General features: G+C 48.5%; 7 protein-coding genes, 3 long non-coding RNA genes and 1 pseudogene across 18 annotated transcripts; 7 read left to right on the forward strand and 4 right to left on the reverse strand.

Annotated features, from left to right (window-relative positions):
- The first annotated feature begins 4,780 nt into the window (after positions 1–4,780).
- Positions 4,781–19,698, forward strand: LOC120685965 (cationic amino acid transporter 6, chloroplastic-like). 6 transcript variants are annotated; one of them, XM_039968116.1, is made up of 9 exons: positions 4,781–5,325; positions 6,362–6,584; positions 7,318–7,669; positions 8,174–8,405; positions 8,722–11,477; positions 12,279–12,721; positions 14,492–15,258; positions 17,490–17,596; positions 19,144–19,698. In XM_039968116.1, exons 1-5 carry the CDS (start codon positions 4,902–4,904, stop codon positions 9,294–9,296), a joined length of 1,806 nt encoding a protein of 601 aa, XP_039824050.1. In that variant the 5' UTR covers positions 4,781–4,901; the 3' UTR covers positions 9,297–11,477; positions 12,279–12,721; positions 14,492–15,258; positions 17,490–17,596; positions 19,144–19,698. The 6 variants fall into 6 exon arrangements, with proteins under 6 accessions (XP_039824050.1, XP_039824053.1, XP_039824052.1 ...); XM_039968119.1 differs by lacking the exon at positions 17,490–17,596 and having other exon boundaries at positions 14,492–14,853; positions 15,065–15,258; XM_039968118.1 differs by lacking the exon at positions 17,490–17,596 and having other exon boundaries at positions 8,722–11,201; positions 11,290–11,477.
- On the reverse strand, positions 14,512–16,488 carry LOC120685967 (B3 domain-containing protein Os11g0156000-like). Of its 2 annotated transcripts, none has more exons than XM_039968120.1 (3): positions 15,316–16,484; positions 15,062–15,227; positions 14,512–14,975 (listed from the first exon to the last, which is right to left on the reverse strand). In XM_039968120.1, the coding sequence occupies exons 1-3, from the start codon at positions 15,923–15,925 to the stop codon at positions 14,963–14,965; spliced, it is 789 nt and encodes a 262-aa protein (XP_039824054.1). In that variant the 5' UTR covers positions 15,926–16,484; the 3' UTR covers positions 14,512–14,962. The 2 variants fall into 2 exon arrangements, with proteins under 2 accessions (XP_039824054.1, XP_039824055.1); XM_039968121.1 differs by having other exon boundaries at positions 14,526–14,990; positions 15,316–16,488.
- A 4,438-nt stretch (positions 19,699–24,136) lies between the features above and the next one.
- Positions 24,137–25,868, reverse strand: LOC120686321. The gene is made up of 3 exons (XR_005680135.1): positions 25,775–25,868; positions 24,914–25,056; positions 24,137–24,449 (listed from the first exon to the last, which is right to left on the reverse strand). It is a non-coding gene; the product is annotated as an uncharacterized LOC120686321 (long non-coding RNA).
- A 22,332-nt stretch (positions 25,869–48,200) lies between these two features.
- LOC120686718 lies at positions 48,201–48,856 on the forward strand. Its single transcript, XR_005680340.1, has 2 exons — positions 48,201–48,531; positions 48,609–48,856. It is a non-coding gene; the product is annotated as an uncharacterized LOC120686718 (long non-coding RNA).
- Positions 48,857–49,197: 341 nt separating this feature from the next.
- On the forward strand, positions 49,198–49,775 carry LOC120686719. Its single transcript, XR_005680341.1, has 2 exons — positions 49,198–49,232; positions 49,420–49,775. It is a non-coding gene; the product is annotated as an uncharacterized LOC120686719 (long non-coding RNA).
- A 20,203-nt stretch (positions 49,776–69,978) lies between these two features.
- Positions 69,979–70,838, forward strand: LOC120686000 (protein GL2-INTERACTING REPRESSOR 1-like). The gene is made up of 2 exons (XM_039968154.1): positions 69,979–70,074; positions 70,181–70,838. The coding sequence occupies exon 2, from the start codon at positions 70,193–70,195 to the stop codon at positions 70,535–70,537; it is 345 nt and encodes a 114-aa protein (XP_039824088.1). The 5' UTR covers positions 69,979–70,074; positions 70,181–70,192; the 3' UTR covers positions 70,538–70,838.
- Positions 70,839–92,954: 22,116 nt separating this feature from the next.
- On the forward strand, positions 92,955–94,805 carry LOC120684391 (transcription repressor OFP13-like). Its single transcript, XM_039966260.1, has one exon. The coding sequence runs from the start codon at positions 93,377–93,379 to the stop codon at positions 94,487–94,489; it is 1,113 nt and encodes a 370-aa protein (XP_039822194.1). The 5' UTR covers positions 92,955–93,376; the 3' UTR covers positions 94,490–94,805.
- Positions 94,806–104,344: 9,539 nt separating this feature from the next.
- On the forward strand, positions 104,345–109,393 carry LOC120685469 (protein CHAPERONE-LIKE PROTEIN OF POR1, chloroplastic-like). Of its 2 annotated transcripts, none has more exons than XM_039967416.1 (5): positions 104,345–104,539; positions 105,374–105,567; positions 105,672–105,772; positions 106,949–107,393; positions 108,707–109,393. In XM_039967416.1, the coding sequence occupies exons 2-5, from the start codon at positions 105,416–105,418 to the stop codon at positions 108,855–108,857; spliced, it is 849 nt and encodes a 282-aa protein (XP_039823350.1). In that variant the 5' UTR covers positions 104,345–104,539; positions 105,374–105,415; the 3' UTR covers positions 108,858–109,393. The 2 variants fall into 2 exon arrangements, with proteins under 2 accessions (XP_039823350.1, XP_039823351.1); XM_039967417.1 differs by having other exon boundaries at positions 104,358–104,539; positions 105,414–105,567.
- A 2,983-nt stretch (positions 109,394–112,376) lies between these two features.
- LOC120686404 (transcription repressor OFP8-like) lies at positions 112,377–113,959 on the reverse strand. The gene has a single exon (XM_039968606.1). The coding sequence runs from the start codon at positions 113,747–113,749 to the stop codon at positions 112,982–112,984; it is 768 nt and encodes a 255-aa protein (XP_039824540.1). The 5' UTR covers positions 113,750–113,959; the 3' UTR covers positions 112,377–112,981.
- A 13,500-nt stretch (positions 113,960–127,459) lies between these two features.
- On the reverse strand, positions 127,460–128,433 carry LOC120686082. The gene has a single exon (XM_039968241.1). It carries the CDS (start codon positions 128,297–128,299, stop codon positions 127,841–127,843), a length of 459 nt encoding a protein of 152 aa, XP_039824175.1. The 5' UTR covers positions 128,300–128,433; the 3' UTR covers positions 127,460–127,840.
- A 6,600-nt stretch (positions 128,434–135,033) lies between these two features.
- On the forward strand, positions 135,034–139,534 carry LOC120686582 (annotated as a pseudogene). Its single transcript, XR_005680261.1, has 7 exons — positions 135,034–135,388; positions 135,485–135,713; positions 135,846–135,991; positions 137,036–137,123; positions 137,198–137,344; positions 138,729–138,878; positions 138,976–139,534. The product of XR_005680261.1 is annotated as a protein NCA1-like (transcript).
- The last annotated feature ends 2,639 nt before the right edge of the window (positions 139,535–142,173 follow it).

The raw sequence follows: 142,173 nt of genomic DNA on the forward strand, positions 1-142,173 counted from the left end.
CGCTGACCTCCATCGCTATCGGGCGCTCCGCCTACAACCCATCGGCGATGGAGTAGATCGCCGGAGAAGATGAGATGCTTGATGGAGTTGACGTCACTTCCTCTTCTTGATTCATTACATTTCTCTTTTTCTTTTTCTAGTTTCTAATTTCTTTTTCCTTCCTCGGATTTCCAAATCGAGGGGCCTCTCACGATAAGCTTAGATCGAGAGGTCTTTCGGTTTACCTTTTTCATTTCCAAAATTGAAAAATTCGGTGTTGATCGTTGCATTTAGTCTCTGCCACCAGTTTCGGCAAGCAGTTCGTTCTGCTTCATCGTCACAATAACTCCGGCCACCAGTAGCATGCGCGCCTCGGGACGGAGATGCAACGGCTTTGGCAGTGGCGGAGCCAGGAGGTGCTAGGGTGCTCCAGCCCCCTACTCCTATGCAACTCATGGAGCCCCCACACAATATCCAACCATGAATCAAGAGGAGGAAGAGCAAAATGAGGAAGAAGAATAAAAAGAAAGGGGGAAGGAAGAAGAAGAGAAAGGTGAGCCCCCTAAATTCAAATTCTAGATTCGCCCCTCGGCTTTGCCTCCGAGATATTAAAATCGGCTGCCCACCTCCCTTGTGACGATGCCTCGCCCACGCACACCCACACCCACACGCCAGCGCCTCAAGCCGTCCCATCTCCAACGCCACCTTCGCCTCTCCTGGGCTCGCGCTATCCGCCTCTCCTCGGCTCGCCGCGCCCATCGGCAGCGCCTCGCCATGGAAAACTTGGAGGACAGCGAGCACCATAGCGCTGAAGAGGTCATCTATGAGTCCGACGACGTTCATGTCGTGTTCGACTCCTTCACCGGCGAGGCACAGGTCCCTGATTCCCTCGGCGCCGCGCACAAACTAGGCCTGTCGAACTAACCGATGAACAGTGCACGCGCGCCCTACTCGTGCACGTGCTAGCTAGTAGCTACTACAGTAAGCTCCGTGATTTCGCAGAAAGGGGGTGGGCCTAGGACTAGGAGACGACACACATGTCTACTGCTACTACTCGTAGCCGCTGTTGGCCTGTTGTTTTGTTCACGTGAGGTGCGAGGGAGGGAGCACCTTTGCTGACAAGGATCAAACTTGTAAAAGCGAGTGGTCAAAGTCAAACCGTATCGACGTACGTATCCCAACAGTGGCATAGTGCTTGGCCTAGCTAGCTAGCTAGTCTCGGAGAGAGGTTCCATGCTCCGGTGGACACGCCGCCGGCGGCGTTGTCCGCTCCCGGGGGGAAAGAGAAGGGATGACATCGAACGGTCAACGGTGCTCGATCGAGGGCATGGCCGCTGCCACCCTCGCCGCTAGCTGGGTTTCAGCTTCAGCTTGCTTCACCTATAATAATGATTAATAAATGAATATTATGAGAGCTAATCCTGCTTGAAGTCATGTCGAATGCATAGAGCATGTACAGTTACAACCATAGGATCTATCTCAAAAGCTATTTAATGCTTCGAATATATCCCTCGGTTGCTGCCTGCGCGGGATCCAAGTGCGCCGTCACCTCTAGGAGACGAGGCCGTACAATGGAGCCGCGGTCATCTGTTCCGCCTCGAAGCACAGGAGATGGCCGTCTCCTTTAGGAGACAATGCCGTACAACGGAGCCGCGATTATCTGTTCTGCCTCGGAGCACGGGAGATGGCCGTCATCACGTGAGGCGACAAGGCGCCCGTCTCTCGGCTAAGCTTGGGTGGTTTCTGAAAAATAGTCATCACGGAGATGACAAAAAGATGCCCATTGTACCGCTTCATACGCATGACACCGAAAGGGCACCACGACGAGATGCTTGAGGACGTTCTCCATCGCCTTGACGGCTCCCAATAATGATCCGTCATAGGCGGTCGCATGTTGGCACAATCGTTTGTGCACTAAGAATAATATCATATCGAACCATGGTGATCACTCACTCCATTCCTTACTATTCCGGCATAGGCTCCAAGTTTATTTTTTCGCTAAGGTCCTCTCTTTGGCCCAATAATATGCTCTGTTGTCCCCTATCTTTTCTAGTTCAATTATCTCCTGCAACTTGCTTCTATATTAAAAACCTCTCGCACATGGTTCTTCAAAAAGAATCAAATGATCTTGTTATTCAAACCAAAAGGTGTCTGGAAAGTGACTAAAAGGGAAGCACGAGACGGATGAATCAAAGGGGTCGGAGTCACATGAATGCTGCAAGTGGAGACGGTTATGTAGGTTAGCATTATATTAGGACTCAACTTGCACCTTTCCTTTTATCCACTCAATTAGGGCCTAGTAATAAGCTTCCCCGTCCTAAAATGTGTGTCTGGTCCTTGCATTTGACCAGCCAATACCTCAAAAGCACGTAAAAGGACCCTACAACACACCTTCCTCCTATTAATTTCACTATTTCAGTCTGGTGGCCACAAACTTAGAGGGTTTGTTTGCATCCATCTAGCTAATCCCATTAGCTGCCCTGGCTGGAATTAGCTGGGTTGACCCAACTAGTTCGATATATACCCTCCAGCTACCTAGAAGGTCTGTTTGGTATGGTTTATTTTGGCTTTAGCTTCGCTTATTTCACACAAATCAAGACACTATAGCTAGCATAAAGCTGCTTTATAAGCTTGTGCAGAAATAAACTAGAAGCTAGGCGAAGTTAGTTTTTTTCACTGGTTTTTTTTTCACTGATTAGTTACCGGATCCAAACATATACTAGATCTAGCCAGCCATAATCAGCTATTGACTTTCATTCCCTTTTATGAAGAGTTTGTTCTCGAATCCGCGTATTCAAACGAGCATGTCACGTTATGACGTGTGTGCCTCACAATGCAACTCAATTTTGAAGGTATACTTTCCGTCCTGAAATATAAGACATTTTTATTTATTCTAAGTTAAACTGTTCTAAGTTTAATCTAGTTTATATAAAGTAATAATATGTTGATTATCAAATGTGAATAATAAGATCCATTATGAAATATATTTATAATTTACTTATTTGATGTGTTAGATATTAATATTCTTCACTAAAAAATTGGTCAAACTTAAACTACTTTAATTTAAGACAAAAAACATGTTTTATACTTCAAAACGGAGGGAGTATAATAACTGGAATTTGCTGGGCCCAACTAGCTTATTTACTGTCCAGCTATCTAGAAGCTAAGGCCTTTAACTAGGAATTAACCCTGTTTGGATCCGTTCAGTTAAATAAAATTAGCTACATACTAATTAGCACATATCCTAGATCTAGCCAGCCGTTGTAGACCGTAACATAATCAGCAGGTGCCTTTCCCTTATATGAAGAGTTTATTCTCAAACAAGCACTTTACGCCCTGATTAGTGGGCCTCACAATGCAACTCGATTGAAGGTATATATTGCTGGCATCTATTTGAAAAAAATCGCCACTGCGTCTGTACATAACACAAAATACAAAGTGTGATGCCGTGTTCTCTATTTTGAAATCGAACTCGGCGGTTTGATATAGTGTAGACCAAATTTTGATCCTCGCGGGAAAAATATGAGAGAAAAATGGCTATCCTGTCATCAATGTTGTCTGAAAGATTTTTGCCTTGTCACATTCCTAAATCTTGACTCGAATGAGACCATATTAAATTGAGGGATATGGGGCCACTAAAGCTATCGGTTGTAGGCACAAGCTACGTGTCACATCTTCTCTAACAAAAGTTATTAGTCATTACAAATAATAAAAGATATCAATCTCAGCGTAATCCCTATCAGAGAAAAAAAATCTTGAGCCATTGAATTTCCGACATTTAATTGCGCTCATCAACAAAGGAAATTAAGGTCCTGTTGGGATCCAATACTAATAGATGAAAGTGATAAACTTTAGCACTAGTGTATCCAAACAGGAGTGCTCATAGGGTGAATTAAAGTTTAGCCAAGACTCAAAAACTTTAGCACCTATTAACCAAGACTTATACATTGTCTATAAATGTATTGCTTTTCTTAGAGGAGTCTATAAAGCTAATGCCATCATGCAAAGATAATAAGAAAGATAACTCGAGGAACAACTTGTCCTATGATCTCTTGAAGTGACCCACTCTTTGCTTGCCCTTTTTGCCTTTCTTGTGTACATTAATTACTTTATTATTATATTAGATTCTTTTCTTACCTTTTCAATTCGAAAATATAACTATTTAAGTCCGTGGAAATATCAACAAGATCTACAAGAGGGTGCTTTGACAAATAATATCTATCATATATATATATATATATATATATATATATATATATATATATATATATATATATATATAGTATTATCTTGTATCCAAAGAGTTGCACATTATATATTTTCTTTTCCTTGGAGCATATGTAAAACTATGCTCCTGCACAGGGCCTTTAATTGTAAACGTCCAAATGGTGCATGGCACAATATTCTTGTGGCACCTTATAAAATCATACCCTTTGCAATGAAGAAAATGTGTGGCAGAAGCTTTAAGATTGGCTAGCTCTACTCTACCCCATCTGTCCATCACCTTAGATGTATCATTTGCCCTCCTTGGTTGGAACTTGGAAGCCTGAGTTATTTGCCTGCATATAAAGAAATCATGAGATTTTCTATTCTTTAGAAAAAAGGTACTATATCCTAAGAATAATCTACCGGTGATAAATATGCTCCGCTAATACTATGGTCTTGAATACAATTATACAAGCAGATTTCCATCTCTCGCATTTACATTTTTACCGTTTTACCCCGTCTCCTTTTTCACCGAGTCACCATGGGAGCACCCTTCGCCTCTTTAAATCCCGGGCCTCTCCCTCCACTCCATCTGGCTTTCACACCTGCTCCCGTCTCTCTCTGCCTGCCACTCTCCCGCCCGCCCGATCCCCGGGAGAACCCACCGGGCACCGGCATCGCGCCCCCCCCGTCCCTTCCACCCGCTGCGCGCCGCCATGGACAAGGCCGCGCTGGTGGCGGAGGCGGACCCCGACGGCGCCGCGCGCGCCGGCGGCTCGTTCGCCAGCCTGCGCGCGTACGGGCGCGCGCTGGCGCAGACGCCGCGCCGCCTGGCGCGGCGCGCGTGCGCGGCGACGGCGCCCGGCGAGGAGATGAGCCGCGTCCGGGCGCGCTCCGGCGCCCGCATGGCGCGCGCGCTGCGGTGGTGGGACCTCGTCGGGCTCGGCCTCGGCGGCATGGTCGGCGCCGGCGTGTTCGTCACCACGGGCCGCGCCGCGCGCCTGTACGCGGGGCCCGGCGTCGTCGTCTCTTACGCCATTGCCGGGCTCTGCGCCCTGCTCTCCGCCTTCTGCTACACCGAGTTCGCCGTCGACATGCCCGTCGCCGGCGGCGCCTTCAGCTACCTCCGCGTCACCTTCGGTGAGCCCCCATTCCTGCCAAAGATCACGGCTTGCGGCGATCGAGATGCAGTGATTGCTAGGATTTAGAAAACTCTGCTTGGTTTTTGGCGTTTCTCTCGGCTGCGATTTTTTTTATCCTTTCCGATTCCATCTCGGTTTGGCTGTGTTCGTGCGATTTGCGGCATTGGGGACTGAGGCTGGCTGACGACACGACATGAGTATACTGGACTGATCATACGTATTGGAAAAAGATGTCTTCTTTCTCTTAAATATTTGATGGTTATCTGGCAAGTGCATACGTGTTCTTTCGCCCACTCTCTCAACTCGTCCAGTTGCTGGAAAAAGTTGTAGTGGAGGTGTTCATGTGTATGAGTGAAGCGGCTATAAAGAATCCTTGAGCTCTTATAAAAAGATACTTGTAAAAAAGGTATCCCTGAGCTGTCCCTTTAGTTTCTTTTGGATGAAATTCATCACACATTTATACACCATATACTGTTTCATTCATGCTGTTTTTGAACGTTTCACTTCAGGATTCCTCTGAATTCTCGTTTCCTCAATGGCTCATTGGATTTCGTTCCTCCCTGAATTTACAAGTTCGGAGAACCATTCAGAATCCCGGAACTGACCCTAAACATTTAGAAGCCCAGCCAAACTTTCTTCAGGCTAGGAAAACATTCAGAAACTAGCATGAACAACAGACGACGTTGATGGGTCCTGACCTGCATCAAATTTATTTTTATGAGTGATCGCCTCGCGCGCGCAGACATCCATATCCAAAATAATACTGGAGGTCCCTTTCCCCGCATCTCATGGTACCTGGACTTTTCTTGCCAGAAAAGATCCATCCGTGATTCATCCGTGGCTGTCGTTTTCATAACCACCATGGAAACTGTCCAGTGGGTTGGGTGTTGCTCTCCCTGCATGTAACACTCGACAGCGACTAGTAATTCAGTGTACGCATCAGATTCTTCAGTTCAGTTCAGTTCAGTTCAGGTCGAGCCGTGATCGATCACCCTGTGCATTCTGAATTTTCTGATGATGGTTGGCATTGGCAGGCGAGTTCGCGGCGTTCCTGACGGGGGCGAACCTGATCATGGAGTACGTCTTCTCCAACGCCGCCGTGGCGCGGAGCTTCACAGCGTACCTGGGCACGGCGGTCGGCGTGGACGCGCCCAGCAAGTGGCGGATCCCCGTGCCGGGCCTGCCGGAGGGGTTCAACCAGGTGGACCTCGTCGCCGTCGGCGTCATACTCCTCATCTCCGTCTGCATCTGCTACAGGTCCGTTACTACTGCTGCTGGCTACTACTGCTACCGGCATGCTCGTCAGGTGTCAAATGCTTGTGTCATTCCAGTAAACTTTTGTTTTTTTGGAAGTATGTTGGTATGGAAAAACTTTGCTCATTTTTGTTTTCTACTAAAAGTTTTGGTAAACTGGTGTAAGCCTACCTGTCGGCCTGTCGCTTCCCTTGGTTCTTTGCCTTGTCTCTTCCGTGTGCTTTGCTGTCACAGAACTTTTGGCCATATTGGAGTTCTTTTCTGCAGAGAGGCCAAAACCCCATGCAAATATTTAATATCCATTTGGGACAAATTTAATTCAATTTTGCCATTTATATATATCTTCTTCTTTTTTTTGTAAAAGTTTTGATGGCCTATGGGGTTGGTGGTTTCGCTGCGTGCTCTGTTCTGCTCTACAACTACAACCTAACAACCAAGTGTGCACTTGTTTTATGGCTAGGATCCAAGATGTTTAGGCCAAGTTGAGCTGATTCCCTTCTCCGGTTCTATCTGTTCTGGAAAATTTTAGTATTCCTTTATCAGAAAGGAAAGAATCTTGCCCATCACCCTTTTTCCAGTCGTGCTGCCTCTTACTTTCTAGCACAATGATGTTGCGATGTCTTTTTTTTTTGGGGCATTGCCAGCTATAGTCTTCTTCAGAAACATCTTTCTTTCTTCTCAAAATCAAATGCAGAAGTAAGAAAAAACATGAAAAATGATTTGTATGTGGTCGCAGCACCAAGGAGAGCTCGTTGGTGAACCTGGTCCTGACGGTCGTGCACGTGGCGTTCATCCTCTTCGTCATCGCGATGGGGTTCAGGCACGGCGACGCGCGCAACCTGAGCCGCCCCGCCGACCCGTCCCGGAACCCCGGCGGCTTCTTCCCGCACGGCGCGGCGGGGGTGTTCGACGGCGCCGCCGCGGTGTACCTGAGCTACATCGGCTACGACGCCGTGTCCACCATGGCTGAGGAGGTGGAGCGCCCCGCGCGCGACATCCCCGCCGGCGTCTCGGGCTCCGTCGTCGTCGTCACCGCGCTCTACTGCCTCATGGCCGCCTCCATGTCCATGCTCCTCCCCTACGACGCGGTACGCGCTCTCTCTCGCTCTGCTCTGCACCCTCTCCGGTCCCACGAGTCAGTGTCACAACCTCCAACGTCACTTAAAAAAAAAGTGCTCTGATCATTATTGCTGTCTGCAAAGTTTGAGCACAAAAATCTCCAACTTGATAAGCATGCCCATTTAGGCATGCATACTCCATGTTTGTTCTTTGCTTGTGTTGGAATGGTGAGTCAGAGGCCAGAGGACAATTCTTGGAATGTGCTGTCCGAGTCCAAGTGGCCATGGTTCTGTTCATCAGATGAGAACATGAGGTCGGCACGGTTGATGCCACTGGCATCCGGTTCCATGCTGACCGGCCTTTTTTTTTCCTCTCGCTTTTGGGGATGTTGGTCGTATGATCTGGGACGACGAATCTGCAGGCAATATCGTCTGGATTCTGGACAGACAGACAGTGAACTTTTGAGTTTTGACAGATTTTCACCAGGGTTGGATGCTGTTTTTGTCTAAAGAAAAAATCCGGATGATGTGCAGATCGACCCGGAGGCGCCGTTCTCGGGGGCGTTCAAGGGGAAGGCGGGGGAGGCGTGGGTGTCGAACGTGATCGGCGCCGGCGCGAGCCTCGGCATCCTGACGTCGCTGATGGTGGCGATGCTCGGGCAGGCGCGGTACCTCTGCGTCATCGGCCGCTCCGGCGTCATGCCGGCATGGCTCGCCCGGGTGCACCCCCGCACCGCCACCCCCGTCAACGCCTCCGTCTTCCTCGGTGCGTGCACGAGCTGCCTCGCTCTCTCCCCCTCTCTCTCGTGATCACCAGCTGCTCTGATCGATGGAGTGATGGTGAAAGATGATGCGCGCTGACCTTGTGCATCGACGCCTGCTTCATCTCGTGAGCGATGCCATGGGGGCGACGGCGACGAGTTCGTCAGCTTCACGTGAGCGAATCGATCGAGCTGCTGCTTTCATGGGGGGATCGCGTGATGAAGCAGACATGGCACGGGTTTATTGGGGCGTGATTGGATGTTAATCCGAATTGAAACGAGTCAACGGATCCCATGGTTGACGATGCCCGTGTCGCGCAGGCCTGTTCACGGCGGCGCTGGCGCTGTTCACGGAGCTGGACGTGCTGCTGAACCTGGTCTCCATCGGCACGCTCTTCGTCTTCTACATGGTGGCCAACGCCGTCGTGTACCGCCGGTACGCGGGCGACTCCGACGCCGGCGACGGCGAGGGGCTCGGGCAGCAGCAGCAGCGCAGGAGGGCGTGGCCGGTGCTGGCGTTCCTCGGCGCCTTCTCCCTGATCGCGCTCTCCTTCACGGTGGTGTGGCAGCTCGCGCCCGCCGGCGGCGGCGCCAGGGCGGGGCTGCTGGCCGCGTGCGCGGCGGCGGCCGTGGGCGCGGTGGCGGCGTTCCAGGCGCTGGTGCCGCAGGCCCGCGCCCCCGGGCTGTGGGGCGTGCCCGGGATGCCGTGGGTGCCCGCGGCGTCCGTGTTCCTCAACGTCTTCCTGATGGGGTCACTGGACCGGCCCTCGTACGTCCGGTTCGGTTTCTTCTCGGCCGCCGCCGTGCTCGTGTACGTGCTCTACAGCGTGCACGCCAGCCACGACGCCGAGGAGAGCGGCGGCGGCAAGGTGCAGGACGAAGGGTGCAAGGTCTAGCTAGCTAGCAGGGTGGCAGGCTGACGTTTGTAGGAAGGGAGCGAGCTCACTCTGCTCTGTCCTGATCTACCTCCCTTCTCGATGCTTTTCATTAGGTTATGACTAATGGGGATTAGTAGTGATGAATCTATCTACCATGGCCCGCGCACAGGTGTCGCGTCAAGATCCGGGACTGCCACGCCACTGCGCGGTAAGTTGGCGACTGACTGACCGGGATGACGAATCCCGTCTCTCAGTGGCCGTTGGGGTGTGATCCAGGACCAACGAGACGCGGATAAAGCCTGGGGAGCGAAGCTATCTTCCGGGTGATGAAAAAGAGAAGCAGAGCTCACGGCAGTCAGGCGAAGAAGATTGGGAGATGAGGGAGAATCAGCCGGCCAGTCAGTCACGGTGACATGGTATTGGGAGGAGGATCCAGCATATATATCTTCTGGATGACTCGAGGGAAAAGCTCCCTGATCCGATCCCCGCTCCTGGGGCCCTGCCTCTTTCTCCCTGAGCGACAACTCTTGTTCCACCTCCGTCCCTAGTCGCCAAGTGCAGGCCGGTTGCAGGCAGATTCTACATCAGGGGAGCCCCGAGCTGCAGGCAAGGCAAGGAGGGTTCTCCCGTTCGCGGGAGGCCTGCCCACGAGGCCACAACCAACCTGTGTATGGGCCTTCCTATTTTCATCCTGTCTCTGTGGTGGGTCCTGGCCTGCTGGGCCTCCGATTCTCTGAAGAGAGGAGATTGAAGATAACCTGGGCCGCTCCTTTGTCGGGCTTCGAGGCCCAAACACCATCATCCCAAGGCCCAAACACCTTCGTCTTCCTCGAGCCGTCGCGGTTGTTCTCTTCTCGGACCATTTGCTCGTACCGTCGTCCTCCACCGGCTGCTCGGTCGATCGGGGCAGTCCTCTTCTCCTCAGCGCGACACGCCACCCCGCCACGATCCACGTAGAGGATGCTTCGCCGGCTCGTGTGGCAGCCTTTGTCCGCCGCCCCGCGCGGAGCGCAGCGCTGGCGTTCGACGGAATGCCCCGCCGGGAGAGGTACAGACTCGTTCTGCCCCGCTCTCTCTCGGTTGCAGATACCGTCCTGCGCGCTCTCACGTTCCGTTTGTGCGGCCGCGTTTGCCAGGAGATCGATGTGCGCGATTTTAATAAGTTGGATAAAAAGGTGAGTTTTTTTTGGGAGAGGTGCGAGGTTCCTTTTTTTTCTTCTTCAACGATGGGCTTCTTCTCGTTTGCCTGTGTGACCAGTGTCCTGCCGCGGTGCTTAATGGCGCGTCACGGGAATGCCTTGCGGTGACCTCACGGGAATGCCTTGCGGTGACCCCCCCCCCACCCCCCCCACCCCTGGTGGGCAGGTATTTATCAAATTGTTAAGTACATGTTTCTAGGATGGCACCGCGGTCACTGGTAATTATTTTGAGTCAAGAAATTTGCTCACGACAAATAGGTACTTCAGCACATCAATAAAAAAATGCCACCTTGCTTTTGGTTTTGTGAGTTTATCTTCGAAGTCCTAATATGCCAATTATGATATATTGATATACAATAACTTCACGATCTGCGGAAACTCTATTCCTTCAGAAAGATGGCAACCCAGGCTACTGGACAGCCAGTCGTTGTCAGAAATCAATAGATTTCAACATTTTAAGGATGGATCATGGTCATGTGGGGACTTCTGCCAATTGAGAGAGGACTGAACGGGAAAGTGCAATCACCTTCCCCTGGTACTGCTATCATCGCGTAGCAAATTATTGTCACGTGAGTAGTGACACTGCTGCTCCAAAGATCTATGTCAGGACTTATATTGACAGGTTCCTCATCCAAGTCAATAATGTCATGCTACTGAGTACTGACCCCATTTGGTGTAATATCAGCACTGTCATCTGGACTGTGCATAGCAGATGGAAGCGCAGGTGCGGGCCTGGCTCATCTGAATTCTGAACGGATCTCCATCTTGTACAATATTTCTCTTATTAATATCATAAGCCTGTATATCTGTAGGTATGCAAATTTTGCTTTTATAGAAGTTCATGTAGGAGTTGGATTTCTTTTTCCCTTTGGGCTTGTTGATCTTTGCAACTTTGCGCCTTAAGAGGAATTCAATGCAACTCACTGGATAGTGTATAATGTAACTGTACTGCAGTAAATGACAAGCCCTGGAAATTTCTGTTAGATTCTCCTCTGCTCAGGTGCCTCTTCCTTTTATGCCCTTAACAATTTCTTATTTTTAGCAGCTAACTAAATTTTATATTGCATTTTTTTATGTTGCTCTAAAATCATTGTTTTGGAAAAATATTAGCATTAAACATATGCGTCTGGGTCTTAAATCCATGTTGCTTTTAGCTCGATGTTTTTAAATAATTAATCTTTGCTGCCTTAAACAGTTGGTAACTAAGTGTCCTTGAGGCTCTTACCATATGATCTTGACAATTTTTTTATTGAAATTTTAATTTGCACCAATTGTCGCACCAACATGGCAATGAGTAACAATATTCTAGAAATAACAACAACCACTTTCAGCTCCAGTTTTCATTATCTAATAACCTGCAGTTGTTTCTATTTTGCAAACACATTTTACTCTTTCATTTTTTAAAGAACTGTGCTATTCAATAATCAATACTATACATTTTACTCTTTAAAAGCTTGCTGTACTTTTGTTGCTCACAAATAAATATTAATGTGATTTTCCCTTTGTCATGTCGTTCCTGTTATGATTATCAATTAGCCTATTTTTTGGTCTTGCTGTATTTCTTATCAACAACCCAAAAATCTGTTCCCATACCCTGTTCTACAGAAAGATATGGATAATGGGAGGAAACATGAATGCAGTTGGTTCATATTTATTTTGTTATGATTTAACAACTTGATAGCTATGGGTGGTTTCTGTTCCGTAGTGCATTTGAACATACATTAGGTCCTTATAGAGTCCTCCACTACTCTACCATCTGTCCATGCCACATCTGTTTCTCAAGGAAAGTACTGTTATGCAGAAAAGCTGGCTCTATAACCACTAGCAGGGATTGAAAGAAATGGAAAACAATGTATTCAGAGGGCCATTTATCAGGTTGCTAGCCCTTTCTGGAGGACAATGCTTGTTCATGACCCTGATGAGGTAGTGCCACAGTGGCTTCTTGGAAAGCAAAGAAATCAAGTGACTGATTGCCTGATGGATGTATCATGGGCATTTTGTTGGTCCAGTCTGAGTCGGGACCCCTCTGCACTAGTTTGTGGGTCGGCCTCTGCTACCCATTTTCCCAGGGGGGGCCATCTCTTATATCTGATGCATCCTCATCTTGGTGGCTTTCAATCTTGTGATGGTTACTTCTAGTGCCCCACCATCATAGCAGTGACATATACTCACATGTATTCTTTCTTTGGTAGCCCATCCAGTGCTGTGAGCCTGCAATGAAACTGCTAGGTTGAACATCAAAAGGTAATAGTTGAAGATTTCTATGCATACTTTACAAGGATGACGTGATTAAACTGTACTTTGTAGTTGCCCCCCTTTGATATTTTTCTTTTCCTCGGTATGTGTTAAGTAGGGTGGGTCTACTTTATCAATATGGCAGTCACATGACCCATTGTGCTGGTGTTAAGATAAACAATTTTGTGTTCAAAAGTCTTAATAATGTAACCCTGGGATAAGGCTCGTCTTTGGCACTAAGGAAAGCTAACCCCTGCACATGGCTTGTGCTCTAGACTTCTTAGTAAGCAGACAGGAAATCTTGTTTTGATACGGTCGTTAACCTACTTGTTTAATCATCATAACCACAGTTGCAGCAAATCCCATTCAGATGAATCTGAAACCCGCACAGCCATTGTTCCATTAGTCAATATAATGCTCTGAAACGATGTTTAACGGTTGTCTCTGTTCTGGTATGTATATGTAGCAAATACCTAGCTCAGGCTACCTACAGTATTGCATGGTCTTAACGCTAAGAACTGACAAGTGACCCTGAATTATATGTGCGACCTACTTATTAGTTCTACTCAAGATTCTTCATGTATTTGTTTTTTTTATCATTGATGCGTTTCACGAGCTGTGATGCTAACCCTTCCTTTGCTAACTTTGGCTTACCCGCGGTTAAGAACCAATGTTTAGTTAGGTCATACTCCTCTAGATATCTACTTTGTTTTATTGACTGGCGGTCTAGATAATAAACTGTTGTTAGCCCCGTACGGGTTTTTTTTTTGCCCCTTCTCTACATAGGCAACAAAAGTAGGAGACAATCCTCTGTTTTTCTTTTGGTACATGTTGTAAGGAATCTTGATGCTTATTGGAGTTTTGTGGCCTTTTGTGCCTACCTTGCCCCTTAGACCATCAACTTAGCCAGCCTTCTCTAAGTATCCTACTAGAGCAAATTGAGCCCACTTGCACACTTAAACTTTCGTTGAGCCTTTCCTTCCCCAGGGACCAAAAAGGTGGAGACCGTCTTTAAAAGATTAGGACATGAAAATCTCCAGGTGTCGGCATTGCTTATGCCCTCCACCATCTCTTTCACATTGGAGTTTTGCAATCTTTTCTGCGTAAATTACAACTTATCTATATACCTATCCCTTGTATGTCATTATTTTTGGGTCATTTTCTTTCCTACCTTTAATTATGCTGCTCTTCACTGTCCCTTAGCCACCCAAAAACTTTGTAAGACCTACCCTCTCATACCATTTATGCTAGTCACATCCATCACCAAACCAACCATTGACTGTTACTTTGCTATTGGCCTTTTAATTTTTCTCATAAATGGGCAAACTACAAGTAGATACCTGTTAGGTTCAAGAGGATGCGCACGTAAACACCTGGAGTCTCATTTCACCAACAATGCAAATCTTTGTGAGCTTGCAACAGCAATTTCAACAGGGTGATGAACACATATTTGGGCATAACACTGAAACGGAAAATTTGTCATTTCGGCCCACCCTAATGTCCTTTCTGATGTAGATCGCATGGAGAGCATTGCCTGCAAAATCTTGAGCATGAAAGGGGGACCGTTGCTATTGACAGCATAAAGGATAGCACTCAAAATATTTCTGTACGAGTGACTGATTTTCTCTTGTAACATCTTCCAAAACAGCATACCACACTTTTTTTTGGAAAAAGAAAGTTGAAATACATTACTTTTTCACTGTTGCCTACTTATCCCTTTATGTGAAAGCATTCGACCTATGCATGAAGTGACAGCATTGCACCACTAATTGATTGCAGAATAGAACAGTAGAAGCAAGGGAGACGGGGGAGAGAACAAAATCCCCATGGAGATATTGCTTTGTTTGTTCAAGAAGCAGGCCTGGATACATCAACGTCACAGTTTTGTTGTTGACTGGACCCACACAGATACAGATGACACATACGTACACATCTCTGTTTGTCTCCCCTTCGATCTCCTTCGCTACTTGATGTTTGCTGAAACCTCCCACGCATGGCTGTTGCCAGATCCCGTACAGTAAGTAGGGTTTCTGGAAGCCAAGGAAAAAAGAAAAAAGAAACAGCAAAAGGCGACACTGTGGAGATGGAAGGAAGATTGCCCGGGAAACAAGGGATCTCTCCACTTCCTTTTCTTTGCACAGGTCAATTCAAACCTGTCACTTTGTGCAAGTAGTACTAGGCTGCTGCTAGCAACTACTTTGGTTGTTTGGATTCTGCAAGCATAGCCTAAAACTCCTCCTCATGTTGTTGTTATGGACTGCCCCTGTCAAATTGAATTCTAAAACTCGTTAGCTATAGGAACATCTATATATGATGCGTCTTATTCTGATGGTTTTACAGTGTTCTTACCAGGTATTGGGAGCATACGGGCTTTGATGCATGTAGCTGTACATTGTCGTTGGTGTCTCCGGCTCTGGCTCCGGTTCCGGCCCACAGTCAAGGTTCACGCCGAACAGCCGGAGCCGCCGAGGTGGTGCTGATGCTGCACTGCAACTCCTGTTGTATCGAGATTCTCCTGCAATTGTTCAACAGAAATGGTGTAAGAGGTATGATGAGAAGACTGTGTTACAGTGCTTTCTTCCCTTTGGTTTTCAGTCTTTTACCTGCATGTTGCATGTTGCTGTGATCATGGTCCACTGAGTGACGGTAGGCATGGGAATTGGCCGGGCTGGTTGGGTATGAACCTGATGTGCTGTAGCACATTGGGCTCCAAGGCTGCTGCTCTCCGCCAGCACTCTGTGCAGGGTCCGCTACACACACGGCGGCTGGAGATGCAGCAGCTCCTGTTGCACTCTCACTGCGGCGCCTGTAGCTGATGAACAGGCGGTCAGCCATGCCAAAGCCTCGCATCCTCTCAAAGTGCACTACGTCACCAGCATCAAGTTGCTTCTCTTTGATGTACCGGCTCCAGCCCTTCGTAAGCACGTAGCTCTGGCTGCTAGTCCAGTATGAGTACCGGAACCTCCACGGCTTGCCGGCCTCATCCTCGAAGGACAGGATCAGGCCCTTTTCGCCGGAGTCACCGCTGAGGGGAAAGTACCTCTCGGCATGCTGCTTGGGGATCACCAGTCTGTTGAGCTTGCCTACATCACTTGGCGTCAGGGGCTTCTCGAACAGGTGCTCCTTCTCGTAGTAGTGGTGGTAGTGTAGGTTCGTGTACATGGCTACACCCCAGGGCCAGGCCTGGGGGTGCTCCTGGGAGAGGTGATTCATGGCCGTTCTGCTGGAGGGAAGAAAGAGTTTGGGGAGTGAACAAGTGTGTGTTAGGTTCCTGTCTGCAGCGAAAGCTTGCCGGTAGGGAGGAGTAGCAGTGATGGTGTGTCGCGTAGAGAACCATGCAGGTGTCTTGGTCCGGCATTTATAGCCTACCAAGGAGAACTTTGGGGGCGTCTATGTGATGCAGTATTAATATTTCCCTGGTGGTACACGAGCGATGAGGTCTTGATGCGTTTGATCTTGGAGGAGGGCAGGAGTTTTTAATCTGGGCTAGACAGGAGGAATCAAAGTGAAGGGCTTCAGAGGTGCTGAGGTTAGAATATGTAGTCTGAGCATAGCTGATGAGGGACGATCAGGTGGTGGCACTTCAAAGTTGGTGCCTGGCCATTGTGGACTATCCACAGCCATCCAGGGAGGTGGAGAGGAGTAGGCCCTACCATTGCTTTCCATGTGCTTTGGTAGTTGGAGCCTACGTGAGGCCACTGTCATTAGCTCTCCGGATTTTAACCTGCAAAGTCTAGGTTTTTCAGTTCAGTCTGCCTCTAGGACGGTGAAAGAAAGTGCTGGTTAGGAGCTGAAGCTTGTAGATTCTGGAGGCATGAGGTACCCTAGGCTAGATTATTTGGTGAAAGATGCATCGATAGATTGGCAGCAGTTTTATACCTGTGGTCCGCTTGGGAATAGCTGGTGGGCAATTACTGGTTCAGGGTACTGAGCCTGCAGGGTGTGACACTTGAGGTGTATGGGCCGTGTGCTCTAACTATCACGCACTATTTTGTACTAGTACCAGCCATTTTCTGATCTCAGATTCAATACAATCAAGGGTTTTGTCAGGCCTGTCTCATTGATTAGGTGGCTGACCACCTAATACAGCAGCAAAGACTTCCAAGTAACAAGCTGGTTCTGGTTGGATTCCTACAAAAGTGATTGAATTGGCTGTAAGATATTATTTTCTCATTCAAACCATCCTTGTAGGACAACCTGCCTCTGTTGAGGACACTGGGGGTACAAATGCAAAGCGAGAATACTCTATTTCCCGTGTTAGCTTACCTTTTGTAAGGATTGGTGCTCTCTTGCATTGGGCATTTGGGGAGCACCTCTCGTTGCTGGAGGACTGGGATGCAGAACAGTATATGATCTATTTATTTACATTTTTAATGACAGATCTGTATCAAACTCTGTATAATATTAAGGACAAAATCAGCAATGTCGCTTTGCTTGGTACTTTGGAGACAGGTATTCCATCACATGGTAACGGACGGAGTAGTACATGGTTAGATACATTGTATGCTGACTAATACATGCCTTTGTTAAGCATTATTAAGTTTGTCAACCTTCGGGAAACCAGCGGGCCATTAGGGCCCCTTGTTCTGTTAGTAGATGCGGTCAAGAGTCCAGCCACAATAGTGACTGAACGGATCTTCAAAGATGATCACACCACCGATTCCATTACTTGGCTTTTTCCAACATTTAGGTGACTTCCATATATTTGGAATATATGTTTATTATCTCGCGTGGCATTAGTCTTATCTGTCCTGCTTTCTGTTCCTGGGGCTTCAAGTTCCGAAGCGCCAAAATATTCGAACATTGGAATGGGAAATAGGATCAAGATTGGACCTGCACAAAGATCTGCCTTCCCCAATTTCTAAAAGTATTTTGAATCAGATGGTAAGATTTTTGTCCCCAGGTCCTTTTCTCTGCTGATGCGTGTACAACTTTTAGTCCTCACAGTTCACCCCTATTAGATGCAAATCCCCATGTGTTATTCTTAATTCTTTTGTTTTCTGTGTGCATGAACATAGAAACATGCAACATAGGAAGTTGATAATCACTTGCTGCATGCACAAATGCACTGCAAAAGACTAGTCTATGGCATGGCATAGGTAATCTTGATTAAACTGTAAGTAGTCTATATTTAGCATCTCTTGGGGTATGAAACAGCATCAAGCCATGAACTATTGAGTTCAGTTGGTTCATGGAATCTCGTCCACAAAAGCCGTGAAGGGTACTCCATTGCAGCTCGATGGAGAAACACAATGAATAAAAATTTGCAGTCACAAATTCGCATTTTTAACTCAGGCTCTTCTAAAATTGCCAAGAGCATATTTGCATGTATTGCATTGACCAAGAATGAAGATACTTCATTTCAATGCGAATTTGTTAAACATGTGGGAGAACGTACTAGATTGTAACTACATGGGTACTAATTTGCAGCACCGGAATAGTGCATGCACTTGTTATGAATTTTGACCAAGTGCACAATATTTAAAACATGACCATGCGAGTCCCAGTAGGGAACCACGCAGCAGGTCCTTTTCTTAACTCAATCATGCAGCTCACCTGCCCCAAAGGTTTTGATAATGTAGGTTTGGTTTCTCCATGCACATGAATGATTTGGTATCTTGCGGAATTGAATACAGGATAACTCAAGATAAGGGGACACATGCTATTGCTCCTGGTTTTGTTTATTGTTGTGGTCTCGGTTCCTTTTTCGTACGGCCATGCTTGTTTCGCCAAAGTTCATGCATGTAGTGTGCTGAAAAAACCTCGAGCGCCATGTTACCCTCACTCTGTTCTGCTCACAAATGCTGCCGCGGAAATGTGCAGTTAGGCTTTACCGATTTGGACCTTTGGCGCCATTTGTTAGGTAGCCCGAAATTATACTTCCAAGCTATTAGATCTGTCTTTGAAAAATAAATGTTGTCACAACCTGCCAGCGCTGGCCATTACAAAGCTTGATGGTAAAAGCAAATGTTTACCAGATCTACTTTTACCATGTCTAAACTGGCGTCAGTTTCTAAAACTCTGCTAGGATGCATGCATCAGTTTAAGCAGCATAAACATTGTCAAAGCGTTTATATACTGATCATCCTTGGTTCCTGTTATCGTCAATAATTGAGAGCATCATGCCATCGACTGTCATGTCAAATCCTCACATATATGCGCTGCTGGAAATTAAAACTCTAAACTGCTACAGTGAACCATGCTTGCCCAAGTGTGCCTCGCAATGATATGGGAGGGAAAACAAACCAAGCTGTAGATTATTCCCTTGCATAATTGCCATCCTTTGCTTGCTTGCCTTTTGGAAGGAGGCAAGCAGCATCCTGGAGCACATCTCGCAAGATCTGACCGGCTCGTAAACTTTCTTGTTTTCCTCTCTTCATTCCTTTGCGCCGGGACCATCCGCCCAACTGATGTCATTTCTGTGGTTGCAGGCTTGCAGCTCGGCCGTGCTCTACGCGATCGTCGTCGTCGAGGCTGACTAAAACTTTCTGCGCCAAGCACGTCCAGGACTGCCGCATCTATCTGCGCCTGCGATCTCTCAGAGTGCTCTCACTGGAGCTAAGTGAGGCGTATCTTTTGGCGCAAGAGGAGATCTTCTGAATTCTGAGTCCCAGCCGGGCGTTTTCTTTCTTTTCTCGCGCACTGAGGAGCGAGATGTTGGGGGCTCAGCTGGTGACGTGATGGGGACGAGAAGGAAGGCGATGATGGGGAGAGGAACTGGTATGCTCGGCGGACGCCTTTTCTTGCCGTGGCAGGGCGTCGTGCCGCTGCGTCGTCATCGTCGATCTTTTCTCGTGTCAGCGTGGGAGGAGAAAGAAAGGCTTCTTCGGTGGCGCAGGAGCAGGGGGACAAAGCGGACGCAACAAAGCAAGCGCTTGAGGTGAGGCGTGAGCGTGTGAACAGTGGCCGGATCACTGCGTGTGTGTTGTGTGTACATGACACTGTGCTGGTATGATGGGCTGATGGCAGTTGCTGCCTTCTGAGAAGTGCGTGATCCGAGTCCCGGAGCCAATTGGTTTGAGGTCACGAACTCACGGTAAGGGTTGGTGTAGACCATTGGGGTCTGTTAGGTAGGAGTGTGAAATTTTTACTATAAGCATATTGTGACATGTAGAACTCGAAAAAATTACGAAAAACATATTGTAACATATTTAATATTTAAGAGTGTTAAAAACACAAAATGAGCTTTGAGTGGTATGAGATAGTAGTGTGTTAGGTATACACTGTGGTTTCAAAAAATTTATCCATTATATACAATGAAATGTGGTTTCAATATTTTTTTCTAAGTTCTACAAGTCACAATATGCTTATGATAAAAATTTCACATTTTTTGATGTATTTTACTATTTTAAAAAAATTAAATGAATTTTCTGAATAAATTTGGAAAAATATTTGTAGGGGCGGGTGAGGGCCTCATCCGTCCCTACAAATCTATTTTCAGGGGGCGGGGCTGGGCCGTCACTTGCCCCCTACAAATCGATTTTTTAGGGGCAGGTGACGCTCACCCGCCTCTACAAATGCCTCATCTATATATACCGTTGAACTTCTAGGATTTAGCCAAATTTCTCGAAGGCAAGCGCCCGACGGCGTTAGGCTGCCCAAATTTTTGGCTCCCGGCACCCTTCCTCCTCCCTCACTGCCGGCACCTCCTCCCCACCGGTGCGCGCCTCTCCGCCGTCACGCACCTCCCCACCTCTAGCCGACCCGTGGATCTACTCGCACGGGCCCTCCACACAGATCTGCGTCGCGCCACCTCCTCCCTGCGCACCCGCCTCCTCCTCCCAGTGCACCCTCCTCCCCATGCGGCCTCCTCCCTGTGCCACCTCCCTGCGCGTCCTCCTCCCCATCATGCCGCCTCCTCCCCAACCCACGATTGCCTCCTCCGCGCGTCGCCGCCCACCAGCCTCCTCCCCAACCGAGCCAAGGTAAGTTTCTTGATTTTTTTTCTTTTTTTCTTTTTCATTAGTGTGTGATAAAGGAATATACATGTTGTTAGAGGTAGCTGAAATTCAATTTTTAATTTTAATATATCATTGTAATTTGAATATACATGTGAAACTTGAATATGGTATAATATTTGTACGAAATTGTTCATAAATAATGGCAAGTCACGACTTTGGTCATCGTAGTGGCGATCGTGGTAGGGGGCATCAGGATTTTCTTTTTTCGGAGACTCACCCTCCTGGCATCACATTCAACAGAGTCAACAGGACTAGACCGACTCGATGTTATTAAACGAACAATCCAGTTCTAGGAATAGTAAGATCCATTATTTGTGTCCTTAAGAGCATTTGATCCATATTAATGCTATATTACTCTAATGCAGCGGTTTGATATGTTTATATGTCTTGTTGAGGTAGTTAACCGGCTAGATGGTACACCTCCTTAGGTGGAAACCACATGCCAACAATTGAAGAAAATGAAAATCTCTTTCGATATACCATCAAGAGAATATCAAGATACCAAGATTGCAATAGTGGCTAGTGGGAAATTATCACCTATTTAGTTGACTTATGAAAGAAGTGTTGTAGAAGTTTACATTTTCGAACTTGAGATTCATGGTTATCTAATTCCAAACTTGTCATAGTTCAAAATCAGAGCGCTTCAATAGAATCAACATGATATTGTTAGTCTATGCGAGAGCCTTGCACAAAAAAAAAAATCTATATGGCATGGTATGTGAGTTCTTGTTAATTTAAAGATATTATGGTACTTTCTTTGATTGTGCAAAACAATTCATAATAGTTGTGTTCTATCTCCATTGTAGGATATGTTTGATAGCACCTTCGCGGTGATGAGTTTACAAAATATTTATGTCAAACCTTGAAGAAGTTGGGTCATCATTGGTACAAGCGGGGTACAACACTTGCTAGGGAAGGCTTGTACCAGACTTCTATTGAAGTCTGATCTACCCGTCTCCTACCGTGGAACCAATATTCACCATCTACGGCAAAGCATTTCATCGTAGATGTGAAGCAAAGGATGTTAACTATGTTCACTTGTTCAGTACATCTTGCTTGGGAGTTGGGAATGATATTCGTTAGATGATGTAATGTAGGCATGCAATTCAACATTTGCACCTTGGATGGAACAATTAGAATGTAATATGTATCGACTTTATCGAATATCGACTTTATCGAATACTTCAATCCCATGCACTTATCCAAGTTTTTGAGGCATGTAGTGCGATGTGCTTGTATACGCCTGACTGCACCAGACCAGGAAGAGTCACCCGGCCGGCCGGGCCTGCCCGGTGAAAAGGAAGTTGATTCCTTTTTCCTTGTAAAAAAAAGATGAAGCTGATTCTCATTTATTTATTTTTTTAAAACACACACACACACACAAGAACTTGAATTGTTGTGGTCACTCAGCTGGCAGCAGAGTCTTTTTGTTCCTCCTCCCTTGTCACGCGCTGGTGCAATGATCACCCTCTCACGGACACGGGAGTAGAGGAACAGGAGGCAGCAGACGGAGCGGCGCGGCGCCCCAAGGCTGGCGCAGTAAGCCGGTAACGTGCGGCAGGTGCTGCCTTGCCCGGGCCGGTGCGGCGTGTTGAGATGGAGCATGGAGCGGCTGGGTCCTCCCCGCCGTCCTGTCCTGGGCTCCTGGCCTCGCCCACTTGGCTAGCTCGCGCGCGGCAGCTCCTGGCCGGGGCCGGCCGGCGGAGGTAGTGGGCACTGGGCACTGAAGACGATGAGCACTTGAGCAGCGCAGTGAAGACTGAACGAACGCCGCAGATGATCGATGCGTGTGGCACATGCATGAGGCCTGCGTCCTGGCGCATGATCGATCGATCGATCTCCCGGGGCCGGCTCCCCACCCCATCCCACCCGAAATCGCCAGTCAGGTGACACCTTATCTAAGGGTGGGAATGTGGAAATGATTATCCGAATTTTTTGCATTCGTATTCTTATCCGCACCTAATATGGATATTCGTATCCGTATCCGATTGTAATGTGTTACTAAAGTGGATATATCCGAATTCGTTTTTTCTCATTTTCTCTATCCGATTCCACATCCGTATTCGACAATATCCACAACATCCGTATTCGAATAAGAATGAGCACATAGAAAACTATTAAAAAATTATATATATAACTAATGACTAGTGATATATTAATTTTAGTATTAATAATAATATATTTAGTGGAACTATTTAAGAGTGATCATGAATAAATGACATGTGCTACTAGGTTTAATATTACTAATGATATATAAAGATTAAGTTTAATTAATTTCAATTTAATTAACTATATTTTGATATGGATAATCATATTGATTTTAATTTACTTTGGTTTATCCACTTATTGATAAAATTATAAATATACTTTATTCCATTTATTCTTTATAACTATTGATATTTCCATTAAAATATTTATTCATTTGTATTTTATATCTTTATATTATTAACTATTTAAATATTTATGGATAAATATATTTTGATGAGATGTCTTTTTCTTAACTACAACGGTTACATATTTTAATCTTTATTGTATAATGACTTAGCGATACCTTCGAAATATGGTTGTAATGAATAAAACAAACGAATATAACTATGTTTCAAATAAGTAAATATCCGAATCTGTATTCGAATTCGAGACATCCATTTTGCATCGTATCCGACAACATCCGAATCCATATCCGTATCCGGATTTAAATTTTGATAAAAAATGCTATCCGAATCCGATTTCATGCGTATCCAATCTGATTCCATCCTTAGCCTCACCAGCACGAACCAACCAGGCTACGCCCTCGTGTCTCATGCTGCCATGCCTGCCACTGGCAAGCTCGCTCGGGCCCGGGTGACGTCACCGGATCTCTGGGTGCGCGGTGGGCCTGCCGCTCCGGGGGCTAGTTGATCGGGGGTCGTCAGGCCCGCCGCATGCCATGGTCCTCATGGTCCCTCCTCTCCTCTCCTCCCCACCCATTCAATCACAAGCAGTCATGTTAACACTACAAAAAATCTGTTGATCCATGACGATTGAATTTCGTCACAGATCACTAAAAAACTATCATAAAACAATATCTATGACGATATCAAATAACGTCATGTATTGAGCGTCACAGATCACACCACGTGACGTTCCTTAAATTTTCGTCATAGATTGCTTGATCCATGACGTTTTAAAACCGTCATGGAATGTCCCCGGGCTCCCGAAGCCCAACCCAAGCCCGTTTTCTATGACAAAAATTAACGTCACGAACAGTATAATTTTCGTCACAGATTCAATTGCCACGTCACACAATGGTGACATGAAGGATGACGTGGCTGTTGACTTAACTGTGATGTGGATAGCAATGATGACATATCTGCTGACATGGCAATGATGTGGAAAGTGACGTGGCAATCGCACGTGACGTGGCAAGTGACATCAACAGCACAGCCCACAAGTGGATGGGCCCAATTCAAAGTGGGCCACAAAATTAGACCTGATTTTCAACCCTTTTATTAGAATAGTCATTACTGCCCAGAATACATACCAAAATTGTAAGACCATTTCCCACAGTATCAAATCAAATACAATATCTCGTATTTACATTGAGAAGCACCTCAAAATTTACATGTTGTGGTAAATCATTTGCTAAAGCATTGACTGTACAGCAGGTTCAATTAAACAAAATAGATATGCAGTAAAAACAATACTAAATATTGACATTTGGTTGTGCGGATCAGGCCGAGGAATGGCATCACCTCCATTAGCCATGTAGATGTTGTCAACAAGCAGGTCATCATGATCTAAAATAAATGACAGCGAGTAAGTGTGCATTCATCGAAAAATCAAAGCAAACAGAATGATAGTAAGAAACATGTACACAGGTGTATATGGAACAAGTGTAGAATCAGGAAACCAATTTGATGAAGCAATGTATAGCAATTAACTGGTTGTGACCTATGATTAAAACATGTGAATACTAGCTCTGAATTTACATGTAAATTAACTTAAACTAGCACAAATGAATGCCAAAATGATGGGTTCCAAAGGCACCGCAAATTATCAGGTTCTTAGAATATTTACTAGCTCAGTATATCTGTACATTGGGTACTTCTGAAACAAACGCTCTCATTACTTCCATATAGTATATTTGCTAGTAAGTACCTCTTGATTTTCCCTTACGCTACTAATGGAAAATTAATATGAAAAGCAGAATGGGTTCCTTTATGGAACCTCCTTGGTGAGACACATAATCATGGCTACTTACCATCTATATTCAATTTTTTCAACAGCTGGGACTTTGATGCCAAGCGCGTAAATCCCAGCAGCAAATGGGTTCCTTTATGGCCCAAACTTGGTGAGACACCTGGGCATAAGCTACTGATCCTGCGTCACTAAGCCGAGCTGCTCCTAAAATAATAACCAAGTGATCACAGTTAGTCTCTAAAAAGTCACGCAAGGAAAAACATTACAGTTAATTAGACAAAGTTCTATGTAGCTAGCTTTGCTAACTAGTTTCATCCAAAGTGCTAGTTGCAAAGGTATGTATGAGATTTAAACGAAAAAATATCACCAACTTTAAAAGAAAGTAATTATTGCAATTTCCATGCCACAAAACTTCCAACTGAAACTTTCAGGATACATAACTCATTTAAAAAGGTGGTTCAGTTTGTGATTTAAATTACCATGAATTAAAATAAACACATGACTATCGTAACGAACTATAGGGACTTGTACTCCACTGCCCCTCTCAAGTCCTGTCATTCAGATTGGATGCAGCACATAAAAATAGAAATGCCAGAATTGATTACTTGAAAATGACACTGATTAATTGATTAATCGTTATCGCTAGAAGAGACAGACATTTCAAAGAAATTGCAGTCGAATTGCTGAACTAAAGTCAGAGACTGAGTTGTTGTTGCGCATCTGCAATACACCAAATGCCAGTATTCAAGTCAGAAACTTCTCTGACGGCTCACAATAACATAACTGAGTTAGGGACTAGAAAGGCAGCAGCACTAGCAAATGGTTAGCTTGTAGTGTAGTTGTATTTAGAATGTTCTAATGAAGTTCAACGAGTTCAGAATAGAAGAAAGGTAGCCGGACGCAGCAAGAAAGAAGGACCAACCTGCCGTAAGCTAGGGAGGGCCTGAACTCGAGCTCAACCGCAGAGGTCAAGGAAGACCAGTGCATCGACAAATACCACCGAATCTTAAAAAAAAGCAAATCAATTCTTGAAACAAAACAATAACTTGCTGCCGTCGTTGTGGGTTTGCTTCCTGCCGCACCAGTGCTGCCGTCGTCGTGGATTTGCTTCATGCCGCACCAGTGCTGCCATCGTCGTGGATCTGCTTTGTGCCACACCCGCTCCACCCGCCGTCGTCATCAAAGGACATGGACCTGACATGGCCCATAAGAGAGGGGCCACGCGCCGCCCGTACACCGCATGCCTCCCACAACACACAGGTCTCCCCAGCCCCAACGCGCCGCTCGCGGGGAGGGAGCCCGACGAGGATGCGGCCGCACCCGCATCCTTGGCCAACGAGGGGCGGCTATGACGAGCGGATCGACAAGGGACGCGGGAGCAGAGGGAGGCGCCGAGCGCGGCACGCGGATCCGGAGAGAAGCGGCAGCGGCGGGGCTGGGAGGCGGAGGAGGGCGCGAAGGGCCGGTGGCGGAGGGTGCGAGGGGCACATGAGGAGGAGCACGGCGAGGAATCGCTGCGGGATTTGGTAGATGAGAGAGGGGGTGCGCCGCCACGCATTGCCTCCGGTCGGGGAAGGCGAGAGGGGGGGGGGGCGAGGCGGGTTAGGGTTAGGGTTTCGGCTGGAGAGGGTGGCGACCGGATATTTATTGATGCGTAAGTTTATCTAAGCCGTCCGTTCGATCCAATGGTCTGCCACGAGATACTACTTAATTTGGGCTAAGATGGGCCGATTTAGACTTCACAGTTTAATATTTTTTATTTTCTTTTCTTATTTTAAAGTACCTTGTGAAGTAAATTGCAAATCAATATATCTTGTATACTCTAATATATTTTTAAAATGTTATATACTACATCTAAGTTGTTGTATCTGAATCTCAACAGTTACATAAGCGGTTTGTTATTTTTTATAGTTTAAATGAATTTCTATGTGCTTATCAAAAATAACTCCAAATTGAACTATGTCTAACTCAAATAAGACTCAAAAAATGCATAAAAATTATATTTCAGATCATATGTTCTATTTTAGCTCATATACTCAAAATATATGAAAAACTCAATTGTCTTCTAGGGGTAATTCAAACTTCTACATCCAAATTAGCACATAATAATTACAATAATATCTAAATTTTGTCAGAAAATTCTACAAATTGACATGATAATATATTTTTGGTCTATAAGCATTTCATAAAAAATTTGAATGGCTTTAATAAAGTTGAACCATACATTGTTCACAAAATTACACATCTCTCGCATAGTTTCATATAACTCAAGTGGAACTTTGAGATTTGAATACCTTATAATATTTTTGAACTCGTATACACTTCAAATTTGGATACAACCTTACATATATCCTTCTATTAACATTTATTGATTTACATAGCCACTTCTTGTGCAAAAAAATCATTTTTCTAATTTTTAAATAACTAATTAAGACACCCTTGTAAAGTAACTTATAAAATAATTATCTTATATACACCCAATACTTTTTTATATATAATAGAAAACATCTATGTTGTCATGTATAAGTTTCAATAATTTTTCAATATATTTGGTATTTTCTATCGTTTAAATGAATTTTTGCATGCTTATCGATTGTTACTCTATGTTGAACTACGCGCACATATGATAAGATTCATAAAATTGAAAAAAAAATATTTAGGCCCACATTTTCCATTCTAGTCCATGTACTAGAGATAGATGACAAATTCAATTGTCTTCGAGGGACAATTCAAACTTCTATCTCAAAATCACCATAGAATAATTGTAATAATCTCTAAATTTGTCAGAAAAATCTACAAACTGACAGGGCAATATATTTTTGGTCCATAAGATTGCCATAATAAATAAAATAATTTTAATAAAGTGAGACCATACATTGTTCACAAATGGATACATATCTCTCATTATTTCTTATAACTCAACTCAAACTTTGAGATTTGAATACCTCATAATGTTTTCGAACTCTGTATGCACCCCAAATATAGTGTGGGATGAATGGTCCATAAGACATGACCTTGTGTTTACCTTAGTATTAGAAAATATGAATATGAATTATTATACAAAAAATGACTATCTATTTTGTAATTAGTTGGAACAAAAGAAGCTATATCTGCAGAGCAGGCCGGCAGCCCACCAGCGGGGCAAGCAGGTTGCTTGGCTCGGCCCATGAGCAACCTGGACGACGCACACAGCACCTGCCAGGATCACCAGCACGTCCCAGCCTAGCTGTAGGAAGAGCACGTGGCCCAAGAAGGCAGCACGTTTTTGCTCACAGCTCTTGGGTTTGCCGCATGCATGCAGAGCTCGGCACAGGCCGATTCGCCATTTTGTTGTTCATTCCTTCCCAAGTTTATGCCTTTTTTTCCTTTTTCTTTTTCTATTTTTTTTTCTCCCCTTGTACTATGACAATAATTATAAACTTATTAATCACGATGGATTTCGTCAAAATCCGTCACAAATTAAATGATTTCTTGTAATGACAAAATTTCAGACAAAATATACAATTTTCAGTATTTTAGTAAATAAAAGAAAATGTTCAAAACTGCTTCGTGCATTACATGGGCCGAAATCAGCGCACACTCGCACAGCATCACGCAGCAAGGGGCAATCCCTTGGCTCAGTGAGACCCAGGTTGCCTTCCTTTTTTGTTTAAGCTTGTATATATATAAAGAAAAAGAAAATCATAAAAGAGGGATGTAGCGCGGTGGTAGCTGGCGTGTCTGTTGAGCGAGCCCAAGGTGGCTTGTTCGAATCATTCTCTGCACCATTATTTCAACTTTTTACCATTTTAACTTTGAGTATAGCAAAATGCAACGCCACAAATAGAGTATAAAAAATGCAACGCCACAAACCAGTGAGTAGTGTAGTGGTGGGAAAAAATAGTGTATCTAATGCAAGATCTTGGTTTCGATCCCCTCCAAGCAGCTCCGAAGCTGCTGTTTTATTATTCTTTTTGAAGAATAAGCTGCAGTTTTTTCTTATTAACGCATTGTATAAATATGGTGAGTTAGACGTTTGTAAAATAATAAGTAGCTCAATGGTAATTGCTCAATCATCTTGCCTTAGTGGTTGCAAGTTCGATTCTTACCATCTTTCATTTTTTTATTTTTACTAGTATATAAAAATTTTGTTACATAGTTCATAAATATATGTCAAAAGTAACTATGACGATTTCTGTGACATATATACTAAAATGTCATTGTTTTATGGGCCGGATTGTGACAAAATCAGTAAAACGTCACTAAGTTTTGGGCCTAGGATCCATTCCTTCAAATCCATGACAAAAACTAGAAAATCGTCAAGGATTGTCTGCGATTGTGACGCTTTATTAAAATGTCATGAAAAATTCGTCATGGATCACCACATTTCTTGTAGTGTAAGCAGGAGCATATGGGCACAAGCAGCTAGCAATTGGGCGTAGGCCGGCTTGGAAAAAAGGCGGCGTTCAAACTGTTCAGTTCTGGTGGTAGATCCGAGGGCGATGATTGAGCCGATGCCATTGCCAAGCAAGGGGTTAGTGGAGCTCTGCATGCTCACCATCATCCTCTGCCATGAGAGAGAGAGAGCCGCAGAGGCTCATCGTCCTCTGACACTGACGGTTGGCATCTTGACTGCATCATGCATCGAAGCCGCCTTTTATCCCTAGCTCATCACGCGCGCCGGCCGCCGCCACCCGCGTTCGCGCGATATATCCCACGTGGTTCCGATCCAGCACGCGTCCCCCAGGCCCCGACCGGGCGCTTATTCTCTTCCGTTTCTCGATCGTCACCGTCGTCGTCGTTAGCTGCAGACCTTTGCTGCAGAGAGCAGAGTAACAACGAACTAGTGGCGCCGCCGGCCGGCCGGCATGCACGTTCCGGAACAGGGACATGGATACATCCCCTGGTTCCTTTGCGGCGCCATGCCCATACATTCAGGATGCATGCATGTATTAGGTCCAAGATGATCATCACTCATCAGGCGGCGACACTCATCGGTTGTACGATACCATCATCTGGCTACTAATGCGTATCGATCTGCTTGTCCCCTGAGTGCATGCGCCTACTTTTCCTGCATGCATCTCTCGGTGCCCAGCTTGCCCATGTTTGGGCCAAGCTAGCTACAGTAACACACATCAACTAATGCCATGTTTAGTTCTCAAAATTTCCTACCGTATCCATCACATCGAATCTTTGGACACATGCATGATGAATCACTAAATGCATTTGAAAAAATAACTAATTACACAGTCTAACTGTAAATAACGAGACGAATCTTTTAAGTCTAATTAGTCCATGATTGGACATTAATTGCCAAATAACAACAAAAGTGCTATAGTCCAAAACCTAAAACTTTTCGCGAACTAAACATGGCCTAAGAATCTTCATTATTCCTAAAAAAACTAGTAGACCTAGGAGGGAACGACATTGTTGATGCTCGCCTCCGAAGGGTTGCTCCTAAAGTCCGTTTTCTTTTGTGCTCTCAATCTGGTATGGAGTCTAGAGAAGGTATGTCTGAGAAATAACTAATTTGTATCAGAGCTTGGTTGAGGTTTTCAGTACCTTAACCGGTTCGAAAACCACTTGGCGACCATGGCGAGTCTTGGGAAGATCCCGGTGTTTTCTGGCGAGGACTATGCCTACTAGAAGGTTCGCATGAGAGCCTTCCTGCAGAGCATGGGAGCCGAGGTCTGGGATATTACCAAGAACCAGGCCTACGTGGTGCTTGCCGCTCGGGTCACTCCTCTTCAAGTGACTGAGCACAAGACTAGACCGACTCGATGTTATTAAACGAACAATCCAGTTCTAGGAATAGTAAGATCCATTATTTGTGTGCTTAAGAGCATTTGATCCATATTAATGCTATATTACTCTAATGCAGCGGTTTGATATGTTTATATGTCTTGTTGAGGTAGTTAACCGGCTAGATGGTACACCTCCTTAGGTGGAAACCACATGCCAACAATTGAAGAAAATGAAAATCTCTTTCGATATACCATCAAGAGAATATCAAGATACCAAGATTGCAATAGTGGCTAGTGGGAAATAATCACCTATTTAGTTGACTTATGAAAGAAGTGTTGTAGAAGTTTACCTTTTCGAACTTGAGATTCATGGTTATCTAATTCCAAACTTGTCATAGTTCAAAATCAGAGCGCTTCAATAGAATCAACATGATATTGTTAGTCTATGCGAGAGCCTTGCACAAAAAAAATCTATATGGCATGGTATGTGAGTTCTTGTTAATTTAAAGATATTATGGTACTTTCTTTTATTTGTGCAAAACAATTCATAATAGTTGTGTTCTATCTCCATTGTAGGATATGTTTGATAACACCTTCACGGTGATGAGTTTACAAAATATTTATGTCAAACCTTGAAGAAGTTGGGTCATCATTGGTACGAGCCGGGTACAGCACTTGCTAGGGAAGGCTTGTACCAGACTTCTATTGAAGTCCGATCTACCCGTCTCCTACCGTGGAACCAATATTCACCATCTACGGCAAAGCATTTCATCATAGATGTGAAGCAAAGGATGTTAACTATGTTCACTTGTTCAGTACATCTTGCTTGGGAGTTGGGAATGATATTCGTTAGATGATGTAATGTAGGCATGCAATTCAACATTTGCACCTTGGATGGAACAATTAGAATGTAATATGTATCGACTTTATCGAATACTTCATTCCCATGCACTTATCTAAGTTTTTGAGGCATGTAGTGTGATGTGCTTGTATACGCCTGACTGCACCAGACCAGGAAGAGTCACCCGGCCGGCCGGGCCTGCCCGGTGAAAAGGAAGTTGATTCCTTTTTCCTTGTAAAAAAAAGATGAAGCTGATTCTCATTTATTTATTTTTTTTAAAAACACACACACACACAAGAACTTGAATTGTTGTGGTCACTCAGCTGGCAGCAGAGTCTTTTTGTTCCTCCTCCCTTGTCACGCGCTGGTGCAATGATCACCCTCTCCCGGGCACGGGAGTAGAGGAACAGGAGGCAGCAGACGGAGCGGCGCGGCGCCCCAAGGCTGGCGCAGTAAGCCGGTAACGTGCGGCAGGTGCTGCCTTGCCCGGGCCGGTGCGGCGTGTTGAGATGGAGCATGGAGCGGCTGGGTCCTCCCCGCCGTCCTGTCCTGGGCTCCTGGCCTCGCCCACTTGGCTAGCTCGCGCGCGGCAGCTCCTGGCCGGGGCCGGCCGGCGGAGGTAGTGGGCACTGAAGACGATGAGCAGCGCAGTGAAGACTGAACGAACGCCACAGATGATCTGAGGGACCGAAGCGGGCGATCAGAGGGGGTGAATGGGAGCCGATCAAAAATTTCTTTCGAAATCGATCCGGCGGCCTATATCCCGAAAATCACCATAAGCCCTCAAACCTAGGATATGAGAGAATAGCTACGGACTAGCTATCTCTTTACAAAATGCCCTAGGAAGCTGCGCGGAAGCAAAAAGAGGCAATTTGCAGAACTGAACTGCAGGGACCGGTCAGACCGGTTCAGGATACCGGTCAGACCGGTAGGAGCCACCGGTCAGACCGGTACGACACACCGGTCTGACCGGTCCTTTCCAGACAGCTCGAAAATCAACCTCCAAACGATGAATCTTGAGCAAACGACCTTCAAATCCAACGAAACTTAGAGGATACTTTCACAACTATTCCGTGAACATATCCCCAAGAGATCTTTTCTAGAAGATTAACGGATCATGGGAAATCAAAGAAAGATCAAAGTGGATTGGGGTTTTCTCAAGAATTCAAGAACAGCAATTCGGGTGCACTCGCGATTCCAGGGGATTTAGCACTTGGCTAGAGAGATCAGAATCGCCACAAAGAGTCCAGCAAACCACGAATCAATGAACTTGTCTCCTCCAAACACTAAACACACCAAAAGAGGAGAGTTCAAGTCCAAACCGTGAAAGAGGAGGGGGAGGACCAGAACTCAGCACACAAGAGTGATCTCATCAGATTCAAAAGCCCTGATGGCACGAGGAGGATAGGGCCTCCTTTCCCAAACAAATCCAACACAAGATCTCAACAATCCATGGACTAAATCTACTCTAAAGAGAAGAACAGAGGGGAGGAACACAGGGGCGGCGGCCTGGGAGATAGAACAATTCACGGACGAAATACAAAAGCCGCAATTAACCTAACACAAGTGAAGGGGTATTTATACCCGCGGGACCGGTCAGACCGGTACGCTGGACCGATCAGACCGGTTGGTTAGACCGGTCAGACCGGTGCCAGGGACCGGTCAGACCGGTTGGCCTGCAGCACCCCTGTACACAATCTCATCCGACGGCCGAGGTTCTTTCTTCGGAATGAAGTCTTCTCCACGATGCCGCCGTCTTGATGAAGATCCAATCCGCGGTTTTGGAGGGTCCGCGAAACCCGGGTAGGTGGCCGGTTTTGAGAAAACCGCCAAAACCTCACGCGCGGGAAGATTCCCGCCTCCACGCCATGGCCCTAGACGCCGTTCCCGCCTCGGCCTTCTGACGGCCCTAGACGCCGCCCGACGCCCGTCACCTCCTCGCCCGCAGCGAGGCCCTAGACGCCGTCGACGCCCGTCGCCTCCGTCAGTCCCGAGACCGACGCCCGTGCCTCAACGACTTGGCGTCTTCAACCGCCGTCCGCCTCCTTGGTTTTGTGGCGCAAACCAAGAAACCCGCCTTCCGTCGCCGCTTGCGCCCTCGATCCAGGAGTGGACGCCACAGCTGCCGCCCGGTCCGAGCTCCGGTCCCGGCTGCCCTTCACCGCCGTCCACCGCACGGTCCATCGGCCACAGCACCTCCACGGCAACTCCCCGTCGACACTCGACGCCCATGTACCTGCAATCTAAAGACCAAGTGCACGATCACACCGCACGGTTGAGAATTCACTCATCACAAACAGAATAAAGTACTCCACATTCCTCATGATCGATCGATCTCCCGGGGCCGGCTCCCCCACCCCATCTCACCCGAAATTGCCAGTCAGGTGACACCTGACCTGCACGAACCAACCAGGCTGCGCCCTCGTGTCTCATGCTGCCATGCATGCCAGTGGCAAGCTCGCTCGGGGGTGACGCCACCGGATCTCTGGGTGCGCGGTGGGCCTGCCGCTCCTGGGGATCGTCAGGCCCGCATGCCATGGGCCTCATGGTCCCTCCTCTGATCCTCCTCTCCCCACCCATTCGATCACAAGCAGTCTTGTTGTTTGGCGGTGGAGCAGGAGCATATGGGCGCAAGCAGCAGCTAGCAATTGGGCGTAGGCTTGGAAAAAGGCGGCGTTCAAACTGTTCAGTTCTGGTGCGTGGTAGATCCGGCCGGGAGGGGGCCGATGATTGAGCTGATGCCATTGCCAAGCAAGGGGTTAGTGGAGCTCTGCATGCTCACCATCATCCTCTGCCATGAGAGAGAGAGAGGGAGAGAGAGCCGCAGAGGCTCATCGTCCTCTGACACTGACGGTTGGCATCTTGACTGCATCATGCATCGAAGCCGCCTTTTATCCCTACCTCATCACGCGCGCCGGCCGCCGCCACTCGCGTTCGCGCGATCCCACGTGGTTCCGATCCAGCACGCGTCCCCCAGGCCCCGACCGGGCGCTTATTCTCTTCCGTTTCTCGATCGTCACCGTCGTCGTCGTTAGCTGCAGACCTTTGCTGCAGAGAGCAGAGTAACAACGAACTAGTGGCGCCGCCGGCCGGCCGGCATGCACGTTCCGGAACAGGGACATGGATATATCCCCGGGTTCCTTTGCGGCGCCATGCCCATACTGTGAGAACCGCCCAATTTAATACTATTTTAAACGAACCGTCGGTCATTATCATCCAGATGAGAGTTAACACGTGCTTGCCGGAGAGCGTGCCACGTGTTATCCCACATCTAGAGACACGAATAACCGACACGTTATTCATCCAAAATAATATCAAATCCGGTAGTCCCGGTATGCGCTCCAACATACGCCCAGAATCAGCATATGCACATACCGTTTACAATCGAATACATCGCCAAAAATCCACAAAGAGTAGTTTTATACTATCAGAGTTCACAGCTTAACATTACAAGTCCAACATAGGTGGGTTTCAAACTTCACTTACAAGCCTTAGGCTCACGAAAGCCATATTAAACAGAAATGTAAAGTTTATTGCATTTACATACTCTCACGAAGCTCAGATACGATAAGTACTTACTAAAGTAATGATGCCTTGCTCAAGGACACCACTACAGCCACCACGACCTACTCCTCCCCCGTGTTTGGATCAACGGGGTAGAAGTGGCCGAACACCACTTCGGGCTCACCTGCAACTAGGTTTAGAAAGCAACCTGAGTACAAAAGGTACTCGCAAGACTTACGCGATTACATAAACAAGGATCATGCACAGGCTCAAGGAAAAGCTTTAAGTTGAAGTACTTATTGCATAAGCATAAGCTACCTACACTATCACCTAGCAAACTTAATTAATCTTGCCCAACCCCAAACCATTTTAGTTGATTAAGAGAGTAAAATAAACTATAACTGTTCATAGCTGTAACAAGAACCATTCTCATCATAAACGATAATCTATGAGGAGTTCATGGGTTAAAGAGCGTGCTCATAACCGAGAGCGCGGCAATTCGAATTGATTATAACCTTGTAAGGGTGTACTACTTTACCCACACGACGCAAGGACCATGCGACTCACCCAACCCGCTAAAGTTGGATAAGGGGGTACTCGCGTCAACCGTTCCCAACATGGCTCGATCATTGAAATCTTCACACCTAGTTTACGCGTAGAGACTTAGTTTCCACCGGGGACATCTCTAAACTTTCCTACACGTAGGTCCACCCGGGGACACCTCTAAGCCTCTCTGCATAGCCCGAAGCCACGTATCTAGGACTGTACATCAATGATCAAGTCAAAGAAGGTAATTGGCTTATCCGTTCCATTATATTGGATATGTGGTAGCACGGAAAGGTGCTCCAAACCAACGTCGTCCACTCGGTCCTTAATCGATCCAAGCGGACTATGCCCATGTGACTTCATTCTCTAGGCCCTAACATTCCGCTCGAATCTCGATACTGCACTCCACTTGCCCCAGATGCTCAAGTGCGACCAAGGATAAACGGGTAAGTGTGATACTCCAAACCAATCCTTTCTAGCAAGCAAAATGAGTATTCTAAGCAGGGCTAAGCATCTAGTCAGATTAAGTAATTAACTATCTAACTAGTGCCAAGAATAGGGATAACAAATCAAGGATGGATTATGCATGAATATAGGTATCAAAATGCAATACATACATACTATACATATAAAGCCCACAATACCCAAGTGAAATAGCTAAACTAAAACAGATTAAATAGGGGCAAGGAATGTGCTTAGCTGCTTGCCTTGGTTAGCTTCGGGTTCGACCACGAACGGGACTCCGGGTTCAGGCTCCACGGACTCAGTGGGCTCCACGTGTTCGTTCTCCGACGGTCCGGTCACTAAAATGCATGAATGCGATGCAAGAGTTAAAGAACAAACTTAACAACAAGCATAAACCATGAAATAAATTGAGCATGCAGAGGACAATGCAAGAAACTCAAGAAAATTGGTTGTGCAGTAAAAGCATTTTCCTATAAGAAATCATAAATATTTTGATTTTCAGCCACTCTAAACAAAGTAAATCAGAAAAGGAATGCAAACTAAACTAAACAAATCCAAGAAAATTATCTTAGATACAAAGCATGAAAACAGAGCTAAAAAAACTGGTTTTGCCATTTTATCACTTTCATGCAAAAAGTTCTATATTAAACCACCTTTTGGACAGCAAGCACGAAATTGAAATAAAAACCTAACAAACAGCAAGCAAACATGTGAACAAGTTACACCACTGAAAACTACTCCTCACAAGGAGTCTAACAAAGTTTGGTTTGACATTTTTCGAGCAGTAAACAAATAACCAAGCATTAAACTCACTTTTGCAAGATAAAACTATAGATAAATCTACAACAAAGGAACATGAAAAACAATATTTTTCCTAAGTAGATCTCATCTAGAGGAATCCAACAAAATAAGTTTCATAATTTTTGGATCTATGTACGAATTTCTACACATTTTGCAAAATTGCTGCTTAAACAAACTCGCTAGAAAACGCTAGGTGTACCCGGACCGGGCCACACCGGCAGGCCAGAGGCCGACAGGCGGGTCCCACGGGCAGGCGCCCCCGGGCCAAGTCAAGGCAGCCCGGGCGGTCTTGACCCGGGGTGTGCGCGCCCACGGCGCGGCCCGCGCGCGCTGGCGGACGGCGGCGTGAGGCGGCGCGAAGAGGCGGGGCCGGAGCGGACCAGGGGCGACGCACACGGGGAAGAGGAGGAGTAGGCGAGCCTCACCGGCGGTGATGCGGGTGAGGAGCTGCAGCGGAGGGGCGGCGCGACGGACAGGGGCGGCGGCGCGGCGAACCGGCGCGGCGGCGGCCCTGCAGGGAGGCGAATGAGGCCGGGTGAGCGCCGGAATCGGAGGAGGAGGGCAAGAAGAAGCTCCCCGAGCGACGGATTGAGCCACGGCTCACCGGAGCAGGAGAATCGCGGCGGCGAGCGGCGGCGGCACGGCTTGGGGGCGGCGGCGATAGAGGAGGGGAAGGCTAGGGTTAGGGTTTGCGGGGGAACGGGGTCGGCCGGGCGCGGATAAGGGCGTGAGAGGAGGGACGGTTGGGCACGGCGCACGAGGATGGCCGGCACGTGTCCCGAGAATGGACGCCGGCGGCGACGACGTGTGCGTCCGCGTCGCGCGGAGCAAAACAGAGGAAGGGGAAGGGCGGCTGACAGGTGGGCCCGGCGGGGATTTTCATTTTCATTTTCTTTTCTTTTTTTTCCAGGGCTGTGACACATACATTCAGGATGCATGCATGTATTAGGTCCAAGATGATCATCACTCATCAGGCAGCGACACTCATCGGTTGTACGATACCATCATCTGGCTACTAATGCGTATCGATCTGCTTGTCCCCTGAGTGCATGCGCCTACTTTTCCTGCATGCATGTCTCGGCGCCCAGCTTGCCCATGTTTGGGCCAAGCTAGCTACAGTAACACACATCAACTAATGCCATGTTTAGTTCTCAAAATTTCCTACCGTATCCATCACATCGAATCTTTGGACACATGCATGATGAAGCACTAAATGCAGTTGAAAAAATAACTAATTACACAGTTTAACTGTAAATAACGAGATAAATCTTTTAAGTCTAATTAATCCATGATTGGACATTAATTGCCAAATAACAACAAAAGTGCTATAGTCCAAAACCTAAAACTTTTCGCGAACTAAACATGGCCTAAGAATCTTCATTATTCCTAAAAAAACTAGTAGACCTAGGAATGAACGACATTGTTGATGCTCGTATCCGAAGGGTTGCTCCTAAAGTCCGTTTTCTTTTGTGCTCTCAATCTGGTATGGAGTCTAGAGAAGGTATGTCTGAGAAACAACTAATGACACTGTCACAGAACAGTCCAAATAATACCGATCAAGTGCACTAATTAACCTTTTAACTTAAACCCCTGCTACTGCACTTCACCAGTACATCCAGACTGCCTGCTTTAACCAGGATCGATTGCACAGGAACTCTCGCCAAAAGACGAGCACAGGTGATTACAAGCAACCAAGGTTTTCAAACTTAACTTACAACCAGAGTTAAACAAAAGTCTTCAAAATTTATTTACAATTAAAGTTTTACAAGCCAAAGTTACATTTCGAATACAGAGTTCAAACGCAGCGGAAAATACCAACAGTTTGAAACAAACTTCAAAATACCGCACGATAAATAACGTCGATGACCAAAAGACGAACTTCACATCTTGCCCACTGATGTGAGGCTCACCTGCCTGCAATCACGGAGAAGGCGAAACCCACTCGAACGTCCAACCTGGAGGAAGAGGCTGACCACTCCAGGACGCACCGATTTCCTCGAAGTCTTCCGGAATACAGCCTGCTCAGAAGGGTTACAACCAAACCCTGAGTATTCTAATACTCAGCAAGGTTATTTTGCTGAAAACTACTAAAACTGGATCCTTACTTTCAATATTTTAGCTCCAATTGTGTTGATAGCTAGAAACTAGGTTTGCCTAATTCTCTAGAGCACACATGGTTAATCATATTATCTTTTCAAGAATATCAACAAAAGTCCAACTTTTCTCTTTCTGTCCTTTCAATCTTTACTACGATGCGACGCATTGACCAAGGCTCTCATATCAGCGAGTCACGGCGAATCGATCCGATTTAACCTTGCAAGGTGGACCTAACTCACACGACACGTGAAAACCCCGTCGGGCCACACACGTCAACTGTTCCCATAATTACCCCGAAGTCTGAATCAAGCCCGCAAGCACCCGGATGCTGAGCCCCGCACGTGCGAACACCCAGTGAACCCGTGGGCTACTTCACCATCCGTCAACCCTACCCAGCACCGCAGGTCGAGACCCAGATTCCGACGCAATTAAGGTAATTAGCTTACCGGTTTCGACTACCTCCTACTTCCGGCATGTGGTTAGTACTGTTCAATACTCAGTCAAAGGGCCAACAACGGAACGGTCCTCAATCGACGCAGGCGGAGACTCAACTTTCCTTAATCAATAATCATGTCCAACTTTACCTCCGCCCGGTCTCCAATTTCCCTTCTCATTGCATTATTTCTCATAACACTGCCTGAAGTAACAACCCTATATCTCGCGGGTGACAGGAAATCACCCGTCTTCTACCGGTTTACTTAAGCATAGCAGTGCTAGCGATACCTACACTAGTAAGGACACTGGGTAATCAAGATTATGCATCTATGGTTCCAATCAAATCCTTGAACGTATATGCACAATACTTTAATTATAACATGGAGTAATTAAAATAAGGGATATGCTCCGGGGCTTGCCTTGCAAGTCAATGGGTTTAGCGATTTCTTCGGGAGCGTGTTCGACTACGTCCTCCTGCTGCTCTCCCGTTTGCAGCTCCTGGATCGGCTCGGCAACCAGCTCGTAGGCGACTTCGGTGTCGGCGGCTACACGAGGAAAATATGCCATGCATGAGACTCAAGAAATGATGCAAAGCACTACTCACAACGAAGGACATGGACCAAACTCCAAAAGCGTCTACAGAGCAACCTTACAACTAGGGTTACGATAGCAAAGGTTTAGAACGGATGTGCAGCTTTTGGTTCTAAGGCCTTTTAGCCTGAAGTGTTTCCTATCAAGCAAAAGTTACGAACTCGCTTCGAAGGATTAACATAACTCTAGAGCAGCATGGATCAAAACAGGAGCTTGCTTGATTGAGATTACACATGCATGGAAACATTAACTCGCAACAAGAATTTATCGAAATGAAAAGAATCAAGCACTAATAGATCCACACACAAGCACACAGGCTATGCACCTGAAACTTTTTCAGTGGACTACACATACAAAGAGTAAGCTACAATAAAATTTTCAGAATTTTTAGACAAACAGAACAACTGATACAAAATAATCTAGCTTAAACACAAACCCTAAATTTAGCAGGGGCCAAAGTGACATTTCACCTGCACAAATATTTTTCTTCTGAAGATCTTGATTTTAGAAACCTAACAAAACTTAGTTTGCATTTTTAGGATTTTTCTGCATTTTTCTAGCAATTATCAAACTTTCAGCCGAAATAACAAAAATAAAACAAAAATTACCCTAACACTCCTGACCCGTGGGCCCTACTTGGCGGTGGAACAGAGAGAGAGGGGGGCGGCTCCTCTGTTTTGCCCGGGCGCTCACGCCGGCGGCGCGGCGCGCCTGCACGGGCACGGCGGCCATGGGCCGACCGGCCGGCGGCGGCGCAAGCAGGGCAGGGCGGGGCAGGGCGCCGGCCCGAGCGGTGGCGGCGGCGGCTTGCGAGCGGCGCCGCCCAGGATTGGGCAGGGCACACGCGGGGCGGACGGCGGCGCGCAAGAGCAGGGCGGCGGCGCCGCGTTCCTCGCCGGCGTGGGGTGGGGCAGCGGCAAGGAAGGGCTGGAATAGGTCTAGCAAGGGCGGGCGGCCCCCGTGCGCGCAGCAGCAGCCCGAGCGCACACGCCAGGGCGGCGGGCGACGAGCAGGCGGCGGTAAACGGCGGCGCGCGGCGGCGCAGCAGCGTTCCGGCGTCGGCGGGGCCTAAATCGCGTAGGGAAATGGCCGGGAAGGAAGAGGGGCGCGCGGAGAAGCTCACCGGCGGCTTGAATCGGGCGGAGGTGGACCGAAGATTGGAGATCGACGGAGAGGGGCGGAGCTCCGGGCTCGGTGACGGCGGCCGGCGGCCTGGGGCCTGATTTGGCCGGGTAGGGAGTCGGTCGGGCTCGGGGACGGGACGGCGTGCGTGCTGGACAAGGCGAGGAAGGTCGAGGGAGGTCGAGGCGCGAGGAAATGGCGGCGAGACGGCGGTGGGTCGCCAGCACAGCTCCGGCGACGGCGAGCGGCAGCTAGGGTTGCTTGGCTCCGCTGTGCACTCCGTGCATGGGCGAGGAAAGGGGAACGGGGAGGCGAAAGGGAACTTGGCGTCCCACTCGGCAACGGGTGCGCTTAAGCGGCGATGGTGGTCGTCGGCACGACGCGTGGCGACGACGACGTCGAGACCGGCGGTGCTCTGACCAAACGGGGGCATAGTAACCGAATTTGTGTGATTTTAGCCGACTTTGACCGTCCAAAGCTCCAAATTTTACAGTGGAACATGAAATTTGGCCAAAATAAAAGTTGTAGAGGACGATAAGAGCTACAACTTTTGTTTTGGGCGAAAGTTGATTTGAAGCTTGGATCACGGAGAAAAATGAGATCGAACACTGCTAAACAATGTTTACCGCGCGAACACGATTTACGCTAACGACAAGATTAACTCCTAATTAGCAAATCTAAGCTCATGATTAGCGCTCAGTAACACTGGGGTGTTACAGACACGAAACCTACTAGCCTGCGAATTGAAAGAATTGATCGAAGAGGAAAATGAGGAGATCGACCCAAAGAAACACCACTGGATCTCTACTTCAAGTCGAGATGGGCCTCGTCGTTGTAGTACTCTATATCATATACGCCCTGGGGAGGGAGCGCTGAGGGCGCCCGGAGCCTCTCCGAGCGACACGCGGCGGAGAGAAGAAGGCCGACGCGAGCCATGGACTGCCGGTTTGGTCGTTTCCCCGCGGAGCACTCGCTGCAAGTGGGGCCGCGTGCCACACCGCCTCCCCCGCAGCGCCTCACCTACGCCTGGGTCCCGCCCGAGATTTCGCACCGCCGCCGTCCGCTCCGCCCGGCCGCCCGGGGGATCAGACCGGCGGCATCCCGGTGGGGGATGTGGCCCGCTCCGCCCTCCGGCGCCGTCGTTCGCCGAGGTCCCCACCCCTTCCCCCTCCCATTCCATCCTGGTCGCCGCGGGCCTCCGCCATGGCGGATCCCGGGCACCCCCTCCCGAGCTCCCCACCTCTCGACCTCCTCCTCCGCCGCCCCTGTTCCTCCGTGTTGTTCCTTCTGACAAAATCGGCAGGTGCCTGTTCCTCCGTGTTGTTTCCCTTCCGGCTTCCTTGCCGTCGTCGCCGACTCTGACGGGTCGTTGCTGCCCTCTCGTGCCTCCGCTCTCGCTGCTGGTACCATTCCTCGCCACGCCCTCTCTCGCTGCACCATTCCTGACGAGGTCAAAAGGCCGGCAACAGTTCCGGTCGCAGCCCCTCGATCATCCGCCCAATTGCTTCCTCACCGCCCCGTCACCCTTCATCTGCCTGTAGTTCTCGATTGGACCGACATCCATGAGGTCACACAAATCCCAACCTTGGTAGCTCTACTGCCAGCAAGATGAAAGGGACAGCTCTGAAGAACAGCGATGGTGGGTGATCCCCTGAGTGGCCCTCTCTCTCTCTCTCTGCTTGATCTGATTTGATTTTGGAGGGTAGTAATCTTTTTTATGTTTGCATAGCCCCTCTCCAAATTCAGTGTTTTAGATGGTTAGAATAAGTAACCTCTTATCGCCGAAGAAAAGTAGCATTCGTGAATACATTCAGAGGTCTACCGCTCTTCATGCTAGATTGATGCTGCGTTAGTTCCACATGATCTAATGTATTTTTGTCTTCTAATCATCTATTTGGCTATATTTTCTGCACGAAATTGTCCACAAAACTTGATTAGTAACATGGGTGGGTATACATGGAGTGGCAGAGTCCAATTCTGAATCCTCAGCAGTGCAGTTGTATTCGTCAGAAATCAGGATATGCATTGCTCCATAGCAGCGGACTGATCCAGCAATGGTTGGGTGTTTCTCTTATGCTTAATTTCATCAATGTTCAAAGTGCAGGAATCCATGGTCCTGAACACATCAATTAATATCTCTTCTCTTTTACCTTTTCTGCCCCTACTTACAGTAATCAGTAGTTTCTAAATTGTATGTTCACGTAGTATAAGTGGGACTAAATATATTTTTGATTTGTACAGTGTCATATGTTTCTGCTTATACAAATAGCTTAAGCTTTCTGTTTCATGTTACTCTTGACAGTTTATCTAACAAAAGAACCAACAATAGTATGCACCAATTGAGTCTTTGTGAAGTTGAAATTGCAGGTTCTTTAACATTGTTGTGTATGTTTATTGCGGTTTCAGATGACCCTTTAGTTTAAAATAAATGTAAATGTGATACGCATACATTAGCTCCTACAAGTAATTTATCAGCAAACATATAAAACATTCACATACATGGTTGTTGACTTAGCATATTTCTACTGTGATAAGACATCTTTTTTTATAGGGCCCAAATTCTTCAACATAGCAACCATGCTGTGTAATTATTTGTACATTACGATAAGGTAGTTTGTTCCCCAATTTCTCTGATTTCTTTGCTGCTTCAGTTTTGATGTGTTTCTTCTGTCAACCAAAGTACTTTATTCTATACTTTAATATAGAAGAAATATTGCTGCCTTCGCATACATGTTCTGTTGATATGATAAGCCGATAACACCCAACTGGGAGCTAATTGTACTACCACATCGTATCTTTTCAGTTTACTCTGCTTCGCTTTGGCTGCTCATTCAACATGTTCAACATTCAAACAACATAGAAAACACTCATGTTTCGGAACGGGCGTGGCGTAGCGCGCCAATCTTCCTAGTATTGCTTGAGCCAGCGTGCTATGATCCTCGTCTCCTTGGCCCGCACTCGCGTCAGCCACTCGGGGTCGTCCTTGCTGGAGAACCTCAGATCCACGTGGTGCGCGCCTGATCATCGATCGCATTCTACATAGATCATTCCAAATCTTGATTAAATCAAATATACATAAATGAAATGCATTGCATTGCAGCTAAGAGGGCTGCAAAATTCAGATTGAGAGAAAGTGAAAGTATCTATATATCAATTTCACTTACCTTTCGGCTCGACCAGCGCGATGATGCTGTCAGAAATGCTCTTCAATACGCTGAAAGTAGGCACACGGGGAAAATATATATGTAAATACTTGTTTCAGTGGTTTTTGTTCAAGTACCAAGCATATATACTCCTATGGCATTTTCAAACAATCTCGACCGAGCCATATATTTGTCTTGTTAATTTCTGTTTGAATCCAACTTTAACTTTAAAAGTTCTGCTATATTATTTACGTCAAATTCAGATCGTTATATTATTACCCGCCAGTGCTCCACGGATCCCGCAGACCGTTGAAGAAGTGGATGTTGCTCGCAGATCTCTTCAGCACATTCCCAATATCCTGAAAAAAAGACGATTTTTTTACCAAAAAAATAATACAATGACTAACTGGGCCAGCAAAAAATGCAGTAGCCCATGATCGATCACCAAACCAGGCCACGAACTGGGCCCAGCCCATCCCGTGTGTAACGAACATGGCACCATTTATGCCATTTAGGAGTGATTTTGGTGATCGTATGACAACGCAATCAATGAGACTAATGGTTTTATTAAGTGAACATTTCTAGATCCCAGGAATGAAGTAAAAAGGCCATACAAAGCAATACACGAAGAAAGAACTCAAAGAATCGCTGAATTGAATGAGTTCTGCAGAAAACAGGAGCACCGAAAGAACTTATGCATGTAGCATCGGTGCATCCGATGGTTGTCGGAAGTTCCGACGCCCTGGCATCGGTGCAAATCTGAGCACCAAATGGAGATCAAGCGAAGATCAAGTCAAGATAGCCAAGTCACTGGTTGAACCGACGGCGTCAAGCTAGGCATCGGTGCATTGGATGTACTATGTTCCAGAGATGATGTCAAGCACACAGGAGCCAAGTCTTCAGCACCGGTTGAACTAGTGGTCCATCGGAGCATAGCACCGGTGTAATGACGTCAGCAGGAGTGAAAGAGACCAACGACTAGTTGAGTGCTGTGAGTGACCGATTTAACCGACACACAGTCATCGGTTAAACCGGTGGTGTCGCAGACAGTGCGTCAGAAGCTCAACGGCTACTTCAGGTCTGAGAGTGACCGGATGAACCGACGCCGCCCCATACAGATGCATCGGTTCATCCGATGGTATGCTGTTTTCTGCTGACCGTTGGAGCAATGGCTACAAGACTTGGTGGCCTATATATACGCCTCACCCCGGCCATTTGAAGTTTGCTGGAGTCCCAAGACATCTCATACACACCCAAGAACACCTCCAAGCCATACAAGAGCACATTGATCATATCCTTAGGTTTTAGCACTAGCTTTGTAAAGTGTGAGTGCTAGATTAGCTCTTGAGTGAGTGAACAAGCAAGGTTGAGATCCTTGTGGTTGGTTCTAGAGTGAACCACACTTGTATTACGGTGCGCCGGCCCCTTGGAGCAATTGGTGGCTCGCCGGCAAGTCAACGACCATCCGGCTTGGTGTGGAGCAGTATTGACGACATTGTGCGGGGGATGGAGACCCCTCCTTCGTGAGCAATCTCCCTTAGTGAAGATCGGGATCAAGGTGACCGTGATTGTGTTTACGGAAGAGACTTGATTGTCGGGAAGCGATACTCTTCGTGAGTGCTTCAACAACGTGGACGTAGGGGCGCCTTTGTGGCAATTCAAACCACGGGATAAATCCTCGTGTCGAGAGTTCGCTTCCTCTCATCCCTCTCTTTAAGCTTCCGCATTTCATATTGCAACTTGTGTGCCTTTACCTTCTTAGTGTAGTATCTTGCTAGGATTGGCTATATGTTGCAAAACTCTTTTGGGATGAGGGTTACACACTAAGGTGAACCGTAGTTTCACATCTAGTTAGCTTGTTTTAGTTTAAATTTTGTGTAAGCTAGTTGGAGACATAGGTTAAGGTCTTAATAGTGCCTAATTCACCCCCTCCCCTCTTAGGCTAGAGCACCGGATCACTTTCACCGTGGCCCAGTAGGAATAATCCTCCTCCTCTGGCTGGAACTTATGTATCCGCCAAACTCAGTCTCGAGCCAGAACGGGCGCGGCGGCAGGCCGGTGGTGTTGCGGCAGCTATCGAGGACGTCGGTGAAGTTGAAGGGCCATGGCGGCTGCAGGATGTTGTCGTTGCTGAGGACGTAGGTCTTGAGCACCATCTCCGTGCACACCTGCCAGTCGTCCCACCCGTCGAGCATCGGCATGCCGTAGGGGTCGTCCTCCTCCTCGCCCCCGTGTGGTTGTAGTAGATGCCCATGGCTGCCCGGACCCTGAGCAGCGTGCCGTAGTCGTTGCCGCTGGAGTCCGACGCATGGTGGCGGTCGACGGTGCGGCACATCTCGCGGACCTAGCAAGATCGGCTTCGCATCTATCACTGATGGATGCTTGTACTGTAGAAGTAAGACGAATGTGTTATAGGATCATCTTATGCCATCGTCTGAATTGAATTTATTGGTGCACACCCAAAGGATCTTCATGTATACTATCAGAATCGGTTCGCAAGGAAAACCAGACTATTGTGAAGGAATAGACAGCATATAAGTTCAATTTACTCATTCAGCTGGGAGCCGCCGAACGCCGCCGAACATTGACGCAATTGGTGTACATATTACTGGGCTGACCACCAATGCACTAGTATGACCGGTCCAGCCGTGCTCGGCCGTGATACTTGCGGGCCCTGCATAGCAGCTCATCGGCATGGCATACGATGCTTCTTGGGCAGATGTTGGCATAGACGATAAACTAATAGTTTGGAAAGCACAATTATTATCTACATATTTATCTTTTTCATGATGTCTAATTGACCCTTTAAACTACCAAGCAAATCATTTGTGGGTTTCTGATCCATAACAAATTGGCTAACCAAGTCGGAAGAGGAAGTGCTTACATTGTTTATTACCTCGACTTGTTTATTCTTAAGCGTGAAGGAGGGCGTAATGAAGTCTTGAACCCTCGTGACTTGGTCTTGCTAATCTTTCTTGAATCCCTTCAAAAATTGTGCCTTGAAGTGCTACATGGGCACCATGTAATCTTGATGCTCCTCCTCGCTAAGTGCCTCGATAGATGTGGAGATGATGTCGCTCTCATCGAGGTTGGTGATGACGCCCATCTTTTCTAGGGTAAGATAGATCGATTTTTAATAATCAAGATCTTCTTCCCCAGTAGAGTCGCCAAAACGGTTATGTTGATCGGTCAGACTGGTGCAAGCCGAGACGCTACGAAAACCTAAATCTCAAGCTTGGGAGGGACCCGTCGGAGCTTGAAGATATAGGCAACTAAGAACGTCATAGTAGAGACGCAAGAAGAACAATAGTTAGGGTTTGAGGAGGTAAAAACGGTAAAGAATAAATGATTTGATCGATTGGATGCCCTCAATTAGTCGCGACCCTTTATATTTATAGGGTTTGGAGGTCTTGCCCCGCAAGAAATTCTTTTAGAGATCTAAATTTACAAAAATCCTTAATTGTACTCAGACTTTTGGACGGACCGGTCAGACCCACCGGTCAGATCGGTTGGCCAAAAGCGGATAGTCAGCCTAATGGCACCAGGCAGTATGCGCCTTCGGATTTTACTGGAACCAGGTCAGAACGTTCGGATTTCCGAATATTTTTACAAGTGGACAGTCAACCTACGAATATCAGACGGTCCGCGCCTTCATACTTTGCTGGGACTGGTCAGAACATTCGGACGTCCGAACACTCTGACTAGCGGACAGTGCGCTTATGAATACCGGATGGTCCGCGCCTTGAGATCTAGGGAACAGACCAGAAAGTTTGGATGTCCGAACTTCTGACTTGCGAACGGTCTGCCTGCAGACACCGGACAGTCAGCGACTTCGGTTTTCGCTGGGACTTGGCCAGAGCGTTCGGATGTCCGAACATCCTGACTTGCGGATGCACTACAACACAAACCACCCTCTGGCAACGGATAGCTCGGAACGGAACACTATAGCGTTGCAAGCCCTTTGCCGTAGCAACGCTAAACCACGATGCCCCTTGACCACGTCAGAGAAAAAAAAATCGGGGCTAAATTCTGGCCCACACATCGTCCTTTGTATTTTTTATTTATTTTCTAAATCTGTTCAGTAGGTTCCTATCTCTATATGTACCATATGCGGCAACCACCACTGCTCCAAAATAGATCGAAGGGGCGGACTGCCTAGGGTTGCGCTGTAGTAGATCAACACTGCGATTGCGCCGCCGTCCATGTTGAGGCCGCTCCTCTAGCGTGAGTTTTCCGTCCAGTCTGATCAGTGGTGCTCCATTATGGTATGGTTGCTCATCTACGTCATGGCCTGTTGATTTCCCCTGATCTCCCATGTCTCTCTCACCGCTTGGTTCCTGGTGATTAAAGGATTGCATCAACACAACAGCATTGATTCACGGAAATTAACCATGTGCGATGGCTTTAGATGGTAAAATTTTGTGTTCTTTTCCTTAATTTATTTTGATCGCACCACTACTCCGGTCTGATCTACACTGCTTTGATTAGATCCAATAGAGCAGTCGTGCAACTGTGGTGCCAAGGTGGAGTTGTTGATTTTGACGAGGATGATGCCTGCTGCTTTAATCATCCCATATTTGTCTTTCTCCCCTTGCCCTCTCGGATCATCCCAATATGTTGACGGCAACCTCTTAATGTTGCAGCTTCTGCTATCATTTCTTCTTTTAAAATTTTGACCTTAACTTGGATAGGAGTGGATAGTTGGAGTCGCTTTATCTCCTGTGCAAGATATCCACCGTGGTGGTGTCCCTGACAGATTGTCAGCCTTTGCTTTTTTTTCTCAGGTAATTACGTGCACACATCCTGGTATGATTGTTTAGAATATTCAATCCCTCAAGCACTGAAGAATATTTTTTACAAAAAAATTGCTTGATTCGTCTTGGCAAATATCAGTATTTTTCTAAGAGTCCTCTAATTATGATTTCTTTGTTATGTAAATCTGGAATTCAGACTCTTGCAAGATCAATATGACTATCAAAAACAAGAATGATCGATATGTCTGACAAACAACATCAGATATCTATAACCATCTTACTTCTTTGCAAATATTTATTTTTCAGAAATCTCGTGAGTCGTCGGTATCAGTTATTCTTGAAAGGCAGATCAAGCAAGGTAAATTAATTTTGATCAAGTAGTTAGAAGATTGATCTATCCCTAGTCTTGTCCCAAAAAATACTAGAACATAATTACCATGTACAGTACAGTACAATTTAAATAACCTGATACAAATTTGTTGGCATATTTTCAGAACTAGTTTTTACCCAATTGCTTATATTCGCGTACTATTTTTTCCATACAGGATTGATCAAGTGGATATATCTTCTATTCTTGCTGAGTGCCTGGTTTATATTGAAGGTCAAGATGGTTTCACTTGAAGTTTTGAAGGTGCTGGAGCGTAGGAAATTCAATCATGCTTGTAGAAAAAAGCACATTGCAAGGCATATTAGATATTACGCATGTGTTTGTCATGCTATTGAGATTAGGAAAATAGTGGACGATCCAAGCGAGCGCATTCCATGATAAATTAGTCATATACGTTTGATTTTTGTTTTTTCTGTTTGATAAATTAGTCATAGATGATCCTTGTAACTGAAATTATATGTATCTAATAAGATTATTTCAATTTCAGTGGACATGTTCAATGTTTTATAATTTTGGAATGAATACACTATTTAGGATTGTCTAGTTCCTGTGGAAAAAGCTATGGTGTATATGAAAACTCTGGTTTTTTAGTCACCAACGCATAAGATGTGTTGCAAATATGTGTTGTAAAGCTTGCAACACTTTTTAGCACTAGTTACCAACGCATGTGTATATGTTGCCATAGACCCTTGCAACGCCACCTATTGCAACGCATATATAATGCGTTGGTATAGACCTTTGCAACATTTATTTTTAGTTCTAGCAACGCATATATGCGTTGCTAAAGGGGTGTTTCTCTTGTAGTGATGGTCCATCTATGAATACTGAATGGTCCGCTCTTGGACCGATCAGACTGCCTGGGAATACTGGTCTCTCTGTCTGGTTGGTCCAGACTGATCAGGCTTTGTGCCAATTTTTATCGTCAACCAAACTTTAGGCCAGGAGGACTGGAGGAGCTGTATATTGTTTCTGACCATGCTATTACCTTGAAATCTAGGCTAAAGAGTTGAGAATTTTCACTCTTCGGGAACATGAGTCTTTATTCAGCAAGCAAATAACAAAGGATCAAATTTTGTGGAGACTAAATATGCTGAGAAATAAATTTAACTAGGATTTTTTTTTAGTTTTGAGTGGACAAAGTTAAGGACTTTTTTTTCATATAGAAACACGCATCATATATGATGTGTCGGACAGAGCAGGTATGCACTTAGGTGCCTCTTCCATGTTTGGGCTTTAAGCAACGTCTTTTGGATTTAATAAATGCTTTCTCTCCTTTCTCAGTAGCTTATGTGTTTTATTATATGTGATCTCGTTTATTATATTACCATGGTCTAATTTCACCTATAGCAACGCACGGGTATACACCTAGTAAATTAAAAAAATACAAAACATGTGTTAATATTTTTATAAAAATATAACATATCTATTGGCATTCTACTTGTCAGTTATTCGGATCAAAATTTTCCATATCTCTAGTATTTATTTGCTAGTAGTTATGGCTATTATTTTTAAATTAATAGAATTCAAATAGAGCAACAACAAATGAATATTTCTTATTCAAACTTATTATCCGGTTTCGACAGTTAAATGTCCTCTGCTATCAGGTTATATAGTTGAAGGTTGGAAATTGTACTTTTGCGATAATTCGAAGGTGTAAGCTGAACTTCACTCTACTCATTTCTTTGATTTACTGTGCGTGTGTTTGAAATTTGTAGTACTGTGATATTTGCCAATGATTACTCTATAGATGCCTAGATGCCTAAATTTTCCCAAGCATGTGCCACTAACTTCAGTCATGTTGGTGAACTGAAGAATTTCATGTCATTAGAGCATGCTTGGAAAAATTTCAACATACGCGAGAGCGAGACCAGAGCATTCGTGCATTGGTCGTGGGCCCCTAGGCCAAGCTGGCCATGGCTGCTCACGAAGCTCAAGCCCAGTGCAAGCCGCCCCCAAGCTAGCATGTGCTCGAGCGGGACGAGTTACAATGACATCATATTATTTGCCGTGTGCTGCACATGGCAAACAACACACGACAATCAGACATCGGCAAAGAAGGTCTTTACCGTGTGTCATTTTTCGAGAACTCGGCAAAAAGTATTTGCCGTGTGTCAAACTGACACACGGCAAATTTTTTTGGAATAAATAAAAAAACCCAACCACCACGCCCGCCGCTATTGCTGCCACTGCACCGCCGCTGCCATGCAACAGCCCCGGCCGCACCCCGCCGCGCCGCCTGTGGGCTGTCGAGGAAAGGACGGAGCCGTACCGTCGCCGCTGCTCTTGGGGAGAGGCAGTGCCGCCCGCTTCGCCGGGATCCACCGCTCATCGTGGCCATGGAGGTAGGGGAGGACGCCACCACCGATTCGCCCGTGCTGCCGGGATCCGCCGCTCGCCGTGGCCATGGAGGGAGGGGTGGAGGCCGCCGCCGGATCTGCCCGCTACGCCGCCCACTGGGGACAGATCCACCCTCGCTGGGACCGGATCTGCCCGCGCCGCAGCCCGCACGGGACGGATCCGCCCTCGCTGGGCCGGATCCGCTCGTGCTGCCGCCCGTCGGGACGGATCCGTCAGCCGGTGCTGGAGGCCGCCCATGAAGTGAGGGAGGGAGCTAGAGGCCAGGGAAGTGCTGGAGCGGGAGAGAGACAAGGAAGAGAGAGAGATTGCGGGAGGGAGAGACGAGGGAGAGAACCAGTTTTATCGGGATTGAGGGAGAACTTTGCCGTATGTCCAGATCTGACACACGGCCAAGTGTTTCATTTTTTTTTCTTTCTTTGCCAAGTGTAAAAAAAACACTTGTCAAATAAATATTTGCTGAGTGTAAAAAATTAAATACACGGCAAATAAACTATTTGCCGAGTGTATTTACTTTGCTAGGTGTATTTTTTTGCTGCACTCGGTAAAGAGGTTCTTTGTCGTGTGCCCGATAGAAAACACACAACAAACTATCATGTATGCACACGACAAATGACCGATTTCCGGTAGTGATCGTTGGATAATTTATATGCAAATTTAGGGGGTTACAATGAATCTCCGTCATGAATTTCCATCACGAACGGTCCAGATCTGGCAATAGGGGTATTAATTGGTGACCCTTAGGTGAATCTCCAACCCTCTTTAGCTTAAAATTTTATACTATTTCTCCAAAATAAGATCTCATTTTGGAAAAGTAATACATAATTTAAACTAAAGAGGGTTGGAGGTGTATCTAAAGATCACCAATTAACACTCTTATCTGGCAACACACAGCACACTGCTACGTTTTTCTTTGTTCTGGGACCAAGCCATCAGCTGCATCCCTTGTTCTGGGACCCTGACGAGATCCCCTGTCCAAAACGCCAACTCATGCCACACCCTGCCTTGCAAAGCTACAATGCAGTATCAAATGATCCGCTGTTTCAGCTTCCTGATCGCACATGACACACGTTGGACTGCATGGACACCCTCGCACTATCAAGTTGTCAGCCGTTGGAATCCTACTCTGAATCAATAGCCAAGCAAAAAAATTTATGCTTTCCCTCGTTTCAGTCTATGTGCTCTCCAGTCACCAGCTGTACACCGAACACATCACCAATACTGCTTCACCGGCGGCACGTTGAAGCCCGGCGCCTCGTCGAGGAACGGCACTGCCTCCGGCCGGGACTGGAGGTCCCGGTAGAACTGGTACTCGGCCTCGTAGTCGTGCACCTCCGTCTCCTCCCGGTCGGTGTGGTAGTGGTGCCTCGTCGCCGCCGCCTTCCCGAACCCGAACATGGACACCTCCTCGCACGCCCCCGAGCGCCATCACCACCGCCTGCAGCCCCGTGGAGTAGTGGAAGTGCAGCCTCCCGTCGTCGCGCCTCCGTGCCCAGCCGCTCGCCGGCTCCCCGGTGGCGGCCACGAACCGCCGCAGCGAGTAGCACTTGGCGATGCCTAGAGAGAGGTGCTGGTGGCGACGAAAGGTAAGCAAGGGGAGCGAGAGCGCCAAGACCAAGAGGAAGAGAACGGGTTGGAGACGGCGGAGCTTCATCTTTCCGCCTGCAGTGTGGTGCCGGCGGCGAGCCCGTCGGGCGCCATTATAGTTGGCGCTGAGGTAGCGATGACTGGCGTGTCCGGCGTCCTATAATATGTCAGTATGTCACGTCGGCTCCAATATATGTCATTAGCATCCCGCCGGTTACAAAGCTAGTTGTAGTTGTTAATCTACCACATCAAGCTAGCTAGCATCACCGTTCAACATGTTTTGCGCACGCAACTTTAAGTATTAAAGTGAAAATTGACCGATAAAAAGAAAGATAATATACCAGTCAACAATAATCCTCTGCAACAATTGAAACCGATGCTCCCTAATCCATCGATAGTACTATTAAATAAACTATGCACCATGTGGACGACGAGGGCCCGTCGGCTGCCAGATGAGCCGCTAGCTGACGCAGCGACTTGGTGGTTCTTGACACCTAGCTGGTAACCAGGCCCGTATCTAAGCACGTGCGGGCCGTGCGACCGCACAGTGCCCCCGAATTTGAAGGGCCCCAAAATATTATATATACATTAGATATAGTCATGTAAATACTTTAATTTAGTTAATTATTGATTCAATTTGTAGCAAAATATGGCCCAAATTGCTCCTAAAAGATAAATCATTGTAGGCGTATCACTTATCACTTCCTTTTACATGGGTGCTACTCGGGGTCAGGTGTGTGATCTCGAGTGGACCTATCACAGCACCATAACCTCTCCAGGATTCCATATTTTGAACCTAAAATCGGCCTAATAAACTAGGCCCCTCAATACTTTGTTGCTAAAACAAACTTTTTTTGGAAAAATTTTTTGTTGCTCAAGCAATAACAATTGTTCCAGCAATAAAAGAAATTATTCCAGAACAAAAAAATAGTTATTAGACCTTTTTGTGATGATTTAACTGTCAGTCACACGTGTGACTTCTAACATTTGTGCTTTCACACAGTACATCGCGCATATCGCGCTTGCCGGCTGCTATCACTTGGTATTCACGATCCTGCACTAGGCCACTAGGGCCCAGTCCATTGTTTCGCACATGGCCCTCGAATTTGCCGGTACGGCCCTGGCAGGAAGATGGGCGCCGTCCGGCCGCGCCAGAAGGTGTCGTTCACGAGGTACCGCTGCTGGAAGCCTGGAACGTGGCGTAGCTCGCGGGGGCCGAGTTGAAGTGGTCCAGGCGCTGCGTGTAGTAGCGCGTCTCGTACTGCACCATCGGCGGCACGGACACGCCGGCGTCGCCGCCGCCCGCCGCCCGCGGCGGCGACGACGAGGCGTGGTGGTACTGGTAGCGCCTCGCCAGCGTCGGCGGCCGCGCCCGCCGCCTGACGACGACGCCGCCCACTCCGGCAGCCGCTTGGCACCAGAGTAGCAGAAGAAGAAAACCGGCAGGGATCAACCTCTCCATGGCTGGTAGTGTTTGATCGATGATGATCTACTAAGCTGCTAGATCTCGTTCGTTGTAGATGGATTCAAGAAATGGAGACGATGGATATAAGAAGCCTAAGAGGATATACTCGATCGTATATGGTTGCGAGATTCATGGTGATCGTTACTGGGTGAATTGGGTCGTCGATCGGCGCACAGAAAAACCGGATGGAAGGTTACGGTTAGTTGACTAGAGAGAGTACAGTTCGTTGGACGTGGTTGGAACGTGTCCATGGCCTATTTCCATCCCATTTTTTTTCATTGCCTCTTTATCTTTTCTTGGTCCAACGTCTGATTCTGAAGAACGCTACGTTTTGTGCAGTTACTAGGTCATTTCTTCGATATACTGTGTGTAGGGCATGAGTTTATTTGAAATTTATATAGTACTGTGATCGATCTTTGCCAATGCTACGTAGGTGAACTTTTGCCAATGCTCCGTCTAGATGTCTAAATTTTCCCAAGCATGTGCCACTGACATCAGTCATGTAGGTGAACTGTAGAGTTTCAAGTCATTAGAGCATGTTTGGAAAAACAAATTTCAAACATATGCGAAACGGGCCGCTGGGATCACCCAGCAGCAGAGCATTCGTGCATTGCCCATTACTCCAAGTTGGCCATGGCTGCTCACCAAAAGTACACCAAGCATAGTCACCAGGAACATGATACGGTGCCCACATTTCCGTACCGGGAACATCGTTCCGTACTAGAAACGCGGTTACATTTTCGTTCCATTAATATTAAAATCACTCTTAAAGAACATACCACGTATCATGTTCCGCGTTTCTTGATCCATCGATTCGGGAGCTTTTGTGACTCTTCCAAGACCAATGCAAGCCCCAAGCTGCATGGCGTGTGCCAAGCAGGATCAGTGACCCACTCACTGCACCGCCATGGCTGTCAACTATTCCTAATTTCCTACCATAGTATTACCGTCTTAGGCCGTGTTTAGTTCCATAAAGGTGTAAACGCAAAAAAATTTTGCGTAAGAATCTTCCCAATTTGAAGTACTAAATGAAGTCTATTTATAAAACTTTTTCCAAAGATGGGTTGTAAATCGCGAGACGAATCTAATGATGCTAATTAATCTATGATTAATTAATAATTAATGGATGGTTACTGTAGCATCACTGTTGCAAATCATGGATTAAGTAGGCTCATTAGATTCGTCTCGTGATTTACAGTTACAGCCCATCCATGCAAAAAGTTTTGTAAATAGACTTCATTTAGTACTTCAAATTAGCAAGATTTCTTTTCATTTTAATGTGTTTACGGCTTTTTTGCGTTTACGGGGTGGGAACTAAACAGGCCCTATGGTCCGTCCCTTCCCTTAGGTTTGTTGAATCACTGATCGATCATTACATGCCATCATCAAATCATCATGGCATTGGTAATTGGCATGGTACTTACCAGTTCACTAACATGTCCTGGCCCTTTCAAGTGTGAGCACGAAAGGCAACTGAGACGGAGCAATGAATCGCAGCAGCTCTGAACTTCTGATCCGCAGCACTTACTGCCCCGCTACTGTACTTTCATTGTTTTTCACTGCGCGACGGGAGTGCAACCTTTGACCGCACCCTTGAATTACTACTAGCTAGTAGGTTTTATTGTCACGGCAGTCATGGATCATCTCATCAGAAACAGGTTAAAGATGGCAACAGCAGCCAGCAGGTCTCTCTCCCCCGATTGCAAAATCATTGTCGTGGAATCCCATATCCGAGCAGTATTGGCGACGGATTTAAAGTGTTGCCTTGCGGTCGCAGCGCAGCGCAGTAGGCAGGCCGTGTTTGGGACGGCTCTGGCCCGCGGCTCGGCTCCGCGCTACAGTAATCGGCACTATACTGCACTGTAGCGCGGAGCTGGGATGGAGCGCTCCGTGCTACAGCCAACGGCCGGAGGAGAGGAGCCGGTAGAGCTGGGTTTCCATGGCTTCACCGGCTCCGCGCTACAATAGACTACAGTAGCCGGAGCCGGAGCCGGCGAAACCCGGCCAAACACGCCCGCAGTCGTCTCCCTGTCAGTCCAGCTCGTTCTTCATGTACACTGTTTATGCCTTTGAACCGGGTCTGATCACTCCTGACATGAAAAGCAGCAAGGTTGTTTTTTTAAGGAAAACAGCAAGGGTTTCGAGTTGAGATTTCAGCTCTTGATGTTCTGCAAGTGTTGGATCAAGATCTTAGTATCAAGGGAAAATTGGTCTCATAGCATCAAAAGATCACGATATTCGGAAAATACCATCAAACTTTTGTGTTCCGTAAAATACCATCGAAAGAATACAAAGTTACCGGGATATCGCATTCCGTCACATTTGGAGGAGACGCCGTCGCTTCCGTCAAACTCCTTCCCTCCGAGACGACCTGCTGCTGCCGCCGCCGCTCGCTTCTATCAAGCTCCTCCTCTCAGCCATGGCACCATGGTGGGCGGGGAGTGGAGGATGGGGGCACAAAAGGGGCAGCACGGGACGGGGACTGGCGGCCGAGCGACGTGGCGGGCCTGAGGTGCAGGGCGGGGACGGCCAGGAGCGGTGGGGCAGGGGCGGAGGGAGGATCGGTGGTGCGGCGCGGGTGGCAGCGGTGGTCGCGGCGAGGAGAAGCGGCACAGGGAAGCTCCGAGCCCTGTCGCTCCGAGCACCGAGCCACGCGGACCGTCGGAGGAGCTCGCCCGTACCGTCCACGCTTTGATTCCGCGGGGGCCGGTTGGCCGGGGTGCTGCGCTGGCTGAGCTTCCCTTTCCGCTGCTTCCATGGAGACAGGCGGATGGGAAAAATAAAATTCCAACTTTTGCTTCAATAGATTTGTAAAGGTGGGTAGTAAAATCGATTCACAACAAATCAAGGAAGCTTCTAGCACGAGCGATTGAATCGAAAGTCACCATGGCTGACGAATTTGGCCAGTGAGCATCGGGTGAGTGGCGGCGGCTCGAGCCGAGCTCGAGCGCAGCAGGATGGCCATCGTGCTCACCCGTTTGTGCTCCAGGCCAACAAGCGGATGCTACACCATCTACGGCACCTACGCGGCACAACCAGACCCTAAGACGATGCTCATGGACAGGTCGAGGCCCAGCTGCGGGTGGTCGGTGGCCGGTGGCCGGCGCCGCTCGGCATGTCACGGAGGGCTCCTCGGGCCGATGGCGCCGGGAGCAGCACCAGCATCGAGACGACTGCAGCAGCGGCGAGCGCGTAGCGCTCCGCGGGCACCATCGCCGCCGTGCGGAGCAGTAGCTCGCCTGCCGACTCGGCCCCGGCGACGGCTTCCGAGCCCGACATCTTGAGCCGCGTCGGGGAAACGACGCCCATCTGCGATTTGGGAGCAGTGATTTGAGACCAAGACGACGGAAGCGACGGCGTCTCCTCCAAATGTGACGGAATGCGATATCCCGGCAAAGTTATATTGTTTCGATGGTATTTTACGGAACGGCGAAAGTTTGATGGTATTTTCCGAATATCGTGATCTTTTGATGCTATGAGACCAATTTTCCCTAGTATCAAAGGTCGGTCTTGTCACTAACATAATCACTCTATAAACCAACCATGTTAGGGACTTGTGGTCCAAAATCATTCTCTTGGCGACCTGAATTTCGCCGATGTAATAGCTGCCCTAATCGTATCTTTATCTTGTACTTTAGGTAATAATACACGTCCTGTCGCGTCAAGCTCTACAATGCAGTAAGGGCAGCCGCAATGCAGTTCAAAAGTGGTCTTTATAGTCTTATAAAAATCGGCTCAATATTGTGAAAGGTGGCAATAAAAAGGGAATCTTGTACAGCTACTCATAGCTATAAAGACCACCTATATAAAATAAATAATATTAACCTCTCTCACCTCACTAGTCATATCCCCTCTCTTCCATCTCATTGATGTTCCCACCAGCTGTTTGCATGATTGTTTTTTATTTGTGAGTGGGCTCTTCATCTATGGTCCATTCTAAACTCAATATTATAGCAATGGTATTAGCTTATGGTCTATTAGCATTAGAGCCCATCTTAAAGACTGGTTGGGCCATAAACATTGCCCTCGCCCTAATGATACAACCCGCAGAATCTCTGGTACTGTTAGATGCTGTTCCTTTTTTTTCTTCTTCTTTACCTGATAGACATAACTACTCTGAGTCAACCCAACAATGCCGCGAAGCTTTTTGTCAGATCGCACTGGCAAGAGTAAACTTCCACTTGACTAAACGACCAGAGCCTGCCCCCGGCCCGTTTCATCAGCAAGAGATACAGGGGCAGAGCTGCAGCAGCTAGATACTAGCGAGATATACGTGCTCCTCCATGAAACCAAAGCTGCAATGCAATGGATCTCCGATTCAAAGCTTGCTGGTGACTGGTGAGACGTCATCTCACAACTTACACCTGTGTTTTTCTCTTGAATTCTCTTTTCTCTGAACCGAAGGGAAAAGAAAAAAAAAACAAGAGTGTTGCTTGCTTTTGCTGCGAGGGACATCAAATGAAGTGGTGAAGTTAATGTGCTGCTGGGTTCCTATAACTTCATTGCAGGGCAAAGGGGGCATTGAAGGTGTTAGGCCTGCAGTGCAAAGACATGCGTACGCCATCGCCGTTCAATTAAAGCGTGTATTTACCTTAAGTGGCACTCCTCCTATTGGAATCCATTTATTCAGAAAAAACAATGGCTCATTTGATGCACATTTATTTTGATAGATGGAGTCCTTTAAGCCTCTGTGGCCAGGAATTCTCTATCCATTCATGAAGACCATTCAAGGTGTTGAGTTCATATCATCAAATCTTATGGCAATAGCTCTGTTATATATGGATGGATACTCATGTGTGAGACTACTGCTAGCATAAAGGGGAATATGAAAGCTCTCGAGCGTCCAAATTTGCTTTGTTTATCCTATATATATACTCTGTTCTAAAAGACACCTACAAACTTATTTATGAACTTGTGTGGTAGCCTGAAATCTTGACCCGATCTGTTTTTCTTTTCTTGACCCCAGGACTTATTTTCCCATGGTTCCTGTAGATAGTTTTAATATTCTCCACCACAAAATTCAACATATTATGTAAGATATTTTTCCCAAGGTTTATATTTTAGATATTGAATACTACTCTACCTAAGTTGAAATAGCCCTTAACCAAAATTTTTGAATATGCTCTATTAAAACTAATACGATAAACGTAATTATGAACTTGTTTGGTAGCCTTCAATATTGGTGACCAGCATCACCATTTTGTTCATCACGTGTGAGATTCTACTTTTCCTTGGTCTATATTTTCCCCCAAGGTTTATATTTTGTATATTCAATTAAAGCACGTATTTACCTAAAGTAGCACTCATCCTATTGGAATCCATTTATTCAGAAAAAACAGTGGCTCATTTGATGCACATTTATTTTGACAGATGGAGTCCTTTAAGCCTCTATGGATAGGAGTTCTCGGTCTATTTACGAAGACCATTCAAGGTGTTGAGACAATATTATCAAATCTTATGCCAATAGCTTTGTTAATTATATGGATACTCATGTGTGATACTACTGCTAGCATAAAGGGCAATATGAAAATTCATGAGCGTCTAAATTTTGCTTTGTTTGATCCTATTAATATACTCAGTTTTAAAAGACAAACAGCTTATTTATCAACTTGTGTGGTAGCCTGGTAAAGCCCGAAATCTTGACACCATCTGTTCTTCTTTTCTTGACCCCAGGATTTATTTCGCCATGGTACAGGTACATAGTTTTGATATTCCCCACCACAAAATTCAACGTATAGTGCCAGGTTTATATTTTGGATATTTAATACTACTCTACCTAAGTTTAAATAGCCCTTGACCAAAATTTCTGAATATGCTCTATTAAAACTAATACGATAAATGTAATTATGAACTTGTTCGGTATCCTTAAATATTGCTGACCAGCATCACCATTTTGTTCATTAAGTGTGAGATTCTACTTTTCCTTGGTCTATATTTTTTCCCCAAGGTTTATATTTTGGATATTGAATACTACTTGACGGAGGAGTAAACCCAGGACCCCTAACGGCCCAACTTGTATAGAGCGAGGCCCAGCAAACTGAATGGGCCAAGGACGGAACGGCCCGCTAACCCGCGCGGGGAGCAGCCTTCGCCGCTAAGCCAACGGGTCCAGGAGCCCGACCTCCCGGGACACGTGGCGCCCCCCGACCTAGCGCCTCGGGTCAGAGGTCGTTGGCCCGAGGTGTGCGCTCCAAGGGCGCCGCGCCTCCTGACAGGTGTGCCGGCCAAAACAGGCTCCGTGCAAGCCCCAAGGCGTCAGCCCTCCTTATCTTGCAGCAAGGGCCAAGCCAGCAGGACTCCCTGACAAGGGGACAGCACCGCTCGCGCGGGCCCCTTGACACAACGGGAGGGGGCGTCCGCAGACGCTGCCTCCCCTCGCCGTAATGATGGATGCTTCTGTGCACCGCCTCATTACGCCAGCGACCGTGACCGGACGCCCCTGGTTAGGCCTCGGTAAGACGCCCCTCACCAGGCGTGTCGTTTGGTGACAGAGCTACGTAAGATAGCCTCGCAGGTAAGGAACCCGGGCTTCGGTGGACAAGACCGGAGGAGACCCCCGAGCGACCGCCCGAGTGGTCACGCCGCCCCGACTGAGCCAGGATGGGACAGCGCCGGGGGAACACGTCGCTCAAGGAGATCGCCAGGATCATCCCTTGCACCAGAAGATCGCCAGGATCAAGCTCATCCACTCCCGACCGACCGAGTGGGCCCCGACGACTAACAAGGACGAATTGCACCCTAACGGTGCCAAGACACAACGCTAGATATCTGTAAATGGGGGCCCTACCTTGGACTATAAAAGGGAAGGCCTCCCACGTAGGAAAGGGTTGGACTCTGAAGGGTTCGACACTGCTAGACTAGCTTGTAAGCTCCCCTCTGAATTTTGAGCACCCGGGCTCGAGAGCAATAGGACAAGAACACCACCCTCCATACTGGACGTAGGGCATTTCAGGCCCGAACTAGTCTAAATCCTCGAGTCTTTGCGTGCTAGACCATATCCGATCAAGCGCACAACAAACAAGCAATCGAGTAGTTTTGTAGTCGCCCATTTCCCGCAGCGACAGTTTTGGCACCGTCCGTGGGGAGCGCTTTGTGCGTTCACTGCTTCAGCAATCGGATGGTTTCGATCACTCCATTGGCCGCTCCGGCGGCCAGCCACGGCGAGACGATCCGCTTCGGCTCGTTGGAGTTCCCTGCGATCCCCCGTAACGGATTGTGGGCGCCTCCACCATTTCCGCCTTCCCAGACCTTCCTGTTCGGAAGTCTGGAGTTCATCACCGATCAGCTCGGTGCACTGCACCTCCATGAGGAGGAAGCCGCTCCAGCGGACACTGAGGAGCCTGCTCCTCCTTCCAAGCCTCGCAATCTGAGGCGTCGACGATCCGCTGGCGCGTCAAGAAGCATAGGCCGTCACAGCCAACCCGTGCTGTGCTCCGCCGCATCGCGCTCATGATGGCCTCCAACCCCACCGTCGAGGACGTCAACTTGGTCCTCTTCTCTCTGGCCAACGTTTCTCGACAGCTTGCGGGCGAGCCTCCGCTCGCGACGCCCCGCTCGTTCTCAGAGCGGCTCCCGTTTGGCCTACGCAACGCCGCAAGCGTCTACGCTCGGGAGACGCACAGGGCCGTCCGAGGGTTCCAGCCCGCGTTGCAGTTCGTGGGCATGACGGAGAGCTACCCTGACTCCGTCCACCACCTCTTGTGCTTCGAGGATCCCCTGAGCAATTCCTCCAGTGCAGGGGACAACCACCTAGAGGGGACATCCGCGCCGCTGCGCATGTGCTCCATGGCCGACGGCGACCCGCCGCCGGAGATGGTGCCGTCTGAGCAGACGCACACCCCAGCGGACCACCGCGAGCACGCGCTCGCCAACACACTGGCCCACGGCGACGACCTTCGCCATCGCGAGCAGGCGCCTCCGCTTGTGGGACAGCCTCCACGGGCCCCCTCCGGGTCCAAAGGAATGAACCCCACGAGTTCCGCATGTCGACGCGCACATGCGGTCAACCACGACATCATCAGCGACGCACGCATGCAACTCCCTTAAGAGTTCCGTGCAGGCCAGAACATCACAGTTGCCACGATCCTCCAATAGACGCTGCCAGAGCCAGAGGATCCAGCCCAGAGGGACCTTCACCACCAGGTGAGAAACTTGGTGGATCTTGCCGCCGTCCAGCAGGCGGAGGCTCATCGCTCCACCGCTGACAGGCCGCTGCCTCGTGTCCTGTTGGCGGTGCAAGCCACAGTGGGCGGGAGCCATCCGAAGTACAGTGCACCCCACCTCCGCGGCAGCCCGATGTGGGCGGCGCGCCAGCCCCAGCGGTGGCATCCGCTCCTCTCCCGCCAAGGCCACCGATTCACGACCGCGTCGGTCCTAACTACGACGCGCGCAGCGTAATCTGAGGCCGACAGCAGGCGAGGCACCTCGCCGACATCGACCGTGCTGCCGCTCGGGCAGAAGATGCGCGGGCATATGCCCCCAACCCGGAGTGCTCGCCGCTCTGTCGCGGAGGACGTCCATGAGACCCCGACATGGATCGCGACCGGAGTCCGAGCCTGGACCCCACCGGACCAAATGCCTTCTCCAGGGCGATCTGGGGAGTGCCTTTCCCTCAACGCTTCCGGCCGTCTGCGAACATCGTGAAGTATACTGGGGATACGAACCCCGGCGTGTGGCTGGAGGACTACCAGCTTGCATGCTGGGCCGAAGGAGAGAGCGACGACCACTTCATCATCCAGTACCTCTCCATATGCCTGGGAGAGAATGTCCGTGCCTGGTTGGACTTCTTGCCCGCCGACTCCATCAGCTGCTGGGCAGATCTCCGAAAGGTCTTCATCGGCAATTTTCAGGGCACGTACGTACGCCTTGTCAACTCTTGGGACCTCAAAAACTGCAAGCAGGAGCCCAACGAGTCCCTGCGCGACTACATCTGGCACTTCTCCAAGCAGTACAACTCGCTGCCAGGCATCATCGACGTTGACGTCATCGGTGCGTTCCTTAGCGGGATGCACTGCAAGACCCTGGTCCACAAACTGGGGAGCCAGAAGCCACGTACCACGCACGAGCTCCTGGAGATCGCCACCAACCACGCCTCAGGTGAGGAGGCGGTCGGAGTCGTCTTCGAGCGCGACCAGCGTGCGACGAAAGAGAAACGGCGTGACTGCGACATACCTTCCTCGAGCCGCGAGGACAGGAAGAACAAGAAGAACCGCCGACCTCCTGCCGCCAGTGAGGTCGCGGCCACCGAGCGCCAGGACAAGCGTCCTTCGAGAAACGACCACTTCAACTAACTCCTCGACAAGCTGTGCACCAACCATGGCTATCCGGTAAACCACAAGTCAAAGATTGTGACAAGATGAAGCGCCTCCTCCGACGAACAGCCAAGACCGACGGCGACGACCGCGAGAAGCGGCCCGACATCGACCAGGACAAAGGGAAGCCGGTGGAGGGAGAGTTTCCGGACGTGGATCGCTGCTTGGTGATCATCGGCGGCCTGGAGGACGAGTGCTCCAGGCGACTGCAGAAAGTTCGACTCCGCGAGGTATGTGCTGCCGCAAGTTCCATTTCTAGAAACTTAAAGTGGGCGTCCATGCCCATCATTTTCGATCAGGACGATCATCCGGCAAGCATCCCTCGACCTGGGAACTATCCACTCGTCGTCGACCTCGTCGTCAGCAACATGCATATGTCCAAGGTGCTGATGGACGGGGGCAGCAGCCTCAACATCCTCTACTTGGATACCTTGGAAGCCTTGGGGATTCCGCGAGGCTGCTTGCGGGACTCCCCCTTCCCCTTCTACGGCATCTTGCCGGTCATGAAGGCCTACCCGGTCGGCAACATCGACTTGCCAGTCACTTTCGGCAGCAAGACCAACTTCCGCACCGAGACCCTCACGTTCAAGGTGGTGGACTGGAAGGGGGTATACCATGCTCTCCTCGGGCGCCCCGCTTACGCCAAGTTCATGGCGGTGCCCAACTACACCTATCTCAAGTTTAAGATGCCGGGCTCGAACGGGGTCATCACCGTGAAAAGCTCCTTCGAGCAGGCCTACGTCAGCAGCCGCGAGTACTACGACCTCGCCACCACCATGACGAATTCGGCTAAACTTGGCCAGCTTCGCGCCACCACCGCCGAGTGCCGCCCCGACCCTGGCAAGCCTAGCCAGGCGCCCGCCTTCGTCTCAACCGACGAAACCAAGATGGTCGTGGCCGACGACGCCGACCCAACCAAGATGGTGTGGATCGGCTCTCAGCTGCCGACCAAATAGGAACACGCGCTCGTCGACTTCCTTCACGCCAACAAGGACACTTTTGCCTGGAAGCCGTCCGACATGACGGGCATCCCTAGGGAGGTCGCCGAGCACGAGCTCCGCATTTTGCCGGGATCCAAGCCCGTCCAGCAACGACTGCGCCATTTCGATGACGAGAGACGCAGGGCCATAGGAGAGGAGATAGCTAAGCTATTAGCTGCCGGCTTCATTAAAAAAGTCTACCACTACGACTGGCTATCTAATCCAGTCCTTGTAAAAAAGAAAACTGGTCAATGGAGGATGTGTGTTGACTACACCAGCCTGAACAAGGCTTGCCCCAAAGATAATTTTTCTTTGCCTAGAATAGATCATATAATCGACTCTACCTCCGGTGCGAGATCTTACCTTTTCTAGACGCTTACTCGGGCTATCACCAGATAGCGATGAAGGAATCCGACCAGCTCGTGACATCCTTCATCACACCTTTCGGCTCATATTGCTATGTATCGATGCCTTTCGGTCTCAAGAATGCAGGGGCAACAAACCAGCGATGCATGCAAAGCTTGCTTTTCTGACCAGATCAACCCGCCGATTGACCCCGACCGGTCGGACCCGCCTCGGGCGACGATCGCGGTCTACGTTGACGACATCGTCATCAAAATGCCATGGGCAGACGACCTGGTCGCCACCCTGAGCGCCATGTTCGCAAATCTCAAGAGATTCAACATCAAGTTGAACCCCGAGAAATGCACATTCGGCGTACCTAAGGGCAAACTACTCGGATACATGCTGTCCGAGTGTGGCATCGAAGCCAACCGCGATAAAATCACAGCCATCACCAACATGGGACCCATCCATGGTGTCAAGGGTGTCCAGAGGTTGACCGGGTGTCTAGCGGCGCTCAGATGATTTTTCGCTCGACTGGGAGAGCGAGGCCTGCCCCTATACAAACTCCTCAAGAAATCCGACACCTTTGTCTGGACGGAGGAGGCGTAGGTGGCCCTCGACCGCCTCAAGGCTCTCTTGTCCTCTCCACCAGTGCTCATAGCTCCGGATCCCGACGAACCCCTTTTGCTCTATTTGGCAGCCACTAACCACGTGGTCAGCGCCGCGCTGGTGGTCGAAAGGCAAGAACAGGGACATGCCCTTAAGGTCCAACAGCCCGTTTACTTCGTCAGCGAAGTATTGACCGACACCAAGTCACGGTACCCTCAGACACAGAAACTTTTGTATGCCGTCATCATGGCGGCCAAGAAGCTGCAACACTACTTCACCAAGCACGAGGTGTCGGTTGTCACCTCGTTCCCACTCAGAGAAGTTGTCCGTAACTGCGACACCGTGGGACGGATTTCTAAATGGGCAGTCGAGCTCATGGGCTATGACGTCAAGTTCGTGCCATGCACGGTGATAAAATCCCAGGCCCTGGCCGATTTCATTGCCGAGTGGATGGAAATCCAAGCCCCGACCCCAGAAATCTCTCACGAGTACTGGACCCTCTACTTCGATGGGTCGGTCATGGGACCCGGCGCGGGGGCCAGGGTCGTCTTGGTCTCCCCAGAAGGAGGCAAGTTCCAGTACGTGGTTCGCCTCCACTTCCCTGCATCCAACAACGTTGCAGAGTATGAGGCGCTCATCAGCGGCCTCTGCATAGCCATCGACATCGGGGCAACCCGCCTGTACATCTATGGCAACTCCAAGTTGGTAATCGACCAAGTCATGAAGAACTCCAACTACGAGAGCCCTCTCATGGACGCATATTGCCAGGAAGTCTGCAAGCTGGAGGGGAGATTCCAGGGGTCTGGAGCTCCACCACATCCCACGGAAGCAAAACCCTGATGCGGATGCTCTCGCAAAGATGGCCGCCGAGTGCAAGCCAGCACCCAACGGCGTTTTTGTCAATGACCTGAACGCGCCGTCGGCACGTGAAAGGCAGCTGGCCGACGAGGGGAGTTTAATGGGGCTGAGGGTAGCCCAAAACTCCCTGTCGGCACCTGCTCCTGGGTATCTTCCTCATGCGCTGGAAAACGGGCCATGATCTCCTTCCAGTGGCCACGGCGTCTTCCAGGCGCACCACTCTAACCGCTCGCCTCCGAGACGCGGAGACCCATCCTGGCTGCAAGACCACCCTGCCTGATGAGAGAGGAACCCTTCACCGTCCCCCGCTGCCACGGTGCACAGCATTGAGCTGTGCAGCCTTCCAACCATAGTTGGAAGATCGGGCAACAGATCTACGGCTCCGCGTCGACGACGCGTGAACTGCCCACCCGAGGCCTCGGGGGAGCGGCAACCGCAAGAAGGACGTAGAGCAGAAGGGTGACCCCCACGGCAGGGAAGGGTCGCACCTCCACCAATTCTCCGGGCCGGCGCCAAGAGGAGTCCAAGGAGGCCACGAGAAGCTGGGAGCCCCCCTCGCCTGTTGGCAAGAGAGCAGGCAGACCAGTGGCCTGGCTTGCCTAACTCCAGTAGCAAGCCCTCGAACTCCTCGGCGTTGGGCAGCGGTCGACAGCATGAACTCGCCGGTGAGTTCATGCCTGAGGAAGATCCCCCGCCGTTCGCAAGCATTCTTCTAGCACCAGAAAAACAAGCCACGCCCATTCTCATCTAGAGGATGGGTGTGGGGTGTGAGGAAGAGAACTATCAAATGGATCTCCATGGTCCGTCAACTTGTGTGAAACTATGTATCCACAATCCCCCTATTTATAGGCAAACAAGGGCGCGGACGGCCCCAGCAATCAGCGGGCTGGCTAAAAACAGGGCACACCAAGAGCCCTCACCTAAACCGAACCCTCTCTTAAATGCCGACGGAGCGGCGCCAGCGCGCCCGGCAACCGCCGCGCCACTCGGGGCACGATCGCTGCACGACCCACCAATGGGAGGCGACCCCGAGTGGGAAAAAATGAGGCGTCCGCGGTACAATGATAAGACACGACGACCGGCCTCGAGATTCCACGACCCGTCAGCCGGCCCTCAAGGCGGGCCTGACCCCGTCACGCCACCACTGGCGCACGCTGAAAGCTGAGGGCGTGAGTAGTTGGATGGCACGCCCCAGTCAGGGGTCATCAAAGCCAAGTCCAGCGGCTCCACGATTGCTTCGAAATCGCAGAGCCACTCGGGGGCCTCTGACGGGGGAGTAAACCCAGGACCCCTAACGGGCCCGACTTGTATAGAGCGAGGCCCAGCAAACTGAATGGGCCAAGGATGGAACAGCCCGCTAACCCGCGCGGGGAGCAGCCTTCGCCGCTAAGCCAACGGGTCCAGGAGCCTGACCTCCCGGGACACGTGGCGGCCCCCCGACCTAGAGCCTCGGGTCAGAGCCAGGTCGTTGGCCCGAGGCGTGCGCTCCAAGGGCGCCGCGCCTCCTGATAGGCATGCCGGCCAAGACAGGCTCCGTGCAAGCCCCAAGGCATCAGCCCTCCTTATCTTGTAGCAAGGGCCAAGCCAGCAGGACTCCCTGACAAGGGGACAGCACTGCTCGCGCGGGCCCCTTGACATAACGGGAGGGGGCGTCCGCAGATGCTACCTCCCCTCGCCATAATGATGGTTGCTTCTGTGAACCGCCTCATTACGCCAGCGACCGTGCCTCACTAGGCGCACCGTTTGGTGACAGAGCTACGTAAGATAGCCTCGTAGGTAACGAATCCGGGCTTCGGCGGACAAGACCGGAGGAGACCCCCGAGCGACCGCCCGAGTGGTCGCGCCGCCCCAACTGAGCCAGGATGGGACAACGCCGGGGGAACACGTCGCTCAAGGAGATTGCTAGGATCATCCCTTGCACCAGAAGATCGCCAGGATCAAGCTCATCCACTCCCGACCGACCGAGTGGGCCTCGACGACTGACAATGACGAATTGCACCCCAACGGTGGCAAGACACAATGCTAGATATCTGTAAATGGGGGCCCTACCTTGGACTATAAAAGGGAAGGCCCCCCACGTAGGAAAGGGTTGGACTCTGACGGGTTCGACATTGCTAGACCAGCTTGTAAGCTCCCCTCTGAATTTTGAGCACCCGGGCTCGAGAGCAATAGAACAAGAACACCACCCCCCATACTAGACGTAGGGCATTTCAGGCCTGAACCAGTCTAAATCCTCGAGTCTTTGCGTGCTAGACCATATCCGATCAAGCGCACAACAAACAAGCAATCGAGTAGTTTTGTAGTAGCCCATTTCCCGCAGCGACACTACTCTACCTAAGTTGAAATAACCATTGACCAAACTCTCTGAATATGCTCTATTAAAACTAATATGGTAAATATAATTATGAACTTGTTTGGTAGTCTTAGTATGGGTGACCATCATTACCATTTTGTTCATTAAGTATGAGATTTTACTTTTCCTTGGTCTATAGGGTTGCAAATACTGCTCCAGCTAAGTTGAAATATTCCTAAGCCAAATTTTCTAAATGCTAAAATTAATAGAATATTTGTGATTGTGAACACATAAATTCAAATGACATTGTGGTAGCCGTAAATCTTGGCGACCACACAAGTGTGATATATTTTTTCCCTGATATATATCATAAAAAATAGTCTTCTCCCTCCATCTTAAAAAAACTATTCTTTTAGAAAATTTTAGACACATAACTAATCATAACAAATGACCTTATTGCTCCTTATTTGGTTAATAAATGCCTATCCGTTGGAACTAAAAAAACAATATCTCTAAGCATTTGATTCCATACATTTCACTATACAATTTTTTTCTTGGTATCTAACGTTGCTTTAATTAGATGGATCTTACTTATAAGCTAAAAGAATGCTATTTATGTGATACAATTTGAATGTTAAACAAACGTTTATTTTCGATATGGGGGGAGTACTATTCTAACTAACTCAAGATATTCGATGACCAAAATTTGTACACATACTTGTGTAGTGATATTAAGATAAACAATTTACAAGAGACAGAAGCATAAATGAGGTGATGTGAAAGAAAGAGAGAGAGAGAGAGGGAGAGGAAGTAATAGCAAGGACCAGAGGAGCAACTTTGTTTGTATGTATTAATACGAAGTAAATAACATCATTGACCTCCCCTCCTCCACCTCCCTATATAACAGGGCCCTGGAACTCCTTGAAGCCCCACAACCAAAACATACCAGAGCTGCAAGCCTGCAACAGCACATCTCCTTGCTTCCTCTTCACTTCTCATCAACCTTCAGGTAGTCAAGTAACATCTGCCGTGCCTCAACCTCTCGATCTCTTGCTTGTGTTCTTTCTCTTTCACGTACGCCTTCTTGTCACCATTGTCAATTCTTTGCCGTGCAGCGTAAACGAGCCATGAGCAACGGCGGCAGGGGCGGCGCGAGGGGCGCGAGGCCGGAGCTGCAGCTGCACCTGTCGCCGCCGGCGGCCGGGAGGATGGAGTTGGACGGCGGCGACGGCAGCGACTCGTCGTCCCCGAGCTCGTGCGTGTCGTCGGACGGCAGCCCGGGGGGCAAGTCGCCGATGGTGATCGGCGCCTGCACGCGGTGCATGATGTACTGCATGGTGGCCAAGAAGGACTTCCCCACCTGCATCAACTGCAAGCAGCCCTCCCTGGTGGACCTCCTCCACGGCGCCGGCGCGGGCGGCAGTGGCGGCGACGTCGCGGGCGGCGACAAGAGGCGCGGCAAGGGCAAGTGAAGAGCGGACGGCCGGCCGCCGGCGTGCCCCGGCCGTCCAGTGGATGCTCATACGGATGGTTAGCTCCGGTTGTTCGGCCGGCACGCATCTTGAGGCGCGGTGGAGGAGTGACCGCCGTTGGATCATCCACTGGACGGACAGGGCCTGCTTATTGGTGATGTTGTAGGCAAGTAGCTAGCTAGAGTAGTTGGTGATCTTAGTTGCTATGTTTATGATGTTGTTGTGTCGCTTACGTTAGTATGGTTTTAGTTGTAATAATAACATTGCTCTATTTGAATGAAGAGTGCAGTTTATGAAAGTACGTGTCTATGTCTGTCATTGCGATAAGGGTGTCAAATTCTATAAGCTTTGATCACGCGTTGTTTTGTATTTCACAACTTTTCTTCTTAATACAAAGATACGCAGCTCTCCTCCGTATTCGAGAAAAAAGGTGTCAAATTCTGGAAATTGCTTGAATTGGAACCCAAATTCTAAAATTTCTTGTCTGCGAATGGTTTAGCTTTCTGGTCTTCATTCTAGATGACATTGCTCATAACCGGCTGCAGATAAAAGTTTTTCTTCGAACATTGTAAGAGTTTAGACTTTAGTGCATCTATTTGCTGATGTTGACCGGTCAGGATATCATCACACCATTCAATGATGAGTTAAAGTTGCCTTCATAAAAACCACCTGCGGCTGCTATACGTACTACCAGTATCCTTTCATGTCGTAGTAACCTACAGTCAGTATCCTTTCATGTCATGGTAATCTAAAGTCCGAACGGTCATCTAGTATAATAAAACTTGTTTTGTACGACAAAAGGTCAGACTTTGTTCGTTTATTTCCTCCTTCCTTGGAGTTTCATCTCTCTTTTGTTTGGCATTTCTCATGCATTATTATTCTTCCAATAATTCCATCCCCGGCCCATTTTCTTTTGCTCATTGGTTTTCCACCCTCAATGCCGACAGCACTTCGTATCCAAATTTGTGGAGCTCCGGCTGGTTTCAGCTAAATGGATAGGGCAGTCATCAGAAACACAAGCTTGTTCCTCACACTACATATCTTAATTGTTGTTAGAAATATAGACATTTTTTGGTATATTTTAATTCAAAATATAATTATCAAATCCATGATATAAATGAGTGATTTTGTGGTCATAATAAATATATTTTTGTTCATGTTAATCTCACTAATTAATAAATATGAACAAAATAATAAACTAAAGATGTTTTAGAATGTACGCGGGACCAGTGCCAGAGGTACCGGGTGCACCGTTCCCATAATCCCATGACTGGTCATTATATCGGTCAGGGTTGTTCGATGTAGCCGAACTTTGTCGTTGTAGTGCAGATGGCCGTCGGGAAGTAGTCGAGACGAACTTAATGTCCACTTGGGGGATACAAGTACGGCCACCGGGATGTAGAGGATGCAATCGTTCGGCCACCAGGATGCAGATGACGTAGTCGTTTGGCCACTAGGATGTAGAGAACGTAGGCGTTCTGTGGAGCAAACAAGCAGTCGCGTCAAGACGCTCCCTAAAAACCCAATTGCCTGCTATCCCGAGCAAGATCTTCAGCATGTAGAGGTTTCGAAGGCCTACTCTCGCCTGTACTGTGCTAGCGATGGGAATGCAGAAACAACTGAGGGTGAAGGAAGATGTCTCCTAAGCAGGAGTACCTTAGAGTGCTTGCGTGTTATGTCAGAATGAGCAAGTACTGTGCTAGTGATGGGAATGCAGAGAGCAACTGGGTGAGAAGGGAGAGTTCTACTAAGTAGAAGTACCTGAGAGTGCTTGAGTGTTGTGTCAGAATGAGAGGGGGCTGGTCTCCTTTTATAGTTGATTTTAGGCCTCCTCCAACGAGGGGAGATATTGCTAGCTTAAGTTGAGCTGGAGGAGAGAGGAATCGTGAAAATGGCTGCGCCAGCTCTTATCTCGACGCTAGCCTATAACCGCAAGTATGAGAAAGCGGAAACGCAAAACGAGAATCGGAGGGCGTTTTTTCAGTTTTTTATTGTTAACTGCTCCAGCTCGGTTGGCAATTTCGCCAGTACCGTTGGAGACGGCCTTAAAGGAAGAGGGGATGAACCTAGAGGTGCGAAAGGGAGGATGAATCTGGATACTTCTAGGTGCAACAATGGTCATCAATTCGTACCATTAACCAGTCATCTATTCTCTATTTTAGGAAACATTTACAACTCAGTCATCACTCTCCTCAATTACCACTATAGTATTAACCTCCTAATGGGTCATGACTCCCTAGCATTAGCAGTGAGCTTTAATTTTTTTTCTATTAAATTATTGAATAAAATGGGCCAAGTCCATAAATTCCAACACTTGTTTACTAGTGATAATATGCCTTTATATCCAACAAAGGAAACAAAAGTCTAGTTTACTGATTACTACGCAGCAGAGGAACCCTGAGGTCTGTGGCGGTGGTGGTGCAGCAGGTGGAGCACGGTAGAAAAAGAACCGCTCGCACGCGCGAACAGAGGAACGAACACCCAGATGCGCATGCAGTGGCAGTAGCATCATCCATCCGCGTCGAGGCAGGCGGCATTGATGCTGCGGCCGCCGTGCTGGATGCATGCAGAACACCACCAGCAGTAGTGCCAGGCTTGGCTCATCCTGGAGCGGTCGTGTGTGCTTGTAGAGCACACACAGGTGAGCTTGAATGCACGCAGCCGGGGAGAGAGAGTAAAGTCAGTAATGGCCGGCGCAGGGGAGGGGGGATTACTATACGAGCGGCGCAGCCTGGAGGATGAGGGTTCCACGCACGTCACCTCGTCTTCAAGCTCCATCACAGCCCTGCCGGCCGGCGGGGCAGCCGCGTCGTCTTGACCTGCGGCCTTCGAAGTGCGCCGTGATGTTCGGAGGACATTTGATGAGCCCCCCTCTCGCGAGCGAGCTCCTGCTCTGCCACTACGTCCGTCCTTGGATCGGATACGCGCGCACGCACTCGTACGGTACGACGTGACCGGGGTCGGCCGTGCCGTGGAACAAGTCTGGGAGGTCGATGATGGCCGCCGCTGCGACGAGCCGGCGATGCTCGCCTCCAGCTCCGATGGGGGAGGGGAGCGAGTAAGTGCGGCGGCGGCGGTGGCGGGAGCGCAAGGCTCGACGGCAAGGGGCTTCCTATTCATCTTGTGGAAGATAGATAAGTCATCCATCTTTAAGGCCAATTTGGCCCAATTATTCTATATAAACATCAGCAACTATGTTCAACATTTTGATATGATTAATTCAACATTTTACTAAACCAGTTCAACATTTGACAATAAAAATGTTGAAACTGTACAGATAAATTGTTGAAATTGGAAGAATAAAATATTGACCTGTTAAATTCAAAATGTTGAACACTAGAAGACAAGCTTCTTCTCGGACTAGAGGCGACGTGGAGCGCGAGCAACGACGCGGCGGAGAGCAGCGCCGGCGCGCGCAGCCCTCGGACGAGAGGCGACGTGGAGTGCGAGCAACGACGCGGCGGAGAGCAGCGCCGGCGCGCGCAGCCCTCGGACGAGAGGCGACGTGGAGTGCGAGCAACGACGTGGCGGAGAGCAGCGCCGGTGTGCGGGCTGCGCGCTGCGACGGCGCATCCTCTTGGATTAGTCCAAGCATTCCTTAGACTAATCCTAGCTACCCCCGAGTACTCACCATATGGGTTTAGGCGGGTGCACTACGCCACCCAGTTGTGGGTTTGCATACCACGACATTTGGCGCGCCAGGTAGGGGCTGCTTGGCTTTCGCTTGATCATCAGCTCGGCATCACCATGTTTCAGGTGGCGAGCGCCCGGGGGCCAGAACTCGCGCGGCAAGCGCCCGCATCAGCAGGATGGCGACAACGGGTCATGCTCTCCCAGCTCGTCATCAAGCAGGTCTGGGGGGAGCACAGCTTCAACAAATCCCAGCTCGCAGCATACCTCACTCATGTGAGGAAGCCCGCTCCGGCGGAAAGCCGACTCCGGTCGCACCAAGCCCGCTCTGGTGGAAAGCCGACTCCGGTCGCACCAAGCCCGCTCCGGCGGAAAGCCCACTCCGATCGCACTAAGCCGACTCTGGTGGCTCTCTCCGACGTTAATGCGACTCCGGTCGCAGCCCCGACTCTATATCTCTGTAAGTCCTATCCTTAGAGGCCCAGCAGGGAATAAAATCTTTTCCTTTGTAACTAGGTAGTACTTCTATGTGGTCCGGTCCGGTGAGCCTCCCCGTGGAGGGGTCCGAACCTCTGCGAACCAGGTTCAGGGAAGCGTACTCACCCTCCGGGGAGGTCCGGAGCCGTGTAGCCGTTTAGCCTGGTACCGTACCCTAAGCCTGCATGCTCTACCTCCCTAGGGCGAGTACCGTAGTACCTAAGACTGGGGGTCCGGAGGTCCGGACAGCTCCGGCCTCATAAACCCGTGTTCTGGCATACATCGCACATCTCATGTACATCTAGTTATAAAGGAAAATTTTATTCTCAGTTCGCCTCTAAGGATGTTACATTCCAATTTCAATCTACACATTCTGTTTACGCTAACCCCCACGTGGCTTCTTACTCTTGTGCGGTGATTGTGGTCCGAATTGAGTTGGCTAGTTAGTGACTTAGCTCGAGACCCTTCATGGAAGAGAGGGGTTTGGACCCCTAGGAACCTGCAGGTTCAGGGAAGCGCACTCATTCTCCGGGGAGGTCCGAAGCCGTGTAGCCGCTTAGTCTGGTTCCGTACCCTAAGCCTGCACGCACCACCTCCTGTGAATGAGTGCCGTAGTACCTAGGACTGGGAACCTGGAGGTCCGGACTTTCTCTTAATCTAAAGGTCGGCCCCTTGAGCTCCGTTCACTGAGCCTAGCTGTCTATCTCAAAGGATCACAGCCAACAGAATTTGGGACCCGTGGGCACGCTACTAAGCATCTACTGTTGGAAATATGCCCTAGAGGCAATCATAGAGATGGTCATATTTCCTTGTATTCATGATTAATGAAGTGTTCCTTGAATATCCATGAAAGGCAACTTGTATTGATTGACAATTATGTGAATTGTCTGTGAGTCTCTTTACTTGTATGGTTATTCTAAAGTTGTTTCTAGTAGGAGTTCATGTGAGGACACACATGGATATTAGACTAGCACATGTATTAGTTGATGACTATGTTTCACAAGTCATGGACATGTAGATGTCAAACTAATAATGTGGGCTCAAGTGGGACATGAGTCTGAACTGACCCAACACGAGATGATGAATTCTCATTACACAATATGTACGCTGTGTCCTAAGACCTGAGATCGTCGTATGTACTCAAGATGTGAACCGACTTACTTAGGAGCCATCAAACACTGCACCGTAATAGGGTAGTCATAAAGGTGGCTTTCGGGTCTGTCAAGAACCATGCTGTGAGACATAGTCGGTTAAGATGAGATTTGCCCCTCTCTACAAGAGAGATATCTCTGGGCCCCTCGAGTGATTCGGATCAGGAAATGCATGGTCATGCTGAGGTTAAGAGTTAACCAAGGATTCCGAATCACAGGATCGAGAAAGAGCGGTTGGCTTGGAGCTAGACTAAATATCGTGAGGCAAAAGGAACAACATTTATATGATATTGTGGCGGCTCGTCTGATATGATCTTTGTGTGCGTATAGGAGTTGACATGTCTTGCTAGAGGCCACTGTCTACTATTGGGCCGAGTAAGAGTACTCGGGCCATGTCTATTCGCATGTGAGCCCATAGGGTCACACCCTTAAAGGAAAGAAGCCTGATAAGAATGAGATCTGAATTAGACTGAGCTTAGGTGCACTAATGGGCCTTTTCGGCCCAAAAGGGGGCGCCCAAGGTGGGGCCCAAGGCAGCCCACCTAAGGGGCTATATAAACAGAGGAGAGGGGGATTGCTATATGAACAGTTGCCGCGCGTGCTACATTACCTCCCCTCCTTCGCGCCCAAGCCCTAGGTCGCCTTCGCGGATCTAGCAATCCGGATCGCGACGCTTCTTCCCGTACGTGTGAATACCTTGGAGGTGCCACATCTGCTGCAAAAGGACGAGCCGCACGTGAGGAGGTTCTCGCAATTACACTGCCGGCTTCCATCTGTTCGACTACATCGACGCGCGACAGAAGTTCCGCATCCGCGCGTCTAGTGGTAATCCCGTGATCTATAACTACAGTAATCCTGGTTTATGCGGTAGAATTTTTTTTTGTTTTTGCTACCCCATATTCCTACATCTACCTTGAGTCATTTGCAGGTCCAAACGTGATGATGCAGCAGTTGACCCAAAGGATGGATGACGCAAGACAAGACCCTTGCGGCGCGCACCGCTGGGCGCCAGAAGCAGCCAAGTTGCTCACAGTAGTGGCCCCACCTGCGAGTTCGTTGCCTCTCCCGAGGCGGGCCCGGGGGCCTCTGTCGGTACCCTGCAACTGGGGTACCCACTCCTACTGTGCTAAGACTCACGTAGTTATCCGTAACTACGCCCTAAGAAGATGAGCAGCCGGACCCCTGGGTCCGACTCCATCTCACCGAACCAACGGTCCCGGACCCGCTTCCTGCTCGGGGACGGGTCCGGTGTCACTACGTGTACCAGAGGTGGAAATGCTCAGCACCTGTGGCCGCGGACCCGGACCCCCGTAGGTGGGTCCGGAACCTCCACATGCCATCCGGACTCCCGCAGATGGGTCCGGGACCTCCACGTGCCTATCCGGACCCCTATGAGCTCTCGGCTCAGCTAGCTGCTCGGGAGGGGTCTGGAGCCGCCACGTATCACGCAGACGCGGCGCGCGGGTGCAAGCCTTCCGCTGGAAGCTCCCTCACCCACCCGCATTAAGTGCGTGTGGTTGAGGCGTGCTCTGCTGCCGTTGGGCACGGGGCAGTTTTTGTCAGTCCACACTGTGGATCGCCAGTTACCGAGGCGGCTCGTCTGTTACCGAGGCACGCAGCAGTGTCTCAGCGCCGCGCGCGTGGGCGATGAGTCATGATGACCAGCTACTAACTGGAGCAACAGTGCACGCTGCTACAGCGGACTGAGTCAGTAGTTCAACGCTTCATCATGATCTCGACGTGCGGCTCCAGAGGCTAGATTCTACTCCGACAGGACAGCTCAAGTCTATCCCTAGTCAGAAGCTTTGCACGGAAGCCGACGACAAGATCTCCAGATCTGAGGCATTGAAGGCCAAAGTTTAGTTTATAATACATCGCCGGGCCCACTTGTCGGGGTCCCGCTCAGTGTACTGCTCCCCTTGGGCTTTGTTATCTCCATAAATTAACAGGGTTAATTAATGGGCCGCGAGCAAGTTGGGCTTAAAGCAGGAATTAAAGAAGGCTTGTGAATCGGCTCCTGCGTGAGTGTTTGTGCCATGTGGGCCATGTATCCTTAGATGTAGTTCAGATTGGGTTAGAGATAGAGTCCGATTTGGACACGTTGGTTTAGATTGTTTTCCAAGTCTCTGTACTATAAATATGTACCCAATGATATTCGTAAAGGAGGGAGAATGTCATCACGTCTCGCAACAACAATTCTCGGCGCACCGCCACCCCTAATCCTAGGGTTTCATCCAAGTAAGCGTCATGCTGTCCTGATCACTTCTTGTGATCAGGGCAGCATTGTTCTTGTTTTTACCTTGGTATTACTCGTACTGAAGCGTTTTTGATGGCGAGTAATGCTAGTTATCCTGATGTTCGTAGCATGACTTTTAGTAGATCTATCATGCTCTTGTTGTTTATCATCTACGAATATCATGTTATCTTTGCTTGATCAAGTATTAATCTTACGCTATTTCTCGTTGCATAGGAATTAGTCGCGTAGAGATAACACCCTGCTTCTTTTTTATCTAGTAGATCTAATCTGTTATGGTTTGTCCTTATACTTAAGAATCGGCTTAATATCTGCTAGGTTAGGCCTTGCAAACGGGTTGGATGATCCGGCGACGTATTAGATGCTTTGCTCTGATCTTAATAGGGATTGATCCGTGAATCGGCTTTCGCTTATTCTTAGGCCTCTTTTCTGGTTAAAGTTTGGTTATCTATTACGCTCGTTAGGCCTAATTACGTGTAGGATGTTCCGATCTAGCAGCGAAGCATTTACCGTTGTGGATTGGATTAACTAGATCTAATTGAAGCAGTTTTTGCAGTTATTTGCTTTATCTATTAACATCCAGATATGCAGATCTGATCTGACACCGGGACTCGATCGGCTCTTTAAAGCCGATGCAAGAGTCGTCCCGGGGAGCCGACCACGGCTCGGACTAATGTTTACATGTGTTTGTGCATGCAGGCAAACTATCGAAAGCATGTTTGCACCTTCCTGATCGGGTATAGGTCAGGTGGCACGCCCTGCATCTCCGGAAGCGTCGGTGTGTGCCAGGATCTGGGCCGTTGACCGAGGGACCGGTGCCAGCCAGCGCCCCGGCAGCCTCCCGGCTCTTCGTGTTGCCTGTCGCTACTCGCCGGTGGGTTTTAACCGACAACACATTCTGGCACGCCCAGTAGGACCTTCATCAGCAACAACGTCCACCACCGGGATGATTGTACCTCAGAACCAAGCGCCGGTTCCGCCGGTCACCAACCCTGTCACGTATGAAGAGCTGACCCCCGAACACCAGCAGAAGTATGATGAGGTCAAAGCTCAGTTCGAAGCCGATCTCATCGGCTCTTTCGAGAGGACCCGCAGTCACGGCATCAGGTGGAAGGGGTTCTCACCCGAAGGCGCTCTCGACAATGTCGACCTTTCCGTACCATCAGAGGAGCACACCAGGGCTGTAGTTTTCCACACCACGACACGTGACCAATTTCATCACCGGCAAATCCTACAGGTACTTCAATCCCTTCTAGTTTGGTTATCTCGTCGCCTTCCATCAGTTCTCGTGGACAGCAAGGATTCAATTTTTGCACCATCCTAATTATCTGGGAGCAGCTGGAGCAAATGCTCAAGCATCTTCGACATCAACATCGGCAGGCAGGCAGCGCTGGCCGCAGCTGCGCGCTGCAGGCGATGGCGGGCAGCATCCACGCGTCGCAGGTAGCAGGAAGCAGCAGGCGGCTGCAGGCAGCGGCAGCACGCTGCACGTCGCGGCAGCCGGCGCCGGGAAAGTAGAAGCCGCGGGCGCACGACGAGGGCAAACGGCGGTGATGGTTGCGGGGAGACAAGCTTGCGGATGCGGAGATAGCTAGGTTTGGGGTGGATCAACGGGTGTGATTTTTTACACGAATCTCAAATACTGGAAGATGAGAAAAAAAATCTTATGAAAGATGGATAGGATTGGCGCGACGGCAAAGAGCCCAACCAAGACGCGCGTGTGAAGCCCAGCCCAGGCACACAAAAACTTCTCAAGCCCGCCCGTTCCATGGGCCGGCCCAATATACTGTCGGAAAAAGAAAAAGCCGGGGTGCAGCACCAGCACATACTCGTAGTAGGGCCGGGTGGTTCGACGCGATCTAGTGCTGTGGTTGGGCCTAAATTGACCCACAATGAAATTGAAACCGTATGAATGTACGCCCAAGGAAAAAAATACGTATGGACGTACAAGCATTCAACCAAGGAGGTAATGGCCCCCGCGCGGGCGTCCTCTTGCAGTGGCCAATGATCGTCACAGCGATTAATGAACAGCTAACCGACACTTTGCCTCTCGTGCTTCCGTCTTGGTGGCGAGTTCATTGAGGCTTCACGCGCAAATCAAGATATTGTGGTGTGAATCCTATGAAAAAAAAGATATTATAGTGTGAAACTTGTTCCTGTAAAAAACGGACGGTGATCTTCACGGAACGTATTGTAGTGCAGATCCTGCTATCGGGGGTTCCTGTAAATCAAGATACGTGTTAGTCAATTTGATCTGTAATTAATAAAGGAAATAAAATTTCAGCAGTAGATAATGTGGAATGTATCGTCTTGGAATTCTAAGGAGTTCGAGAAAGGGTATCAGCCATAAAGTTCGATAATGTGAGTGGATCATCGGCTAGAGAGCCAATTTATTGATAGCAGATAGAGCTAAAAAGTGAACTTGATGAAAAAGAAAGAAACAATACTATATTTACAAAAGTGTTAAGAGCCAAATCGAATTCCCTTAGAATCTTCTGCTGGCATCATCCTAATCATATTCATATTCTAGTTGCCAACACCTTTGACCGGATCCCGTAATCTTTCAGTATGTTCGGATCGCTGGAGCTGGGCTGATTTGGGTGGCTGCAGCCTAGCGTTGGGGTGTCATTGAATTCGCTTGTGGTTTCACACCATGTCTTAAATTATATTGGTGTTGTTGGATCATTTCTTTAAATTGGCGGTGGCTCCGGCTGGTTTGGCTGTGGTTGGCGGCGGCAGCAGCTGGTTCGGCTTGCTACTCCAGCCAAGCCTCCAGCCCAGCCATTTAACGCCAGCCGAACAGGCCGTTTGATTGGAGTTTCCGACTGCTTTGACCATCGGCTTCTCCCAGTCTCAGGTTTTTTCATTGGTTTTCTTTATTGTGCTTGCGCCACCCTTCCAAATATACTTGCAAAATTTCGACATCAACAAAACCGTTTTATAAGTTTGGGCCAAAATAAACAAGAAACCATATGAAGTCAGCTGGAGCGGTCGTGTGCTTGTAGAGCACACAGGCGAGCTTGAATGCACGCAGCCGGGGAGAGAGAGAGAGTAGAGTCAGTAATGGCCGGCGCAGGGGAGGGGGGTTACTATACGAGCGGCGCTGCCTGGAGGATGAGGGTTCCACCGTTCCACGCACGTCACCTCGTCTTCAAGCTCCATCACAGCCCTACCGGCGGGGCAGCTGAGCTGCGTCGTCTTGACCTGCGGGCTGCGAAGCGCACCGTGATGTCCGGAGGACACTTGATGAGCCCCCCTCTCGCTCGTACGTGTTACGTTCTTTAGGGCCGGGAGAGGGAGCACGCTCGCTCGCAGGCAGCAAGTATAGGAGGGCACCGGTCGATCTTGCCGGCCTCCTGCTCTGCCACTACGTCCGTCCTTGGAGCAAGTCTGGGCGATCGATGATGGCCGCCGCTGCGACTAGCCGGCGGGCGATGCTCGCCTCCAGCTCCGATGGGGAGGGGAGCGAGTAAATGCGGCGGCAAAGAGCCCAACCAAGACGCGCGTGTGAAGCCCAGCCCAGGCACACAAAAACTTCTCGAGCCCGCCCAATGTGGGGTTTCCAGTAGGCTTGACCTCCCACTTTGGGGTTTCCAGTAGGCTTTGGTTGAGAAAAGGGTGACATCCAGTTGGGAAATATTTATACAGGTTGTTTTTTTGGAGAAAGTCCAAATTACTACCTCCAAATATGATGAAAGTCCACATTACCCCCTAAAATATAAAAAACTTTATTTAACCCCCTAAATTTTTAAAACCAGCTTATTTTTCACCATGACACTCCATTAAAACAGGTTTTGGTACGTGGACAGTGGTTTTCCTTGTTTTGATGATCGGCAGCCACCTCATCAATCATTGTTCGCATGTGACCTGTTCTTCCCTATTGCTGATGCCAGCTACCTGCTCTCTTCTCTATCTCTCTCCCTCCCCTAGATGACAGCTTCAAGTCGAAGGAGCTCCTGCACAGGGATGTTATGTTGGGCGTCTAGCACCCGCCCGCACAGGCGTAGCTTCGACCCGTAGTGCTCTCGCCAGGGAGTGACATGAATACATGATGGTTCAAAGGCACCACCGTCCGGCTCGAGCATTGTAGTCCTAGCATCAGCGGCCTTGGAGGAGATGAGCACATGAGCTGGCCTTGGGGCTTGGCTGCTATCTTGCATGAAGTTGAAGGACGAGAAGGTGCTGGTGGCTTGGCTTGGAGCTGGCTGGTTGCTTCAGCGGATAGAAGAAATCAAAGAGGTGAGAGGGGAAGAGTGAATGGTGCATGGCTAAACTACTAATTGCTAAAGCTGTAAATTTCTGATCTGGATGTAGAGCAGCAGCAGTGTGGCGGAAGTAGATGTGCTAGTGTCCTTGGCCTCCATGAATTGTTTGCTCGTTGGAGGCTATCAGAAGAGGAACACATGTAGATGTGACGCTGGTGCTGCTATGCTTCTGGTTCTTGCCGTGGAGCTCGTGCTTGCTAGCAGGGAGAAGCAGATGAGGGAATTATGAAGGTGGTGGCTGATCGAATTGGAGAGAGAAGCAGAGGAGTGGTGAAGACAGCAGGAGGGAGCAGGGCAGCAATAGCCAGGAAGGGGAGAGAAGTGAGAGAGGGTTAGTTGGCTGCATATGTGGATGATAACGGATGACATGGCCATCCCGGTCATCAAAACAAGCAAATCCACTGTCCATGTAGTCAAAACTGGTTTTCATTGAGTGCTAAGGTAAAAAAATGAGATGGTTTTGGAAATCCAGGGGGTTAAATAAACTATTTTATATTTTAGGGGGTAATGTGGACTTTCATTATAGTTGGAGGTCGTAATTTGGACTTTTTCCTTTAAAAATAATGTCGCATTGTTGCCACCAATAACCGCTATGGTCATGAAGAACAATAAAATTTCCTCAAGAAACTGTACACTTATAAAGGGTTTTTTCATCTTTGTTTGTGTTTCTTTTTTGTTAGTTGAATGAAATGGATTCTCTTTGCAAATTAACTAGTGCGTACCCATGGAGATGTCCTTCTCTTGCGTGTTCCTCTTCGTCCAGTTTTTTTACCTTCCATCTGCCATGAGGAAACTGAATGCCAATACCTTTTTCATCAGGTTTAAAGTTTACTTCTTGCCAAAATATAGTGACTGCTTAAATATCTCAACATCTATTTGATCAATTCCATAATCATACTTATGATGGCTATGATACTGAAAATAAAAATCAGGGATCTACAACTCAGCAAGAAAAAGCACTATTTTCCCCAAAGTTGAGTTGCTAAAACAACTTTTTCACATCGTAATGAAACACCAGAAAATTGAAATCGCTATCGGCATCCTTGTTACCTGGAGCCTGAGCTGCAGATCGACAAGGGAGAGTTCCAGTCCCTTCTCATCTTGCTGCACCGGTGTCTCAAACAACCGCGTTTGCTCCATCACCAGCGGAAAAAGCATAATCTCCGCAGGCTCCTTCGGCGCCCAGGGGAAAGCTCTGTGAAGAAACAGCGGGTAAACAAAAATTTACCAGAAATAGAGAGGAAAAAGGGACCACAAGAAAGGAGATGAATAGATCGATCCATAGATCCTCCTTGCAGCAGTGCGTCGATTACTGGCCAAGACAGGAACCGTGCAAGCCCCAAGGCATCAGCCCTCCTTATCTTGCAGCAAGGGCCAAGCCAGCTGGACTCCCTGACAAGGGGACAGCGCCGCTCATGCGGGCCCCTTGACACAATGGGAGTGGGCGTCCGCAGACGCTGCCTCCCCTCGCCGTAATGATGGCTGCTTCTGTGCACCGCCTCATTACGCCAGCGACCGTGACCGGACGCCCCTGGCCAGGCCTCGGTAAGACGCCCCTCACTAGGCGCGCCGTTTGGTGACAAAGCTACGTAAGATACCCTCGCAGGTAAGGAACCCGGGCTTCGGCGGACAAGACCGGAGGAGACCCCCGAGCGACCGCCTGAGTGGTCGCGCCGCCCCAACTGAGCCAGGATGGGACAACGCCGGGGGAACACATCGCTCAAGGAGATTGTCAGGATCATCCCTTGCACCAGAAGATCGCCAGGATCAAGCTCATCCACTCCCGACCGACCGAGTGGGCCCCGACGACTGACAAGGACGAATTGCACCCCAACGGTGCCAAAACACAACGCTAGATATCTGTAAATGGGGGGCCTACCTTGAACTATAAAAGGGAAGGCCCCCGACGTAGGAAAGGGTTGGACTCTGACGGGTTCGACACTGCTAGACCAGCTTGTAAGCTCCCTTCTGAATTTTGAGCACCCGGGCTCGAGAGCAATAGAACAAGAACACCACCCCCCATACTGGACGTAGGGCATTTCAGGCCCGAACCAGTCTAAATCCTCGAGTCTTTGCGTGCTAGACCATATCCGATCAAGCGCACAACAAACAAGAAATCGAGTAGTTTTGTAGTCGCCCATTTCCCACAGCGACACTACTCTACCTAAGTTGAAATAACCATTGACCAAACTTTCTGAATATGCTCTATTAAAACTAATATGGTAAATATAATTATGAACTTGTTTTGGTAGTCTTAGTATGGGTGACCATCATTACCATTTTGTTCATTAAGTATGAGATTTTACTTTTCCTTGGTCTATAGGGTTGCAAATACTGCTCCAGCTAAGTTGAAATATTCCTAAGCCAAATTTTCTAAATGCTAAAATTAATAGAATATTTGTGATTGTGAACACATAAATTCAAATGACATTGTGGTAGCCGTAAATCTTGGCGACCACACAAGTGCGATATATTTTTTCCCTAATATATATCATCAAAAATAGTGAGAGAGTGGTGAAGATAGCAGGAGGGAGCAGGGCAGCAATAGCCAGGAAGGGGAGAGAAGTGAGAGAGGGTTAGTTGGCTGCATATGTGGATGATAACGGATGACATGGCCATCCCGGTCATCAAAATAAGCAAATCCACTGTCCATGTAGTCAAAACTGGTTTTCATTGAGTGCTAAGGTAAAAAATGAGATGATTTTGGAAATCCAGGGGGTTAAATAAACTATTTTATATTTTAGGGGGTAATGTTGACTTTCATTATAGTTGGAGGTCGTAATTTGGACTTTTTCCTTTAAAAATAATGTAGCATTGTTGCCACCAATAACCGCTATGGTCATGAAGAACAATAAAATTTCCTCAAGAAACTGTACACTTATAAAGGGGTTTTTCATCTTTTTTGTGTTTCTTTTTTGTTAGTTGAATGAAACGGATTCTCTTTGCAAATTAACTTGTGCATACCCAAGGAGATGTCCTTCTCTTGCGTGTTCCTCTTCGTCCAGTTTTCTTACCTTCCATCTGCCATGAGGAAACTGAATGCCAATACCTTTTTCATCAGGTTTAAAGTTTACTTCTTGCCAAAATCTAGTGACTGCTTAAATATCTCAACATCTATTTGATCAATTCTATAATCATACTTATGATGGCTATGATACTGAAAATAAAAATCTGGGATTTACGACTCAGCAAGAAAAAGAACTATTTTCCCCAATGTTGAGTTGCTAAAAGAACTTTTTCACATTGTAATGAAGCACCAGAAAATTGAAATCACGGTCGGCATCCTTGTTACCTGGAGCCTGAGTTGCAGATCGACAAGGGAGAGTTCCAGTCCCTTCTCCTCTTGCTGCACCGGTGTCTCAAACAACCGCATCTGCTCCATCACCAGCGGAAAAAGCATAATCTCCACCGGCTCTATCGGCGCCCAGGGGAAATCTCTGTGAAGAAATAGGGGGTAAACAAAAATTTACTAGAAATAGAGAGAAAAAGGGACCACAAGAAAGGAGATGAATAGATCGATCCATCGATCCTCCTTCCAGCAGTGCGTCGATTACCGGTGGCTCGATGAGAGCGGAGGTGAGGTAATGAGAGAAGCAAGGAGCTGGCAAGCAGTGGGAGGAGCCGAGGAGGAGGATATATAGAGGCAGACGACGAGAGCAAATGCTGCTGTGGCCTATTGGCTGAAGAAAACCCTGCTAATCTAAAGAGGGGGCTACGAGGGCGGACTTGACCTCCCACTGTGGGGTTTCCAGTAGGCTTTGGTTGAGAAAGGGGGTGACATCCAGTTGTGAAATGTTTATACAGGTTGTTTTTTTTTTGGAAAAAGTCCAAATTACTACCTCCAACTATGATGAAAGTCCACATTACCCCCTAAAATATAAAAAACTTTATTTACCCCCCCCTAAATTTTAAAACCAACTTATTTTTCACCATGGCACTCCATTAAAACAGGTTTTGGTACGTGGACAGTGGTTTTCCTTGTTTTGATGATCAGCAGCCACGTCATCAATCATTGTTCACATGTGACCTGTTCTTCCCTCTTGCTGATGCCAGCTACCTGCTCTCTTCTCTATCTCTCTCCCTCCCCTAGATGACAGCTTCAAGTCGAAGGAGCTCCTACACAGGGATGTTATATTGGGCGTCTAGCACCCGCCCGCACAGTCTTAGCTTCGACCCGTAGTGCTCTCGCCAGGGAGTGACATGAATACATGATGGCTCAAAGGCACCACCGTCCGGCTCGAGCATTGTAGTCCTCACATCTGCGGCCTTGGAGGAGATGAGCACATGAGCTGGCCTTGGGGCTTGGCTGCTATCTTGCATGAAGTTGAAGGACGAGAAGGTGCTGGTGGCTTGGCTTGGAGCTGGCTAGTTGCTTCAGCGGATAGAAGAAATCAAAGAGGTGAGAGGGGAAGAGTGAATGGTGCATGGCTAAACTACTAATTGCTAAAGCTGTAAATTTCTGATCTGAATGTAGAGCAGCAGCAGTGTGGCGGAGAGTAGATGTGCTAGTGTCCTTGGCCTCCATGAATTGTTTGCTCATTGGAGGCTATCAGAAGAGGAACACATGTAGATGTGATGCTGGTGCTGCTATGCTTCTGGTTCTTGCCGTTGGAGCTCGTGCTTGCTAGCAGGGAGAAGCAGATGAGGGAATTATGAAGGTGGTGGCTGATCGAATTGGAGAGAGAAGCAGAGGAGTGGTGAAGACAGCAGGAGGGAGCAGGGCAGCAATAGCCAGGAAGGGGAGAGAAGTGAGAGAGGGTTAGTTGGCTGCATATGTGGACGATAACGGATGACATGGCCATCCCGGTCATCAAAACAAGCAAATCCACTGTCCATGTAGTCAAAACTGGTTTTCATTGAGTGCTAAGGTAAAAAATGAGATGGTTTTGGAAATCCAGGGGGTTAAATAAACTATTTTATATTTTAGGAAGTAATGTGGACTTTCATTATAGTTGGAGGTCGTAATTTGGACTTTTTCCTTTAAAAATAATGTCGCATTGTTGCCACCAATAACCGCTATGGTCATGAAGAACAAAAAAAATTCCTCAAGAAACTGTACACTTATAAAGGGTTTTTTCATCTTTTTTTGTGTTTCTTTTTTGTTAGTTGAATGAAATGGATTCTCTTTGCAAATTAACTTGTGCGTACCTATGGAGATGTCCTTCTCTTGCGTGTTCCTCTTTGTCCAGTTTTCTTACCTTCCATCTGCCATGAGGAAACTGAATGTCAATACCTTTTTCATCAGGTTTAAAGTTTACTTCTTGCCAAAATCTAGTGACTGCTTAAATATCTCAACATCTATTTGATCAATTCCATAATCATACTTATGATGGCTATGATACTGAAAATAAAAATCAGGGATCTACGACTCAGCAAGAAAAAGCACAGTTTTCCCCAAAGTTGAGTTGCTAAAAGAACTTTTTCACATCGTAATGAAGCATCGGAAAATTGAAATCGCGGTCAGCATCCTTGTTGCCTGGAGCCTGAGCTGCAGATCGACAAGGGAGAGTTCCAGTCCCTTCTCCTCTTGCTGCACCGGCATCTCAAACAACCGCGTTTGCTCCATCACCAGCGGAAAAAACATAATCTCCACAGGCTCCTTCGGTGCCCAGGGGAAAGCTCTGTGAAGAAACAGGGGTAAACAAAAATTTACCAGAAACAGAGAGGAAAAAGGGACCACAAGAAAGGAGATGAATAGATCGATCCATAGATCCTCCTTGCAGCAGTGCGTCGATTATCGGCGGCTTGACGAGAGCGGTGGTAAGGAAATGAGAGAAGCAAAGAGCTGGCAAGCAGGGGGAGCAGCCTCGGTGGCAAGAGGGAAGAGCCGAGGAGGAGGATATATAGAGGCAGACGACGAGAGCAAATGCTGTTGTGGCCTATTGGCCGAAGAAAACCCTGCTAATCTAAAGAGGGGACTACGAGGGTGGACTTGACCTCCCATTGTGGGGTTTCCAGTAGTCTTTGGTTGAGAAAGGGGGTGACATCCAGTTGGGAAATGTTTATACAGGTTGTTTTTTTTTTGGAGAAAGCCCAAATTACTACCTCCAACTATGATGAAAGTCCACATTACCCCCTTAAATATAAAAAACCTCATTTAACCCCCTAAATTTTTAAAACCGGCTTATTTTTCACCTTGGCACTCCATTAAAAATGGGTTTTGGTACGTGGACTGTGGTTTTCCTTGTTTTGATGATCGGCAGCCACGTCATTAATCATTGTTTACATGTGACCTATTCTTTCCTCTTGCTGATGCTAGCTACCTGCTCTCTTCTCTATCTCTCTCCCTCCCTTGGATGACAGCTTCAAGTCGAAGGAGCCCCTGCACAGGGATGTTATGTTGGGCGTCTAGCACCTGCCCGCACAGGCGTAGCTTCGACCCGTAGTGGTCTCGCCAGGGAGTGACATGAATACATGATGGCTCAAAGGCACCACCGTCCGGCCCGACCATTGTAGTCCTAGCATCTGTGGCCTTGGAGGAGACGAGCACATAAGTTGGCCTTGGGGCTTGGCTGCTATCTTGCATGAAGTTGAAGGACGAGAAGGTGCTGGTGGCTTGGCTTGGAGCTGGCTGGTTGCTTTAGCAGATTGAAGAAATCAAAGAGGTAAGAGGGGAAGAGTGAAAGGTGCATGGCTAAACTACTAATTGCTAAAGCTGTAAATTTCTGATTTGGATGTAGAGCAGCAGTAGTGTGGCGGAGAGTAGATGTGCTAGTGTCCTTAGCCTCCATGAATTGTTTGCTCGTTGGAGGAAATCAGAAGAGGAACACATGTAGATGCGGTGCTGCTGCTGCTATGCTTCTGGTTCTTGCTATTGGAGCTCGTGCTTGCTAGCGGGGAGAAGCAGATGAGGGAATTATGAAGGTGGTGGCTGATCGAATTGGAGAGAGAAGTAGAGAAGTGGTGAAGAGAGTAGGTGGGAGTAGGGCAGCACCAGCCAGGAAGGGGAGAGAAGTGAGAGAGGGTTAGTTGGCTCCATATGTGGACGATAACGGATGACATGGCCATCCCGGTCATCAAAACCAGCAAATCCACTATCCATGTAGTCAAAACTGGTTTTGATTGAGTGCTAAGGTAAAAAAATGAGCCGGTTTTGGAAATCTAGGGGGTTAAATAAACTATTTTATATTTTAGGGGGTAATGCGGACTTTCATTATAGTTGGAGGTAGTAATTTGGACTTTTTCCTTTAAAAATAGTGTCGCATTGTTGCCATCAATAACCTCTATGGTCATGAAGAACAATAAAATTTCCTAAAGAAATTGTACACTTATAAAGGGGTTTTTCATCTTTTTTTTGTGTTTCTTTTTTGTTAGTTGAATGAAACGGGTTCTCTTTGCAAATTAACTTGTGCGTACCCATGGAGATGTCCTTCTCTTGTGTGTTCCTCTTCGTCCAGTTTTCTTACCTTCCATCTGCCATGAGGAAACTGAATGTCAATACCTTTTTCATCAGGTTTAAAGTTTACTTCTTGCCAAAATCTAGTGACTGCTTAAATATCTCAACATCTATTTGATCAATTCCATAATCATACTTATGATGGCTATGATACTGAAAATAAAAATTAGGGATCTACGACTCAGCAAGAAAAAGAATTGTTTTTCCCAAAGCTGAGTTGCTAAAGGAACTTCTTCATATCGTAATGAAGCACTGGAAAATTGAAATTGCGGTCGGCATCCTTGTTACCTGGAGCCTGAGTTGCAGATCGACAAGAGAGAGTTCCAGTCCCTTCTCCTCTTGCTGCACAAGCGTCTCAAACAACCGCGTCTGCTCCATCACCAGAGGAAAAAGCATAATCCATCGGCGGCCAGGGGAAAGCTCTGTGAAGAAACAGGGGGTAAACCAAAATTTACCAGAAATAGAGAGGAAAAAGGGACCACAAGAAAGGAGATGAATAGATCGATCCATCGATCCTCCTTGCAGCAGTGCATCAATTACCGGCGGCTCGACGAGAGCGGTGGTGAGGTAACGAGAGAAGCAAAGAGCTGGCAAGCAGGGGGAGCAGTCTCGGTGGCAAGAGGAAGGAGCCAAGGAGGAGGATATATAGAGGTAGACGACGAGAGAAAATGCTGTTGTGGCCTATTGGCCGAAGAAAACCTTGCTAATCTAAAGAGGGGGCTACGAGGGCGGACTTGACCTCCCATTGTGGGGTTTCCAGTAGTCTTTGGTTGAGAAAGGGGGTGACATCCAGTTGGGAAATGTTTATACTGGTTGTTTTTTTGGAGAAAGTCCAAATTACTATCTCCAACTATGATAAAAGTCGATCTATGGATGGACCGATCGACCACCGAGGAGAGGAGGAAGAGCAACTCTGAATCCAACTGGGGACACGGACACGGTGGTTGTCGATCATCTGATGCCAGATCGAGGCATCACAGCCTGGTGGTTGCAGCAGCGAGCTTGATCGATAAAGCGTGCACACTGCGACGTAGACCTTGTCTGTACTGCCGGAAATTCAGGGGAACTGAACGATCGCCGTCGCATGGAATGCGAGACATGGATCTCGCGCCCACGGTTGTACGTATACGTTACGTTCAGCAATCGGCGTACTACTACTAGTACCAGGAGTGAGCATACTAATCATCAATGCGTTTTTTTGCCTTAATATATTATATATTGCTGCTCAAGATGAGATCGACTAGCTGATGAACGTGTCCATAGATATTGATTAGTGTGTGTGTGGGGGGGGGGGGGGGGATGGTTGTGATTCCATTAACTCCCCGATGATGCTCAAGTAGCACCTAATACTAGTAGTACAATGCAGCAAACCACTTTTTGTGAGTTGTGATCAGGGTTTTTTTCCGACCGGTCCGGTCAAACCGCCGCCCTCCGGTAGCAATTTATCGGACCGGTTAGTCCGGAAACCGGTGGAATTCAAAACCAAATTCAAAAGCGTCTGTTCAACCGGTTCCGACCAGTTTACCGGCTGATTTGATCAGTTTACCAAGTGGCCCTTAATGGACCGTCCTATTTTTTCCTTTTCTTTTTTGGTTTAACTTCAAATATCCACAAAGTATACTAAATGAACGAATTTTTGAGAAAATTTGACACCATTACATTCGTCGCACCTTGAAGTATTTTTAGAAATTTTTTGAGAATTTTTCATTTTTTAAATTCAAATTTGAATTTTGAATTGGAGCTGGCTTGATACCGGCCCAAACCGTAACCGGCCCGGACCGGTTTGACCGGTAACCGGTCAAACCGGACCGGTTCTCACTGGTTTCGTTAACCCTGGTTGTGATATGACCGGCAAGTTACTGGTTTCATAGGGTAAGTATATTGATCTAGTCTAATAGGCAGCGTTATGCATTGCCATTTCATCTTGAGACTGTGTAACAGACAATATATAAAATGGGTTGCCTTATAAGTTGTCTCATGGTAAATGCATAATTCCATAATTTGTGCATGAAAAATATATTATTGTGAGTTGCATGCCAACAATAACTCGTAAAATGGTGAGAAAATAGTCTTGTAGTTCTAAAATTTTGACTTTGAAGCAGCTCTCTTGCGAAACAACCATCTTGTTCTCTCCTCTCTCTCTCTTGGTCGCCTAATAAAAAAATCCTACATGAACTTGCATAAGACGACCTATGCCACTGCAGACGTGTAGCAATATATTTGTCGATGTTGTTCTTATATATTATCATAGATATACATAAGAAAATTAATAATCCATATAAGTTGTATTATTCCTCTTATTTAAGAGAGGAGAAAGTAAAAGATGTGCAGGTAGACTGTCCGTGTGCTGTTTTGTTCCAAAAGTCTGACGAAGCAGAAATATTCAAACGAGAGAGAGCCATATATGGTTGTCTCGCACGGTATCTTGTCCATAAATGCTGCCCTGTTAACTAGCCGTTGCTGCCTCGTCTCGCCCGATTATATTTGCACGGTGACAGTCAAAAGATATGAAAGGGACAACCGAAATGGAATTTCTCAGAGTTTGCGAAGGTCGCATAATATATCATACGCCCACATGGCCACATGGGGACAAGTCAAAACTTTTTTTTAATAAAACAAACAAACGCTTCTTCATCCACCTCGCAGCTGCTTGAGTTGACACCAGAATGATCGCGCCTCTTCACGAGTACGCCTGTGTTTTAGATCCGTAAAATAGTGGTAAAAAGATCACATCGGACATTGTAGCATAATATAGTATTTTTCGTTTGTTTGTGGTAATTGTTTTTCTATCATGACCTAACTAGACTTAAAAAATTCGTCTCGCCGTGTACATCAAAACTATACAATTAGTTTTTTTTATTCACTTACATTTAATACTCAATGCATGAGTCAAAAGATTTGATGTGATAGTTGAATAGTGAAGTTTGGAAAGAGAAATTTTGGAACTAAACACATCCTTAAAAAAATACTGCAAAATCCACTTGCTCCTCGATGCACTTTCTGTCTCGGCAACGCTCGCAACCCCTGCGCCTCTGCACTGAGAGTCCGAAACGAAACGAACCGTCAGCGGCAGACTGTTGGTGTGCAGGCTAGCTTTCAGTTGCGGTCTTTACCGTTCTGATGAAACGCAGGAGCTGCCACTAGCTTAATCGCACAACTAATCTCTGGACGGAAAGAAGCATGGATCCCTTGATCCTGCAATTTCAGGCCCATTAATTACTCGACGTGACGGAGCTGTAGCCTGTACGTACGTTGGGCATCGCGTGATGATCTCTCATGATCTCTCTGCTAGTGCTAGCTTCTTCCACACGGCCGGCCAGGCCGCCGGCCGGGCCAACCCGCCTCACATCACCACCTGCTCGATCCCCATGCCCTGCTGAGGTGGGAAGAGAGAATACATAAATACGGCGCCATGTTCTTCCCTTCCCTTCCCTCCCTCCCTTCTCTCCTCCCCCGCCACTCACTGAGTAATTGCCTACCTGCAGCGCCACCGTCCACCGGCACGGCACCGCCCTCTCTCTCTCTCTCTCTCTCTCTCTCTCTCTCTCTCTCTGAACCATCCAAGATCGCTCATTCACTCTGCACCAGTGAGGCAGTCACCAGCTCACCACTGACCGATCCGTCTGTTCAAAATACTTCACCGCCGAAGCGGCCGGGCGGGCGGCGATGGGGAGGAAGGGTGGTCTCGCCTCCATCTTCTCCTCCAAGCCCAAGCCCGACGACTCGCCCTCCGCGCCGTGGCCGTGGCCGTCCTGCGCGGCCAATCCGCAGACCGCCTCCTTCCGCGGCCCGGGGCGCCGCCGCCACGCCGACGACGACAGGCCCTGCACCACGGGCTCCTCCGACCCCGCCGCCGGGAGGCTTCGCCCGCCGCGCAAGGCCGCGGCGTGCGGCGACGAGATGTACAAGACGGTCAACTCAGTCTACTTCGACGACGCCGCCGACTCCTGCAGCTTCTTCTTCGACGACGACGGCGCCTGGGACGCGGCGGTGGATGACCTGGACCTGGACGACGGGAGCTTCTCCACGACCACCGCGTCGGAGGAGTGGTCGGAGGCCGTGATCCGCAGCCTCGGGCGGACCTCCACCGACCGCTTCTTCTTCGACGTGGGCCCTGCGGCGCCGGCGTCGAACTCCATCCTCGCCGCCTCGCCGTCTCACGGCAGCAGGACGACGGCTCGGGCACTAGCGCCGCCGGCGCCCGAGGCGCCCGCCAAGCAGCAGTTGCTGGCGTCCGCGGCGGCGCCGGCACCGTCCGACGACGACCAGGGCGCGGACTCCGACTCGGAGGAGGACGAGCCGCCGCCGCCGCAGTCGACGTCGCTGGTGGAGAGCGTGGCAGTGGCGCTGGACTCGGAGGACCCGTTCCGCGACTTCCGCGCGTCCATGGCGGACATGGTGGCCGCGCACGGGCTCCGCGACTGGGCGCAGCTCCAGGAGATGCTGCTCTGGTACCTCCGGATCAACGGCAAGCACAACCACGCGCTCATCGTCGGCGCCTTCGTCGACCTGCTCGTCGGATTCGCCGCCAGCAGCGGCGCGTGCGCGTGCGCGTCCCACTCCCACACCACGACGGCGACGATGACGACGACGACGACCACGACGACGTCGGCGTGCAGCACCAGCACCACCAGCAGCAGCTCCAGCGCTAGCAGCGGCGACGGCGATGTTACTGCCGCTGCGACCAGCACGCCCCTGTGGGAGCAATGCGGCGTCGGGAACGCCGGGGCGTCGTCTGATCTGGAAGAGGAGGAGGACGAGAAGGCAAACAAGTGCTAGTACCTCGGATCAACCAGGAGCCTGATACAATCATCCAACTTAGATGCGAGAATGGGGTAGCTTCAAATTAACCCAGCAGTAATTCCATCGTGTATTGTGACTAAATACGTTTTATCATTTTTCTTCCCTGGTTAAACTAAACTTTCCTTTCTCTTTTTTTCCCCTTTGTTTTGGAGTAGTTGTTCGTACTTTAGTAGTAGTAGTAGTAGGTTGGAGGGATATAATTGTAACGTGGTGACTGTGATGGTGGCAGACCGTTGTCACTTGATCTCTTTCAGTGGTAGCTAGCTTAAAGAACAATGCAAAATTGCACATATACACTCCTGCATAATACCATGCTTAGCTTCTAATTCGAGTACCATATGCATCTTTGGCTGCTCTTGTCGCCGTTACGAACCTGTCGGGTCACCATGGGCCATGGCGTCTCTACTACAGCAGATCTCTCTCTGTCTGAATCTGAACCTGTGCAAGCAAATTAAGTGGCGATCGGCTCCCTCACCGAACGTATCCTAATATGATCATCGACAGGTGGGTGCATCGGAACTGAAACATACCATCCCTGCTGGATGACATCATAGCCATCCGTGCATTCCTGTTGGATGACGGTGTACCGGCAGCAGCATGCGGCCCGGCTGGCCGCCGCACCGACCGACCGCGCGTCGGCGTCGGCGTCCATGCATATCGCCGCCTGTTTCCCGCGCGCCGTGCTGCGGCGTGGGACGTGGCTCTGTTGCGGCTCGGTATGTACACGCGGGCGGGCGTACACCGACGGCGACCGGCCGGTAGAGGTTGGTAGGAGGAGCTGCATGCACCACGCGGATCGCGGTCTCCGTCGCCCGTCCGTCCCTTTCGTTCCCGGCGACGGGATCGGACATGCTCCTACTCCGCTTCAATTCCGGACAGCGGCACATATATAGTTTAATCACTCACCCAATGATGGCGTGGTTAGGAGCTGATGATGAGTAAATATTAGGGCACGGAGCACGGCCTTTGCGTGTACTCCTCAACGCCTGTACGGCCACCGGTCACCGTGGAAATTGAAGGTAAGAGCAACTCCAGCAGACCCTCTAAACATCATTCTATCCCAAATTTAGAGGGCTAAGTCAAAAAAATTCCTCCTCCACCCTCTATTCTTAAGGGGTCTCTAGGGAGCCCTCTGAGATTGAGGGCTATTGTTGGAGTTGAAACAAATTTAGAAGCCCCTAAAAAATAGAGGCAGCCCCTATTTAACATTTTGAGGGTCTGATTTAGGTGCTATTGTTGGAGATGTTCTAAGGCAGACAACAGATGCGCGGTGGTGTAAATCGGTGATTTTTAGGTGCACCTCCAACCTCTTTAGTTCAAATATTTATATTAATTTTTTAAAATAGAATCTTATTTTGAAGAAGTAAATACAAATATTTGAACTAAGGACAGGATGGGAAATGCACCTGCATGGCAGGTCCTCGTCGTCCTCGTGAGGCCGAGGCCGGGCTCCCCGACCCCGCCCTCCGATCTGAAATTTGATCGGCTCATAAATGCTCGGCAGCAGCAGGTGATCCATCGATCAGTCGAGCGCTAGCGTTTCTTTCTTTTCTTGCTGCTCATGGATTGGGCCGGAGAGCCATGTACTACGACATACGCGCGCATCCGTACGTGGCCTACTGGCCTGCGAGGTCGGTCGATCTTCTCTTGAGCTCGCCGCTGGCGGTTTAAATTTCTACCGCGCCGGCACCACGTAGGTGCGGTACGGCGGCGTACAGGTGACGTACGAGTCGATTGGGCATGGAGAGACAGTGGTAGAGCACGTACGTATAGCTACAAGTAAAGCGCCGTGCCGCTGCTGTAGCCGGCACGACAAACAAGTACCATGCATGCGAATCGATCTTTTGTTGCGTTGCAATGCCGGTGCAGCGCTGGATTGGTTTTGGATGGATGGTCCCGGACTCCCGGTGCGTTCCCAACTTTTGAAATTGAACATCTCAAGAGGATCCGCGGGTCCATGCATGTCCGGCCGGCGAGACCGTGCACCGTGCGGTCCCTTGCTTTTATTACTAACTAGTATTTTTTTAAATCAAAGCAAGAATTGTATTATATCAAAGCTGAGTATATCATCGAGTTGCACACAACACGCTCAAAGTACTCACACACTAAGCACAACTCCAAATCTCAACCCCAAACCCGTGTAAAAAAAAATCAAATAGAAGGTCACACCGGCATATACTCAGCAAGCAAGCCAAGAATAAGTGCCCAAAGAACGGCGACCAACATCCCTGTAGGCTGGAACGAGCACAATCTTCTTCTTCCTTCTTGCGTCTTTCTTCTTCCTCTTTCTGCCACCGATGAAGAAGAGAGACCGATCCCAATCTATCTGATTCAAGACTGATCGACATCAGTTTGGGGGGACATACTTATTCTCACAACTCTTTCACGGTGGTTGGATTTAACCACGACAAAATAGAAAAGTGGCCGGAGAAAATTATTCCATGATGACGAAAGAATCCCGCCTCAATGGCGCCATCTTGAAACCTAATTCTCCATACTGTCGGCCTAATGGTTGGATGGATGGATGGATGGTCCAGATGTTAATAACAAAGGTCGATCACAACCGTTTTTCGAATTGACCACGATATATAGATGTTGCTAGCGTGTGGTACGTGCAACGACAAAGTGCCATGATGTGCACCCACGTGTAGGGGTGGTAATGGGCCATGGCCCTAGTGGCCTCTTCACAGTTCTACAAGGCCTTTAAATTATTTAGTTCAAAATTGTATAAAATTAAAGCCCGGCCCTTAGATTTTCTAGTCCAAAAATTTGGGCCCTTTACCACTCCTACCCACGTGTACAACATCCATGTCGGTGCCCTTGGGTTGGATGATGCATGGCCCGACTGTTTTTGATTTTCAAACTTTTGAAATGAAACTAGGAAACCCGTGCATTCATCATTCATGCATGCCCAGCACCCGTACGAATTATATGCCAATTTGTACGTCATGCATGCATCGTCCACAGCAAAAGTCAAAATCATTTTGAATTTTTTGTGCATGCGTGAAAACTTGGGATTCAAACTAGAAATAAGCACCACGTGCTCGTATTGCCCGGAACGAAATGGCGAGACAGCCCTTATTATATAGGAGTACTATTTTTCCGATCCCCGTGCAGAGGGCAATGCAAGACAGCGAGTGCAGCACAGTAGGGGGCAGAGGAGTAATTGCCCGATTAGGCTGCGTGTGTTTGAGTGAGAGCAGCACTGCCATCGCCTGAGTTGCATCGGATTTAGGGCGTTGAGCCTCCCAAGAACGGCGGCTGACAACACATTATTATTGTCGATCAGCAGCTTGCTTGTAAAAAGCATCGGTCCGGTGGCGCATTTAGGCTCTCCGCACCCGTTACTGGATGTGAAACGCAAAGCTATCTTTCCGTTCCACTTTAGCGGAAAAAAAACACCGGCAGCGGGTATTGCCACCGGGTCCGCTCCGGTTCCGGAGGACCTACCGTCCGCCATTCCCAGGGTTGTACGGCACCTCCGCTACTGTCCGTGCCGGCCCCACCTCACCTCTGCCTGTGCGCGCCGCAACTGTCAAGCCTCCGCCGCCGCGACAGACAGAGAGGGAGTACTGAGCCGCCGCGGATGCCACGCGCTGCCCGCGGCGCGCTCGCTGCCTGCCGCGCGAGGACCTCCGCCGCTGCGCCCCGCGAGGGCCTCCGCCGCGCCGCCGTGGCCAAACTCGAGGCCGTGCCGCCGTCCTCCCTTGCTCTGCATGCTCGCCGGCCGGCCGCCCTTGCTCTCGTGCGCGGCGCCTCCACGCCGTACAGCACCGCGGCTCCGGGGAGGGAGGAGGGGAGGGGCGGCGCGGCGCGGCCAGGGAGTGAGGAGGGGGGGCGCCGCGCGGAGCTGACGCCGCGTGGGCCGTTCGCAGCACTGCTCCACCCTGTGCCCGTGCCGCCGCCGCCGAACAGAGAGGCCTCGGCGAGGGACGAGGAGGGATCCGGCCCGCTACCACCAGCTCCGGGCGCCGCGGCTCCGGATCTTCCGAGGCCGGTCCCGCGCGCACAGGATCCGGGGAGGGGAGGAAAGCCGGGGAGGGAGGACGGCGAACGGGGCAAGCGAGCCTCGCGCTGGCCGGCTTTAGGGAGCCCCGCTGCCGGCCTCACGCGCACCGGCCGAGGGAGCCCCGCCGCGGCCTCACGCGCGCCGGCCGAGGGAGCCCCGCCGCGGCCTCGCGCGCGCCGGCGGAGGGACCGGCCCAGCTCCGCTCGCACCCGCCGGCGTGGGCCGCCGCCGCTCCTGCCTCGCACTCGCCTCCGCCACCGCTCCCACACCGGTGCTCGAGCCCGGCGCCACCGCCCTCTAGAGCCGGCGCACGGAGGAGAGGAGAGGGAGGGAGCCGCGGCTACTGCCGGCCCTCACGGAGGAGAGGAGAGGAGAGGAGAGAAGAGGGAGGGAGGGGCCGCAGCTGCCGCCGACCCTCACGGAGGAGAGGAGAGGGAGGGAGGGGGCCGCAGCTGCCGCCGGTAGCACGAGGAGAGGGAGCGAGGTGGCGCGGCAGCTCTGGAGGGGGAGGTGCGGCGGCGTGCGCACGCAGGTGCCGAGCAGCAGCGTCGGGCGGTGCGGGCCGGGCGCAGTGCGCGGCGGTGCGGAGCGCATGGCGAGGCAGAGCGGCGCGGCGACGCGGCGGCGGGCGGCGCGGCGGGAAGGAGGGCGCGGCGGCGCCTGCTGGAGCAGTGGGGCGGCGGGACGAGACTGAATGGGAAAGATAGAGGGGTGGGGCGGCGGGGTGGTAAAAATAATAAAAAAGAGACTGACACGTGGGACCCGTGGTTTGGTAGTTAGTTTAGAGGATGTCTATAGAGTATGAACGAGTGCAGAGAAACTAGATGCAGAGGAGAGAATATTGATGACCAAGACGAAATATACCTTTAAAGGATGAATTTGGAGTATGACGAGTGCAGACAGCCTTAAGCCCCTCGAGACCAGACTGTAAACGCTGTTCATGCTGTGTGCCCCCTGTATTTGCCGTGTGCAAATCTTTAAGCACACGGCAAAATATCTTTTTGCTAAGTGTCACATTAAAAATACTCGGCAAAAGATAGAATACGGCAAATGCTGTATTTGCTGTGTGCTACAAGAAAAAGCGCACAACGACATACTGCATTTACTGTAGTATGTCTTGTGTTTTGGTTGTACATCGTGTGCTTGGATTAAGACACACGACAAAGTTTTGGAAAAAAGTTTGATTTTGTCTTCCCACTTTTTTTCTACTATCAGCATACAAGCATCCAATTTAGGTGTGAGATTGCTTCAAATTAATTCAGCAATTTCATCTTGTATTACGAGCGACCACATTTTGTCGTTTCTTTCCCTGGTTAAACTTTCCTTTCCTTTTTTCTTTGTTTCAGATTCAGAGTATGAGAAACTACTAAAATGCTGCATTTACTGCAGTAGGTTGGATGGATCTAACTGTACGTCGTGACTATGCGCAGGCGGTTGACAGTTGACACTTCATTTTAGTGGTAACTAGCTTAAAGAATCAAAGTTAGTCTAAACATTAAATGACCTACTGTATAGTAAATAGTCGGAATATACGGTCGTTTAAATAGTCTTATAAATAATCAAAACAGGTTTATATGGCTTTGCACCGAGAATCCAATTCCGCAATGGCTCGCTAGATTTCCAACTAACAATCGACTCGAAAGCGCGTCCGTCCATCTTCTTTCCTTTTTCACGTGCATGGGGCCCACAGAAATTTAATTAATTGCTCACACACGGTCTCTCTGCCGTCTCACGACCCTATCTTTCCCTTTTATCGTTCTCTCTTTTCAGAATCTCTCACCTGATTCCATTGGATCGGAGCGCCGCGCCGCATATGCATGAGACTTTTCTGAAACATAAGTTTACACTAGAACCATTGTCCCGTATAGTTAAACTTTAAGTTATGATAAAAAATCAAGGTAAAACTTTCTTTAAAAAATCCCCCCATTACATGTTATATATGCGCACAAAACTTTGAAACAAAACTTTGAAACACAAAGACAATTTTTTTTAAGTTGACAAGTTTTTGCACACATATTATTCTTTTTTCGTTTTCTACTATCATACAAGTTATGCATACGTTCTATTTTTTCATACAAATTTTGTATACATTTTATTGCTCCTATATTTTTAACAGCACAATAAAGTTATATCCATAAAGTTATACAGTTATCATACAGGGTTGTATTTTTAACACATTCTGTTTTGTATTTAAAACAGACTAGTTTTGCACACATGTTATGCTTTTTTCTTTTTCTACTATCACAAGTTATGTATACGTTCTACTTTTTTCATTCAAATTTCGTATATAATTTATTTCTTCTATAGTTTTAACAACACGATAAAGTTATATCTACAAGTTATATCAATAAAGTTAGACAATAAAGTTATGCACAAAACTTGTCAGTCAGACTATATAATTTTTTTCTGAGGAACCGTGTGACTTATTTTGTTGTTTGAATCTAGATTTTTAAACTTTTTCTTTCATAAAACAAGATGTTTTCTATTTAAATGTAGGATTTAGTTTCACACCCGCACCCAAATATTACTCCCTGTATCCCAACGATCCCGAAAGAGTTCAGTAAAGAAAATAAACCATTATGTGTGCGGAAAGAGAATGATTCGATTTTGCGTGTAGAAGTAGGGAGCAATAATTTACTGATTTCGAAACTAGGTGCTCTGGGGGCTCGTGGACCTCGGACCGCGGTAGCATTTTAGGTGCTTGTCAGCTCCCGAAGCCAAAAAAGAAAAGAGAATAACACGTAAATCAAAAATGGAAAGTTGAAAGCATCTAGATCCCTAATTTAAATTTTGGTAATTAATGACAACAATTTGTGGATTAATGATTTCATTTGAGATAATGAGCATAGGTTAATTCACGGATGAAAAGGATTTGATTGTGATCGTATGACGTTTTGAAGATGATGTGCAAAACTTGGGCTCAAGACAAAGGTATAAAATAGGGCTTTTACATTTTTATCGGTCACAAGGCGATTAGTGGATGAAAAGTGACCGGATTTATTGGATAGATAGCCGTACTATCAAGAGGGGTCGTGTACTTGGGCTTGACGGGTCTTTAGTGCTATTTTACTCAAAATGTCTAGATGCATGTATGAGGGCTAACGATATTTTGAAAAAGTTTGAAAAAGATCTAAAGTTTGTGTGCTGACTGCACAAGTGCGGACAGTCCGCCCCTGGGGTGTGGACAGTCCGCCCCTGTACCAGAGAGTATGTTTGGCTCTGCTGGGAGTTAGAATTGGCTGGCGGACAATCCGGCCCAGGTGGTCAGACGGTCCGCCACACTAATCAAAAGTGTACCAGAGACATGTTTTGTCTCTGGTGGAAAAGAGTGTTGAACGACGGACGGTCCGCCCCTGGGGCGCGGACGGTCCGCCGCTCATTTAAAGTTTTGTATCAGAGATGTTGCATCTATGTTTGGGATTGATGGTTGAACGGCGGACGGTCCGCTCCTGGGGCACGGACGGTCCGCCGGTCATTTTCTAAATGTACCAGAGACGTATTTCTTCTTTGGTGGTGTGGAAGATTGGACCACGGACGGTCCGCCCCTAGAGCGCGGACGGTCCGCCAGGGCTGTAACGGCTAGTTCTGACACACAATCATTGCACTCTGACTCACTGGTTTATAACGGCGGACAGTCCAGTTTTTGAACCGCGGACGGTCCGCGATTTCGCAGAAAAGAGTGTAACGGCTAGTTTTTTATTGGATGTCTATATATACCCAATGCCCGACCATTGGGTGGCTCTCTTGGCCATTTAGAACATTTTCTTGATACATTAGAGCTGACACATCCATCTCTCACACATACTTGCTTAGAGATTGCATATTTGAGAGTGTGAGAGCATCCTAATGCATTGCATTAAGAGTTCGAGCTTTGTGGCACTAGAGAAACTTCAAGCAAGCGTCATCGACTTGTTACTCTTGGGAGTTGCCGCTCTCTAGATGGCTTGGAGAAGTGGATTTCGTGGAGCTCCTCTAAGGAGATTGTTGAGGAGCCCCGATCTCGATTGTGAGAGGTCTTGTGCTCACCTCACCGGAGTGGTGAAGAGCAACTCTAGTGGAATCGAGGTGTGGAGCAGTTCCTTGATTCAAGCCGGCTCAAGATCAAGAGGTTCTTGATAGAGGAGCGGTTGATTCTTGGAATCCACCTCAATGTGGATTAGGGGTGACCGGCAAGTCATCGATATCACGGGATAAACTCTTGTGTCAAACTCGGTTATTTCTCTTGCTCATTTCAATTCTTGTATTTACTTTGAGCAATTTAGTTTACTAGAGCTTGAATTGTATCTTGTCACCCTAGGTTGCAAACCCAAACTAGAGTTAGTAATTGCATAACATAGGGCTTTCTTTTGTTACTAATTAAATTTCTCTATTATTTGTGTTTTAGATTTTAAACCGCCTATTCACCCCCTCTAGTCGGTGTTTTTGATCCTACAAAAAATTAGCACTGTCGGAAATTGTTTTTTGCTTGGGCTGCTGGCGCGCGCGCTAACTAGCAAAGCCCGCTTTACACGGTTAATCAGCCTACCCATTGAGTAGCGTTTACACGCTGTGTAAAATGTGTGAACGGCCGTGTAAGCAAACAGTGTAAAGAACAATACACATACATATTACCACGCTTTTGTCGATTACTTTCTCCTTACATTTTGGGGTGTTATATGTTAAAGCATTCGTCCATCGATCTATCCATCACTCTCTGTTTCGGCTGGGTAGGACTGGTACAAAAGCTCAAGGTTCGTGTACCGGCTCGGCTTTTTCATAGGTTCGGCTCTGTCCAACTCGGCTCGATCTCTCAAATAAACTGAGCCAAATCTCAATTTTAGCTCGTGTATTAACTTGTTAGCTCGTGCTCATGAGTTGTTCAATCGGTTAGCATATATATTAGGCTCGATCCCTCAATATGATAATATCCTATTTTTTTATAATACATATGCACTATTTGGTTGAAATAAACTTGTCATTCAACTTTTAAGTCAAATATGAAACTAGTTAAGCCTATTTTAAATAATCTTAAAAGGCCTACATTAGTATTGATTAATATCTTTTATTTTATTTTAATAGTAATTAATGTTAAACATGCTCAACTGGTGAGCTCGAGCTGTTGGAATGGATCGAGGCAAACTCGATTTTCCAGCTCGGTAACCTAACAAGTCGTGCCTTAACAGGCCGGATATCTCGATTTTCCGCACGAGGAGGTGCCGGATCGAGTGAGCTTGCTGTTGTGGCAAGTGCTTAGCCCTACACTGCGCACGCCGCTGCGAGGCCAGGAGGTTTCCTTCCGATCATCGACGTTACCTACTGTTGGTGTTGTTAATTGCGACCGCGTCGATGATGTACCAGCAGCGGCATCGTCCGTCTCACCGGCCGCCGCACCGACCGACCGCTAGCTGGGCTGCGTCGGGGTCGTCCATCTCCGACGACCGAACGAGCCGAGCCCTCCGTCGTTGCCTGTTTCCCGCGCGCCGTTGTCGTGCTGTGCTGTGTGGGACGTGGCTCCGATCGAGTACCGACGGCGACCCGCCGATAGGCACGCGGATCCGCCGTCCATTCCTTGCCTGGCGAGGGGACAAGCTCCCAAGTTCTACCGTACTCCGGTTCAATTGGGACCTCTAACAACTTTTTTTTTTGAGGGGAAGGACCTCTAACAACTGGGCAGAGCCACTGACAGTGCCAATTTGACTGTCAACATGGACCTTGAAATTGGGCCGGGGCGGGGGACAAATTTGCCCCGTGGGGGCGGCCCGAAAAACTGAAAAAGAAAACAAGTGAACCAGCCCAAGAAAGCCCAACAAAGGAGCTCGATATATCTGTTCCCCATCCGGCCTCTCACTCAGTCTCTCTCTTCTCTCTTCTCTCTTCTCTCTTCCGTCCGTCCCATCCCCATCCGCCGTGCCGCCATCCCCATCCGCCGGCGCCGGCGCATCTGCCCGGCGCAGCCTTGAATCGCGGGCCGCCCGGCGCCGGCGCACCGCCCCCGCCCGGCTGCCCGCTGCTCCAACAGGCCAACACCAGCTCCTCAGGTCATCTTCCTCCCCCGGTCCTCCCCGTCCGACCGTGAGGCCCTGCTCCGGTCTTGTGTAGTTGCGTTCCTAGTAGATTTAGATTATAGGTCCAATCAGAGGCTCATAGCAGTATCAATACTATATCAAGGGCAGGTGAAAACAAATAGGAAAATGCCCAATATCAACATAATTGTCGCCACTCGGAAAAATCGAATGTCCACGACCTTATTCATCTCATTCAGTTCCTGTCTTCAAACAAAATTCTGCGGAAATGTCGGGTGATAGTGACACGGATGGATTGCACGACGATGAGTCTATCCCTTCTCGGTGTTTCACTCTATCGATTCCTACGAGTTATTTGTTGCGCGGTGGAGTACCAATCTGGCAATCAATCCATCCACGGTTCTGGCTGGGTTCGATTAACTTCTTCGGCGCGTGTTAGGTCCTCTCAGTTGATGCCATGGCGCTTTGGGTGTGGGCGAACTCTAATTTCTGGGGAAAAAAAGGGGGTGTTCAACTGAACCCTTATGCCCCTGTTCATTTTAGGTTATTATGAAGTCACTGCTTGTTTCTTGCATTGATTAAATAGATTTAAGAATCATACTGCATAATGGATGTACACTCGGGAGCAACCATAATGGATGTTTGTGGTTATGGGTTTAAGCCCCAATCTCCTTAGAATAGGGGGAAAAAAGAGGTGCATTCAGTCAGTCATAACCTACTAAGCTGGTGGACATTCGATGACATAAAATATGTCATAAATGTCTTTTTCCGAGTGATGACAATTATGTTGATATTGGGCTTCCTATTTGTTTTTACTTGCCCTTGATATAGTACTTTTTTGCTTCACAGGAAAAATCACTCAGAGTCTAAGCTATTCATATATTTCTAGGGATGTTGGCTCATGGTCTAGCAACCGACCCCTTGAGGATTTTGCGATGTCCAGCTACTTCAAGGGTGTCGACTGCACCCTTGGGACTTGTCTCTTCGATGAGTTTCAACAAAGGATGCAAGGAAAAGAACAAAATCTTCATCAATGTGGATAGGTTTGGTGTTTTACAGTTCGTGTGACAACTGCCTTTTTTTTCAAAGCTTTACTCTAGTTCCTGCTGTGATAAATTGAATTTCTCAACCAAATGCTTCAATGCAGGTACACAAAGTACGGTACTCCTTTCTGTTATGCACAGAGAAATGCCAGAACCATACCTCTGGCAACTGCATCGTTTGGGGACATGGCTGATTCTTCGACTCGTGAGTATTTGCTAACCATGTCTATGACTGGAAGATCTTACATAACCAGTTCATAAAATGAGATGGTCTAGCATTTGTTTTTTCATATTGAATTTCTGAAACCATGAGGTATGGCATACTAAGGAACAGTTGGTCGAGTAATTTGTTTTAGAGAATAAAATTGATCTTACATGTTAAAAATAAATCTTGAATGTTATCATTGCCAACTGCACCACATTCAACATGTTGTGTATGTCGAGAACATGAAATTTCGGTAATCAGTATCACCTATTTGTCCCGACCTTGTTTTATGGCAAAACAGGCATTTTAGTCCTTCAACTTTGCTCTGACGGTCAACTTCATCCCTGAACTATTAGATTGGCCAATTTAGTCCCCCCAACTTCTATTTTTAGGTCAAACTCATCCTTGTGCTGACACGATGCTTCATTTTAGCATGAGACTAATGTGAAAAGTCCATTTTACTCTTAGTTCCTTCCCCTCAATGCGGTTGGATTGACTTGGTAATGCTGGAGAAATTGGAGCACAGTAGCAGGCATCTGCATGTTGCTTGCTGATTGGAGCTGAGGAGAGAGACCTACATGTCTATGTTTTGTATTTATTGCATCCTTGCTTTTGCGGAGAAGGGGAAAAGGAAGCTGATTGATTCATGTGAAGCTCATATCGTAGAGAAAGGAGCAGGCAGCTGCTGCATTAGTAGCTCGCTGGCTCGATGGTGCTACTGTGGTAGAAACGGATAAAACAAGAAGCACTGGTTGCTCCTCTACTCGAGCAAGGAGGAGTAGAGAGCTAGGTAGTTGTGGATTTGGTAGGACATCTAGGTCTGCTCCATCAGTTGGTCCAGCGCAAATGGTGATGCCGTTATTTGAGGAGAGAAAGAAGGCAGGGGCAAAAATGACTTTTTGCATTAGTCTCATACCGATGTGGCGATGTGGAGCGTTACATAAGTACAAGGACAAGTTTGACCGAAAAATAGAAGTTGAGGGACTAGATTGTCCATTTTAATAGTTGAGGGACGAACTTGACCCTTGAGATAAAGTCAAGGGACCTAAACATTTATTTTGCCTTGTTTTATAAATCACATGTACCTCTACTTGCCCTTTCAGTTGTGCTGTTGGCAATCGTTCTTTTGTTAACAGTCCTTGGAAACTCTTTTTTAACTACTTGATTTTATTTCAGCCATCTTTCCTAGAATCCATGTGAAGGATCCATATCAGCGTCTTGGAATCAGCAGGGAAGCATCTGAAGAAGAGATTCGAGCTGCCAGGAACTATCTGATAAGCAAGTATGCAGGCCATAAGCCGAGTGTTGATGCAATTGAGTCTGCCCATGACAGGATTATTATGCAGAGTTTCTTTGATAGGAAAAAACCAAAAATGGACCTCAACAAAAAATTTAGAGAACTTAGTCAGTCACGTGCAGTCAAGGCTATTCGAGGCAGATTTCAAACACCACGTAGCAAAGTCATCTGGCAGACAGCAATTACTTTTATCTTACTTGGAGCGCTTACCATTGCTTTTCCTACTGAAGAAGGGCCAACCCTCCAGGTGGCCATCTCTTGTGCAGCAAATATCTATTTCATTTATCAGAGGGTCAGAAGTGGATGGCGAGCATTCTTTTATGGGTATGTTCTTCTGGTTTGTTGTTTGGTTTATATCTTTTGTCTGTTAAGGATGCAGCTGCATTAATCTACCTTTGTTCCTCATAGTACTACAGCATTTGCTCTTGGGCTCCTGCTTCATGCACCATTTTTGGGCAACTCCTTGTAGTACCATATACACAATTTGGTCGACAAGTACATTGTAGTAATGTATTAGCATTCTTATTCCAATTGGAAAAAAATTCTCTTCATCAAAAAGACAAAAACCCAAAAATTAACCTAGTATCCACCCACCACTGGCTTGTCAACAAACAGGTATGTATCTCCTGTTAGTTGTGACAAGTAAAATCTGTTTCAGCAACACCAAGTTGATGAGAATTGAAAATTGCAACTTTGAGTGATACTTGTAACAGCTTGCATTTTTTATGGAACTGATAATAGCTTGATAATAGAGATTAAGAGGCCGAATAACAGTGTTAGTTGATGAGAACATGTTCTAAATTGGCTCGTCTATGCTTCCTTTTGATCAAGTAGATTGCCATTGCTAAATTAACATATGTGTTGTAAGAGTAAAGATTTTAGCTGAGCAATAGACATTAAGAGGCTAATGCTTGGAGTGGAAAATATAGATTCCAACTGTGGTAGTTGCAATTCCTAAATGACCATTCTATGGAGTAGAAACAGGTAATTTTCCCTATTACAATATATAATTTTCCCATGCTAGAAGCAAACCACAAACTCTGTGACCTTGTGGTGTAAACATATCTCTCCCACTTTAATCAGATACTATTATGAAAGTTTGCTTAACCAGAATATTCGTGAGGGTTTGTTTTATCATCTCCGTGAACCCAGAAAGTCTTTTTGCCCATATATCATATGATGTTTCTACGTGGATCATCTCATTAAGAACTGCCTGCCTGGTTAGTGCTGGTTGCTCAGGAGTGTTTGTAGGCCTATCTACTTGCTGATGCCAATAATGCGAGTTCGTAGTTCAATCGATAAATCACAATGCTAATGCGTAAGCATATAGAAGTTGTGTGCAAATGCTTGCTGATGCAGCCCACGCATTCTGAGACGACTAGCAGGGTGGGCCAGAGGCTAGTCATTTGTGATTGATCACTGCAACAGCTTGCACATTTTTGCGCTCATTCAATTTGGTTTGGTCATTTTAAGGTTATTGTCACAACCTTTTGAACTGATATTTGAGATGCAAGCAGTAGAAATGTAGCAGTGTTGACTGATAATAGCATTTTCTAAGTGGTCACGTCTACATTTCCTGTGAATTAAGTATAATGGCTATTATTGAGATTAGCATGGACTTTTCTGTGGTTTTTCAGGTTTGGATCTTTCTTTGCTTCGTGGTTCCTTGGCACCTTCTTGATGGTATCTGTAATTCCCCCAATACTGTCAGGTCCGAGAAACTTGGAAGTGAGCACGGCATGTGTTACATATGCCCTACTTTTCATCTCATCAACCTTCCTGAAGTAAGAGACAGTCATCCGCATGGTATCCTACTTGTGATAACTCCACAATCATCTGCTCCTCTATTGTTTCTTTCTTCCGAGAGTTGCAAATGCCTGTTCTTTGGTGAGTTGATAGTGGTTGTCAGGTTGTAATTTGAGCCTAACACCATCTGTAGGCATTTTGGTTGGTGTATTAAACACGGGTTTGGTTTTGGATTAGATCATATATATGAGATGAGATAGTATCCATCCGAATTGAAATGCTGGCGTAAGCTTCTGTCCCGACCGTCGTCTTTGGATCGACCTCGCGTCCCCTCGGTGCCTTACAACCCATTCTCACTGGATTCTCCTGCTCAACTGGCCTGATTGCGTTTGCAAGATGGGAACTGGAGGAATATCTTATAGGTTGCTACGCCTAATCTGATCTCGGTGTCTCTCGGGTTGTTGTGCCGGCTTTGTCGTCTACCAATGTGTGCATCGGTGATCGTCGAACGATCATCCGTAGCAGCTATCCACTCTCTCTACTGGGGAATACCAGAGCCAATAATGTCTTGTCTGGAGCAAATCAGTGATCATTTCTGAAAGGTCGTACTTGTGGGGGCTTTGTTATTAGACTATTAATAAATAAATGGCCTGATCCGGCCTAGTATCAGAGCTGACTGGTGTACTCATCGATCAAGCCATTGCCTTACATCACTTGACTGGTGTGTCATTTCATGACAGTTTCATTTAACAAAAGCTGATATGGCAGTCTAGGTAACATGGTCATGATATCCCCACTGATACTGATCGGGCGATGCAGCTAGATAGCTAGTCTCGTTGACTAGCAGCATCATATATCAAAACCAGGTCTAGTTGTGAACACAAGCAAGCAACACAACTGACCTTACTGCAATAATTATACTGATCGTATAGATTAGGGAGATCGAATTACTCTGCAAGGCTACAGATGCCAGGAAACCAAAAGCAACAACTCACAATAACTACATACTGAAATCAACAACGCATCGTATATTTTCACCAGGTCCAGTTTCAAACACGTAACATTTAGACGCGTACGTACAAATTCAACAAGTCACAACACACATACGTGCACAGGGACACAGCTACAGATTGGTAGACGACTCTGACTAGTCGCACTTCCACAACCAGTTCTATGGATGGGATGGATGACCTTCACGTACACTACTACAGAACAGTCCTTTGTTCCAGGCCATTTGTCCTGGTTGCCTTTGGAACCGGGACAAAAGGTAGCTTTTATCCCGGATACAATGGCTAGCTGAGCCAGCGGAGGGACAGGGGTCTTTTGTCCCGATTGGAGCCACCAACCGGGACCAAAGGCCCCCATTTTATCCTGGGGGTGGCTTCAACCGGGACAAAAGGACCGTGGGGCCTTTTGTCCCGGTTAGAGCCACCAACCGGGATCAAAAGTGGTGCTTTTATCCCGGTTGTAGTCTTGCACCGGGACCGAAACCTTTAACTAGTTTTTTTTCTTTCTTCCGCGTGCGGCTCTGTCTATATCTCTCTCATCTCTCATCTCGATCTCTCCTCCAATCCTTCAGTCTCTATCTTATCTTCTTCCCTCTCCCACTCTTCCTCCTCTAGTTGCGCAGCCGGAGAGATTAACTGAGCAGCGCGCAGCAGGCGGCGAAGCACCCGGAGGCGGGTTCGGGCACGGCAGCGGTTCGGCTCGCGTCGCGAGCGAGCGGCGCTCGCGGCCAGCGGCGAGCAGCGCTCGAGGCGAGATGCGGCAGCGGAGCGAGATTCGGCTCGCGTCGCGAGCGAGCGGCGCTTGCGGCCAGCGGCGAGCGACGCTCGAGGCGAGCGGCTGCTGGAGCTGGACTAAGCGGCGGGGCCAGCCGGATCGGAAGCAGCGAGCAAGCAGCGCTCGCAGCAAGCTGCCAAGTGCGGATGGCGGCGAGGACCTGCTGCGCGGCACGCGGCGGCGGCGCGGACATGCTGTGCGGGGTGCGGCGTCTCGGGTGGCTCTAGCGCGGCGAGCGGCGTCCGCAGTCAGCGGCGAACGGCCGCGCACCTGGCCTAGCCGGTGAGAAATTACAGATGAGTTTGTCTTGTGTTTGTCAATGATTTGTGTTCGTGTTTGTGAATGATTCGGTTGGGAGTTTCTTGTGAAATAGATGTTGTACTGTGAATCAATCCGAACTCATGTGTTGTATGTGTTGTGAAACAATTGTTGTACAATGAATCAAATTTAACTCATATGATGTGAATCCTTCTGTTGTATTTTGTTCTCGATTTGATTGCATCCCTATGGCGGTCGAGGTGGAGTTGGAGGTCAAGAACGTGGAGCTCGAGACGAAGCTACAGGGGTGGCGTGGAGGATGAGATTTTTTTATTCTAAAAAATCATATCAATCCCGGTTCAATAGATGCCGGGATAAAAGAGGTACATATATTTGTCCCGACTGGCCAGTCTCGGTTGAAAAACCGGGACTAAAGCCGGTTGGGAACCGGGACTAATAAAGGGTTCTGTAACCAAAGACCACAACACAAGCAAGCAGCACAACCTCAATAGCTATTATTCTAAAATATTGCAGATTAGGGAGCACGTACTACTGCAAGACTACACTTCAACACTAGGAAATACTCCTACGTATACAAACCAAAAGCAACAACCTGCTGCTGGTAGTCGTCTAAAACTAGCACACCGGCCACTTACTTTATTATTATTATATATGCTTAGCTTAATTTCCTGTGATCAACCAGTCAATTTGTACTTGCTGCTGCTGCCTGCCTGCTGTCCTGTCCTGCCCCTTTGTAATTGTAAGTTGCTGTGCGATGAGATCGATCGTGTCACCACCAGGTCCATTACAATTACAATTACAGCAGCATCTGCGGTCTGCCAGTAGCAGGTGGATATTTCCTATCTTCACCACTGTAGGTTTTATCAGATGAACGGCTTCTATTTTTTTTCAATCATTGTAAAAATTCTAAAAAAATGAAACAGCGACTTCGACCACCGTACCACGTACCAGTATCTCCTCTGATGCTTCGATCGAACTTTAAAAAACGTGTTGAGCTTTCCATTCAACTTTTCTAATTGAAGAAGGAAGTGCCATGTATGTTACCTTAAGATTTGGCCTCATACACTACGGACTACAAGTCTGCAACATTACTGATGACAGAGCGTTGCGTGGGAACAGGCACCTCATCAGCATCCGCACATGTGCACCAGGCAACGAAGACGACGGACTCCCCACTTCAACCACGCCATCTCCACGTTCCGTAGAAGAGAGAAGAATTCTCGTCATCTCGTGTAAATTAATTAATTAATTAGCAGAACCCTGCACCTGCTGCAGCTAGTCTTATTGACTATAGCATCATACTATAGGGGTATTTGGCATGGCTCCATGAGCTGTTTTACCACCGGCATCTTCGGGAGCTGTACCAAACAGCTCATGCTCCAAACAGCTTCAGAGCTATTTCCTAGTGTAAAATAGTGGAGACGGAGCCATTTTGGAGCAGCCATGAATTATGGCTCCTCCAAAGAAGCTCCTCAGGAGAGCCCTGCCAAACACTCCCTGTATCAAACCAGGTCAAGTTTTGAACACGTAACATATACGTACAAATTTTACAAGTCACACTCGCACGCACATACGTGTACAAAGTACAGCTACAGATTGGTAGACTCGACGAATCCTACTTCCACACCTATGGTCTATGGATGGATGACCTTGATGCAAAACCCAAGGCCACACACAAGTAGTCCTCACTGGATTATTCGTTCATTCTCATACTGTAGATTAGGGAGCACTACTCTGCAAGAAGTACTACAATTCAACACTAGGAAATGCATACAAACCAAAATAAAGCAACAACTCACTCAACTACTGGAATCGATGGACAACCTGCTGGTACTCGTCTAATTAACAGTAGCACACCACTCACTTTATTTTAATATTACTATACATGCTTATTAGCTTAATGTCCTGATTAACTAGTCAATTAGTACTTGCGGCTGCTGCCTGCTGCAACTTCCTCTGAGAAGAGGTCGTGTCACCACCAGGTCCGTTACAAGTTACAACAGCAGCAGCCAGCAGGTGGTGGATGGCGTGGTGCCAGGATGATCTCAACAAGCAGGCAGCTGTGGCGTGTGGCCTGTGGGTGGGTGGTCTGGGCGCTGCCATCGTCAGCGCCGGTACTGGTGGTAGTACGCGTACGCCGGCGGCGGCGACGGCTGCTGCTGGAGCGGAGGAGGAGAAGGAGGAGGCCCGGCCGCGGCGGCCGCTGCGCCGGCGAGCTGCGTGCAGACCTCGGCGAAGGCGGTGAGGATGGCGGCGTGGTGGCGCGGCGCGTTGAGGGCGAGCAGGCGCCGGAGCATGCCGCGGAGGCCGTCCCAGTCGCACAGCCCCATCTCCACCACCATCTGCACCATGCTGTCCCGGAAGTCGGCGCGCGGGTCCGACGACTCCTTCTCCACCGCCACGCCCACGCCCGCGCCGGCCGCCGCCTCCTTGCCTCCCCCCGTCGTCTTCTCGTGCCTCTTCTTCTTCCTCGCCTTCTTATTAGCCTTCAGCTGCTGCGAGCTCTTGCCCGGCGGCGCTCCCGCGCGCGCGGGCGACGCCGGCCGATGCTTGGTGAGCGGAGACGGCGGCGCCTGATGCTGGTAGTAGTCGGAGGAGTAGGCCGACGAGTACCCGGTGCTGCGCGTGGCGGCGGACGACGACGAGGAGGAGGCCGTGGAGGTGGACCCGCACGAGTACTGCTCTCCGCCGCCGCCCGCCTTACCGTTACCGCCGCCCCTCAGCTGGCGGCACGGCTTGAGGAACCACGGCAGGCTGAGCAGCCTCGGCCGGCGCGGGCGGCACCCGCACCCCGCGTCGGCCACCGGCACGTACCGGCGCCGCCCCACCGGGAACTGCCTCCCTCCGCCGCCGCCACGCGCTCTGGTTGACATCTCGCCGCCACCGGCCGGTAAACGCTGGGTGGGAGGATTCGATGGCGTGCTCTGCCTGCGCGCGCTAGCTCCGGCGGCAGCTGCCACGCCTTGTAGTAGACTAGTGGTTGCTTGGACGCACGGTGTGTGAGTGGACCTGCTGCAACTAGAGATGCCTGCCTCGCATGCAACGGTGTGCGATGGCGATGAGGCAAGGGGAGGGGCGTGTGTGGTTTTTATATACTATGTATATGGTTGATTTGACAAGGTGGATTAAGAACTTGAGAGGTGATGGGGTTAAGTATAAAGACTACTTAAAGAGGGGATTATTGGTGGGGTTTAGTTTAGCTGGGGCATGCATGTGGGGTGAGCTAGCTTTGTCCATGTGTGGGCGGTGGGCCTCATCATTCTTCACCCTGCTGCCTGCCATGCCAATCAGGCTTGAGTTTGACCGTCCTCGTCCGCTCTCTAGCTATTTCTTGCTCCTCGCAATGCTCGCAAAGTTACGGAGGCCCTGGTTAGATCTTTATGTGTAAATTCCGTAAATGCAAAAAAAACATCACATCGAATATTTTGACACATACATAGAGTACTAAATGAAGTCTATTTATAAAACTTTTTGCAAGGATGGGCTGTAAATCGCGAGACGAATCTAATGAGCCTACTTAATCCATGATTTGCAACATTGATGCTACAGTAATTGTTAATTGATACTTGTCCTGACCCGGCGGTCCGGCACCAACTAGTGAAGATGCTGCGTGATTCCTCAGCCTAGATGATTGATGCAAGAGGTAATACAGTAACGCACGGATTTATTCTGGTTCCGGCCACGGGGCCGTACGTCCAGCAAGGGTTGTGCGAGTGCACTGTACTATCTTGCACCGGAGTGCCTGTAGTAGGGGTTACAAGCGAGACGAGAGAGGGAGGAAATCTCTCAGGTCTCTGCTAAGTGATTGAGGCAAGTCCCAATAACAGGAGAACGAGCGGGCGAAGCTAAGGAGTTGGTCGTATGAAAGCGTGGAGGCGAGAGAGAGTCGAGAAGATAGAGCCCGCCTCCCCCTTTTATAGACACAAGGAGAGGCGGTGTACATGTACGGGAGGGGGAAGAAGTCGTCGTTTCTCCCCAAATCGGGGGCGCAAAGTGAACAACTACTGTAGAAAGTACACTGTGGGGCGCTGGAGATCATGGCGCCGGGCGTGCGGTTGTCCTGAGCATTGTCTTTAGCCTTGCGGAGATCGCGCCAGCGTCCTTGCGGCTCCAGCGGGCGTCGTGGTGATTGCTGTGGAGGGTACCATCCTCCGTGCTCGACGTGGCGGGGCGCCGAGGGTCTTGTGGGCGGGGGTCTTGCTCTGGTCAAGGCCCGGGCCGCGTTCGAGGGTCGCGCCCATGCCGATCAAGAGTTCCGCAGCAGGGAAAGTACACGGGGCAGTACGGGGAGTTGGCAGCACAGTGGCGGGAACAGTGCTGGGTATGTTCGTATAGGGCATCGCAGGTTCCCACAGCGGTGCCACAGTGCCGGGGATGGCTGAGCAGTGACTGGAGTTGGTGGACGGGATTCCGGTCACAGCCGCCGTGCAGCGTGGTGGCCTGACGCCGCCTGACCTCCCACTCCACGGTGGAGTGGTTGGCATTTATTGCTTCTGTCAGGCGGACGGTGAGTCGGCGGATCGCTAACTCTGTCTGCCGAGGGGTAGCCTCGAGCGAGGCGGAGTTGGCCTGCTCTCCCGAGGGTAGGTCCGCGACCCTCGAGCGAGGTGGAGCTGCGGTGCGCTGTCGGGGATCTCGGCGGGGAGGCCTCGAGCGAAGCGGAGATCGCTCCGCTGGTTTGAGGGGAGTTTCGAATAGGCCGTACTGTGGAGGTGGGATGCGTATTGAGCCTTTTTGAGTCTTTTCCTTTCCTTTGGATCAGAAGGAGACTGTAGGCCTTCATGAGCCTGATTGCTTAACTCATGTTTTGCGTTTTGAGGGTGGTTTAATCACCTGGTTAAGGTGCCCCTAATCATGGTACCCGACAGTAGCCCCCGAGCCTTTGTTGGGGTGAGCATCAGCCCTGCAGAGGTTTGATCCCTCGACGGCATGACTTGGGTGCTGACCGTGGGGGTTTCGATCCTCGAATGTGTGAAGTTTCCTCCGTGGGGGCGCGTCGGCGCGCCTGCGGGTGTTGCTGGAGGAGATTAGTTCAAGATCGGAGTTCGCCGATGGAGAAGCGGCGGTAAGGCCACTCCGAGTTCGCCTCCCCTGCCTTCTTCGCCTCCCCTGCATCCAGAGAACAGAGCCAAGAAGCGGGAGGAGGAAGAAGAAAAGAGCGAGCACACCTTTGCCTTCGTCCGAGCCTATTCCCCGCGTTCCCCGTTGATCCGGAGTGATGGTGCAGTACGAGGAGCCGCTGCCATGGGGGAAGTCCTCCGCCACCGAGGCGGTCTTGAAGGGGCTAGTCGGCGACGGGCTCCTGCCGCCGAACACCGACCCGTCGCGGCCGATGTGGATCGCTCTGCGGGCGGAGGAGGTGGTTCCGAGGCTGCCGAGTGGCTACATCGTGAACCTTGTGCGGCTCCATGAGCGGGGGTTCGGCATCCCCGCCGGCAGGTTCGTCCGCGCGCTCTGTGACCACTACGGGTGGAGCTGCACAACTTCGCCCCCAACTCCATCTTGCAGGCAACGGTCTTCGTCGCCGTGTGCCAGGGATATTTGGGGGTGGAGGCGCACTGGGACCTGTGGGCCCATCTGTTTCACGGCGAGCTCTACACTGACTCCGTCCAGGGCCAGTCGAGGAGACACGCCCGCGCCGGTGGCCTTATTCTCCACGTGCACGGGCAAAGGGTGAACCTGTACATCCCCAGCAATATGACCACGAATAACGCCGGGTGGACCCGAGGGTGGTTCTACCTGCGCAATGATGATGAGCGGCTCCCGGCATTCACCCACAAGGTGTTCCGGGAGAAGCCGGACTCGTGGGGTTGGGGGTGTCGCCCCCAAAGCAGCAGGCCAGGCTCGAGGTGTTCACTGATGCGCTACAACATTTGGTGAAGAAGGGGCTGATGGCGGCCGCCGTCATCGCGAATTTCCATCGGCAGAGGGTGATTCCCCTCATGGAGAGGAGGTTGCCAATCTTCGACCTTACCCCCGAGGCCGTGGCCGAGGGCTCGAGGATGTTGAGCGAGCTGCTCTCCCTTGACGCCGCTGCCCAGGGGGCGAGGAGCGCGGTGGCGCGGTTCCCCTCCGACCCCGAGGATCTTTGGAAGATCAAGATGCGCCCCGTGAAGGGGTACATCAGTCTAGTGAGTCTGGCTTTTGATTGTTGTCGATTTCGAATCGTTTCTTCCCCTACTTCTTGCTCCTGATTTGGTTGCGCTTGCAGGGTCTAAGCCGCAAATGCTACATCTCAAAGCCTCCGGTTCCCGAATCCCGCGAAGCGAACCGCCTGAACGTAGAGGCAGTGAAGAAGAGGAAGGACGCGGCGAAGGAGACCGCTGCCAAGAAGAGGGAGAGGAAGGAAAACCACGACATGGCGTGCGCCTGAGTGCGGAGGGAGGGCCGCCGCCGCCGCCCACGCCCGAGTCCACCGAGGAGGAGGATTCCTCGACCAGCGGGGTCAATTTCTCGGAGTTGGATGACTTCGAGGTGGTGACGGGTGCAAGTCCCCAGCCGGCCCAGTGAGGGGCCGGCGACGAGGCCTCAACGATGACGCTGGGCGAGGGGAGGCTCACGCCAGCAACACTTATAGTGACGCCCACAGCGAGGGCGGAGCGGAGGTCGTCCACGCCGGCGGTGGGCAGAGGTCGCCTGCGCCGGCGACAGGCCAGAGGTTGCCCCGCGCCCGCGGCGGGCAGGGATTCACCCACGGCGGGCAGGCGGACACCCGCGTCTGCGGCGTTGACGGGCGGCGGGGCATCCACGGCGAGCGTGGAAACGCCCGGGCGGACGGCCCCGAGGGTTCAGGATGGCCCGAGGGCGACGCCCTCGGGTCAGTCGTCAGGAGGCGCCAGCGTGCCGCGGGCCCGGAGGAGCGGCACGGCAAGCGCAGCCTGAACTCCCTGTCGGAGTAAGAGATCTCGATTTCGTTTTTCGCACTTGCTTATTCGATTCTCCGGTCCTGGTGACTTCAACGTTTCTCCCCCTTTGTCCAGCCATAGGGCCACTACCGGTCATAGCCGTTGTGCGGCGTGGTGGCCTGACGCCGCCTGACCTCCCACTCCACGGTGGAGTGGTTGGCATTTATTGCTTCGGTCAGGCGGACGGTGAGCCGGCGGATCTCTAACTCCACGGTGGAGTGGTTGGCATTTATTGCTTCGGTCAGGCGGACCGGTGCTTGAGAGCGGTCTGACCGGTCTGGACCATGTAGCCGGTCTGGCAACACCGACAGGTCTGACCGGTGGGTCGGACCGGTCAGACCGGTCTTCCTGGAATCCGAGTACAACTAGAACTCTTTGTAGATTTAGATCTGTAATAGGATTTTTTGCGGGATAAGTCCACCCCACCCTATAAATATAAAGGGTCACGGCCGATTAGGGTATCCAATCGATCAAATCAATACAACTTTTATCTTTTTACTTTTCTTTTGCCCTAGCTTTTCCAATCTACTATTTGATGTTCCTCCGTCGTCTCTACGTCGATTGAGGGCGTTCTAGGTGGCCTGCCGACCCTAAAACAACCCTACGTGCGCCTGCCCCGACGGGTCTTCCCGGGCTAACGTTCGTAGGCTTCGTCACTGATCTGCTCGGCGACAACCGGTCTGACCGGTATACCCGACCGGTCTGACCGGTCTAAGTATCGGCGCTGCATTGTGCCGTCGCTCGCTGCACGTTCAAGCGTTTTGGTGTGTTGGCCCTAGTTCTGCGCCAACCCATGCAAATTAAACAAGCTATAGGGAGGGCAGGAAGCTCGATCGCGATCAGCCGCTAGCGCTGCTATGCTAGCTAGCTACTGGTTTATCTTGGTGTTCCCGGCCGGCCGCGTCACATCGATCAAGCGCGTACGTGGCGATGATAGGGACGGACCGATCGATAGCGAGCCGAGGCGGCTAGCTAGCGTAGCGAGAGTTTTGTAATGGCTGTGGAGGCCAACAGTTACGTTACGGCCCCGAGGCGAGACCCGCAAGCCAAGGGATCGACCGATCCGTACACGTGTACGGGAGAGATCGATGGGCATTGGACAGCTACCAGGGATATCGATCGATCTGGAGAAGTTTTATTGCAAGCCAAGCCATGATTATTATGGTCGTATCGTCCTGATCGAGCGAATATAATTAATGAATCCATCGAGAGGGCACCGCACGAACGCAGTCCCTTCGATCGTTGAATTTTAAACCTGCGGGTAGATAGAGAGACCAATCAGGCCGTGCGCCAGCACGCACCTGGCGTGTGGCAAGGCATGTACGTGCAGCACCCAGTGATTGGTACAAGGCCAGAGTACCAGACAATGACACACTGTGTGCTCCAGGCCGTATGTAGGCGTACCACGCCGGCAGGCACTAGCGAGATGCGGGCAGGGGCAGGGCGCCCTGGCACGTAGGCGTACGAGCGCACGCAAACCTCGGGTAGAAATGGAATCGGACCCGGCCGGCCGGACGGCACGGAGCTCGAGGCGGGCCGGCAGGCTAGTCGCCGGCGGGGTGATCGAGTACGTCAAGGGCGCGGCGAGGAAGAAGGGCCAGCTAGCGTCGGGATCCGAGGTCGCGATCGCGGTGGAGATCGGATCCGTATCCGGTCCGGTCCCCTCCCTCGGGCTGAGGGCTCAGAGCTCAGGCGCCGTTTAGTTTGCCGAAAATTTCGGCCTGGCCCGAAAAAATTCGGGTTTCAGCTCAGTTGCCAATTCGCGAACTAAACGGGCCGCATTAGAGCTGGATGTACATTTCGGGCGACGCCGGCCTGGACCCACCGATAGGGTGCATGCATCCTCTATCCTCTCTCCTGTGACAGTGTGCATGCATGCATTAAATGCAGCTGCTGCTCCCTCCAAAAAATTTCGGCAACTCAATGCCTGCAAAAAATTTTTTGGGTTCTACAGGGAACAACAGAGAGGCCGAAAATTTTTGGGAAATTTTGGCAACTAAACACCGCCTCAGTCGTCCGGTACGCTCCACTACTAGAAAACTCTACATTCGTCCGTGGTCATTAATACCGGGCTCAATTTCAGCCGGTACTAACGTACTCATTTAGTACCGGGCCAAACCTACAGTGCCCATAGGAGTTAATTAGTACCGGCTGGAGGCACCAGCCGGCACTAAAGTGCTCCACCGACAGCCACATGCAACAGATAGCAATCATTTAGTACCGGCTGGAGCCACTAGCCGGTACTAAATGTTTTAGGGGCCATTTAGTACCGGCTGGTGGCTCCAGCCGGTACTAAATTGGGAGCTTTAGTACCGGCTGAATTCAAGAGCCGGTACTATCCTCTCCGTCATCTGCCGCCTGCCTATCTTTTTATTCAGCTATCCACCGCACCCCATCCATATCTCTCCCTTCTCTCTCTTATCCTATCTCTATCTCAAAGCTTCTCGCTCTTCTCCCGGCAAGAGCTTGCGGGGGGGAGTGCGCCGGCGCACCGGCTGGCCTGTAGCGCGGTGGCGCGCGGCCTCCCGGCGCAGGGCGGGGCACGCGGCCTCCCCGACGCGGAGGTGCGCGGGCGGGCGCCGCCAGACCGCGGCGGCGGAGGCGCGCGCGGGGCGGCGCCGCTAGGCCGCTGGCCGCCAGCGCACAGGCCGCGAGGGCCTTCCCCGGCCGCCAGGGAGCAGGGGGCGAGGAGGCCGCCAGGGAGCAGGGGCGGCGCGGGGGGGGGGGGGGGCAGAAGCCGCCAGGCACCAAGGGCGCGGTGCCGCTGACCACCATGGGCGCGCAGGGAGGCTTCATGTTGTGTTTTATTTTTTGTTCTTGTGAAACTTTGACTTGTTCATGTGAAGTCTGTGAAATCTGTAACTAGCTCGTTCATGTGATTGCAATTTTTTTGTGATTTTTGTGGTTTATGTATTCTTGTGAAATCTGTAACTGGTTCATTGATTTATGTGATTGTGAACTTTTTGTGATTCATGTGATTGTGATTTTTTTGTGATTCTTGTGATTGTGGCATGCGCCTTGTGGAAAAGAAAATGAGAAAAAAAGAGAAAAAAAAGCTACGGGTGATGTGGTGAGGGAGAAGTTTGTACCAGTCGGTAAATGCTCGTGGATGGGTACCAGGTTAGCGACCGGTAGTAACCAGAGGTTCCTACCCGGTACTAGTGTGGATTTTAGTTCTCGCACTTCAACGGACGGATGGGATGATCCATCTCCAAAGCTAGCCTCACGAGCTGCATGCGCTGCGCCGACTGCTTGCTTTGGATTGGATGCCGGAGACGTGTTTTGGAGCCTGTCACGTTGGATTGGATGCTTTTTACCATCGACCTCAATTCAACTTTGCAAAATGTACTTATGTACCATTAGTCCATTATAGTATGTGGAAAAAACCAAGTTTTCATCGTAAACTGACTGCTACAACGAACCAACCATGTTTGACCAGAGTAAAACTACTAGTTAGACCCTCAGATGTACTATAATAAAATAGTTTTTTTTCCTGGGAAGAGAAATGATTGCTCTAGTAATTTCGCCGTTCGCCACGCCAAGCTCCGGCCGGATGCTACTGCTAGTGGTAGTTGCTGTGTACACTCGACTCGACGGCCATGGTGAGCGAGCGAGCAGCACTGCATGCATACGCTGACGCTGGTCGTATCGTAGCACAGGATCAACCGTACGTGCGTTGCGGCATGCGATGCGAGGTTCTGGACCGGCAGTCAAAGCGCTGCCAGGCGGTGGGCTGCTACTGCTCCTGCTCCTGCTGTCCTGACGAGTCCATCACGCTCCAGAGCGCAGGATTTTGGCAGCGGCTCCCAACTCGGCCATTGCCGGGCCCACCGGGGCCCACTCGAGCGCGCTGTGAAACTCCGTCCGAAACTCCTGCTTTCACCGTAACATTTAACCAACCTTGGTCGACCGGAATCACGACGGTAAGCACGCAGCCAGACGATCCCCTCCATCTGGCCCGTCGCCGTAATTGAGCCCACCGGCCGCATGATGATTGCTGCCGGAGAAGAAGACGACGGCGTACGGCAGCTCGCTCTCGATCGCATCAGTCGATCGACCGTCACATGTGAGCACTGCAGGGCCAGCTCGAGCTCGACCGGCGGCCGCCGTACGGGCATGCGCAGCGCGCAAGCCGCTGAACATTCTCTCCGCGAGAACGAACAAGGGGTCGCTCAAGGAAGCTGCTGATGCTCCGTTTCATCATACTTAAACACCCAAGCAATCTTGACGTACCTCTCGACTACAATTTGCTTGCCTTCTAGTATGCCATGTAGTCATGTACTACGTTGGCGCGGTAACTTCTCCGGCGACGGAATTTTTTACGGAAGAATGTACTGTACAGTACTACTTATTAGTCCGTACAGCTTAATCCGCTCACTGGATAAAAAGTAAAGGAATAGTAAAGTCTGTACGTACAGACCCCCCCTCTGATCTGCTGTGTCCGGGGCTCCGGGCAAAGCTTGGCCGCGGTAGTAAGAAGCATGGTGAGATCGATCTGCCCGCGTGACCGTGCGCCTGACCCTGAAATCATGAGGTTTCCCCGATCGCAAAGCCCATGCCATGCGTGTGAGCCACCGTGACGACTGACGAGGGCATGGGATCTATTTATCATCTATCCCGGAGTGATGAGAAGAGGTTCAGAGGCGCAATAACTTTCTGCCGAAACTACAGAGTCTTCGCGGAAGATTGTTTATTTTGATCACCGAATCTGAATGGGAAGATGAGTTTTACTTGTACCGCCCCGGCGCCCTGCGGTTTTGTCCGGAAAGAAATCAAAGCATCTGAGCCTACTCAAGGCATTGGTGTTGATCGGCGCCATGAGTGATGCTGATCAGCTGATGCCGTGAGGTGAGCATGCATGCTAATGCCGTTGCAGCCAAAAACACGAGATCTACCACGCAGGGATCATAAGATTTCGAGAGCAGGCAGGTACGTCTGACAGCTAGCATACTTAGGCTATGCTTAGATCTTTACCCGTAAGCCGCGTAAAAAAAACGTCACATCGAATATTTTGACATATGTATGGAGTACTAAATGAAGTCTATTTATAAAACTTTTTGCATGGATGGGCTGTAAATCGCGAGACAAATCTAATGAGTCTACTTAATCCATGATTTGCAACAGTAATGCTACAGTAATAGATTAATCATGAATTAATTAGCATCATTAGATTCGTCTCGCGATTTACAATCCATATGCGCAAAAAGTTTTGTAAATAGACTTTATTTAGTACTTCAAATTAGCAAAATTCCTTTGCAAAATTTTTACATGTAAACAATTAAACAAGCCTTAACGGTGTGATAGAGGCGATCGGAGGAGAATTAATGTGCAGTGTAAGCCGAGGGTTAGTCAGCGATCAGGGCTCGCAGAGCAGGGTGTGGAATTCGCCCAAAGATTCCGGGCCTTCTACTGTGACTCTGTGCGCCGGGTGCAATGAGGGGATGACTGGAGGAGGGCCTTTGCCGATGCAGCTTGGAAAAACATCTTCAGAAGCTGTTTAGTTGGTGAAAAAGTTTGGGTTTGGCTACCGTAATATATTTCGTTGTTATGTGATAATTAATGTCTAGTCATGGATTAATTAGCATTATTAGATTCATCTCGTAAGAATTAGTTAGATTATGTAATTAATTATTTTTTTAACTACATTTAATGTTCCATGTATGTGTTCGAAAATTCGATGTGACGAGTACTGCACAATTTTTTTTTTGAACTAAACGCAGCCTCGTCTTCATTTCTTCAGAGTTCAGTCAGGCTCCGCATTCACCCTGGCACAGCACTGTTTCATCCTTGTCTGCCCACTGCCCTACTGCTATACGCCGTGTTTAGCTCTTTACATGTAAAAATTTTGTATTAGAATTTTATTAATTTGAAGTACTAAATGAAGTTTATTTATAAATTTTTTTGCATAGATGGGTTGTAAACTGCGAGACGAATCTAATGATGCTAATTAATCTATAATTAATTCATAATTATCAGATGGTTACTGTAGCATCACTGTTGCAAATCATAGATTAAGTAGGCTCATTAGATTCGTCTCGCGATTTACAGCCCTTTCATGCAAAAAATTTTATAAATAGATTTTATTTAGTATTCTATACATATGTCCCAACATTCGATGTGATTTTTTTTCCGGTTTACAGGATTTAGAGTAAAAATCTAAAGAGCCTTACCCTTGAATGCCTGTGCCTTTGCAGGCGGCAACGAACGATGCTAGTAGCAGTAACTCTTCTTGGTAGATCCATAAAATAGTGGTAAAAAGGTCACACCGGACACTGTAACATGCTGTAGAATTTTTCGTTTGTTTGTGGTAATTGTTGTCCTACCATGATCTAACTAGGCTAAAAAGATTCGTCTCGTCGTGTACATCAAAACTATGCAATTAATTTTTTTATTTATCTATATTTAATACTCCATATATGAGATAAAAGATTTAATGTGATAGATGAATAATGAAATTTGAGAGAAATTTTGGAACTAAACACACAGCCGCATCGCCTCAACCACCGCCGCGTGCTCTGTGCTGTGCCCAGAGATCTGGTGCGTCGAGCTCTGGGCGCGCGCCGCGCGCCTTGTTTTCCTGCAATCTGAGTACGTTTAGAATTAGAACGTAGTAGAAGCGATAAAATTTTTTTTTCTGAATATGGGGTTTAATGTAAATAACCAATTTTTTTCTGAATATGGGGTTTAATGTAAACAACCAGGTGTTGATTTCTGCACCGTACCAGCCCTCCAAGGCTGTGTTTAGATCCATAAAATAGTAGTAAAAAAATCACATCAGACATTGTAGTACACTGTAGCACTTTTCATTTGTTTGTGATAATTATTGTCCTATCATGACGTAACTAGGCTCAAAAGATTCGTCTCGTCGTGTATATCAAAACTATACAATTAGTTTTTTTATTTACCTACATTTAATGCTCTATGCATGAGGTAAGAGATTTGATGTGATAGGTGAATAGTGAAATTTGAATAGAGAAATTTTGAAACTAAGCACAACCCAGTAAAAAAAAAGATTCCTACCTGAACCTGTGGTCTACTCCATACTGGGGCTCGTCTTGGTTCAGATGATCGTCGATTCCAGGTGCACATTCTGCAGAATCGCAGTGCAGGAACATGGGTCGAATCAAAGTTGTCATCGAGCATGTACTAGGCACCTGGAAATATTCAGGAAAAGAGATGATTGATGGCTTTGTACCAGCCCAATGTCATGCGCCAAATGAATGACACTTGCTCACTGGATGTGGAAGTGGGAACTGCTCGTAGTTTTTACCATGGGTGGCAGCGGGACCAAGTTGTGTCAAATGTATTCAAATGAATACCTATTATTTTTAGTAAAATGTATCATATATATGACCCAAAAATACAAATATTATACAACATAATAGGCTTCCAAACTTCTAATTTTTACTTCGTGCTTAAAAATCATAGCAGCCCATGTCCCACCACTCCCCACCTGACGATCCACAGGTCAATTAGCAGTCAAATAGCTAGTAAACTAGCTGCAGGGCAAGCACCCGTGCGTCCCCTCGATCCCTCAATTCCCAATTTCTAGCTACAAGACCCAACCCTAGCTCCTTGAATCAGCGATCTCGGTGGTGAGGGCGTGATGAAACCAGATGGACAAACAAAAGCAAGGGCTCGTCGGCCGCGAGGGCAGACAGTGGTAGGGGCTCAGCGACCGGATAGACAGATATCGTCATAGGCTTGGCAACCGGGTGGGCCACAAGATGTAAGTAGCGGGAGGGCCTGCGCCTCAGCAAGGCAGAGGCGTACAGCTTGAGCGTGCACGGCCGGGGCAACACGTTGCCACTTCGCCAGGATGGCAGGACCTCCGAAAATCTAACACTCCAGCAATCCGCACCTTATGGGGCATGGGCGAGCAAGCAGAAGTAGATCTGAGCGAAATCAAGCTGAGCTGATTATTGATAAATTTGATCTTTATTTTGAAAATTATTATTGTAATTTATGAAATTTGGGCTATTGATTTTTTACACTTTTTAAAAATTGAATACCCACCCTCAATTCTTGGGCCCGCCCCTTACTGGCACACCGCCGGCCATAAACGCTTCGCTGAACTGATAAATGCCGGTCAGGTTAGTTACAATCCGTTTTAGTAACTGATAAATGCGTAGGCTAGAAGCAGAAAGTGATCACACCGTGAATGAAATTTCATTGGCGGGCGTTCATTCATGGTGACTGAATGTGACCTCTGGGCTCTGGCTCGGTGTAAATTTGAGGCAGGCGGCTGTCCTGGAGGCCCTGGATCATCCTGACCACCCCTTGGGGCAGCATTGCACTCCAGACGCCAGAAACTTTATTATTATTATTTTTGAAACTACAGACGCCAGAACTGTCTTTCGAAAAAAAGACAGACGCGAGAACTGTCTTTGGAAAAAAGGGTTTGATTGTTTCCGACCTCTTTGCTCAAACTGGCCCGCTTGCACGTTCTGATCTTTTTCTTTGTGGCGTGTGCGACCATGGACAGAATGGGCCGGGATGATACAAGCAAGCCGAGGTGATTTTCAGCCAAGAATCTAATAGCCTCTCAGACAAAAAAGGAGCCCATCTAATGCACTCGGCGGCCTAGTAGCCTCCCGACGAAAGGCCGAGAGGGGGGAAGCCCATGGCCGAACCGGCACCGCCAGCGTCGTCGGTCGATTCTCCTCCCCGGCCCGGCCATGCATGATTCCGAACACGTAGCGGCGGCCCATGGACACTTGCCCCTTGCGCTCTCTCTCTCTCAAGTCTCACCGTCGTCCCCCTCATACAAAAAAAAAAAAATATCTCACCGTCGTCGTCGCTGGGACAAGGACATTGGAGACTCGTCTTACCACGGTGACTCGACTCGGCGAGACGAGGAAAGCGTACGCCTACCCCAAAGTCCGCGTGTGCCTAGAGATGGGGAACTTTCGTCTCTTCCATTTCACTACACGCCGGACAGAGCTCTCCTCCCGGTCGTGGTCGCGGAAGTAGAAAAGTAAAAAAAAAAGATCACCGCAAAAAAAAAAAAATCAAAAAGCGAAACGGGGAGCCTCTCATCGCGTGTTCCTGCCTAGTGCCTACTCCGAATTCTGGCTCGCAAACTCACGGCATCATAAACTGTCGATGGGCGCCCAACGGGTTCCCGTGACCGGCCCCCACGATCCCGGACAAAGGAAGCTCTCCAGCGCTCCCGATTGTTGCAACACAGACCGGCAACAGTCATGCTGTACAATCCTTCCGTGTCCGCCTCCCGCCGGCGGCCGGGCAAGTCGCTGCCCCCGCCGCCGCGACGGACAGCCGCCGCCATCCGTGCCCGTGACATCCGCCCAAGTCAAAAAGGCGGTTCCCTTCCGTTCTCGCCGCTCTCGATCGCTCCCGGCCGCCGGCCGCTGCGGTGCGCACGACGCGACGTGCCGGCCGGCGGCCTCATGTTCCGGGGAGGAGCGCGGGAGCATGACACGGCCTCGAGCCTCGAGCCCACCGGCGACGCGCTAGGGACAATCAGACAACGTGGACGCGAGCGCGCCGCCAATCATTGGCCGGGGGCGCGCTCCCACCCCACCACACCACACCGGGCATGTGCGCCAGGGGAGGAGGACACGACACAACCATCGGAGACAACAGGTAGCCGGCCGGGGTGGGTGGCGCCACCAGACACGCGCCGCCGGCCACGGCAGGAATCCAGGGGGAACGATCGGCTAAAAAGAGAACGTCTTTGAACAGAGCACATGGCGGACTCAGGCAACAGAGCGCGAACAGGCCGGCATGCTGTGGTGATCAAGGCAACCTGATTTTCCTTCTCTCCACCTCTGTTGCGCCCTGTACATGATTCTTGGTATCATCTGTTTCTTCTGTTGTTTCTAATCCCTACCGAACTATTTACAAAAGAGGAAAATAAAAAGAAACTACATCCCCAGCAAAAACTGGAACAGTCAAATCTTCTTCTTCTGTCCTAAGTACACCGGAAAGGAGCAAGAAAGCAACAGAGAAGAAGGCAGGGGAACCAAAAAAAAAACAACAAAACAGAGGAACAAATGCAAAGCTCAAAACTGTCAGGTTCTCGGCGGCGGCGCGCCGTCACCGCCGGAAGAGCGCCCCGAGGAAGCCGAGGCAGCCGGCGAGGAGGCGGCAGAGCGGGCCGCGCCTCCGCCGCAGCCGGGCCCGCTCCTTCTCCTCCAGCGCCGACGGCGTCAGCTGGAGGTACGCGTACGCCGCGTGCTTCACCAGCGGGTGCCGGATCATGTGCACGTCCCCGCAGCTCCCGCCGGGCTCGTCGGGGGAGCTGTCCTTGCCGTACTCGGGCGACGACATGATGTCCCGCAGGCTCGTGTACGACCCGCGTCCGCCGCCGCCCAGCCCGTGGCCGTTGGGGATCTCGATCTCCGGCGGCGCCCACCGCCGCCGCATCCCGGAGACGCGCTTCACGGCGCGCCGGTGCCGGAACTCGAAGTCGCCGCCGCCGCCGCTCCCGGCGAGCGGCGACCGGAGCCTCTGTCTCTGGTGCCGCAGCGGCGACTCCACCACCGCTGTCACCATGGGATGACGGCACGATCGCCGAGAACGACGCGGCCGAATCGGATGAAAATAGAGCGCGCGGTGGAAGATTGATCGATCAGCTGGCGCGCGCGAGCCGGCCGGAGGAGCTCGTCGTCGCGCGCTGGAGGAGAGGAGACAACTTATTGGGGGACAGAGAAAGAGTCCACGAATGAATATAAACGTGCAGTTTTTTTTTTTAAAAAAGTGGCGAAATGCTGGCGGGGCGGGACCCACACGGCAGTGGGCGGCGGGTGGAGGCATTTTTTAGACAGAGAGAAATCCGGGGAAACAGGGTGGGCGACGGGAATGGAATTTTCTAACGGGCCGCTCAACGTGAGCGGCGATGCTGGGTGGTGGGACCCGCAATAATTGTTGGGTCCACGTCAGCACGGCCACGGCTAGTTTTGTTTCTCCTTTTGGTGTTGTTGGTGTTCCCAGCGATGCTGCGATAGATCCTTCTTGGATAGTCCCTGATTGAGCAAGTGAAATGGTTTTTCTTTTGGGAATGAGCAAAAGTAGATTCTAAAAAGTTGAATAAATTTAGTTTGTTTTTTGGAAATTGATCCAAAATTTATTAAATTGTTAGACTAATCTGAATTTCAAAACAGGGATGAAGGGATAAAGATGAACCTACATGTGCTTGCTTCCTCCTAAACTGGTAGTCTTGGTTAAATATTGGAGCAATGGAGCATCGGGAAGATGTAAGTTTTTACGACATCCATGAAAACCGAATTTTAAAGTGAAATTTACTCGCGAAAGGTTATGTAGCCCAGTAGTTATAAGAGTCTCGGGAGCAACTCAGGTCATGGATTTGACTCATCGCAGGAGCGAATATTTTAGAATTTAATGGTGCTATGCTTTTAATGGAATGCGACGTTCCTGTCGATAGTTAGGAACCTGTGGTAACTTCATCGTTCTCGAGAATTTGCTGACTGAGTCTTCGAAGATGCTCATAGCAGTAGAGTTCGCGATCGTGCATTTAAAGGTAGGGGTGAAAGCGGGATGAGAAATTCTTGTACCGACCGATACTGTTTTCCATATTACGATATTGTTCTTGACCGTTTCGGTTTTTAGAAAAATATAAAAGTTATTGTTTATAATAAATTTTATAGTCGTTTTCACCGTATTTGATTTTGTTAATTTCATAAATACGTAAAAATCCTGAGCTGACCGCTTCCATTTTTTGTATTGTAATACTGCTTCCGACCGTTACCGACCATTTTTATAGAGATGAGTATGCTTGCATTGTGAATGTCTAAGTTGTGCTGTGTAAATCTAAAAAAATAACAGCCTTACGAAATTACATGTGGCGTATGCTGGATTGTCAATATTATCGTTGACGACATTGTTGAGGAGAACTTTATGTAAATACAAAGCACGATGACTTTTCATCAGAAAGTGCAAATGTTTGTTTGCTAAAAATGATGTTTGCCGTACTTGTAAAACCCACATGATATTTCCCAATTCAAGTGTTTCAGTAGCGAAAGATGTTTGTGGGCAATATCCACAAAGTAAGATAGACGTTTTCCTTGGGAAGAAAGGACTGTTACCTGAAAAAGAAAAAGAAAATAATGCTAGGTTCATGGGACACTAAAAAACGCACCAGAAAATAAAATGTGGCTACGTATACCGAATTATCTGCATTTAGTGCATACTAGAGGTCTAGAGGATAAGGAACAATTGTTGATGTAGTACTTTATAAAATTTCGTTTAAAACTTCATTGAGCGCAGTACAATGTTGTTGTGCCGTCTGATGGTGTGTCAGCTGTACTTGCAAAAACCACATAATACAAGTATCATAAATTCATAATGATGGAGAGATGGCCGTGGTCTGTGCAAGCTGCACACGTTCTCCTCAAAAAATGAAAGCGATGGCCACATGGCCAAGAAAAAAAAGCAACAGTTTTGTTAGGTGCGTGGACACACTACTCTCTGTACGAAGACAACGAACGCCTAATTGTACAACAAGGTGGCAAGCAACTTCTAACCGCCTCCGTGGGATCAAAACGCCCATGATTGCTACGTTTGGTTGGTGTCTATCTCTAGCTACAACGACTCCGTGAGCATGACTACCAGGGTGACTTGAGAGCTTGTGGTCGAGGATATAAGATGTGGCCACCATTTTCGCTTGTGGACTTGCAAAGTCATGAACGATGATTATTGCTTCTTTTTTTTCATAACAAGCCCCCTACAAAATGGGAGCCAATGCAAACACCCAACCCAACACCCATTCAACTGTATTTGTTGTTTGCAAACTTTAGTACTTGTACTTCATGTAGATAGACAAGGTATGCATATTCATTTAATGCGACTCCCAAATTGGATGCTGCAGGATATAAAAAGCCGAACTAGTTGTTAGAGCAAGTACAACAAGGGTCATATAGCCCTTTATTTGCTTACGTGGCAGAGAGAGAAAAACAAACAATTGAAAAAGAGGCTCTTATCTAAGAGCCCCCTCTTCACAGGCTCCTAGGCAGTGAGAGTAAATGAAGTGGAGAGAGAAAGAAAGAGAAAGTGATCATGTGCCTATTGGAAGAGACAAAATAGGATATATCTTATTGTATGAGTCATTTTATAAGTGTCTCTTGTAAACTTAAGAGACAATAATGGGCTCTCTTATTGAACATGCTCAGTGTGCTTATTATTATCATCAGAACTTGAACAATCTTCTAAGATGGCTTACCTTGATGGTGTAGTACGTACGGTGGCGCCGTGTCGGTCTGCTTGGATGGGCGATATTTTGATTCAAAACCCACATGATATTTCTCAATTTGAGTATTTTTAGTAGCGAAAGAAGTTTGTGGGCAATATCCTCAAACTGCTTGGATGTTGGAGTTAAAGTTATGGAGGTTCAGCTAGCAAAAATTTGGTCAACATATATGACCTAGCTAGTCATACATGTTCTACTTTTCCTTTAGAGAGGACGCTGCAGCGCATATTCTCGTTCTAAAATAATAAAAAAAAGCCGCCTTCAATAGTTTGGAGTAAACATCCATGCTTATTTCTCATTTCTCAGAAGACTCCCTGGATTATCGATAGAAATTACTACTACGACCTCACTGCGGTGTAAAACATGTGCTTGCAAAGAACACATACGATTTCCTATTTTAAAATATCGTGGTAGTAGTAAAAAAATGTATGTGGTCGATAAGTGTATGTTAACATGCTACCCGGCCACACATTTTCTCCTTGAAAGACAGAAGAAAAGCGATAGCCATGACCATGATGTAGCACTAGCAGTAGTCTTAACTAAATGCACTCCCATTTGGAGGCTTAACTGACAGGCCAAACTTGACTAGAGTAGATCTTTCAGAATTGGTATTTAGAATAATACTCCGGTCCTGAGAATGAAAGGTGAGCTATTTATTACTAGCTTATAATATCAGTACTGTGTGGACCAGCTTTATTTGATTGGTGATATTATTTGCATCCATGATTTTTCAGGACCGGTGTCTCCCGTTCAAACACTCTATGTACTAGTAAAAATAGTGGGTCATGCAACACTAGTCGTGTTGGTCGGCCGTTCGGGGGGAATCAGACGGCGGTTTTGTCAAAAAAAGCGACCCACACGAGAGCAGGGGAGGGAGGGAAGGGAAGCCTTCTTGTCTGGAGCTAGCAGAAGCGGGCAAGGAGACGACAAGCCCCAGCTTTTTCTGCTCTGCTCCATCCATGCCATGGCCTCCAACTGATCCTGATCGACAAGAACTGATCGTGATCCAAGTCGCGGACTCAAGTCACTTGGATATCAAGCGCTCGCAGCTTCTCGGTGTTGAGATTCGAGACAGCGCGTGAAGGGAGGGAGAGGGCAATGGATGGAGGCGGCGACGAAGCTGGAGGTGCCGGCGCCGCCGTGGCAGTCGCCGTCGTCGGCGGGCTCATGAGATGGGCCGGACGCCGTGCCTCGGGCCGTTCTGACCAAGAAAGAAAGAAACCATCTCTCACGCAAAGCACAGTGCGAAGGCCCACCTGTGGCCCACGGTCACGCGCGGTTTTTTCTTTTTTATATTTTTTTTTAAATAAAAATTTCAAAAATATATGTCCGTTTTGAAATATTTCAAAAATACCCCTCAGTCGCCCCCATAGGGCGGCAGACCTTAAGTGTAAATTTTTTTTTGTTCAAATTCGCAATGAGGTCATTGAGAAAAAAAGTCCCTGTCGCCCGTGCCCCCCAACGGGCGACAGGGGCCTGTCGCCCAGCCCACGGGCGACCGCCGCTGGGCCCAGCCCACGGGCGCGGCAGGGGGGCCTGTCGCCCCCCTCCCCCCGGGTGACCGGGGTATCCCCCTATAAAAACTCCAACCCTCCCCTTCTCTCCTCATTTGAGCCCGAAAATTCCACCAAAAATCCAAAAAAAAGAGAGGAGTGAGGAGCAGGTTAGTACATTTAGTTTATATATTGTTATATTTAAGTACTACGTATTTAAATATGAGTAATTTAAGTAGGGGTGAGTAATTTAATTTAATTAGTGCTATAGTAGAACCATTTAAGTAGGAGTTCAATGATACTTTAGTTTGTAGTTACGTAGTAGTAAATTACTTTAGAAAATTAGTTCTACGCATTTATTATTACAATTACAGTACTATTAGAGACGTGTTTATAAATTAATTATGATTTAGAATAGAATTTGGCATATGCAGTATAGAATTTGAGTATCATCACGTAGTTATGAATACTTATACGTTGTAGTTGAATTTCATACTTAGTTTTTACGGATTATTGAATAAGGTAGTGAAGTAAAGAGTATAACTCGATAAGTATTATGTGATATACAGATATGTCGAGCAAGATGCAGTTTCAATTATTTTATGGTGAATACAATGTTATGTATGGGCCAAATGGAGTAGATCTTTCTGCCTTTAAGCGCACATCTAGTGGCATAGATAAACCTCTGGAAAGGAGTTTTGGTTCCATATGTAAGTGGCTGCAGCGTGGGTTCCATGTTGATCCGTTGACACATGTGATCACTGTTCAGTCTCTTGTTAATTGGGAGGTAGAAAGTGAATTATGGGAATTGATGATGATACACAGCACTGATGACTGGCAGAAGTACATGCAATCAGCTCTAGAGCGTGGGTGGCCTCTGGCCATTCTTGTTCAAATCCGGGAGAAGACACAAAATGAAATCCAACATTGTGCAGATCAAGAAACTCCGAGTATTCGAAGAGAAACCAATTATGTTGAGCAAGATGAGTCAGAGAACCAAAACATGGGACCACAGGACCTTGCTGATGAGGGAGAGAGGATACATAGCATTGTGGACGAGATGGAGGCAGAAGATCAAACCGCAATAGAGATGGAAGAATATGAGGGCTCATCTGATGACGAGCAGTACTCATTGCCAAAAGAGTGGAAGGAGCATGGTTTTGGCAGTCATGTCGCAGAAGATGTACGAAATCAGGAGTGGGAGTACAGAGGGAATGAGGTAGCGCAAGGTGCAATATATCCAAACATAGAAGCCGTAAAAGCCGCGCAAGGTGACCCCGATGTCTTGGGGTATTCACAGCTAGGAGGAGCACCACTTGGGATCTCTCAGCAGTAGACACCGCAGTCCCTTGCGCGTCCTGAGCGACAGGTGAGGTCTCCGGATGTTCTCACCTACTCCGAGGGCCATGTCCGTGCCCAGCAGAGGGCTAAGAGGGTCCGACGCCCTAGGGGTGGTTAGATGTATCTGATGTTTGTATCTCTGATGTTTATTTGTAATGAGATAACTGTGAACCGCTTATTTGTATCCGATGTTTATGATTGTGGTAGGTTACTTGTCATTTGTTTCTATAGATACTATTGATGTGAACTTATTATGTTTGTGGGTTCCATAATGCTCGTGAAATAAGGAAAGTTCTTGCGATTTTTTCCCGTGATTTAATGAAGGACAAGTTAGGTGCGGTAGGAGTTAGCGGCCGAGATCCTGCCGACGATGATGACGACTACACGCTCGAATAGCTTAAAATAGGTCCCTAGAAAAAAAAAATAAAAAAGCCCTGTCGCCCCCCAACGGGCGACAGGCCCCTGTCGCCCGTGGGCTGGGCAACAGGCCCCTGTCGCCCGTTGAGGGGGGCGACAGGGCCTTTTTTTTCCAGGGACCTCATTGCGAATTTGAAAAAAATTACACTTAAGGCCTGTCGCCCTATGGGGGGCGACCGGGGTATTTTTGAAATATTTCAAAACGGACTTATATTTTTGAAATTTTTATTTTTAAAAAATATAAAAAAAGAAAAAACCGCCGGTCACGCTGGGCTGTTGCTCGCTCCGCGGCGCTACTGGGCCTTTACCAGTGGGCCGGGGAAGTTCTGCGATGTAAATGGGCCCTGAGTCCTGACTCCTGAGACCGGGTGGGTCCCTCCTCTCCAGCTCCCACCATTCAACCGCCACCGGAATTGGTTGCGCCGGCCTCACCATCATCCGCGAGACGGCGACCTCACCGCCGTGGGCGGCGGAGCGGAGCCAGCCGAGTCTCTCTTCCCTCTCACTCAAGTCTTGCCTCGCCGAGGGTCGTCGCTCTCTTCCCCTTCCTCACCATCCGGGCTTCCATCGATTTCTTCTGCTGCCGCGAGGTAACCCGAGCTTGCGAGGTAACCCGAGGATTTCCATTCCTTCTTGGGGGGGGGGGGGGGGGGGGGGGGGGAACCTTTTGTATTTAGTATTTAGTATTAGTTCGATTTGCGAGCAATCGAACCCGAATATTCCTTTCCCTCCATGCGGTTAGCCGCGGGTTCGTTGGCCGCTAATCTCAAATCCATCCGCCCATCCATGATTCAGTTAGGTTCTTCTTCAGTGTCCAACCAAGGATCGATCTTGGAAGTGGATGCCCCATGAAATCTAACAGGAGCAGCAGCGGGTGTGCCCCGCGAAATTTGACAGGAACGTCAGTGGCGTACGCCCTGTCACCGGGAAGAACCAGGCCGGCGCTGGGCACCAGGGCAGCACGGGCAATGCTGAGGGGAAGAGCTCGGATCCCCGATTGGTGCCGGCGAGGTGCCCGTTCGGCTACGACTCCGGCACGTTCAAGCTGGGCCCGCTCAGCTGCATGATCTGCCAGGCGCTGCTCCACGAATGCAGCAGATGCAACCCCTGCTCCCATAAGTTCTGCAAGTGCGTCTTGCGCTTTTCGGTCCAGAATCCAGATTCACTACACATTGTATCCCCTTCCTCGCCTGAAACTAGTTTGTCACTGCTATTTCCTTGCAGGGCTTGTGTGTTGCGCTTTAAGGACTGCCCGTTGTGTGGTGCTGATGTAGAGGGCATTGAACCTGATCCTGGACTTCAGGCCCTCGTCGATAGCTTCATTGACGGACATGCCCGAATCAAACGATCACATGCTTCAGGGGATGGGGAAGTATTGGGTGGCAAGAACAAGGTGATATATGAGGATGTTTCAATGGAGAGAGGAGCTTTTCTGGTGCAGCAAGCTATGAGGGTCAGTGATTAAATCAACTGCATTTTACCTCATAACCTGTCAAATTCTCATAGCTAATTATTCTTCGGTCTACACTACTGGTTTTTTTATGATCTTGATGTTTTAATAATGCAGTAGCTTCTACATTTCCAGGCTTTCCGTGCTCAGAACATTGGAAGTGCGAAGTCAAGGCTTATTATGTGTGCAGAAGACATCAGGGAGGAGTTGAAAACTTCAGAAGATAATCTAGACCTTCGCTCTCAACTTGGAGCTGTTTTAGGAATGCTTGGGGATTGCTGGTATGGCCCTCTATGAGTCTTGACTATGTTGCTCCTAAATAGTTGTTTCCACTTTGGGAAACTAAGCATACTACTGGTAGGAACTCTGGGAAATATTAATTCTTTGTTGGTTCAACCCTTTAAATCTTGATCACTTATTAGATTTATGCACTCCCTGTGTATATAAACGTGTTATTATGTTTTCAGACATGGAATACTATCAAAGAGGCAGCATTGACTACTAAATTTCTTTGAAAATATGTTAGGAGAAATTGTGAAATATTTTACAGTGAAAGTATTTTTGGTGCCGAAACTGCTAGTGCCATTGTCACTTGGTCAGTCTAAATATATTTGTTCATGTTAGAACTAAGTTTGTGCACCATGTCCAAAAGGATATAATTTGTGTACAGTGAATAATGTTCTGGAATTTGGAGGCTCAGTGCTTTCTGTCCCAAGAGTAGAGGCCCGTTCCAGTCTTGCAGGTTATTCCAGCCTTAGACTGTAATGAGCAAGACTGGAAGAGCTGCTAACTTTCTGCTGATGTTTTAACCATGCATTGAGCAAAATTCTAATTAAGATAATAGTTCTTATGTATGTAATGGAATGTGAGGTTTCTTTTTTCTAAGGTCCATTGAAATATAAGCCAGCATCGGTAAATCAACAAGAGGTCTCCTGTGGAATTAATACTAATACTGTACCCGTATATGAAAGGTTCACGCAAATCAATAATAGCTTGTGGAATTAATACTGATACTGTAGCCATTTCTTTCAGAAAAGAAATGAGAAGTCAATGCCCTTGCTGTTCTGTTCACTAAATACTGTATATTGATGCATGTCTTTTTTTCCTGAAATAAAATCTTGATGCATGTCTACTTTTGAATATTTATTCTTATCAATCAGGTATAGCAGTCAACCACAACTTCATCTAATTGGGGTTGCACTTGTTTTATTATGTTTAGTACACATCAGCCCTCTTTATCACTGTTATCCCGTTGTTTTTTTCTTAGTTTATTGATCACTGAACTCATCGCACACTGTATCCTTACAACTGTACCATGTTTTCAGTCGGACCTTGGGAGATTCTCCTTCAGCAATCAGTTACTATGAAGAAAGTGCTGAGTTCCTCTCAAAATTGCCCGTAAAGGATCTTGAGGTTGTATTCTATTTATGAGCGGGGTAGCTTTAAAAATTCATTCTATTAATTTAGTTTTATATATCCATCTACAGTTGGTGCATACTCTCTCAGTTTCACTTAATAAAATTGGTGACCTTCGCTACTATGATGGGGACCTGCAATCTGCATGAAGTTATTATTCCCGTTCATTGGATGTTCGCGGAAATGCAGTGAAGGAACACTCAGCAGTGGCCTCCCAGGTAATTTCTAAGTTGTCACTAATTAAGCACAAATCTATAAAGATAATTATTTCTTTATCTTAAACAAGAAATGGAAGGAATACTATGCATCCTTACCTTTTCCCCCCTCTCGTTGGAAAAAGTACCGGCCATTTCTTATTGACATTATTTTAAAATCAGTGATTGGTACCCCACCTGTTGGTGTTTGTATGGTATAAAACTGGACTATACAAGCAATTATATGGCCTAACTGCTGATTATGCAGTAAAAGGTAGGGCATCTGTAGATTATGTGACCTAGCCAGCCCAATTCCCTTTGTGCTTGACCTTTTTTGGTGTTGAACTCCACTAAGTGGAGGCAGTTCTTGTCACATTGGCCAAGTACACCCTCTTGTCAGAATGGCATCATGGTCCATGCCACGTGCACCAGCACGGGCAATTTCTTGAAAAGATGATATGACGAGATGGGGATTGCATATTCGAGTCCTGTGTGCTTGTCCAAGGTGGTTATTGATAATGGACTATAACCATCACCTGAAGCCCTGGCTGGTGCTTTGCCCCATGTCGAGGTGCATTTACAGATGGAACCTTGCAACCATAGCATCAATGTTTGCAATTGAAACCAGCTGCTCAAAGTGGGCCAAAGTGTCATCCAGGGTCGTTAGGAGATGCCAATAGTGGGTGATTGGCATATTGGCTTTTCTTATTGTCTTGGTAGAGATTCTTGAATCTTGATGTTGATCCAAATGGTCTTTGTCTGTTGAGCTTTCTGCATCACTTATATCAAGGATTTCAGATGAGATGGAGCTGTACAACCATTTCAGGATAACATAGTGAAGTTGCATCAATGGCCAATGGGCATGTTCAGGATGAGAAACATGCATAAATCTCTAGTTAAATTGTACTATGCTAAAAAAGAATTGATTGCAAAGAGAAACAGAATAATGATCAGGAAACATGGGCAAGATAGACTTCTATCTTTACTTCTGAAGAAAGTGCAAGTTCCTGTCAGAATACAGCAAGCTTTTGTATTTTCTTAACACATTCTCTTGATTATTTAACTTTTAAATCATTCAAATTGAAGTTGATGAAAGATCGGCTTCCCTGCAGATGTGTTATGAAACTTGACCTTTCTATGGAATACAAAGGCTACTTATTGTACAAACTGCAGTCCGTGAATGTCAATTGTAGATTCCTTTGTGTGCTTGCTTTTGATATTTTATTAGAATGTATCATTGCTCATCTATAAATTTACCTTTTCGGACTAGTTTTGTTTGAGCAGTCAAGCTTGATTTAATCAGCTTAGTTTTAACTGTTTCCCTTCGAGCTAAGCTGTGGCATAGAACATATAGATTACTAAAGATGCTCATACAATCATTTGATAATTTGACATCTGCTGGATATAGGTCATTGATCTAGCAACTTCTCTAGCAAAAGTTGCGGATGTTGATAGAAACCTTGGGAATGAAAGCACTGCAGTCGAGGGTTTCAAGGAAACAATTGAATGCCTTGAGAAACTGAAGCTTGGTCCTGAGCAAGCTAGTCTTGAGCAAAGGGTAACTATTGTTTATCCCCATCATATGTCCTCCCATCCGTGCACCCCCTATGTCTTTGTGTCTTTGTGAGCTAAGCTTGATTCTGTATTTTTTTCAGCGCCTATCTGTTTTAGGCTTCCTGCACAACCAATTGGCAGTTAAATAAAGGACAGTGCGTGGCATCCTAATGCCATACCCATAAGATACATATTCACCAAGATGGGTTGAAGAACTCCAGTTTTCATGTGATGCATACTGAAGGAACTTCCCTGTGGTAATTAGAGGGTGTTCTTGAAAGCAGCACAAAATACGAGCTCTGCCATTGTAAATATATCCTCCATGTGCTGGGCGTGGAGAGAACCCTTGATGGCTGCCTATATGTGCAGCCGTTGAACCCCCCTAGTCTATTCCGGCAACTGGGCGCGAACCTGAAATGGTTAGGTGTGGAGGATGAAACTTCTCAGAAGTCATGTGTGAATATAATCCCTTTGTACATTGACTAGGGCCTGTTTAGCAGGGCTCCGGCTCCACAAAAAACGGCTCCGGCTCCGGCTTCTCTGGTGGAGCGGCTTCTCTAGTGGAGCTGGAGCCGTTTTGTAAAGCTTTTGGCAAAATGGCTTCATGCTGATTTTTATGAATGGATAGAACATGTGAAATGTCCAATATGCCTTTTGCTATTTGACATGTTTGTGTACTAAATTATATATGTTTGTACCGAGTTTAAACCTTGAAGTCATGTGAAAATAAATAAATAAATAGGTAAATAAATAAATAGAAATATTAGTTAGGTAATAATAATTTGTCTTCTCATAATAATAATTTGTCTTCTCAATCGTCACATAAATCATATAACCATGGATACAAGCTCATGATGATCTAGTTATTGCCCGTGCAAGGTCATCACGGAATCTATCCATAGACAAATCGCTAGATTCTGGAGTTGATGTATCTCCTGCATTTTGGATCCGTCGACTTCTTTTATACCTTTCCGGTATAGTGGGCACATAATCTGGATTCCGATCACATTTATCAAAATGTTTATCTTGCGCATTATTCTCACGAATGAAGTTATGGAGGCACATGGTTGCAGCAACAATCATCTTTTGCTTTTCCATTGGGAAACTAGGGATCTTGAGAAGTAATCTCCACTTCATTTTAACACACCAAAAGCATGCTCTACTGCATTGCAAGTACTTGAATGCAAATGGTTAAAGTGTTCATGCTCACCACTTGGAGCAGGACCTTTCTTCCAATCTGGAATATGGTACCTTGCACCCTTGAATGGTGCCAAGTATCCAGGCCTATTTGGGTAGCCAGCATCAACAATGTAATATTTTCCTAAAATAAAGTAAAAAAATTATATGAGCTACTTACAAATAATTTACATGTGCAGACTTGGGAGTACAACCAATGTTCATACCTACAGGGGGTGCGGAAACGTGTCCTCATCATGCCTTAGTGCATGAAATAGTACATTAGTGTCATGCATAGATCCAGGTTGTCCAATTGATGCATATGTGAATCGCAAGTCAAAATCAACAACAGCAAGAACATTTTGTGTCGCTTTGCCAGTTCGGCTAATGTATCTAACAAGATCATGTGGAGGTGGTGTTGCCAAAATGTGAGTACCATCAAGAGCTCCAATGCAATCTTTAAAGTATGGCATCATCCTACAATCATTAGTAATTCTTTGATGCGTAGTACGGAAGTTAGGATCAATTGGCCTTATGTAGTCCCCACACATAGCCACCACACAATTCAAGACCTCATCGAATTTTCTACTAATAGTCTATGTCATGTCAATATCTTTCCCTGAGGCACTCCATCCCAAACCAGTCTGCTTAGTGAGTTGCTTCCAAATACCGTAATCAACTTTCAGCTTATCCCATTTATTCTTAAACTGTTTTCTAGTATACAGAAACCCAGTCCTATCCTTGAACCTTGTAATCATATTCAAGTAACCAGTCTTACTCAAATGAGTTGTATCACGATTTCCTTTTTCCACTTCGTCTGCAAAAAGCTCACACACTATTCTAGTGTTCTCATCACACCAATCAGCTTCTCTGTTGCCAAGAATTCAGTACCATAAGTTACTACATCAAGTTACTACACAATCCATTTGAAGTACTGCCCATTCCATTGTGAAAAAATGCAAGCACACAATGGGTTCCATGTTCACATTCTAATATTATCTAGAAAATTGGTAGCAAGGGAAGTGTTCTTACATTGGATTAGTGAGATCAATGTCGACGGTAGCACTGGCAGCACGAGCCGCTGCCCGCGGCCTAGGTGCACGGCCACCACGTCCTGCTCGTCGGCGAGCAGGGACACCTTCAGCGGCCTCTGCTTCTCCTATGGTTGCATGGTTCCCGATGGATGTCGAAGCCGGCGCCGTCGCTGCAGTCAACACGCTAGCGAGCCACTCCGGCCCAAGTGCCGCCGCCGCCACTGCGTTGGTCCACCAATCCGGCAACCCACCTGCCATGGCACCCCCTCCGCCAAGCACGCCGACGCTAGGCGGGAACGCGGTTGGGGCAGCCACCGAGGAGTTCGGCCACGCCTCGTCCGCGCTCCTCCCCCGCGCTGCACCTTGGCCGGCCGCCGCGCCATGGCCGGCCGTCACGCCTCCTCCTGCACCTTGGCCGGCCACCGCGCCTGTAGGAATATGGTGTAGCAAAAACATAAATTTTCTACCACATAAACCAAGATTACTGCAGTTATAGATCACGGGATTACCACTAGACGCGCGGTTGCGGAACTTTTGTAGCGCGTCGGTGTAGTGCAGATGGAATCCGGCAGTATAGTTGCGTGAACCACCTCACGAACGGCTCGTCCTTGTGCAGCAAGCGCAGCACCTCCACGAAGTCCACACGTAAGGGAAGAAGCGTCGCGATCCGGACTGCTAGGTCTGCGAGGGCGACCTAGGGCTTGGCGCACAGGAGGGAGGGGACGGTACTGTTTTATAGCCCCTGGGCGCTCCCTTAGGTGGGCTCCTCTTGGGCCCCACCTTAGGCGTCCCTTTTGGGCCTGAGAGGCCCATTAGTGCACCTAAGCCCAGTCTAATTTGGATCTCATCCTTATCAGGCTTCTTTCCCTTAAGTGTGTGACCCTATGGGCTCACATGCGAATAAAATACTCTTACTCGGCCCAATAGTAGACAGCGGCCTCTAGCAAGACATGTCAACTCCTATACGCACGCAAAGATCATATCAGACGAGCCGTCACAATGTCATATATATGTTGTTCCTTTTGCCTCACGATATTTGGTCTAGCTCCAAGCCAACCGCTCTTTCTCGATTCTGTGATTCGAAATCCT

Source organism: Panicum virgatum, chromosome 8N (genome assembly GCF_016808335.1).
Source record: "Panicum virgatum strain AP13 chromosome 8N, P.virgatum_v5, whole genome shotgun sequence".
Classification (NCBI taxonomy): domain Eukaryota; kingdom Viridiplantae; phylum Streptophyta; class Magnoliopsida; order Poales; family Poaceae; genus Panicum; species Panicum virgatum.

Coding starts and splice junctions, on each gene's coding strand:
- LOC120685965 (XM_039968116.1), top strand. CDS start 4,902: ATGGACAAGGCCGCGCTGGTGGCGGAGGCGGACCCCGACGGCGCCGCG. Junction 6,585..7,317: donor TCCGTCTGCATCTGCTACAG/GTCCGTTACTAC, acceptor ATGTGGTCGCAG/CACCAAGGAGAGCTCGTTGG. Junction 7,670..8,173: donor TGCTCCTCCCCTACGACGCG/GTACGCGCTCTC, acceptor GATGATGTGCAG/ATCGACCCGGAGGCGCCGTT.
- LOC120685967 (XM_039968120.1), bottom strand. CDS start 15,925: ATGAATCACCTCTCCCAGGAGCACCCCCAGGCCTGGCCCTGGGGTGTA. Junction 15,228..15,315: donor CAGCAACATGCAACATGCAG/GTAAAAGACTGA, acceptor GAACAATTGCAG/GAGAATCTCGATACAACAGG.
- LOC120686000 (XM_039968154.1), top strand. CDS start 70,193: ATGAGCAACGGCGGCAGGGGCGGCGCGAGGGGCGCGAGGCCGGAGCTG.
- LOC120684391 (XM_039966260.1), top strand. CDS start 93,377: ATGGGGAGGAAGGGTGGTCTCGCCTCCATCTTCTCCTCCAAGCCCAAG.
- LOC120685469 (XM_039967416.1), top strand. CDS start 105,416: ATGTTGGCTCATGGTCTAGCAACCGACCCCTTGAGGATTTTGCGATGT. Junction 105,773..106,948: donor CATGGCTGATTCTTCGACTC/GTGAGTATTTGC, acceptor ATTTTATTTCAG/CCATCTTTCCTAGAATCCAT. Junction 107,394..108,706: donor TGGCGAGCATTCTTTTATGG/GTATGTTCTTCT, acceptor GTGGTTTTTCAG/GTTTGGATCTTTCTTTGCTT.
- LOC120686404 (XM_039968606.1), bottom strand. CDS start 113,749: ATGTCAACCAGAGCGCGTGGCGGCGGCGGAGGGAGGCAGTTCCCGGTG.
- LOC120686082 (XM_039968241.1), bottom strand. CDS start 128,299: ATGGTGACAGCGGTGGTGGAGTCGCCGCTGCGGCACCAGAGACAGAGG.